We start from the raw sequence: 144179 nt of genomic DNA on the forward strand, positions 1-144179 counted from the left end.
CCCAGCGTTCTTCCCCCCTCAGCATGGACCTCCACCAGCAGGACCAGTGGTAAGTACATGTATACACAATCTGCATTTCTTTAAGGTGCTTATTTATAGATCAAGTATTTTTACTAATTTTCAGTGTATCTGAGGTAATTGTACTATATAATAAATGGTGATTAAAATTATACTGACAATCAGGTTACAGTCACTGCTTTAGACTAGTATGCATCTAAAATCCATGTTGTTTATTGTCATACCAAAAGTAAACAGATTTTTACCCATGTTTGTGTTACAGCCAGTGCACTCAGCCCCAGATCCATATAACCGACCTCCTCCAGGAGCCCCAGTGTCCTCCTACCCAGGTGATCACTACAGCAGACCTCCCCCAGAAAGGTGCGTGTACATGTCATTTGACACTGGCTTGTTGAGAAAAGAGTTTTTGATTACTTCCTTTGATATGACAAAGTTTTTACAAAAAACGAAAGAAAGAAAAAAAAAAGAAAAAACGATGGCATTTTCACTACAATAAATTTGAAATTTATGATAAATTTGATTTCTCTTGTTGCTATGGAAACACATGAAACTTTCCCAATTGTGTTCAATAAAAATCATTATTTTCATCTGAATATCTGAGTGATGAACATCGAAAGGAATTCTTTGGATAAGAGGTAAGATGCATGGTTATTTTTGTTGAATTCTTGAAAAACTGGATTCTAATTCTCTTGTCGTTTCTCATTTACATTATTTTATAAACATCAGCATCAGAAATCAATACTTAAAATCATGTATAATGGTTTCATAGCAGTCATGAATGGTGTGCTGTAACAAACTTATTCCTGGTCTGTTATAGTATATATTCCAACAGCAGGGTTGAGCCTGTGTCACCAGCACTCAGTGAGCAGGAGTTTGAGGAGATATTCCAGAGGAACAAAACAGTCTCAAGCAGTGCCATATCCCGAGCTGTACAGGATGCCAGTGCAGGTATATTTTCCAGAACTTCTTAAAAATCATTTTACTTGAATAAATAAAATCTGCACATATGCATTTGTTATATTCTTCAATACATCATTATTGATCAAAGTTTTAAAAGGAAGGTAAAAAAGAAAAATAGATTTGCAATAGAGTCCTACACCTTTTCTTGTTTTGCTGCTCTTGATATGTCCATATTTGATATATTAGTGCACTTCATCAAGATGCCTATTGGTTTTAATTATATTTCAACTAATTTACTGCCATTGTCAAAGTTATATAGAAGTTTGATTTCGTTTACTATTGTTTAAGTGATTTTCTTGTCATTGTTGTTTAGGTGAATTTGCAAGTGCTATCGAAACCTTGGTAACAGCAATATCCCTGATCAAACAATCAAAGATAGCCAGTGATGACCGTTGCAAGATCCTTATCAGCTCCCTTCAGGACACGCTTCACGGAATTGAGGAGAAGTCATATGGATCCAAGTAAGTATTTCTAAAAATAAATAGAGTTGAAACAAATAGCAGATTTTGGTATTCAAATAATAGTTTAATGTATTCAAATCATGTGCTAATATTTAGATGGTAAGGTCAATAATTGTATCTATGTACATATACACAGGTACATACCAATTTATATGAGTAATTAATGTTGTTTTATATATCTGATTACATGTTTATTTTCAATCAAACATACCGGTACCTTTAGTCAGAATAAGGGAACAAATCAAAACATCTGAATTCTGAAAAGAGGGTAGTAAAACAAGACGACAGGGGTGGATCATACAGCGAAAGTCTACTTAACAGCATACCTGCTTGTTTTTGTTATGTCATCAAAGAGTAAAGAACAGTTGGTTTGCAAATCTGGGAAATAATCCAGTTTTTATGTACAAAGCATTGGATTTGTGAACTGTCATATACAACTGATTGACACTGTAAAATGCACCTACATGTAGAAATAAAACAACACTGCAAATGGCTCACGTGGTGACTTTTCATTGGTCAGTTTTCTTGTAATCAGCTAAGCTACTCTTGCATCTCTGTCACTCTGATGCTCATAACTTTCAAATTACAGGAGGTTTGTTCCAGAGATGACTACCTATGTTTTTATGATAATCACCAAATGTAGCCTCTCTGAATTCAACTGGAAACTTTCCACAACCCAGCCTAAACATTTTTCCATGTTCATAATGAGGGGAATTCAATTGTATCAGATATTTGATTACCATTTCCTTATTCAAATTTTCAGGAATTGAATATTCATTTGCGAATTGTTTGATCTCCAGTTATGAACAATTTATTTTATATTACACAACTTCGTTTCTTCTGTCATTTGTAAATTGTTCTTGTCCGAAAGGCATTAAAGATTACTTTCTTATTTCGATTTTGCTTATTTTTTTTATAAGCATAAATGATTATGCGAAGTATCTCTTGGATTATCATTTTTAAGATAATCTGGAGGAATATATACTCAACTGAACCTTATTTCAATCTCTTGATAGGTAGGGAAATGATATCACTACATTAGGTGTACATGAATTACAAGTTACATCAAGTAACATATTTTTCTCGATTATATCAAGTCTTTCAGCCTTATAGTTACTTCCTAAAAAAATCCTAAAGAATTAAAGAATATTCTCTTGAAATTTGAATTTAAAACGTTTTTTTAGGAGTACATCTAGAAGATCACGTTCAAGGGAGCGAGAAAGGGATACTCGTGACCGTGAAAAGAGAAGTCGCCATCGAACAAGAAGTAGGGAAAGGGAATATCGTGAGAGGAGTAGAGACCGTGAACGTCACTATGAGGAGTCAAGGTCCTCGCACAGGGGAGAGCGAGACCGTGATCGTGACAGGGAGCGTGAGCGCGAAAGAGAATACAGCAGCAGTCGTCGACACTGATTACAGGACTTGCCAGGTAACCACCTCATCCACATCATGCTCCTCCATTTCACCACGTAGTCTGCATTTCTTGAAAGAAAACACATTGGTGTACAAATCAAACCTGTGCTAGCTGTATTTTATTTGTCTTTTGGAAGAACAGACTGCACACAGTAATTTTTTCAATAACTCAACAGATAGGAAAATAAATTTTGGCAGGCTGCCCTTCATTGTTAGGGTAGAAGATAATGTCAAAAGTATTTGATGGGGTTGGCTACACAGTAAGGTTTGGACATCATGTGAGGTGAGCTATTATTTCTCAGTCTTAACAGTTTACTACTCCAGAGGATTAGCAGGTAAGTATGAGGTCCTACACATCTCAGGTAAGTGTTTGTAAAGTTTGTTGTCTCATACCTCCCTGTTTCATATTGAAAATTAACAAAAAGTTCAACAAGGAGTGTTTTCCCAAATAAAAAATATTTTCCTTGGGTTGTTTGGTGTTTAATTATTCAATATAAGTGAAGGCTATGTTAAACGGTGAAAGAGGCACATGTTCCTAAAATGCTTACATTTCTTTTGCAGATTTTATTCGGAAAATGATTCTACCTCGGGCAGTTTCCTATACTACTAGAAAATTGGCTCAAAACATCTGTTCAGTTTATGGACAAGAAGTTGTGTTTAATAAATTATGTGCCAAATTATTTGAATTTCAATGCAATACAAGAGAGGCAGCTAGACATATTATATAAAATGTTATGTTTTACAAGGTTGATATTTTTACATGTGATCATTACCAAAACTTTTTCTTGCATCATTCCAATGTAGACATCTTTGTCCATGTTATATAAATTGTTTAGAATGTCTACAAACATTTGTAATCCACAAGTGTGATGTGAAATGAAAGAGAGTGGCATGTTGATGTTTGTAGATGGATCCATTTCTCAGTCTGGCATCGTTATTGCCATCTTTCTTGTTATAGAAAATTGATTGAAAATTTACCTTGTTAATAATAAGATTTTGGCTGTATCTTATTCAGCGGCACAATATAATTTTGATGTTCAAATTCTAGGTTGAAGCGACAAGACAATTCTATAGTTTAAAAAAAAGTTATACATGCATACATATTGTTTAGATAAATTCCACACATTTTATACCACACAATTTTATGTACCTAATTTGATATGTTCTAGACAATACAAAGAGTATTTCAGAATAACTTACATAATATTGTCACATACCAAGTTTTTGATGTATACAAAAACTCATTTGATTGAAACATTTAATCTGTTGGTGCAATTCTTCGTTAAGTTGAAGTTCATGTGAATTTTTCAATTACAGTTTTCCAAAAGTAATTCCTTATACATTAAGTCTTTTCAATTTTTTTTTTTTTTTTTTTTGAAAAATTTTTTTTTTTTGTATCCCGATAATGTCATGTCTGCAAAAGGGAATATTAGAAAGTCTGTGTTATCAGAACTATTTTATTAATTTCCTTATTATGTTGTATTGCTAGTAGATGATCTGAAATAGATTTTCAGTTATTTTCCTGTATGCCATATGATAATATATTTTTGTCACAGATATTTTTGTATATCAATTTGTGGTTTTTGACTGACCTTAGAAGTGGGGTATAATGAAATGAGATCTTTTCACTCTCTAGGAGGATGAATTGCGTAACATTCCTGTTTGAAGATTGATATATATATATATATATATATATAGAATATATGTACCATTTTACGAACATATGGATTTATAGACTTACACTGGTATGAGTGAACTTATGTGAACTAATAGTTGCATGAATTTGTTTGAATCTACCACTGTGTGATTGTTTGTTAATGGTCTGCTGTATGAGAGAAACACTACAGGTGTGTGAATGTTGTTAATGTGGACAATTGCAAATGTTTGTAGATATTTGGTTATGGGAATGTCTGGCTCTGCTGAACAGTTAACCCATTTAAAGTTTTTTATTTTGTTATTACTTTAAATAGTTGTATACTACATTATACCCCTGATAACCTATTACACTTGATGGTGATACTGCTAGGTTATGTTAAATATGGTATGTCATCTCATAATGCTCTTATTCAAGTTTATCCTGTGCAATATTGACGCATGTACTTATTTTTATTGGAAACTTTTGTTTTCGTGTTACATGGTGTATCGTTCATATATTATAAACATATATATTTTCACACAAGAAATATCCTTGTCATGATGCTTTGTGTGTGGTGTTAGTCTCAATAATAATATTCTGATGTTATAATGCATTTATTTGTCGGAAAAAGGTGACAAGAGGAAGTACATAAAGAAATTTAATTGATGTTTCAGAAGGAGGATGTATTGGGTTGTTGTTGGTAGATGTATCAGTACATAAGATTTAACAGTCTATATCTTATACTACATATTCATTTTCATGCATTGGTGTCAATTGTGTCATGTTCAGACTATCTGTCTGTGGTCATTCACTTACAAATTTGAACTCTTCAACAGTCTAATCAATGATGATAACCTTGTTCCCTATGGGCAAGATCAAATTTTTTCCTATACCAGAGACTTAAGTTGGAAAGTTCAAGTTTGTATGGAATTTGAATTATATTTCAAGGTGTTTCAACACATTTAACAGTGAAGTGTATTAAAAGATAAGACCGCAAATATTTATCCGTAATGCAACAAAAAAATTCTGATAAAGTAGAAAACTAGATTTCCACATAAAATGTTCATTGATAATAAGCGGATGACATTTATACCCTTGGTTTTGATATAGGAAGAAATACCTGTCGAGGTGATGAATGTACTATGTAATTTAGTTTTTTATTTTTTTGGGTTTTTTTTTTCCTGTTTGCTTGTAAAAAAGGGCAATAATTTGAAGGGGAAAATTGATAAGGCTTAATAAATTAAAACTATCAATTCTCCATTATTTGAAGTGCTAGTGTGTTATTGATGTATAGAATGATAAAATAGAATATACACAAATGATTTTATTGGTAGGTGTGTGTCAGAATGGTGTGAGGCTTTTTCGATGTTATGTTTATCCTTTTGGAGAAAACAGATATTTGGTTGAGGTATTAAGAGAGAAAGGATAAAACTTCAAAAATAGAAATGTTTTAAACAGCTTTTGTAAAGAAAAACACATTTTAGATCATAGTCATTTGTGAAAAAAGAACAAATTTTAAAGCCACAAATTCTGAGAGGGAAGAAAAGGGTTTGAAGACAAAAGTTGTTGAAATCAAAGAGAGGATGAATGTGTTTAATGATGAAGTTGCTGAAATTAGAGAAATGATGACTATGTTAACGAAAGAGGAAAGGCTGTCAAATTGCCTTTTGAGAGAGAAGTGAAACCATTTTGTGTCGGAAGCAAAACTTGTTCTATATGCTCTAGAGATAAACATGTCATTATGTTGCGTTGAGAGTGTGAAAGTAGCAGAATGCATGTTCTGTTCTAGGGAGGGAGAAAGAGTAGTTGAGATTATGAGCTATATTGTTCTGTAAAAAAGTAAAACAGTTCTTTTTGCTCCAATTCAAATTCAAATTAGTGTTCTGTTTATTCTGTTTGAGAGGAGAAAGAATTTAAAGTTCAATTTTGTGTAAGTGAGGTAAAACTAAAGAACATCCATCTAGTGTAAATTTCTCACAAAAACTGAGATTTCAGTTTAAAAAAAAGAAGAAAAGGAAGAAAAAAAAATTGTCCATATAAAAAAAATAACTTTAAGATTGGCATGGTTAAAAGACAAAATGCCGTAACAAGTTAAGGTGTTGTATTAGATTATGGCAGATGTAAAATTAAAGGTTACACCAGTTATGTGTTGAGATATACAATATTTAGACAAAGAAACTAGGAGTACATGGTATCATGGTAATGTCAAGATCACAAACAGTAAGTACAGAAATAATCAACAAAATGGTTAAATTCCCTACTTGTTTAATGGTAAAAGTGGTTTCGTATTTTGCTTTAAAAAAAGCTGTGAGAGAGGGATTACAATATCTCGTAACATATCGATCTATTTCAATTCAAACAGATTAAAATTTTGCTTGATTCACAAAAATGAATGGTTCAAGAAATGTTTCCTCTTCCAGCAGAAACTGAAAGCAGAATTGGTCAGTATTATCAGCTTATTTTAAGGTAAATATGATTTAATTATGTTATTGACATTTTGACCTTTTTTCTATTGTAGGTTATGTAACCATAGAGATGACCTTGAGTTGGTGTAAACGTCCTTATGATGTATTCAGCCTCTTCAATCCATGTTATTTTTTGTAAAAAAGAGAAGTACTTTTTTTCTGTGAAATCAGTGTGTAAATAGTTAGTCAATAGATCCATGTTTTTGGATTCTTTCATCACTGTGAAAAAGACATCAACGAAACAACGGTGAACTACACGAACTTGAGACAGGAGGAAGGACTGATGGATTATCATCAGACACAGATAAGGAGGAGGATCGATGGATTATCATCAGACACAGATAAGGAGGAGGATCGATGGATTATTGTCAGACACAGATAGGGAGAAGGACCAATATAATATTGTCAAGAAAAATGTGCATTTTTTCAAATCTATCATTCACAGGAATTCTCATCTAAGCGGACAGCTAAGGAACATGAATCATGATTTTATCCGAGATTTTAAACCACTTTTTATGTTGTTAACAGTTCTCCAAAATAAAAGAATATGTGTTGTAATTACAATGACTTAATTTTTCATTTTATGTACATTGTGTGAGTTAAGTTATGAGAGATTGAGTGTGCATTTTGTATTCAAACTAATAAGCTATTTAGTTACAGGGTTGTTGGCACAATCTTCAGAAATAGAGCACTGCAGTTTCAAATTATCTTAAGACAGAGGAGGGTTAGAAGCTGCTATGAAATGGTTTAGCGAGTTCATGCAGATCTGAAGGCAAAGTAAAAATTCTAATTAAGAAAATATGTACCAAAGTTTAATAATTTGAAATAGTTCATATATTAGACAGATTAACTAGAATGAAATTCTTTGCCCATTTCATTTTGGAGAAAACTCCTCTGACCAATTTTAGTAAAAACTGTTTATGATCTTTGTAGCAAATATCAACCAATTAATAATTTTCCAATTTATATAGGAAATTGAACTTAACCACTTTATTAAAATTAATTGTGCTCTGTTGCTGTAGGGGAGATTGACTTTGTTTGCCAATTTTATCTATGTTGTTAGAGTGTACTGAGGGCTATTCTTGTAAAACATCTATTGACCCCAAGACTGCATAATAAATCACTTCTATCCGTGGTTCAGTTAACTGCTGTTTGCTTCTAAGCAAAATTTCAACAAAGTGCTGTTGGTGGCACCCTGAAATAAAACCTGAAGTCCTGGGGTGAGATAGGTGTTTTGTTAAAATAACTCTTGACATGTTACTTGCTTCTGATGAGAATATTTGAAATATTTCATTTTCTGTATTTAAGTTTGGACTTTTTGGCAGTTTAAGAGAAACAATATTTTTTATCAAGTAGCCGTAAATGTGTGCCTTTTGCAGATTAGGTCTCAACTTCAGTGTGATGTGATATATACCCTGCACTGATTTCCCAAGTCTTTTAAAGGCTTTAATTTGGAACTGGTCATATATTTTATTATCACTGGCATTTACCTGGAAGAGAAATTAAAGGTAAAGCATTTGTTAGAGAGGAAAATTAATTTTTTTTTTCTTTAATGATTATTGCAGAACTGCATGTTTTACCCTTTGATATGTATCTTGGATGAAAATTATGCTTTAAAAGAACGAAATTATTGTACTGTTTTTATACTCGTATCTGTTCACAGTGTCATTTAAAAAATGAAACGGAACTAAAAGATTGTTAAATACTGGACAATTTATACTGTAGAATTGGTCCATTAAAAGGTGATTTGTCCAAACATCCATATGATTAATGTTTTTACCAATTTCACTACATATATTATGTTTTGAGGGAATTTTATTTTTCTTTCGATGGCAAAAAAAACAAACCATATATATAAGTGAGATGATCATTTAAAGTACAATTTTGCAAGTGTCTTCTGAGCTTATTACTTTTTATCATTGATTTCACATTAACCCAAATGATTATCTAAATTAGCAGATTTTAAATATTTGATATTATAGCATTAAAAGAAAAGAACGTTTAGTGTGCTTGAACACCGATTCCAGTCAGCATGCAAGCTTGATTAGCCTAGAATATGGTTAGCATAGAATATAATACTCATAACTCAAAATGTTGTAGAATGTGTTTGAATGAAGACCGCCATCATAGTGATCATAGTTTTGGAATGTAAGTTTAAAACCTGCAATAATGTACAGAATATATTTAGAGTGTTGGTGTGCTCAGTGTTTGAAGTTGTCTATGTAAATGTTGTTGAGTATATAGAAATTATGAAGTATTAATTTAGAGCACACTGGAAAATTGGTAAGCCTGCAGCTCAGAAGATCGTTGAAATAATAGCATCAAATTTAGTAAGCATAACAAAATGTGTGTGCTATAAGCTGCAATGTTAGGGTGTGTGTGTGTGTTTCAACAAATCGCCAGTGATGTTAACTGGAAAAAGAATTTTTAAGGCATTGATATTAAATGTTGGAGATTGCCTGTTTGAATATTTTTAAAATTTAGATATGAAAGTGTAATAAAAATATTTATTTTAAATGTTTTGAAACTATTGAATCATATGGTTAATGCTGTTATAGGGTAAAATGATACATGGCTATATTGGGTCAAATAAAACTATTACTGTCTTCAGAAAATAATATACAAACACCGTTATTAGTCCTTTGAACCTTCATTAAAGTCAACCAGAGGCACTTCCCTTAGATTCACTAGATTGGTATAAGATGATTGTACCACTAGATTGGTATAAGATGATTGTACCGTTTTGAAACTTGTTTTTAATGTTATATTTCACAATTTCATTTACACAAAGAAATGGAACTAAATGATTGATATACATTGAAAATGCTTATTTATACTGTAGTTCTCGATCATGAAGAAGAGAAGTATTTCAAGATAACCAAAATTATGGAAGGCTAAATTTCATAACATCATTTATATTGTCACACGTTGAAATCTGTGTGAACTCTGAGAGTGTGAAATTTAATGTTTAGGATTTGTAAACACTGAATATTGTATGTGTTTAAAGCTTGGAGAATGGTGGATTGATAGCAGAATGCATGTGACCAAAAGTCTTAAAAAGTTGAAATGATAACGTTGATATTTGTCGACATTTGGGAATGTTCGTGAATTTCATGCTGGTGGAAAGACCATCCAATGTTGGTAATATGGTGTGTTAGAATATTGAGATGATAAAGCATTAATAATTGATAATTGAACCTGCAGCTGTCAGGATGCTGAAATGATGGTGTACAAAGGTGTTGGAGATTGTACGTCTATTTTTTTCCAAATTGATATGAATGTGGAATGAATATTAGTGTGAGGGTTGTGCTTGCCTGATAGGTTTGAGAATTTTGAGTCGATATCATCAAGTTTTAGTCTTAAGTTGTAGAGTTTTCTACATCAGAGAATGTAAAATGACGAATAATAAGTCATTTATAAAGTTCGGTGCTCTTTTACTGTGAAATGTGAAAGAAAACAAAAAATATTACTGCATCTGATAAGAAATTTATTAAAATAGTTTTGAGACTATAGTAGGGAAATATGTTAAATAGATTTTAACTTGGGTTTAATTTTAAATGAAAATGATGGAGACAGATGACCAGATACATGATTTCTCAAACCTGAGCAGTATGCTTAACAGGGAACCCTGTAATGCGTAAAACAGGTACGTAGAGAATTGCATTAAGAATGATGATGATGATGATGATGAAAGGAAAAAACGATAGGAAAGTATTATGAATCCTATGATTTCAGGCAAAGTTAATTTAACGAAAAAATGTACTCTGTGCCAAGGACATTTTAACGGTATGGTTACAACATTTATCAAGTAAGTAATGTATTTTCAACACGAACAAGGAATTAAATATTGATGTCAATGATCTATTTTGGGAAACAAAATATTCTAGAGGTGAAAAAAAGGAGATAAATGCCACACTCGCACGTCAGTAAAGGCCAAGTATTTACGTGTCCAAACTTGTAGCGATTATTTTGAGACATTAAGTATCTCATCTAGCCATATTCATAATTATTTGTTAATTTATTTTAGACAAGAAACGAGTACAGTAAATTCAATAGAGGCAACTTTTCTGTGGATTAAAAAGTCGTCCATCCTGTGAGTTTTCCGTATGAATACGAATACAAGATCAATTGCACAATGTCATTATTAAGATATTGTTCAGATAGATGACCAGGCCCCACTTGTATAAAACATCTCAACTTGAGATTTCCTCAAGTCGAGATTTTCCTCAGCTGATATCTCCTCAAAAACGGCTTGTATAAAATTTTCTCAAGGAACAGGAGGAAGTCATCAGCTAGGATGTCCTGAAATTCCTTGAGGAATTTTTATACAAGATATTTTCAAGGAGATATTAGCTGAGGAAAATATGGGCTTGAGGAAATCTTAAATTGAGATATTTTATACAAGTGGGGCCAGATTTCACACAGTTGTCTCTGAAATTATTATTCTGTCAGCAAGCTACATAATGGAGGAAAACGGCATGACAAATACATCCAGAATTATGATGTACCGAGGGATGCTGGGAAGGTAGGGTTTACAAGCGTTATATACCGTTGATACAATCACAATCTGTTTAGGTTTTATAAGATACGGATCGTGTGTTTGGAAATTTTTGAAACCCATTTCTGTGATTTGATTACGTGATAATGATGTTGAACTCTTTGTAGTTCCCAGATTTATTGACAAGTCGCAAGTCTTTAACAGATGTGTGGGTATTTATTAAACACAGTTATGTGTACATAGTTTTGTCAGTATCAAAATAGAAAAGACACTGAATTGAAATTTGCTTCAGACGAAAACATTTTGTACAAATGTATGTTGTCGTATACATAATTGTAATTTTGATCTATTTGAATTATTGTAACTGCTTTCATCAAAGAATGAAGTGTTATCTGATCGAAATGACAGATTTATACACTGTGACTGGTTGTATAATATTTACTGGTGACATTTTCAATCCTGCAAAAGCTATCGGAAACAATTATGCGTTCTTTCGATAGCAGTTCGATAGATGCATTACTAAATTTAGTTTATAACAAATATCCAAGTGACCAAGGGAAATAAGACGTACTTGTGGTTAACAGTATTTTGTGTAATTTAAGTAAAGAGTATGCCAGTGTGTAGCTCTGAGTGTTAGAGAAGTTTAAGTTCGTGGTAATGTTGGATATTTTGTGTTTTTTTATCAAAATATTATTCATCACATGATTCAGTAGAAAACCTATACAAGTTTGGTATTCGTGAGGCATTCTAATTTTTTTTATTTTATTTTTTTTTTTTGTAGAGGAGAGGGGCGTTAATCACGAAATATTTTAAACATACGTGTTAACCTTATAACTTTTCGATGACTAAACACTCCGTCTATATATATCCGTCTTAATATATCAAGGAAACAGTGAAAGTTTACGTCTCGCAAACTTACAAATGAACGGCATAAATGCCGCTTTAAGGTTTGCTTTGCTGATACAGTGAAAATGTATAACGCCATCTTTGACACTTGATTTTATTATGTTATTTTATCACAGTTTCTTTGTCGAATTTGTGGGCGCATTAAAACGGGAGAACTCGTGGTTTCGTCTGCGTCCGTCGATTTCATTTAAATGTTGTTAATTGCCCACGTTCATGGGTTCTTTATGGTCGTAACATTAATGGTACAGAGTGGAACTGCTCGTTTTCTTCATTTAGAAATGTTTGTGACTTAACATTTTGATCAAGATGTTGGTGAAATTATCGACATTTTTTAATCATTTACCATTTCTGAATGATTGAGGATGTTTATATTTCAAAGATGCTCTTTAGGAGTCTAACATTGGTGCTGCAAGGTGAAAATTATTTTTGTTACTCATTAAATTTTTTGCATGTTTGAGAGAGCTTTTTGGGGATAAAAAATGTTAGGTAAAATACTAGTATAAGGATGCAGGCACTTTGCATGGAGATAATTTGGGGATTGAAAGTGGATGCGATGTTGTCTTCGAAACTTTGGACACCGTCCTTGCAAGCGATTACAGTGTAAAGAGTTAGCGGGATTGTGTGGGGTTATGGTTGCTTCATCGGTACTTGGTATTTTTGTTGAAATTAGTTTCTATCGCACACTAAGTGGTACTTGTACAGTGTGAAAGCGTTCATTGGGGATGTTATCTATTTCACCACAGCAACACAGGTAAGTATGAAAAAGAACATATTATAGGAAATAAAGATATATTGCAGAGTAAGTGTTTTTGTTTTAGTTTTCATCATGTGGATCTATGTTCTAGCTACGTGTTTTAACTAAAGTTACATTTCCATAAAAATCGAATTGAAAGAACAAATAGCAGCATGACACACGATTTCAGTATTGCAGTTGTCCCTTGATGGACTCGATGGACTTTGTTTCTCATCTGAAACTACGGGTAAATGTTGGATATTAAATAATTCGTTAAGCCACACTGATGTTGATGAAAAAAGTGTATGCAATCTGCTGGCTAATCCCTGTTCGGAAGGGCAAGGATTGGGTGTAGAAGGACCCATGGGATAGTTGGTATTTTGTCAAATATAAGTGATATCAATAGTTAATCAATATCAGACAGATGGTTCCTGAAAAAAGAAGGTGATAAAAATTGAAAATGCAACACGTAGTTTGCGATACAAGGACAGGCATACGTGGTCTGGTCTTTGCCAAGTGTAGATTATGGTCCCTTTGTGCTAGTCATCATTGTTGCAAGGTGAAATTAAGGTTGGTTAAAGGAAGTTTATAGGTATTGTCAAAGCTGTCTAATGTGAAATGGACCAGTCATAAAATTGTGATTGTGACGTGCTTTAACCAGGTTTTGACAGGTATTTTTTTTTTTTTGATAAAAATTAAAACAATTTTATTCACTCAAGCGGAATTTGAAAGAATTTTGCAAATAAAATTTCCAATGTGCGACCCCTCAACTAAACTCTCCCGTTCCAAACCGATCCCAAAATTTACAAAGAGCCTAAACGAAAATTGAGGTTTTGAATAGCATACTTTTGCTGATGTACAAGTCTTCCCGTCGTAAAAAAGGCTCGTTAACGAATGGCCCAAATAAGCTCCTCGCCTTTAATGAACACCTTTTTTTTTATATAGAATGAGAGTATTGATATTTAAATTGATGGATTTCCTGGGCTAAAGCTCGACTAAGTTTGTGATAGGAAACGACCTTGACCCGTACTATGGTGATAGGACAGTATTAAAATAATGGTTTCTGATTAATCAAAAGCGTAAAATAATGTCTGATAGATTTCTCGGACGAAGCTAAAATTTGCATAAAGATACGCTCAAACAACTTCACCATGCTAATCGAATGTTAATCGTGATATTTGGCGTTGTGTTCGGAGGAGGCATGACGAAGGGTTAAATTGGTATTTTTTTCTTTCAGAAAAAAAAAAAAATCCGTCGTAGATGAGTTACATCTAACCTCGCGTATAATGAGTTTGCTAGTTTTTGAAGATTAAATTAGATTTACTCTCAATTTGAAGGTGAAAGGTGCGAGGTGACAAGCGTTGATTTTTGAGGACATATCCTGTCCTGTAGAGTAACGATCGAGGTACGCCTAAGTAAATTAGATCATATGATTTCTCGTCACTCGGAATCGTGCTCGTGTGTTAACGGCGGGCGTTCAATGTAAATAAAACAAAACAGTAAGCATATTCTCCATCATCAGTTACACCTCCAGTCCAGAACAGATATAGTCGCCGGAAATCTGTATCCCAAGGCAAGTAAACAATTCTATCAAAACGGATGGACCTAGGGGTAACGTTGGACCTGTGTTATTTCGGAAAGTTTCCTTCCTTTTGCGGAGTACAAAAATTAACATCGAAAGAAAACATTCATTTAAATTATAAGTACTGGGAGAACAAAAAGAAGCTAATGTACATACACATGTTCCCGCGAACACGATAGTCATTCAGTGTCGTTAAAGACAAATATTTCCCGAGATAGACCAGGAATATATATTTATCACGAGAGGGACTCCGAGTAATAATATTCTCCTTATCACGTGAGGGTATTGGATTATATATTTTTTTCACGAGAGTGATTAGGAGTGCAATATCCTCATCACGAGAGGGACTCCGAGTAATAATATTCTCCTTATCACGTGAGGGTATTGGATTATATATTTTTTTCACGAGAGTGATTAGGAGTGTAATATCCTTATCACGAGAGGGACTCCGAGTAATAATATTCTCCTTATCACGTGAGGGTATTGGATTATATATTTTTTTCACGAGAGTGATTAGGAGTGTAAAATCCTTATCACGAGAGGGACTCCGAGTAATAATATTCTCCTTATCACGTGAGGGTATTGGATTATATATTTTTTTCACGAGAGTGATTAGGAGTGTAATATCCTTCTTATCACGAGAGTTAAATAATATCCTTCTTATCACGAGAGTGATTAGGAGTGTAATATCCTTCTTATCACGAGAGTGATTAGGCGTATATCCTTATTATCACGAGATGATTAGGAGTGTAATATCCTTCTTATCACGAGAGTGATTCAGTGTAATATCCTTATTATCACGAGAGTGATTAGGCGTGTAATATCCTTATTATCACGAGAGTGATTAGGAGTGTAATATCCTTCTTATCACGAGAGTGATTAGGAGTGTAATATCCTTATCACGAGAGGGACTCCGAGTAATAATATTCTCCTTATCACGTGAGGGTATTGGATTATATATTCACGAGAGATTAGGAGTGTAAAATCCTTATTGGAGTAATAATATTCTCCTTATCACGTGAGGGTATTGGATTATATATTTTTTTCACGAGAGTGATTAGGAGTGTAATATCCTTCTTATCACGAGAGTGGTTAGGAGTGTAATATCCTTCTTATCACGAGAGTGATTAGGAGTGTAATATCCTTCTTATCACGAGAGTGATTAGGCGTGTAATATCCTTATTATCACGAGAGTGATTAGGAGTGTAATATCCTTCTTATCACGAGAGTGATTAGGAGTGTAATATCCTTATTATCACGAGAGTGATTAGGCGTGTAATATCCTTATTATCACGAGAGTGATTAGGAGTGTAATATCCTTCTTATCACGAGAGTGATTAGGAGTGTAATATCCTTCTTATCACGAGAGTGATTAGGAGTGTAATATCCTTCTTATCACGAGAGTGATTAGGAGTGTAATATCCTTATCACGAGAGAAACCCTGGGTATAATACTTTTCTTTCTACTACATCACAAGTTTAACAAAACACAGATCTACATCTGCCGTACTAGCCCATGTGCCCTTAGAGCAGTCGGTGTTTAATAAATGGCAGAAAGATGTACAAGAAATGGCGCCTACTTGTTAAATTATAATCTTACACAGAATAGCGATGTACAAATGTGTTTCTGTTCGGTAACTGTAGTCTGATATGACAAAAAAAAAACCCAATACTCTCGCAATACACAACTCAACCTGCGCCCAGCAAAAAAGGGCGATAATTATTGTGACCGCCTGGCGAGAAAATTTGTAGATCCCATTACAGGATGGTCTAGGTGTTACGCGGAACCTGCGTTATAGAACTCTCCATATAAATAACGTGAACTGGAGATAGAACAATTAAAGAAAATAAACCCTAAAACCCCAAGAAAATGTACGCCTGCACTTCACGGTGCACGGTTAGAGAATGCCTACCTGTTAGATTTACTCATATGCCACGTCTTACCAACTACGCCACACAGCACGTGCTCCTTGCTCCCACGTGCCGAAAACACAAATAAATCCCGCCTTTTCTGATAGAACCGCGAGAGAAACTCCGAGTATAATATTCTTGTTGTAAAGAGAGACACTTTGAGTATGATATTATTTCATCACGAGAGAGACTCGGATTATGATATTCTGTTTTTCACGAGAGAGTATATATTTTTTTTACCACGCGAGAGACTCGAGAGTATAATATTCTCTTATCACAAGAGTGTTCTCCTTTGATTTACGTTGAAAATGTGTATCCAGGAGCTACTGTTATATAGTTAACACGTTAATGAAATGAAATATATACATAGGAAATCCTTAAATCACTTAGAGAGTGAAAATTATTCGTGTTGGAGGCTGTAGTATCTTGTGTCTTGGTTACGTCTTGAATTATTACACCGAAAACGTCCAAGTAGACTTTCCCTAATCCTCTCGGAATATTTTGTGTTGAAATACTCTTACTGCATTTGACTGATATTTAAGGCAAAAATCGACAAATCGTCCTCATAGGAAAATAATCCTATCATAAATAATGACAGATTGATACAAATATTGAGAAGTATTCATACAGGTACAGAAAGAGGAGGTAGTAAAAGTATTGTGATTTAATAGTTGGATTTTTGAGTAATTCTTTGTTCTAGGTGAGCAGTGTGGTGAGTCAGCTATATCATACCTTGTTATTTGGTACTCGGGACTCTAACGCTTAGGTGTAATAAGTCAACGGCTTAAAACAGGATAGTTTGTAAACAGACAGACAAGTGAAGCTATTTTACCTTTACTCGAATAAAGTCGAAAATGAAAAAAAGAAGAATGCTTGTACTTGATTTAGTTGCAAGTCACACATTATATTTTAATAGTTCCGTCCTACATAATGATTACCATTTAAAAGTCGCTCTAGACGCATGGTAGAACAATAGGGGTGCAATGGACTGCGACCTGCCTTTCATACCGGGTCACCATAAGGTAGGTATTACAACAACTACTTCTGAACTGATGACATATCTACGATTGGTAATGTTTTTGATTAACCTAATGCCACAAGTTAACCAATCTAGTGTTATGATCAGAGAAATGGGTCTGTTGGCCTTCTTTAGAATCTACATTGGGCAAGTACGCTATAGTATAACATACCAAACAGTCATCAGGCAGCTACATATACTTAAGGTAAGTACATTTAAGAGAACAGTAATATTAAACAAATGTAATAAAGCATGCTTGTAGGTAGACTACACACCTTTATCATCTAGACAATTCATTTATATACAAACCAATCAGGTATACACGTAACACGTCCCAGACGAAACAATACTCATTATATCAAATGACAAATCAAACGGTTAAATCTAAGGTCCGCCTTACGTTGTACTTGTATAGATGTATCGAATTGTTACGCTGTGTTCTATTTTAAAATATGGTTAAATCTTTTCAAGTGGAGAGATCCGTGCTTGGTCCAGTCAAACTCCGAATTTGAAATCTAAATTGTGTTCTTATAGCCGAATCAATGACTGACGTTGGAAGTACCGAGCGAAAATATGAAGTGGTATTTCAAAAAGAAGACATTGGTCTGGATAGCTCTGGCAGTTGGGTTGGTAGTCTCGGGAAAATTGATTTTCTGGGCATGTGCTAGAGAGGACGTGGACCCGGGCTCTTACAGGTCAAATTCGATGTTATGGAGATCTAAATATGTAGCCAACGCCACAAGTCGTGCCGCCAGGATCTCGGATTGGGTTCTATACATCATAGATCCGGTTACAAAGAGATTATCACTCTTGAAAGGTGGGTTTACTTCATTACAGAATGAAAACATTAATTCCGAATTCAAAAATACTACATCTCAAAGCCATGCTTACAAGTCAGGTATATCTTAGATGAAATAATTTCTTAGAATGTGATTTTTATTTAGCATTAAAATATGTCGGATAACAGCTTTCTATACTTATGAGTGAATTAAGAAATGGTCCAGTGCTTCTCGTAATTACTTGTAACCCATTACTGTGTATAATATAATAATCTCCAACAAAATCACCAACAGAGCCAGTTACACAACACCTCACAATTCCTCCAAAAGAATCTGAGACACAACGCTTTCTACCATCACCAGAAGAGCACAACTCACACCTTCCAGTACTTCAGCACCTGCCACAGCTGCCAGCAACGGTGGCATCACATCACCTGTTGCCGTCATCAAGAGCGCCAGATTCAGTTGAGGTAAGTCTTTTTAACTGTTCCATTGTCAGATCTTCCAGTAATGAACCACAGCAACGACCTATGTCACCATCACTGACAGAGCCAGATAAGCTAATTCATTAAAAACGTCCAAATCGAGATCAGTTAAAAGAAGTGCAGATCATATTAGCTAGCTTAATACCGCATAGCTAAATACACCAGCATCTGCAAGCAATTTGTATTTCAGAATTCCTCCCAAAACATGCACATTAAACAATTTTGTTGAAGTTTTGAAGAAAATTTCCATGGACAAAATTGAACCGACATTGCAAACGTAATTGTCCAAATCTTTTGAAAGGTTGTGACAATATGAAAGTGATTCAGAAGGGGACGGACACACGACTATGGGTTAGACTATATGACTCCCCTAACCCATCAAAAAGCGGAAGAATAAACTAGTTAAGACGTAAAAGAAGCAAAATTAATCTTGTAAGGAAATTTACATTGAATATTCTCGTAAATAGGTAACGTTTCATTTATTTTGTAGGTGGCAGTCACTGGGAGGTTGACAGTAGATCGGAGAAAAGCACTCTTGTACGGAAAGGCCAGAACAACTAAAAGTCAGTATATGTAATTGCAATAAACCAAAAATAAACACACTCTCTCTTTGAAAACCGTCACTTTATGAACCACAGTAATGACACTTCAGAAAGAAACACGCAATGTGGTAGTAATTTATTGTGTTATGTGATTAAATTACCTCTACCTTGTGATTCCAATAATCTTTAATATCTCCCTTCTGGTTACATAGCGGCTCTTCATAACAGAATGTTGACATGACATCTGTGTGATCATAAACTCTTTGTTTCGTTTTAATCTGTCTGGTTCATAATGTCATAACATACAAATGTAGTCATTCCCAGTGAAATTTACAAAAAAGTTCACTTCAGCTTCAATACTTTACTTAACTTTTTTTGTGAATTTTTCATTGGTAAAAATTACATGTGACCTTGACATGATACCATTTGTCCTTGACTTTCGATCTGGCACCTCTTCCCATGTTTTTTTTAGTAATGTTATTCACAAAATATCAGTAAAATATTTAAAATTTGACCTTCACATTTGACCTGGTAATATTGATCTGTATAGTTCGGCAATTTTGATTCTGGTTAACTTTTCTTTACTTCACAAGCTAATATTACTAATAGCAGAATATATATGGACATATAGTTTACAACAAATTTTCATTCCAGTTTTATTTAAAGTAACCAATGAACTTAATTTATGAATCTGAAAAGCTGTACAAAGAAGTGAACAAGGTATAAAGTAGGAGTGTAATGAACAAGAACCTTGACCTTTGACCTGGAAAGCGATTCCAAACAAGCAAAGAAAGCAATGGATGAAGTTTCAGTGCAAATTGCAAATCATAACTGGAGACATTGTGCGGAAACAAACACCAACAGGCAAACAAACTGACAGACAAACGGACAACTATATAATGTACCTGCATCTTCGATATGTATATGTGAAACGTACATGAAGTATTAATACTTTATTTGTATCCGTGGTCTATTCTTAATCTTTTGTATCTGCTTTTAGTATAAGGAATGGTATCGATATTTTGGCAAAATACATGCGTTTTGGTGAGATGCAAACAATATTTTGTTGGGTCACAAACATTTTGGTGAGGTACAAAACATTTTGGTTTGGTAAATAACATGTTGGTGAAGTACAACACATTTTGGTGAAGTACGAAACATTTTGATTTGGTACAAAACATGTTGGTGAGGTACAACACATTTTGTTGAGGTACAAACCATTTTGGTGAGGTACAACACATGTTGGTGAGGTACAACACATTTTGGTTGGGTACAAACCATTTTGGTGAGGTACAACACATTTTGGTTTGGTACAAAACATTTTGGTGAGGTACAACACAGTTTGGTTAGGTACAAACAATGGTAAGGTACAAACATATAAGATGTTTTGTCGTCAAGGACTATAGTAGTGGAAATGAATGTTAGTCGAGGTACAGAATTGCCAAGGTATAGAACTGAAGACAAGGTACCAACATTTTTGTGAATAACAATGCTGTAAAATAAAACACAGTTTACGGATTAACTCACTTAATCCATATTTTCAATGACTATTAAGTATGGATAAAGAGGGAATATATCACACGTTTTATCATGCATCACTGCATTTTTCAAATTAGGAACTGAAACGCAAATGGGAAGATAATTTCGCTAAATGATCTGAATGGCGAGCACATGTTGTTCACGGGCGATAAAACCATTAAACAAACCCACGCATAACAAGATTAAGATATTGCAAATCAATAGTCATTTAATAATATCGCACACACACACCCTCACGCACACACACATATATATAACTGAAATTAAAGCGGTAATATAACTGAAAAAGACGGTGCAATATACGCTGAATGATATAAATCTATTGTACTACGAGTATCTTAATAAAGTCGACTTGTGAACGAAAATATAAAATATAAGATAACCGCTTACATTTACTCAAAATTTGTTTTGGTGTGTCTGCTTTACAACAGGTTTCCTGACTATCGGGATCCCCACTATCCGTCGACCGCATGTGGATTACCTTGAGACGACACTCTACTCTTTAATCACTCACTCACTGGAAACCCAGAAAATGTCGATAGTAGTCGTCATCTTCATGGCAGACAGAAATGAGACTTGGACAAGGATTAGGGGCAAACAACTGGCCGACAAATACCCTAAACTCATACAGAACGGGTTCTTGCAGATAGTTCACCCACACGATCAAAGTATATACCCTGATTTCAAGAAACTGAAAAGAACATATAATGATTCTGCAGAGAGAGTAGCCTGGCGGTCAAAACAGAATATCGACTATGCATACCTCTTCTCGTACAGTGAAAACATATCAAGATATTATCTCCAACTTGAAGATGATGTAGTTGCGGCTAGCAATTACTACAACGACATTGTGAATTTTATAGAGTTAAATTCAGACAAATTCTGGTATTATCTCGAGTTTTCCAACATAGGTTTTATTGGGAAGTTGTTAAGATCATCTGACCTTCATGATTTGTCAGATTACATGATGATATTCTTTGCAGATCAGCCTTGCGATCTTCTACTTCTTGCCTTATGCAAACTTAAAACGCAGACAAAGAGGATAAAGATTTCAAAATCAGTATTCCAACACATAGGTGTCATCTCATCTTTGCCGGGAAAGGTGCAAAAAATAACCGACAAAAACTTTAAAGACTCGTTTGTCTTCAATTTGAAGCGAAATCATCGTAAGAGATACTATCATGTGAATCCCTCCGCCAATATAGAAACGGATATCGAAGTGTCTTCCAATCATAAACCAGAGTATGCATATGATTTATCAGATGATTATTTTTGGGGAGTCAGTCCTAGACAGGGAAACTATTTCCGGATCATATTCGATGCTCCTCAAAATATAAGTTATATATTCATAGATTCTGGTATTGAAGGAAAAACATTTGACATACTGCATCATGCTAAACTTTCAGTGTCAACTGTAACACCCGAGAAGGAACCATGTCAGAATAGATCAAGTATCACAAACTTCACGAATGGCGATGTCGATACCAGGGAATCGAATATTTCACTTCCGGTCAATATACATTGCGTTGTTATTGAGATAACGGCAAGATATACAAGTTGGGTAGTCATCAGAGAGATTGCCATATTTCTTCCCGGGGAAGTGGAAACTACGGAAGCGAAGAGTAGTTCACTGTCGGAAAAATTAATCGTGAAAAGTATGGAGATTGGAAAGCAGACAGTACAGAAAAGGTATCCATTTAAACAATCTATCGTTCGCGGACGACCCATTATATCTATGAATTACAAACACAAGCCAGAGAGTACTAACACAAACGATACTGTAAATCCTACGGAGAAAAGTGTCAGAGGGTTTGAAAAAGAGAGCGATATAAAGCAGGTATCTTATCTCAAGCACACAGCGGTATCTTATATGGAGAATCCTATTAAACAACAAAATGATACGCTCACACAGCAAGATGATAAGTTGATAAAATACAACTCTACTAGAATGAATCAGTTTTATCGAAAGCGGTTTTATCATTCGAATCCCTCAGCAACGATATACACACAAATAGAGACATTTTCTGGCTACAAACCTGCCTATGCATACGATTCATTGTCGGACGCATATTTCTGGGGGGCTTATCCGAAAAGAGGGGACTATTTCACTATATTACTGAACTCTCCACAAAACATTAGTCGAATCTTCATCGACTCTGGCTACGAGGGAAAGGAATCTGACATGCTGTATAACGCTAAACTGTTGGTATCAACCGGATCACTTCTCTCAGAGCAAAAAAAGTGTCACAATCTAACAGTTGTAGGAGTATTCCAAAATGGTGATATCGATACTGGAATTTCAAATGTTTCCCTTCCGGTAAATATAGAATGTTTGGTTATTGAAATAACGGCTGATCAAGTTAACTGGGTCATCATCCGAGAAATCGCTGTATTCCGACATGGAGAGTCATCAGAACTGGCAAAAAACACAAGCGTTTCGTACATGCGAAGTGAAAGTGAAATATTTGCGAAACAGACACTCAAAAGAAATGAAACTGTGGTAGAGGTATTGGACTTGACACTGCCAAAAGTGATTGCTCAAAACAATAATCATGTTGTGAACACAGACCTTCGGAATTATCCATCAGAGGAAACTAACATCAGTCCTTTAAAACTACATCTCCTGAAAGATGGTATAGGCCGGCGCCAGAAACTGCCTCCAAATAGCCAGCCAATCCATAAACAAGATGAGAGCACGAGAACAAAATACAGAAACACCATTAATGTACATGAGAGGACCAATCCAAATGACGAACAGAATCTTAATTTGTATAACGGAGACAAAAAAGTAAAACAAAAGACCCCTTCTCTACTGCAAAATCATGAAGCCAGACCTGATAACCGTATAATGAATAAAGAAAAGCTTACTGTGGATCCGTGGCAAAGCATAAATATCAAAAGTGTTGAACATTCAGGAAAGACAGGCGGAATTAAGGCCAGTGCTACGCAGGTACCGGAAATACGTCAGAGAGTCGTCAGCTACAATGCCGATCAAAAGAATCTTGTCGTTAACAAAACGGAATTAGATGGAGTGAATCAATTTTCAAAAAAACGATTTCATCATGTTAATCCGTCTGCCAAGTTATACACGGGAATTAAAGCATATTCTGGACATGTGCCAGCATACGCCTATGATGTATCAGACAGATACTTCTGGGGAGCTTACCCAAAACAAGGAGATTTATTCTTTATAGTTTTTTACATCCCACAAAACATCAGTCGTATATTTATAGATTCGGGTCATTTGGGCAGAGAATCCGACATGTTGCACAACGCCCGACTTTTGGTTTCAATCAGAACATCTGGCGAAGAAGCAAAACCATGTGAAAAGCTCAAAACATTAGCAAACTTTGTGAATGGAGACATCGACACGAAGATTTCACACATCCCACTCCCAGCAAAAATAGACTGCATTGTGATTGAAATAACAGCCAGTCAAAATGATTGGCTGATAATCCGAGAGATTGCAGTATTTTTATCTGAAGAGTCACCAACTGAAGGAGCGGACAAATATGCAGATTCTGCATCACTGCAAGACCACAAGATTGCTAAAAAGCCAATCCAAGTCAGAGGGAGGAGCCCATTAAAACAATCATTTACAAAAAGTACGGTAGATAGGCCGGACAGAAATTCTGGTCACCGTTTCGATAAAAGCGAAAGACATCAGCAATTAACAAAAGGATATAAAAGACGACATCATCAAAGTAACATGATTAAACAAAGTGGGAAGAGTCCGAGAGGCTTAAATAGTCCACAAAGACAGGACTCGAAATCTCGTAAAAACCAGGATACCTCCCTAACTGTCACGAAATAACCAGCAAAGATAAAATAGGCTTATCTCGTACAACACATGGACAATGTTAACCAGAATGTATAAACAAAGCAATAACGGCTGGATTTGTGAAATATTTAGAACAACGGTGAAGCATACCCCATACAGGGCAATAATTACTAAAGACTCATTTATACGCGTGTATGTAGAGTAGCACTTAACGCTTGCGAAAAAGGGTTGTCGGTTCTCCATTTTATTCATCTTTTATTTCTTTTTTATCCCTGTTTTTTTTTTTTTTTTAGAAACACACACACATGCACACGCACACAAACAAAGAGCAAACAGATCATACCCATATTTATTAAACTGCAGTGGGATTCTTAGGGTTTTCCAGGTTTATTGCTGATTATTTTAAGAAGTATATCAATTCATCTTTTCACTGTTTGATGACTTTTTCAATATACTGTGACGCGAACGTGACGTCACGACATGGCGATTGGGAGCTACATAAAAGACCTTATGTGACGTATGTCTTTAACTTATGAATATTATTTCATTTATTCTGAGTTGACAGTTGATCTTTTGAGAACCAGCAAACAGGGATTCAATGCGAGTCTCGAACCTTTTCTGTGATACAGGATTGTAGGTGTTAGAACCGGGCTTTCTTATTGTGATGACGAAGGTGAAAAACAAGTGGCATGGGGTATACGCAGGTTGTGGAACAAGACGAGGTAATGAGAGTAAAGGTAGTGTTCGGGTTGATGGAACCCAATCAGTGTCGTGCTTGTCTCATACTGGACATGGGTAAGGCCACATTTCACACTGAAATGAGATAAGACTTATCTCATAGATTAGACTCATCTCATACTGGACATGAGTAAGGCTTATTTCATACTGGGCATGGGTAAGGCTTATTTCATACTGGGCATAGATCAAGCTTATCTCTTACTGGACATAGATAAGGCTTATCTCATACTTGACATAGGTAAGGCTTACCTCATACTGCAAATAGATAAGATTTATCTCATACTGGACATAGATCAGGCTTATCTCATACTGGACATAGATCAGGCTTATCTCATACTGAACATAGATCAGGCTTATCTCTTACTGGACACAGATCAGGCTTATCTCATACTGAACATAGATCAGGCTTATCTCTTACTGGACACAGATCAGGCTTATCTCATATTGGACATAGATCAGGCTTATCTCATATTGGACATAGATCAGGCTTATCTCATATTGGACATAGATCAGGCTTATCTCTTACTGGACACAGATCAGGCTTATCTCATACTGGACATAGATCAGGCTGATCTCATACTGGACATAGGTCAGGCTTATCTCATACTGGACACAGATCAGGCTGATCTCATACTGAACATAGATCAGGCTTATCTCATACTGGACATAGATCAGGCTTATCTCATACTGGACATAGATCAGGCTTATCTCTTACTGGACATAGATCAGGCTTATCTCATACTGGACATAGATCAGGCTTATCTCTTACTGGACACAGATCAGGCTTATCTCATACTGGACATAGATCAGGCTTATCTCATACTGGACACAGATCAGACTGATCTCATACTTGACATGGGTAAGGCTTCTAAGACCTTTTTCATACTGGACATGGGTAAGGCCTACCTCATACTCGATGTGGATAAAGCCTTTTTCATACTGGACACGGGTTACGTCTATAAGGCCTATTTTAAATTGGATATGGGTAAGGCACATCTCCTATTGCATGTAGAGAAGGGTTACCTTATAACAGAGGTTTTATTTCACAGCCATTTTCTGATCACATCCCCCCCCCAACCATTGTCATGGAGAAATAGTTTTATATTTTCTGTTTCTGTTCTGTAATTGGGAAACATTACACAACTGAAGTTCTACCTCCGATAGTGTAATTTGTGCCTTCTGAAATAAACCTGTTATATGATAATAATAAAATACTACTGTATATAGCTTCAATGATTGGAAGGTACCTTATACAAGGTGTATTCCAGACATTCCATGTAAGTTAATAAAACACAACAATTATCAAAAATCTATAGACTTTATTGATATAGAATGTTGTTAGATATCAATTACAAAAACACACATGTAAGACCTAATCCTCAACACTTTACTGATCAGTAAGTAATGGTGACAAAACAATCATAATTAAAGATTACTTCAAAGCTTTGTAAATATCTGCGTAGTCAACATTGTAAGCTTGATATTATTATAAATTAGTCTTGTAAACAAATGTTATGTGGTATAAATTTAGACTGATTTGAGACAAGAAATACGGAGACAGAAAAGTGGAAATCACAAATACATTTCATTATTGACATACCATCTAAATCGTTGGAAACAAGATTTCTGTGTTCTAAAGATTTATAGACTTTTCTGTGTTCTATCAAATATTTCACACACAGAGGTTTATTTTACTGTTACTGCAGATAGTTCAATGATCCAGTCTCTTACAGTAACGCACAAAAGTCTATGAACTAACCTACTTGACATTTCATTTCCTGTACAAAAATGTTTCAGTCAACAGGATTATATTTATATTATATATTATATTTCTATAGCCCCTGAAGAAAGTCTCAGTACACACCTTGTGAGCAAAGTACATGTTCACAATTTCTGATCAACTTGTACACACCATTCAATGATCACAACACTTCCAAATTACAACCTAGCAAGTTCATCCATGTAGGCACCCATCACTTTGATCTGAGAAAACAAATTAAAATGCCATATATAAATCAGACTAAAGTATGATTACAATACACATTTTAAAGGTATCTGGTTCACACCTCATCATAATTTAAGCTAAGAGACATCAGCTATCAACAATGATCAATACAAAAATAAAAATCGCAAAAAAAAAGTCCGAACACTTCAGACTTAAAATGTTTCCTTTGTTTTTATAGATTTTGATTGTTAGAATATGAATATAGATAAATTCCTTATAGCAATTATAACTCAAATGTTATGTAATCATGTCTTACAAAACTTGTATAAGTTATAATGCGATTGACATATTTTGTGCCCTGGCAAGCCCCTGGGTCCAATATAAAAATTCGGAGTTAAAATCAGCGGTGGGCTTATTACAGGCCAATGAAATAAGCACAGTGTTTTGAATTCTACTAAACAGTAAATGATATGAACAGATTTACTACCATGTAAAACTATATATGGTCAACAACGTAACCTTGTATGAAACCTATACAAGTGGTTGGTCAATGTAAGAACGATTACAAGTGTCAATTCAATGAAAACGATCTGGTTTCCTTGTCACTAGGTCTAATAAAAACTATCAAGGTATACATGATTGAAAAGGAAGAAAAGAAGATGAGGGCAGATAACGAAGGTTATTTACTTGTTAACAGTGCTAAACCTACGTGTTGTAACTGGTATTGGTAGGTGAGAGATAGTGTAGGAATATATCACTGTGTGAATGTGACCCTTGTATCCAGGTTAATCTTCTGACCCACTGTTTGCTCTTACACAAAAGTTATTAGAAAACATGTAATTCATTTCTAATCTAAAAATTTCAATCTCTGAGAAATGTTGAAATGGAGCTTAGTCTTACCGAGATGTCTTTTGGAAGGATGTGTGGGCATATTACACATGGCACATAAGGCATACAAAACCTCCATGCCCTCTACAGTATTTTCCTGTATCTGTCAACTGAATGTCTTACCCCATTGATGTAGTTTATGACATCCATTTTCTCATTCTGTGAGTGTGCACCATCATCGGAACAACCAAGTGGGAGCAACATGACATTTTTCTGGGTAGCATCCTGGAATGTCAAGGTCACTGGTATGCTGCCACCTTCACGGGTCAAGTCTGGTTCAACGCCATAAACTAAGTAGAGACAACACAGAAAGGTCAAATAGGCTAAAAACCAAAACAGAAAATATAAAAGGAATAATTACCAAGTTACAAACTCAGTCTAAGGCACATAGTCTGGGAATGACTCTCAATGAAGAAAAACTCAAATTATTAACCTTTTTCCTTTTTCTTGTCTCAAAGTAATTGTATTGATAGACCACTATCAGTATTGAGGCTCTGAGTTCAAGTGTCAATGTTTAACAAAAAAAAAACCAAACAAACAAAAACATGATCACGCATTCATTCCTTAATGTTTAGAAAGATGATCGTTTTAATTCAAAACCATTAGCACACTTTCTACATTCCTAAATATCGATTATAAAATTATTACAGGCTATTCTGCTGTAAGATTAAATCAAATACCTCTTTTCATGGCATTTATTCCTGCCACAAAGTTCGGATCATTGTAGTCACTGACCCATGGTTTCCCACCATGACCCATAGTAAGCCTACAGATGAAGAGAACATACATTTCTTTGCATGAATTGACATTCTTTTACTGCTTAGATAATAATAGAATTGAACACAAAACATAAGAAAAATATAATTAAACAGAGCCTTCATCAACCTTCATCACAAACTATCACTGAATATATATATTAACTACAGGCAATGTTAAAGTCCTGCTCTCCTTTAGTTGTATGGTTATACAAGCAGTGGTATCATTATATCATAACAAAACATAACTCCTCGAAAACAACATGACTTACAGAATTTCACAGTGCTTGTACATTGTAGTCAAATACCAATTGAAACTTCATTGAAACAATATTTTCAAAACTTACTTCATTTGATTGGGACTGTTTCTTTCCTTAAACTTTTGTTCCACATGTTCCCTGACAAGACGCTCTATTTCATCAGGGGTTTGGTTCGGTACCAGTCGGAGAGAAAATTTTCCAATGACTTTCCTTGGAATAACAGTCTTGGCTCCAGTATCACTAAATGCTCCCTCAATTCCTAGAATAAACATCATAAAGAAAATGTAGGAAATCCATTGTTTATAACAAACTAAGAATTTTAACATTTGTGATTTTATTCTGTGCAAAAACCCATCCGTAACATGGAATCAAAATGATGTGACCCCCTCCCACCCGATCAGGTGTAAAGCTGTGTTAAACTTAGAGTATTTTCTCAACAAGAAAGAATGCCTTGATAGTTGATGGGAATTCTGATATTTATTTTGGCCAAAATTAGCTAAACATGGGCTATTAGAGAAAGGGTTTCTTCAGCTCTTACTGAATTATGTGTACATGATGAAAAAATAATAATAATAAAATGTATGTCTATTGTTTCATAATTCAATTAATATAAATCACACATATGTTTCAGTCTTTCTTTTATATTGCAATTACAATAATGCAGTTTCATTCCATGAAACAAAAATCATCCAACGACAGAATATCAATTGACATCCTCGAAAAAAAGTCAACATTAGATTTTGTCATTGTTTTCCTCAGTTTGATTTTTCTTCTGCAAATTAGACGCTAATTTACTTCATCAAAAGGCTATAACTATTTTTTAAATGTTGCTCAGAAAACAGGTGACACACCGAAACAATTCAACGCTTGCACAAAAAGTTAAATGAGCTTTGATAGTCCAAAACATGTCTAAATTGCAATCATCCCCAATTATCAAGTACATCACATCAAAGCCATATCCCAATCCTTCCAATTTTAAAAAAAAAACATCTTGTACACTACAAACAACACTATAACAAATATATGCACCCAATTACAAATACAAGTTATCATGTACAGAAGTAGCTCTATACTAACACGTGAATATCCATCATCATTATAGTACAAAACAACATCATTGGACACAAACAGGTACTGACCAAAGACAAACGGGAGAGGAGTATGGATCATGGACAAAGACGGGCACTGACCAAGGACAAACGGAAGAGGAGTATGAACCTTGGACAGAGAGGGGCACTGACCAAGGACAAACGGGAGAGGAGTATGAACCTTGGACAGAGACAGGCACTGACCAAGGACAAACGGGAGAGGAGTATGAACCTTGGACAGAGAGGGGCACTGACCAAGGAGAGAAAAAATTGGCCAAAATGGAGAGGAGTAATCAGTAAGGACAGAAAAATGTACTGATCAAAGACAGAGAGGGACCCTGACTAAGGACATAGAGAGGTGCTGATAGAGGAAAGATAGTGTTGACTAATGACAGATAGGGGTACTGACAAAGAACTAAGAGAGGAATCATATCAAGGATAAAGAGAGGTACTGACCAATTAAGGACAGAGAGAGGTTCCATACTGACTCTGTACAGAGAGGGGCACTGACTCAGGACAGAGAGAGGTTCCATACTGACTCTGTACAGAAAGGGGTACTGACTAAGGACAGAGAGAGGTTCCATACTGACTCTACAGAGAGAGGTAATGACAATGGACAGAGAGGTTCCATACTGACTCTGTAGGGGCACTGACTCAGGACAGAGAGAGGTTCCACTACTGACTCTACAGAGAGGGGCACTGTAAGGACAGAGAGAGGTTACTCTGTACAGAAAGGGGCACTAAGGACAGAGAGAGGTTCCATACTGACTCTTTACAGAGAGGGGCACTGACTCAGGACAGAGAGGTTCCATACTGACTCTTTACAGAGAGGGGCACTGACTCAGGACAGAGAGAGGTTCCATACTGACTCTTTACAGAGAGGGGCACTGACTCAGGACAGAGAGAGGTTCCATACTGACTCTGTACAGAGAGGGGCACTGACTCAGGACAGAGAGAGGTTCCATACTGACTCTGTACAGAGAGGGGCACTGACTCAGGACAGAGAGAGGTTCCATACTGACTCTGTACAGAAAGGGGTACTGACTAAGGACAGAGAGAGGTTCCATACTGACTCTACAGAGAGAGGTACTGACAATGGACAGAGAGGTTCCATACTGACTCTGTACAGAGAGGGGCACTGACTCAGGACAGAGAGAGGTTCCATACTGACTCTGTACAGAAAGGGGCACTGACTAAGGACAGAGAGAGGTTCCATACTGACTCTACAGAGAGAGGTACTGACAATGGACAGAGAGGTTCCATACTGACTCTGTACAGAGAGGGGCACTGACTCAGGACAGAGAGAGGTTCCATACTGACTCTGTACAGAGAGGGGCACTGACTCAGGACAGAGAGAGGTTCCATACTGACTCTGTACAGAGAGAGATACTGACAATGGACAGAGAGGTTCCATACTGACTCTGTACAGAGAGGGGCACTGACTCAGGACAGAGAGAGGTTCCATACTGACTCTGTACAGAGAGAGGTACTGACAATGGACAGAGAGGTTCCATACTGACTCTGTACAGAGAGGTACTGACAATGGACAGAGAGTTACTAGTCAAGGATAGAAAGTTCATACCCTTGACAGACAGGGTTACTAACCAAGGATAGAGAAGGTTACCTTACTGAACATTGGCAGAGGGGTACTGGTCAAAGACAGAGAGGGGCTATGACTAAGGACAGAGAAGGGTACTGACAAAGGGTGTGGAGAGGAACCCTACTTGACAGAGTAGGGTCCTGAGTGTGAACAGAGAGGGATATTGACCATGGACAGAGATGTGTACTGACCATGGGTAGAGATTATACTGACCATGAATAGAGAGTGATGGGTATCTCCAGCGGTGCATCAGTATATCTGGTTTGTTGTCATATATCAGAGCATTACAGCCAGTGTCAGTCTTGTAATCTTCCTGAAATTATTAAAAGAAAATAAATTCATTAGGATTGTGATACTTGCCTCCTTGATCATAAAGGAGTGATAATCTGGCCTTGTAGTGCTGTTGTATACGACTTTTTAACCATAACCTAATAAATTTGAGAAACATTCATTGTGCACTTTTAAGCTAACAATCTTTAACAATAAAAACTGAGGACTGAATTTAGAATGGTAAGACAGCATGAAAACATATATGAAAATCTGCAGAATAGAGACGGGATCAAACGGTGAAAATGAAGATAGAATTTATCTAAGTAGTTGGTACCTACCACAGAGAAGTCAATAGGATCATACTTCATGCGTTCCTCCTCTGTGAGCTCCGCTACAGTATCACTGATTCCTGGGATGAGAATTTTGCCATTACTGTCCACCAATGTGCCCAGGACACCCACCAGATCGACCATAGCCTCGTGTCTAAACCATTCAAAATGACTCCATTACAACATGTCTTTTCCCTAGAGATTCTTAACTGTCAGTGTTATTTCACATTGTCTTTTTCCTGGAGATTCTTAACTGTCAGTGTTATTTTACAATGTCTTTTTCCTGGAGATTCTTAACTGTCAGTGTTATTTTATATTGTCTTTTTCCTGGAGATTCTTAACTGTCCGTGATATTTTACATTGTCTTGTTCCTGGAGATTCTTAACTGTCAGTGTTATTTTATATTGTCTTTTTCCTGGAGATTCTTAACTGTCCGTGATATTTTACATTGTCTTGTTCCTGGAGATTCTTAACTGTCAGTGTTTTTTTTACATTGTCTTGTTCCTGGAGATTCTTAACTGTCAGTGTTTTTTTTACATTGTCTTGTTCCTGGAGATTCTTAACTGTCAGTGTTATTTTATATTGTCTTTTTCCTGGAGATTCTTAACTGTCAGTGTTATTTTACATTGTCTTTTTCCTGGAGATTCTTAACTGTCAGTGTTTTTTTACATTGTCTTGTTCCTGGAGATTCTTAACTGTCAGTGTTTTTTTACATTGTCTTTTTCCTGGAGATTCTTAACTGTCAGTGTTTTTTTACATTGTCTTTTTCCTGGAGATTCTTAACTGTCAGTGTTTTTTTACATTGTCTTGTTCCTGGAGATTCTTAACTGTCAGTGTTTTTTTATATTGTCTTTTTCCTGGAGATTCTTAACTGTCAGTGTTATTTCACATTGTCTTGTTCCTGGAGATTCTTAACTGTCAGTGTTTTTTTACATTGTCTTTTTCCTGGAGATTCTTAACTGTCAGTGTTTTTTTACATTGTCTTGTTCCTGGAGATTCTTAACTGTCAGTGTTTTTTTACATTGTCTTGTTCCTGGAGATTCTTAACTGTCAGTGTTTTTTTACATTGTCTTTTTCCTGGAGATTCTTAACTGTCCGTGTTTTTTTTACATTGTCTTTTTCCTGGAGATTTTTAACTGTCAGTGTTTTTTTTACATTGTCTTGTTCCTGGAGATTCTTAACTGTCAGTGTTTTTTTACATTGTCTTTTTCCTGGAGATTCTTAACTGTCAGTGTTTTTTTACATTGTCTTTTTCCTGGAGATTCTTAACTGTCAGTGTTTTTTTACATTGTCTTGTTCCTGGAGATTCTTAACTGTCAGTGTTTTTTTACATTGTCTTGTTCCTGGAGATTCTTAACTGTCAGTGTTTTTTTACATTGTCTTGTTCCTGGAGATTCTTAACTGTCAGTGTTTTTTTACATTGTCTTTTTCCTGGAGATTCTTAACTGTCAGTGTTTTTTTACATTGTCTTGTTCCTGGAGATTCTTAACTGTCAGTGTTTTTTTATATTGTCTTGTTCCTGAGAATTCAGTGTTTTTTTAACTTGTCAGTGTTTTTTTACATTGTCTTTTTCCTGGAGATTCTTAACTGTCAGTGTTTTTTTACATTGTCTTTTTCCTGGAGATTCTTAACTGTCAGTGTTTTTTTACATTGTCTTTTTCCTGGAGATTCTTAACTGTCAGTGTTTTTTTTACATTGTCTTGTTCCTGGAGATTCTTAACTGTCAGTGTTTTTTTTTTTTTTATATTGTCTTTTTCCTGGAGATTCTTAACTGTCAGTGTTATTTAACATTGTGTTGTTCCTGGAGATTCTTAACTGTCAGTGTTTTTTTACATTGTCTTTTTCCTGTCAGTGTTTTTTTACATTCTGGAGATTTACTGTCAGTGTTTTTTTACATTGTCTTTTTCCTGGAGATTCTTAACTGTCAGTGTTTTTTTATATTGTCTTGTTCCTGGAGATTCTTAACTGTCAGTGTTTTTTTATATTGTCTTTTTCCTGGAGATTCTTAACTGTCAGTGTTATTTCACATTGTCTTGTTCCTGGAGATTCTTAACTGTCAGTGTTTTTTTTACATTGTCTTGTTCCTGGAGATTCTTAACTGTCAGTGTTTTTTTACATTGCCTTGTACCTGGAGATTCTTAACTGTCAGTGTTTTTTTACATTGTCTTGTACCTGGAGATTCTTAACTGTCAGTGTTTTTTTACATTGTCTTTTTCCTGGAGATTCTTAACTGTCAGTGTTTTTTTACATTTTTTTTTACATTGTCTTGTCTTTTTCCTGGAGATTCTTAACTGTCAGTGTTTTTTTACTTAATTGTCTTGTTCCTGGAGATTCTTAACTGTCAGTGTTTTTTTACATTGTCTTTTTCCTGGAGATTCTTAACTGTCAGTGTTTTTTTTACATTGTCTTGTTCCTGGAGATTCTTAACTGTCAGTGTTTTTTTACATTGTCTTGTTCCTGGAGATTCTTAACTGTCAGTGTTTTTTTACATTGTCTTGTACCTGGAGATTCTTAACTGTCAGTGTTTTTTTTACATTGTCTTGTTCCTGGAGATTCTTAACTGTCAGTGTTTTTTTTACATTGCCTTGTACCTGGAGATTCTTAACTGTCAGTGATTCTTAACTGTCAGTGTTTTTTTTACATTGCCTTGTACCTGGAGATTCTTAACTGTCAGTGTTTTTTTTACATTGTCTTGTACCTGGAGATTCTTAACTGTCAGTGTTTTTTTTACATTGTCTTGTTCCTGGAGATTCTTAACTGTCAGTGTTTTTTTTACATTGTCTTGTTCCTGGAGATTCTTAACTGTCAGTGTTTTTTTACATTGTCTTTTTCCTGGAGATTCTTAACTGTCAGTGTTTTTTTACATTGTCTTTTTCCTGGAGATTCTTAACTGTCAGTGTTTTTTTACATTGCCTTGTACCTGGAGATTCTTAACTGTCAGTGTTTTTTTTACATTGTCTTGTTCCTGGAGATTCTTAACTGTCAGTGTTTTTTTACATTGTCTTTTTCCTGGAGATTCTTAACTGTCAGTGTTTTTTTTACATTGCCTTGTACCTGGAGATTCTTAACTGTCAGTGTTTTTTTACATTGTCTTGTACCTGGAGATTCTTAACTGTCAGTGTTTTTTTTACATTGCCTTGTACCTGGAGATTCTTAACTGTCAGTGTTTTTTTACATTGTCTTTTTCCTGGAGATTCTTAACTGTCAGTGTTTTTTTACATTGTCTTGTTCCTGGAGATTCTTAACTGTCAGTGCTATTTCACATGATCTGTGTTTTGTCTTAACATACATACATGTCAGCTGGTGTGGTAAGAGTGATGTTTAGCATCCTTTTGTACACGATATATGTTACATTCTCTATTACACACTCTCTCTACAATGCTTGATATTGGTAAATAATTAAGTAATGATAAGTAATGATAAAAAAATACAAAAAATCTGTTCAATCTGTCATGTACTCATGCAGGTATTGGATTGGGACAAAATACACAAGACAGTTTCATATTTTAATGTGCTATGCTGTATAGTCTGTTTAAGGTTTTTAGGTATTCAAATCAACCAAACACTTTAATAAAAGTGATGTATTTTTCATGAAACCTCTTTTTCATGATTTATGCCATTATCAAAGAGAGCAAAAATACCATTCCTTAAAATGAAAACCTGACTGTATACACAACCCCTTCACTCAGAGTTTCACTTACACTGTGCCACCATACAATCCAGAGTGTAAGTCCTTGGTGGAGCCACATATCTCCAGGAAAAAGTAGCAAATTCCCCTGCAGAAAAGAAAGTTCAAATGACCACAGTGCTCATACATGTATTGTTTATTGAGATAAGAGACTAGAAGACAGTTCAGTCATACCTGTCCATGTGAACACAAGTTGATTTTATAATGACAGCCATTTTGTAATGGTCCAAATTGCCAAAATGGTCCAAAAAACAGTGATCATGCATGTTCCACCAAATCATGGACTATTGCGACAGATTTCAATTGAAATATTAAAGTTATTTTCACAGTCAAGTTAAAGCAACTAGTCTTTCAGATAAATCAAAATATAATTTGTCAAAAATCCTCTAATGGCTGGCACTGGATTCAATATTTTTACTACAGAGCATGAACCATTAAAAACAAAGTTTAAACAACCTCTACTTCTAGAATTTAAATATGTTATTACTATAGACTGTTTAACTTACGGTATTTTAGATTGAGTTAATATATAACTTTATCATTATTAGATAGTTAGCAAAATGTTTACCAGGGTTTTCCATAAGAGCCGGTCGCTGGCCAATTTGACCGGCTACTTTGATCATTTGGCCGCCTACACCAATCTAGTTCCGTAATAATGTTCCTTACACGACTACACGTACACGGCAGGCCAGCCTCCTACTTTCACTACACAGCCTATTACTAACAAAATTATGGAAAACCCTGGTTTACATAATAATTAAGGTATAACTTCAATATTGTCAACACTAACCTCAAGCCATATGTTACACATGGCTTTTTCTTGCCGAGCCAGTAGTTGTCTGATATACAGACAAAATCCACATCCTGTAGGAACGTATACACACAATATCAGTGTACATATACCATACATTAATACATAAGTTTATTAGAGTAACTGAGTGAAATTACTGTGTGTATTTGATATCCTCAAAATACCAAACAAAACATCGTGAATTGCTTAATATGCTTAGGAAAACAGTGAAGATGTCATGAACTTGATCACTAACACATATGAGGAAGGGTACTGTATCATGTCAGACTTTAACCTTGAGTGTAACATTAGTATCACATTTTGTTTATTGCTTTATAGACACAATAATTTTCCTGTGAAACATAAATCAATACAAACCTCTTTAAAATTTGACCTTCACCTTCAGTGACTTTAACCTAACTTCAACTAATTACGCTAATCATTATGTCATAAGAAAAAAATTACTTGGAAAATATTTCAAATTTGACCTTCACCATCAGTGACTTTAACCTAACTTCAACTAATTACACTAATCATTATGCAATAAGAAAACAATTACTTGGAAAATATTTCAAATTTGACCTTGACCTTAACAATGACATTCCTCTGAAAATCAAAAGTAAATGAGAGTAAGTTCTTCCTCTGAAGAAGTACTCAGAAAGTCTGAGTTTAATAATCGAAAGAAAACTGAAGATATTTGTCAGAAATCGATTTTCTTCTGATAATTTTGACCAGTGACTTCTATGAGTGCTATTGGCACAACAGACCTTGACATATGTTACCAAAAAAAAGAGAGAAAAAAATGTACAGACAGATGGACAGAAAACCATATTAGTATTGGGCTCCTGCAATCCTCAACTTCAAAGTGGGAACCCTTATCACTTGATATTCCCAAAATAACAATGAAAATAAGCCGTAAATGATTTATCAATAAGAGAATTGATATATCTAGAATGTTAACAATTGACAGATTTTGTAATGTCATATTTAACTAAGATGTCATAGATTTTAAACCAGAAGTGAGTCATGTCACAATATTTGAGTGATTTGAGGAAAAGTTTTCATATTTCCAGTTGTCTTAATACATCATGATTTTACTTATTAGGTACTGGTAAAATGTCTTGAAACTAAAACTTATTTTCAGTGTAAACTATACAATAAAATTGAGGGTAAATATGTATAATTCAGGCAACCATAGCTATGAATCCCACTTTCCAGATGAGATTCTTGAATGTCCAATCCTTTGCAGATCTTCTGGTTTGACATTTACGTATCCCCTCTGTTGAGATTTCTTGTAATACTCTCAAGGAGGGAAACTATTCTATTAGTCTTTACTGACCTTCACTTCAATGACATTCAGGAAACTGAAAATATATATTGATTGTGTGGGAACAGTCTCTACTGACCTTCAGGAAGCCTTCCTTGCTGTTGTTGACCAAATCATCTAGTCCGTCTGATCCACATTCCTCCATCCCCTCAAACATAAACTGTAAAAATCAGAATATTAATAAATGTCTGCACTTAAAGACATATACAAATGACAAAAACATTGAAGATCTATACACACATACCTTAAGGTTGACAGGGACAGGCATTTTATTTATCTTCATTGCCTCAAGACAGTTGATCCAAGCCAGTACTGGACCCTGTAAAAATTTGAAATGTGGAAATCATTTACAACGGCCTTTCTCATGTTATGAACTGATCATTAAAATTTCCTACAGGATCTAATGATATCCTTCCTCCTGCGAAGAGAATGTTAAAAATACTAATTTTTGATACAGATGAACCTTCATTTACACCATGAACTTGCTACTTCTAAATGTGTCAACAACATTTTTCAAATTATCTGATCCAATCTACTAAGAAGTACAGACAGGCTTAAAGAGAAGGAAGGAAAAGTAAATATATCTTGAGGAATGGCAATTTCAATTCTATGTGGAGGAGGTTGGTGGAGGGGTCCAGTCTATGTGGAGGGGGTTGGTGGAGGGGTCCAGTCTATGTGGAGGAGGTTGGGGGAGGGGTCCAGTCTATGTGGAGGGGGTTGGGGGAGGGGTCCAGTCTATGTGGAGGGGGTTGGGGGAGGGGTCCAGTCTATGTGGAGGGGGTTGGTGGAGGGGGTCTATTGGTGGAGGGGTCCAGTCTATGTGGAGGGGGTTGGTGGAGGGGTCCAGTCTATGTGGATGTGGAGGGGGTCTATTGGAGGGGGTTGGAGGGGTCCAGTCTATGTGGAGGGGGTTGGTGGAGGGGTCCAGTCTATGTGGAGGGGGTTGGTGGAGGGGTCCAGTCTATGTGGAGGAGGTTGGTGGAGGGGTCCAGTCTATGTGGAGGAGGTTGGTGGAGGGGTCCAGTCTATGTGGAGGAGGTTGGGGGAGGGGTCCAGTCTATGTGGAGGAGGTTGGTGGAAGGGTCCAGTCAATGTGGAGGGGGTTGGTGGAGGGGTCCAGTCTATGTGGAGGGGGTTGGGGGAGGGGGCCAGTCTATGTGGAGGGGGTTGGGGGAGGGGGCCAGTCTATGTGGAGGGGGTTGGTGGAGGGGTCCAGTCTATGTGGAGGGGGTTGGTGGAGGGGTCCAGTCTATGTGGAGGGGGTTGGTGGAGGGGTCCAGTCTATGTGGAGGGGGTTGGGGGAGGGGTCCAGTCTATGTGGAGGGGGTTGGGGGAGGTGTCCAGTCTATGTGGAGGAGGTTGGGGGAGGGGTCCAGTCTATGTGGAAGGGGTGTGCGCATGTGTCCCAGTGTAAGTGGGAGGAGGGAGATAAAGGGTATGTTGAGGAGGATCCAGTGTATGTGGCTGGGGTATCCAGTCTATGTAGAAGGAGGAGGGCGGTATCCAGTGTTTGTAGACAAAAGGGTCCAGTCTATGTGGAAGGAATGAGGGAAGTATCCAGTGCTTGTTTGGGCAGGTCAGTGTATATGTGGGGATGGGTCCAGTTTATGTGAAAGGAGTGGGGGAAGTATCCAGTGTTTGTTTGGGCACGTCAGTGTATATGAGGGGATGGGTCCAGTTTATGTGGAAGAGGGGGGAAGGGGTCCAATCTATGTGCAAAGATAGTTGAGGTTTAGACTAAATAGAGGGAGAAGGAAATTGTGTTAATGTGGAGAGAGGGGAACCAGTTTAATGTGTATGAAAGGGGAGCAGTCAGTATGAAGCGAAGGGATAGGAAAGCAGTCAATGTGATGGTGGACAGATGGGGCAAATGCTATATGCTAAAAGCATTTCATGAAATAGTCACAATGGTCTCATAAAACATTCAAAATTCCAACTTTTAAAGCATTGTTTAATTTGTATAAAGAAGATAATATTTGGAGAATTATCTACCTTGTCGTCTGTAGAACCCCTGCCGTAGATTTTTCCATCCTTTTCGACTGCCTTAAATGGATCCTCTTGGTCCCAACCATCTGTCTGAATAACACAAACTAGTTAATTTACATCTATTAACACTTATGTTGTTAACAACAAGTTATTTCTATAAACATTCCCATTTTAATCTCCATCAATATCAATAAGTCATTGTTAACTGTTAGTACTAATCCTACATCTGCTATTGTACCTTCAAAGCTGGCTGTACATCCAGATGTCCATAGACAAGCAGGGTCTTCTTTTTGGGGTCTTTGCCAAGTGTACCTTGTAAGACTGGGGGAAGTGGAATTTTCCTACCTCCTCCGAGGTCTTGTTCTCCTAGATCCTTCAACTCAGTCTCCGCACCGAGTTTATCCATCAGCTAGAATGACAGGAAATTTAGTCACGAAGGCTTTTGATTAATAACAAATCTATCCTTCAAGTTTTAATATAATCACTTCACCAGAAACGCAATTTCTAATTGTTTATTCCAACATTATAACTTAAACTTCAACACATTTCTATCACATAATTTTTCATACATATGAAGCATTATCTCAATCCATATGATTCATCAACAAAACTTTGGTGAGAAAAATGAAGTAAGTAACAAAAAAAAGAAAAATTTAACAAGAGTGCTGTGGACACAATATACGCCGCCACAAAATATAAAGATCAAGATTGGTCCTTTTAATTATCGCTTTTAACATTTCTGTATCATAAATCTTACAAAAATCAATGAACCGTAAAATCGCCCCTTCATGCACATCAAACCATTGTATTAGTGACAATGAGCAAGTTTTATGAAAATCTGATCATTAGTTTAGGAGGAGTTGCATTCACAAGACATGGATGTACGGACGGACAGACGGAGAAGATGACGCCAATATACGGCGTATAAAACACTGTGCTTTATAACTTGTGTTATGTCAGTTTAATTGATGTTACCTTAAAAATCTGATTTCATATTACAATGTTTTACAAAAAAGCTGTCTGTGTACCAAAACCCTTGGTCAACATTGGTGACTTAGTGATGAAAGTATGAAATCATGGTACTTGCTCGTAATCATTTTTTGGCTCAATAGATCTACTGACCTCCTTTGTCCAGCACACCATTCTTTTGACATCGTCACGATTTTCTGGCCATGCTGACACACTTTTGATGGCCACCGCCTCTTTCAGACGTTCGATGTAATCTCCCTGATGCTCATCTATGTACCTGCAACAGTAAACAAACTGATGTTTGCTTCTACTAAGTTAATACTGGTGATATTTTATATAACCTGTGCTAATAATATGACTATCACTTATCAAGTCTCTTTTTTGTTATACTTAAATTTACGCAATACGTTCTGAAATTATTTGTCATTATTCAGTTTCTTTTTTAAATAAGTCACCATTTGTGTTGTGTTTTTATATCTTTCTGTTTTTTTGTGTAATTCAGTCATCCTTTGTATCAATTGTAGTTTGATATAAATAGCTAATTTGATGTTTGCGACATCAGTCACTATATTATTTGTATCATTGCTGGTTTCTATTTCGGTCACCTTTGTATCCTGATCTGGTTACGTCCAGGTTTTGGTCACTTTTTGTGTCAAGTATGTTCACCATTCCCTTGTCACTATCATTGTTAAAATTAAGGCACTTTTTGTGTTCTCATTGGATACATTTAGCAACATGATTTTGGTCATTTTTAGGTCAACATTTCTGTGCCATGTACACATGGTTTCCTACATAATAGTGGAAGATGATATCACACATACCATCATGTGAATGTACATGAGTCCAAATTTCAGTTAGCTCATCTGAAAATCATGCAATTCATTTGAGAAAGTCCTTTTCCATAACCTTTTTGGTCCAAGAAAGCCATAAAGACAATCTAAATGTCACACTGGGTCAGAATTTCATTACGTACCAACTTCAAACGATGCCTTACTTACAAGTAAAGGTCCAGTCTGAGTGTTCTGGTTTATTCAGGAGGAGTGGCAATAACACAATTTTTATTTATGGTGGCCATCTTGAATGTAACATGGGTTCAAATAGCATTTGGGACTGTAAGTTTGGACCATTTCCCACTCATTCGTGAAATTAGAGATTTTGTCCCTGCATAATTTCAGGAGAAGTGCAAATACAATTGTGATATAGTATTAAAGATTGTACAATGACACAAAAGTGAATAGCATCTTTTCATAATTAAGAGTACAGTATAGCCAAGCAATGAATTAAACTGCATCATACAGCTATCGCTATCATGGGTTGGATCTTGAAAATCATGTGGCCAACTTATTGATATAGTGAGTCTGTTTAGGTATCACCATCTAATTAGGAAAAGTAGTGATAACCATGTAAGTAATTGTTTAGAATAGTCATAAGGTTTAACATGGCTGTTGTGGTAGGCATCATTAATGTTGTAAGGATTTAGATCTCAATTCAGATCAATTATAACCCTACCCACCAGTGATGAGCCTCCAAAACATCATTCATTAAGAAACTTTAATACGGATGATAATTCATTAAAACTCACACTGTCAATGCACAAGTTGGACACTACTATCATAATAAAAACATTCCATCTTTACAACCAATCATCATTTCTTTATAGTTTGTTTGGTAAAACAACACTGAATTTTTCATGACCCGATAATCCACTTAAAGTGTACCTGCCTCTGTTAGAGCACCCACACCTTTTTTTCTGGGAAAGGTAAGTATTTGATTAAGCCCATACATAAAAGGACTGCTTACTTATCTATCAAATAAAATTATTATAAATTTAACATCTCTTTATACCCTGTCAATAATGATGCTGAAGTTTTTTCATCAAATTGTACTTCCTTTCACCAGAATCTTGGGTCTCAACACATACTTTAAATGGAAACTTTACCATGTAAAAAGTTTTAAAAAGCTATGAGGTGTGCTTGCAGTGATATTTGATATTCCAACTGGAATTATCTTAAAAATGGGTCTGTCTAGACATACAGGATGACTCATTTTCACCTGATCTTTTTATTTTGTGGTATAAAAAAACTACAAATCCTGAATCACACATGTGGTACCCAATTTATTTTACAAACAGTCAGTAATGACACAAGATTCTGAGAAAACAAAAACAAAAAAGAAACAAAACAAATTTTTTTTTTCTTTTCTCCATTAATATTCAGAAAAATGAGTACACATACAAATGAAATTATTTAATACATAGACAGATGAGAAATCACTGAAATCCTGATATGTCATCTTTATAAACCTACAAATATACTTCACAAACATCAGAAAAATTTGGACATGGTTACACAGCTAAGTCAGACACATGATGTAGAGAAAATGCACATGCTCGTTACTCATCAGTCAGGTTACAAAAGACAAGTGCCATATTAACCATGACTGAAACAACTTCTGTTTAACCTAAGGAAGAAGTCAAGTGTTGATGAGCACCTACTAGTCAGAGCAAGGTCTGAACCAAGGGTAGGAAAGAGGTCACCTTCAAACTGCCTCAACACAGAGAGTGCCTATGAAGTAAAAAAAATATTTGACAAGTTATAAACATGTCTAACAAGTTCAAACCTTCTACTATTCTAACAAATTACTGTAGTCAACCATAGGCCATTTTGCAGATGACTTAATAAGACTCAATAGACATCATGGTGACCATGTTTCCTCTTTACATTGCATTTTCATATTCATATAAAATTGGTTTAAGCCTGTAATATTTAGGATGTAAATAAAACTACAAATGGCACCAAGAAAGAAATTGTCACTAAAGTACTACAAGGGATCTCAGTATCAATGTAAAAGGAGTGATATTCTTTCTATTCCATGTTATTCTCAACCTCGGGTGATGATCAAACTGCCCTTTCAACAACAGGTCCCAGAGAGATATCTTGGCATCCAACATCCATGATCTTCATTGTTTCTATTTAAAACTAATAATTGCTGTTTAAACGCGTTGTTTCGTGTCCAGTTATAATATTGGTGAATAATTCAGGATGGTAACATTATATGTTCAACAAGATAATAATACAGTGATGATGAAATGTGGTTTCTTGATAACACAATCATTAGTGAGAGGAAGTCACACAGACAAGAAACCTGACACCAACCAATCCTAATAATGGCTAAAATATTCAAATCAATGCCACTTAATCGGCACAATAATAACTTATTGCGTAATTTTATGGCTAACATGCACAATATAGAAATAATGAATCAAGGTTTACAAATAAAAATTTTTTTTTTTGCCAAAACTAAACCAAATTAACAGGGTCTGAAGTACGATTTTGTTGTGACTGCAATATTATCTCTAAAATGGTCATTTTCAGCTCTCTTCAATATGTGGTATGTAACATATGGACTCTTAATGAACAGGCTATTAAGTTGATTAGTAGTTCCTGGAAAACAGGTTCCATTAATGTTTAATTTAACACAAAAAAACGATCCAAGTAAGTTTCAATCAAAACACACACCAATTGTCACCAGTGAGTGGGTTATTTATTGTCAAAATGGCTTCTGGCAACCACCTTGAATATAGGATATATTCAAAATGTGGACTGCATAACAAAAACCCCAAGCCTACTGATTGTGTTAAATTTCAAGAACATCCCTACAATTGTTCAGCAGAATAATGATTAAAAATCAAATGTCAAAACTATAATGTTAAAAATTCCATATCACTAACTTAAGTATAAATAAGTATAAATATGTACCAGGTATGTCGAAGTCTGTGCCCAAATATAAGTGACACCTCATTTTGAAATTCAAATTAATGACTGAAATTTCAATAAATTTCATAGATCAATGCCTTATATCAAACGTTCATATAATATTTCAGAATTATTTGTAAGGTATACAATACCCAATTCAATACATATATATATAGTGACAGTTCATACTAAACTCCACTAAATGATAGAAAAGCAAATACACATATAATCATGTCCTTGATCCTACAAGTTGTTCCTATGATATTTTAGGATCGTCTTTGCACTAGACAATAAATCTATATATAGTGACAACTCATACTAAAAATTCCAGGAAAGGATAAAAAAAGCCAGCATACATTTAATTATGTCCTTGATACCATAAATTGTTTATACAATATTTCAGGATAGTTTTTGCACTCGACAATAAGTCTATATAGAGTGACAACTCATTAAAATGTTAGAAAAAGTCAACATACATTTAATTATATTCTTGATACCATAAATTGTTTATACGATATTTCAGGATAGTTTTTGCACTCGACAATAAGTCTATATATAGTGACAACTCATACTGAAAATTCCACGAAAGGATAAAAAAGCCAGCATACATTTAATTATGTCCTTGATACCATAAATTGTTTATACAATATTTCAGGATAGTTTTTGCACTCGACAATAAGTCTATATAGAGTGACAACTCATACTAAAATGTTAGAAAAAGTCAACATACATTTAATTATATTCTTGATACCATAAATTGTTTATACGATATTTCAGGATAGTTTTAGCACTCGACAATAAGTCTATATATAGTGACAACTCATACTGAAAATTCCACGAAAGGATAAAAAAACCAGCATACATTTAATTATGTCCTTGATACCATAAATTGTTCATACAATAGTTCAGGATGGTCTTTGCACTAGACAATAAGTCTATAAAGAGTGACAACTCATTCTAAAATGTTAGAAAAGTCAACATACATTTAATTATATTCTTGATACCATAAATTGTTTATATGATATTTCAGGATAGTTTTTGCACTCGACAATAAGTCTATATAGAGTGACAACTCATACTAAAATGTTAGAAAAAGTCAACATACATTTAATTATATTCTTGATACCATAAATTGTTTATACAATATTTCAGGATAGTTTTTGCACTCGACAATAAGTCTATATATAGTGACAACTCATACTGAAAATTCCACGAAAGGATAAAAAAGCCAGCATACATTTAATTATGTCCTTGATACCATAAATTGTTTATACAATATTTCAGGATAGTTTTTGCACTCGACAATAAGTCTATATAGAGTGACAACTCATACTAAAATGTTAGAAAAAGTCAACATACATTTAATTATATTCTTGATACCATAAATTGTTTATACGATATTTCAGGATAGTTTTAGCACTCGACAATAAGTCTATATATAGTGACAACTCATACTGAAAATTCCACGAAAGGATAAAAAAGCCAGCATACATTTAATTATGTCCTTGATACCATAAATTGTTCATACAATAGTTCAGGATGGTCTTTGCACTAGACAATAAGTCTATAAAGAGTGACAACTCATTCTAAAATGTTAGAAAAGTCAACATACATTTAATTATATCCTTGATATCATAAATTGTTTATACAATATTTCAGGATAGTTTTTGCACTCGACAATAAGTCTATATATAGTGACAACTTAGACTAAAATGTTAGAAAAGCCAACATACATTTAACTATGTCCTTGATCCTACAAATTGCCTATATAATATTTCAGTTCTGTCATTGCAATAGGCCTAGACATCTAAGAACGATTTTCAACGAAAATCGTGCTCTAGGCTTACATTTTAGCTGGGGGCAAAAAAAACAAAATGAAAGTAGAAAGACACTCCCCTCTGGCTTTTTACTTCATGCAGATTTAAGTTACTGTAAACGGGGAAAAAATTAATCCCTATAGTAGATATGAGTTTTTATCTTCATGCGGTATACCAAAGACTTCTACTTACGCGAATAACTTATCCATTGTGTCTTCTTTAGGAGCTGCTGTTCCAGATAGGTGTCGACAGTTTAGTTAATTCCAACCGGAAGGAAGAAGAAACATTTTCACGTGATTATTAATTTGCTATCGGGCTACAACATTTGCCATAAAACGTACGGATCTATCGTATTAATTATTTATATTAACAACATGTGGTACATCTTAAAAAACACACATTAGAGTCAATGCGATAACCTAAAGCATAAAACAGATTTAGAAATAAGTATCTTTGCGTTCCTAGTTTATTTCGTACATGGCGCTAAAAACGTCACTTCCTATTCTCATACGGGCACTTCTACCAATATGGTGGACATCTTGTGTCATGGCGAAATGTGTTGAGGTGGGTATTTTCATAAAAATAAATTCGATTACCGAATAAATGAACATTTACGGTGTGTTTAGTTGGCTATCGAAGTCAAACGGTACACGTGCTCTAAACAGATGCACATCACAATGTTCAAGAGTTTTGAAGAACGCAGATCGTAGACATCGGCATCGGACCAAGATTTCGCGATTCGGCATGATTTGGGACTTGTCTGGGCTAACAGACGAAAGAACATTAGCGGATCAAAGCGTTTTAGTTCTGTTTTTGATTTTCGCGTTGTACAGTAGTGTATCACAATTTCCCTTAAACCAAACTTCTATCCTAATTGAAGAAATCTGTTAAAATGAAAAGAAAAACAAAAAATTACCATTACCTGCTCCATTTTGTTTTCAGACAAGCAGCAGTCTGAGACCTTTGAGTCTGTACTTTGATTTAGGCATAGTTAAATTCTAACGTATCAGCGAATGTCATCATTATGATAACATTCAGTGTGAAATCCTGTTTGATATTCTATATTAATGGAATGAATGTGCCTTAGCCCATTTCCAAGCAGTGGATCCTTTTTTGTTGTGTTCAAATTACTATGGCTCGTGCTTATCATTTAAGATATACTTAGCCACATTCCTACAGCAAAAAGAAGCATTCAGGCAGATATACCTTTCAGAAATTATCTTAAGTCCAAAAGTCTCGGAGTACCTCTTTTTCAATTGTCTTGCTTGGGTTAGCATTGAGCACAGAACCGCATTTGGGTAATAGTCCTGCATTTGATGGATAGTTACTGCTTTGAGTAAGCAATTAATTACCGAAATGGGTCTTTTTCGTTCTATTCAATAATAGCAATAAAAAGATGTCATATTTTTGCCATGGCCCAATTACCAATGCAATATTGTAATATTTACTAAAAATTGAATGATTCAGTTGTCTTACTTGTTGTAAAAATGCCCAGTAGTTTAAAGGTGTTAACTCAAGTTCTACAACATGCAGGTATGCACCATATGCATTTTTTCTTTCTTTTTTTTTTTTTTTGATATTCCCATCACACTTAAGAGGATGAAGAGTCGTCATCTCTAAACCTACAGTCATTATAACATAGGTATTTTGTTATAAACTACAAAGGATAATATAAACATGATGATATTAATGTTGTCTTGTGTGACATGAATGTTGCTGGCTATTTGGAACTGTGATGTGTACCATTTAAACTGCTTCTGGCATGTACAAATGTTATTTTACAATTCTTGTATAAGGATAGAAATTGTTGCTTTTGATTGTCTAGCATATATAAAGTATATGAAAAATGTTATATTGAATGTATTATTATAGATTTTTTAATTGAAAATTGATGCTGATGTCTTTTAAATAAAATGCAGACCTTTTGCATGAGAAATTAATATTGTCAAAGGGGCATAACTCCAGGTAACCAACCATCTTTGTATAATGTGACAAACCTTTTGGTCTGACCATTCCATCATATATTTGAATTGTGTCCTCTGTATGATTGGTATTTGAACTTTAGTGTCGCACAGATAAAAAGATTGCATACTTCATTGATATTTCAATAAAATATTATGTCTTTTATAGGGTTGTCATGGATACACAATTTATGCCCTGGGTACTCGATCATTGAAACCTGAAATGTACCCAGTTCCTCACAAATTTTAGTAACTGATCGCCACAAGATCAAGGTGACTGATCTTGTGTAAGTTAATCTTTTAACCTAAATTCAGGCCTGCAAAGCTTCAATGTCTGATATCCAGCTTATAAATTTGCTAAAATGTTGTGTTATTTTGGTATGCAAAAACTGCTTAAAAATCACATAACAAACAAGTTGCAAATACAATTTTGTTGCTATGAAATTTTGTATGTTTTTGTTCTTGTAACTCTTATTTTTCTTGCTACTGGCAAATTTGGGATTTCCCAACAGTGTCGGATAAAAACAAAAATCAACCAAAGATATTGTTCCATGAAAAGACCTGAGGACTACCTCTAATTTCTACATATGGAAACTACATTAGGGTTGAGTGACTTGAGATAAATTTTCAGCTTTTCAGAAAGCATATGTTATATATTGGTAAAACTATAAACTGAACCTGTGTTCTGGGATCACTTTCTAAAGGTAAACGAAAGTCCTAAATGCAGAATCAACTTGACAGGGACTCACCAATGGGTTACCTGGTACCTTTAATATGAAGTGTTCAAGAATTATTTATATATTATTATTTTAAAGCAATGTTCCTGTGAGTATGGTAGATATTTTGTTACATAAACTTCTGTCATTTTACAGCCCTGTTAATGACATGGACCAGGAGGATTCCTGCTCCGATTCTGTGCAAGAAGAGCCACAACAGAGCAGCACTATGGACAACCAGCAGAAAAATGACATGGAAGAGGTAGAAACTGCTGAATCTGATGTAGAACAGACAGAGGATGGGATCTCAAGGAAGAGAAAAGCAACAGCCATTGTAGATAGTGATGAAGATGATGAGGAAGAAGGAAGTGAGGATGAGAGTGATGAAGATGAGGATGGTAGTGACGATGAAGATGAAGAAGATGATGGGGAGGAGGAGGATGAAGAAGAAGTTGGAGAAGGTATGGTAGCATTGGATGTGGGGGTAGAATGAAAGGAAATATTTTACGAAGATTATGGACTGGACAGTGAAAATGTAAAATTATGGGGACAAACATTCATAGAGACCATCACTATTGCAGTCAAAATCATGAAATATTCAGAGTATATTTTTTTGTATATTTTGATACAGATTTTTAGATTAGACATATTTTTTTGTATTGAAATACCTATAGTGGTCTGATGAACACAATCTAAAACCTTTATTTCAGAATGGGAAACTGATGAGGAAGAAGATGAAGAGGATGGAGAAGATGAAAGCCAAGAAGCCTCAACGTTATTGGAGAGTGACTCTGATGGTGAAGGAGAAAACTGTCCAGTTTTGTCAGTGCTCCAGATAACTGTGGGGTTTTCACTCCTACCTTTATAAATTGAGGGGACCCCTGCCTTCATCAAGTGTACATTGGGACACTGAATTTGTAAACATTTTAGAGACATGTGACCACAACTTCTGTCTTGAGTGTATCCAGGAGTGGTCAAATGTAGGTATTCTGGGATGTGTTGTTGCCAGATATAATATCTTTTTTATGAAATCAGATAGTTTTAATTTTATGTTGGTGTGAGTGGCTGTTAAATCTTCAGCTCATACCATTGAACAAAAGCAAAATCTAACACTACAAAGCCGTTATAGATTTTGATTGGAAGAAGCGTGATCCCACATTTGTAGTTGACCTAACTGAATAAGGCAGATGCTTTGTAATATGAACAGAAAATTCCTAAAGAAGTTCATTCATATGGTATATAATTATAATAGACTGAAGTTGATTGATTTGTAACGTTAGATTACAGCCAGTGATGTTTCCGCTGCATCAGTCGGAAAGTGAAAATTAGACCTTTCTAGATAAGATTTCAAAGCTTGAATTTATTATGCACTACCTGGTATATCCTTTCAGAGTGAAAATCTGAGTTCTTTGAAAAGTTCATTGATTTACAAAGCCTGACTTTATAATAAAGGAAATGGTGTAACCTTTGCAACAGTAAAAAGAAGCAACTCTAAAGTTTTATTAATGATACAAAAAAACAAAATCTCTTTACTCATTGCCAGTATACACATTTAAGAACTCATTTTTTTTGTTTCAGAATGTGAACACATGTCCAGTTGATCGTCAAGTCTTTCATCTGATCTTTGCTAAGCATGCTGGAGAGGACAAGGTTTTCCGAAGGGTAAGATTTCGCTTGGCAAAATGAATAAAAAGAAAATTTCTCTTCATAGGTACTTAAAAAATCTGGAAACATAATTATGACAAAAACTGAAATATTTACATTTTAACAAAACTGAAAACCAGTGAAAAAACAGGAACTGTCAGCAGATAGAGCTTTTGCACCATTTTTATCCAGAAGTAATTCTAAAGATTGTGCTAGTAATATTTAAAGAATATTTGGTGACTAGATTCAAGGAGAGAAAACAATTTTATATTTGATTATCCATAAGAGTGTAGCAACAGAATATTGAAATAATGTGTATCTGATGTTTGTATATTATGTAACACAAGATTGATTTATCGAAGGCCTGAATTTTTGGATGTACATATTATGTAAGTAGAAGCATATTTTCAGCATTAAAGTACGTATACAAATTATTTAGGGTTCAAACATTACGCAGGTATTTATGGTGGTTAGTTTCAGGAGAAAGTTATTTATCTTAACCTCCTGATTTTTAGCAAATAGTTGAACCTAATTCGAGTCATGAATGTTATTTGTAATGGTGTTTCTTTGCTTAGTTGTCAGTATTTATTATTTAAAGATTGTGGTGGAGGACAAGAACATGTGTGACATTCCAGAGGAGGAAGACGAAGATCCTACTTACTGTGAAGTGTGTGGACGATGTGACAGGGAGGACAGGCTCCTCCTGTGTGATGGATGTGATCAAGGGTAAGAATGATTTAAACAATGTGAAGGTAGATATTCTAGGATTGTGTGGTGCTATGGCTATAGTTACTTTGAATTGCTAGATTTTATGTCACATAGAATTAAGCAGTGTCCAACTCATATTCTTGCGTACATACGTTTTTTTCTAATTGCTGTGTCAGAGGAGTTCACTTAACAAATATTCAAGGTACATTTTAAATGCAAGTATTCTTAATAGCCTTAGTTTTTATTCTGTCAGTTAATTGAAGTGGTAATTTGTAATTCAGAGCTATTTGTGATAATGCATGTCACAGGGTGCAATAAGACTTTAACAATTCTTTGCTCCTATTTAACATTTATTTTTCTGTTGGACCACGTATACAAAATAACCCTACAAAATACAGATTGTCAATTAATAACATTTTCTATCTCACTTGACATTTATGATTTAATGGACAATAAATTAACTTAAATTACATGAAATGGAATTAACTGTTAATATTACAGATATATAATTACCTTTCAAGACTTCTAAAGTATTGTAGTAATATGTAGTATTGTAGGTCCATCATATCTAACCAGTAATAATGAGGTCTAATTGGTAGGAATCAGGAGGATATTTTCTTCCCAGGGATAAACAGCCAACTGCAATATTAGTTCAGGTTCTTTAGTTTTATTAATCTCTCACACACCTAGCATGCTTTCCTTACAACACACCTATTTAACAAATCAGATGATAACAACGCCAAACAAAGACATCATAAGGCATGTACTGGATGTCATTGATGTAACACCTGTACGACATATGACTACACTATAAATAGGATAGGAACTTTTTCAAAATATTAAGCACATGTAACAGACTATTAATAAACAAACAAAACATAATTAAATTTCAATCAATGAGCTTGTGATTTGTATTTGACACAGTTTGACTAACACCAGAGAAATTTATTTGACACATAGCAGGGCTCTCACACCCCATTTTGGGACTGGGGCCCGGGGCCCGGGGCCCTTAGAATTGGGAAAAATAGCGGCATTTTCTTTAGAATTGGGAAAACTTGGGTCTAAATTGGGAGAAAAAGATACTATTTTCCATTGGGAATGGGGCCGAATATCAGCCCAAAAAATGTGGCAGATCGAGAGCCCTGCATAGTGTGACTAAGCTACAGGATGATATATTTTACACAAAGTGTGACTTACAAAGGTCACATTATTACCTGGTGATTAATATTATGGTAACATGTGATGTTGACAGGTTTCATTGTGAATGCCTGACCCCCCCTTTAAGGGACATTCCTGTAGAGGAGTGGTTCTGTCCTGAATGTGCTGACCTCAACAAACAAGGCACAGGTAGATTGCTTAAGAAAATTTATCATTGTGTTGGAAATGTTTACTAATACAGTTAAATATTCTTATCCAGAAATGAGCAAAGACAGTATTCTTATCCAGTGATTATCAAAACATGTATTTCAACAACATTCATGCTTCTTACTGATTTATGATATTGTGATGAACTGTGGAATTTTAAGAAACAGTTTTTTATTTAGCACTTTTCTGCAGTGCAAGTAGTTTTCACTTAAAGTTAATATATTTAAAGCCTAGTTATTCTATATGACCTTTCAATGATCCATTAAGCTGAGATAACTTCAAGCTTTGACTAATTGTACTACTGTAATGCAGAAACAATTTTCAGTATTTCAAATTACAGGTTTTTACACAATAATCATTTTAACAATCATGCTTGTTACAGAAACAGCAGAGACAGTTGATGACTATGAAGAGGTCAGTGAGATCATCCAGGAAAATGCAGGTAGCTCGGCCACCTCCTTCCTCCGACCACGTCGGCGACAGGTAGCTAGAACCCGTGTCATGGAGCGTGTGCGCAGTCAAATTGCAGAACTGCGACGAGAGCGAGCTCGCAGATTTGCTCGTCGAGAATATATTGTCGATTCTACAGATGAGGAAGACCTGGTTATGGTATGGATTGTTTATCTTATTTTGTTACCATGGTAATTAAAATCAGGTGATACTGGAAAAACAAAAAGAAAGTGTCAAACAAAAGAGTAAGCCTTTAATTCCTGAGATATACTATATGTAGATATTTTGACATCTGACAGTTCAAAGGATTTTGTCTAATTCGTCTAGAACACAATTTTCAGAATTTTGATGAATCCAATTATAAAGAGATATAGAGGATTCGAAAAAATTAAGTGAGACCCACAGGAAAAGCAGGACTTCAGGGCTTAAATACTTGAGTCCCAAAAATCACTTGCACCATTTGTAGTCACTTAATTATGGTGACATTGTTATTTGAGATTCAATTTTTGTCACTTGACTCTAGCCTGGAGTGTATTTTATTTCTTATTGAATTTTTGGCCACTTTTAATTTGAAGGTGATGTGATAATACTTTGGAATTAATTGTTTCAGTTTTCAAAGATAGAAGTTATAGAAAATCAGCAAAGTTGCATAAGTGTAAGGGTCAGAAAATAACTTTTAAAAAATCTAAGGAAAAGAAGAAAAAAAGTTTGAGGTAGTCTGGAGAGGTCCTTAGTAATTTATGTGGGTAGCTGATGAAATCATGTTTCAACTCATATTTTCATAGGCGGCTGAGGAAATGGAAACAGAGGCAGCCTCAGGTGCAGGACCAAGCAAACCAGCCACAGTCAAGAAACGAAAGACGCCAACAAAGCGTAGGAAGACGACAACAAAGAAAAAAAGGAAGTCAACCACCAAAAAGAAACGAACTACAAAGAAGACTGGTACGAAGCGAAAAAGAACTACAAAGAAGGGGAAGAAAGGGAGAAAGAAGAGAAAGACAAAAAAGAAAGCTCGTACAGTATGTTTTTGTTATAAAAGCTATAGACCCAAACTAAACACAGCTCTTTATTATGCAAGTGATAGACAAAATTCTTGCTAGTATTGAGTTCATAAACACCATGCTTAGAGTTTGTGCTGTTGCTGATTTATCTAAATTAACTGTAATTAAGAAATGGAGGAACAATAAAATTCCTTGTAACACAATGTGTGGGAAATTTGGCCAGTGATTACTGCACTGAAATGGGAATTTGGAATTTTTTTTAGAGATCAGACTACCCCACTATACAGATAAGATTCTGTAATAAATGTCATATTGAGATGCAAGGTAAAATTGAGATTTTTTAAAATCATAATCTCGCTCACATGGGGTATATCTGAAATGGCAGAAATGCTTAGTCATCAGTGCAAACTTTATCCAGCTGTTGTTCAGTTTTGTTAAATCTAGTGGACAAAAGTCACATAGCTATTCTGTTATCATTGTCAGAAATCTCATCAAATTGGTTATGACCACATGTTGTATTGTAGCAGGACAATGTTTGGTTGAAGGTGCGCATTCTTTCTATGGTGACATCATAACTGAATGGCATCATATGCATTTTTATGTTGCATAAAAAAGAGATATGATGCCAGAATAATGCAGTTTAAGACTTTGTTTTACAAAATGCTGTTCTCATGAAAGCTTGCAAAAGTATTTAACTTGTATGATAAACAAAATTTGACATGAGTTTCTATTTCATGTGAGACTAATAATTTTTCATACCTCCAAAGACCTTGTCAGAGGCTTTTTCAAATGAGAAATTCCAAGACTTATTTACTGAGATTTATCAATATCATATGAATCTTATATAAGATTCTCTATTTTAATGAATGTCTTTTGCTTATGGCTTGACTCTTTTTGAACATTTTGAATTCACTTCAAAGTTTACCCTTGAAAAAAAAAGTCATTTAAGATTGGTTAACATTCAGTTGCTCTAAACATGTAGGAAGACGATAATCTCTGGATTCAAAATTTCATGTTCAAGTGAATAAGGAAAATTGATGATTTTAGCTTGTATAACTTTTTTGTTAAGTGTGCATTGATATACATCTTACTACAATGAATTATTGATAATTCTTTGCTTATTATAATCAAGCTAAAATATGAGGTAGATTCTTCAAATATATCAATGTTTCAATCTCTATGACAATAATACATTGTTTTATGCACAGAAGAGAACTAGCCAGAAAATGCACTAAAAGTAAAATCTTACAATAACTGTATAGCTTTGAAATCATTTTCCTCTTGTAGGCCCAAACTATTAAGATGGAGATCCCTTCAAGTACAGTGAAAGCCAGAATAGCGAGGAATCTAGGACTGTCTAACCCACCTGTGGGCAGAACAATCCCATTGCAGAAAATGTCTGGTGAAAAGACTACAGAGAACAAGAAGGTTGACTCTGGAATAGCCCCATTATCAATCCTGGGTCACAAAGATGATCTGTATTCATTTCAGGAGTAAGTAGTAGGGACATCTGAATGTTTGTGCTCTCAAGTTGCTGTGTCTTTGCAATAACATTTTTTCCAGTTGCTGGAATTGTTTCCGTAAACCTCTTTTATGTATGCATTTTCCTGTTAAATTCTCCTTCTTTATATGAATTTGCAACTTTTCTGAATGTGAACAAATTGAATTATATGGTGTTTAAATACTGTGAAGGTTTTTTTATTATTATTGTTAAATAATGTTTCATTGTTGTTTTTCGCAGTATCAATTTTTTGGAATTTTTTTTATACCTTTCAACCATTGCGGTGATGGTTTCATCCAAGCTTTGTTATTCTACAAAATCTTATTGTCACACCTTCCAGACAACATCTTAGAAGACAGCTTTCACTTTTATTATTGCTGAGGTGTTATTGAACTCAATCCTTCAAATTGGGAAATCCACTGGAGTAAAGAGCTTGGATTGTATAGGGGAAGTAACATGTGATAAGTTTAATTTGCTCTCAATTACAGTGAGGATGCTCCACAACCAGGTACATCTGTGGTTACTCAAAATAAACCTTCTCGCTATTCCCGATCCTCCCTCCAGTCCCACAAACCCGTTGGTAAACCAAGGTATGTTTGTCCTCTCATTCATTGCTTGTGAATTAATGAAGTTTCTGCAATAAAGAATCTATTTTATTTCATGTGTAATGAATTATTATCAGATTTGACTTCTTTTTATGAAGGATTCAAATCTTTATTACAGAATCTGTGAATATACCTTGTAGCAAAAAGCTTCATGGTCATTTGTAAGAATTGTTCAAAAATTAAAATTTTTGCATGAATGTATACACAGTTTGAAAATTGGTGATGTCATTTCAATATTGTTTTCCGACAATATACAACCATAGCTCTTAAATGAATCATTCGCAAAAATGATGTTGTTTACATTGGTAAGGAAAGAAGACATCAAACATTGATTAAAATACTAGAAACAAATAGCCTTGTCATTTCACTTCAGATGACATCACTCATTGAGAATAGCTAAAATGATTCCATGGTGAGGAGACCAAAAGATCATTGAATTGGTATGATAATTGAATCAATATTCATTTAATTGTTGTATCTATTCTCAGAGCCAGCTCATCCTCCTCTTCTTCTGCTGCTGCTCGCCCAGCCCCAACTCCTACACCTGCCAGTGGAGGATTTGATCTCCTTGGTTCTATAATGCAGAATCAGACACTTCTGGGGATGGACAGCAAGAATGTCACAATACAGAGGGATGGTAGGTTATCAGCATTAATCATAGTGACATATACAGCATTTCATGTACTGTAACACACGACTGATATTTATACATTTTTGTTAAACAGATGAAATCAGGCTGTTTCCTAAATAAGAAAAGCGACAATATTATTTCTACCTGAAAAAAAAACCTCAGTGTGTTTGTGTTGGTCAGATTTCGTACATTGTTGAATGGAGAAAAAGTACTGTAGAGTATCCCTATTTTGTTTATGTAAGTTCACAGTATGCTTAATAGGTTGAATATGTTAGACATGTACACAAATAAATATTTTCTGTTGTAAGAGTTTTGTATTCTGAACTTTAGTCCCAAAACCTAAGAAGGTTGCTGCTACTATAAAAAGAAGTTTGGCCTCACCACACTAAAGACATCATTCCTAATCTATCTTCATATGTAGTTTTCATGGCCCCGTAAAGGGATTTGCTTTTCATCTTTCTGAAGTAAAAAATACAGCCATTGTAACTATTAATAAATATTTAATATGAATATTGACCTTACCATGTTAAAGACATCAATTCTCCTCGAATCATTATGAAACTTCATATCTAAGTTCACAAACATCAGCTTAATTTCATTGGAACTTTGGCATTGTTAATTATACTTCATTTGTAAATTGTTTTCATGAAATTCCCTAGCATGTCCAATTAGCACTAGTTGTACAAGTGTGACTTTTACACCAATTATTTGATATAAGGGATTTTTACTATAAAGAGAATATTTTTATTTATGCAATATTTGTATCATATATTATACACTGTTTTAAATCATTACAGGTTCACTACTAGCAAAGCCAGATAAAAATAAGACCCCCAAGACTGAGCAAACCAAGAAGCCTGAAGCAGTCAAAACAAAGGAGGAAAAAGAAGATGAAATTGAAGGATTGTATGGTGATGAAGCATGCTTCTCTCCTGAGTATGATGATGAAGAGAAAGTTTGCCAGTCTATAGAGACCAGCACTGCTGTGAAGGAGGAAGATGATGCAGTGAAAGAGGAAATTGTGTTGGTTCTTTTAAAGGAGGATATGGAGGAGAAAGATGACATGGAGAAAGAAGATGAAGTGCAGTGTAGTGCTGATGATGATCAGAACGAGTCAAAAGAAAATGAAACTGACAGCATTAAGAACGGTAGCAGTGATAATGAGAATGAAGGTGATGACATTGATGATGCAACAAGTGACCATGAAAATGAAGATATTGACAATGAGAACAAGGCTAGTGACATTGAAGAGGAAAATGGAGAGGATGATAATGGTGAAGATGATGATAAGGATGATAGTACATTACAAACAGATGACTCCGTACAGGAGAAAAAGGACACTAATCAGATTGAAGGTTTGTATATCTGTAACATAATTGATTTATCCAAACAAATTCAAATTCAAACCATTGAAATTACAAGTAAGTCAGACTTCAGCAAAATCATAAATGGAATGATCAAAGAGTATCACATATGTCATTCATATCAACATCATATGAATGTCTACTTTGATTACGTTGTGATACTTATTGGTCAAGATTTAAGGGTCAAAGGTCACACCTGGATCTGTTGTGAAATAAAAGTCATCTCTCTTCAACACATCAGTTTAACATAGAAAGATCAGATAGCAGAGAGTAAGTCTATGTGAGCTCTGGCTCACTTTGTTTTTTCATGTCTCCACCATTTTTGTTTTTTTTTTTTTGTTCTGTTTTTAGACTCCCAGAATTTTTTTTGTGGGAGTATATAGTCGCCGCCTTTGTGGGTCATGGATCTTTGGTGTATACATTGGTCATATTACTGTTCTTTGAGAAAATTTTGCACCTGGAGCATAATTTTGCTTGTCTGCACACCTGGATAATGAGACTTGGCATATACATTGACCATATAAAAACGATGTGCAGAGTACCAATCAAATTCAGGGCCTACAACCCACTTAATTACAGACTTATTGCCCTCTGCTAAATTTTTTTTTCTGACGCATTACTTTGACAGCATTTAAACTAGGATATTTAAAAGAATATAATCATCAGTCATACAAAAGAATGGTGCATTGTAGCAAAGTTGGGGCCCATGACCCCTCAGTACAGAGTTATGGCCCTTTGCGTAAAGTTTTTGTCCTGAGCATATCTTTGCTTGCATTAAAATTAGGAGCATGAGACTTGGTTTATACATTGTTTATACTAAGTGAATGTGCTATATACTAAAGTTTGGGCCTGCAACCCCTTAGTTACAGAATTATTGCCCTTTGGTAAAAATGTCGTTTTTGGGGATCATTCATCAGTTAACCATGTCTGTCTGTCTCTTTCTTTATCACACTTTGTTATATGAAGGTGATCATGATCATTGGTCAAGGCTAAAGGTTCAAATGTCACATTACGCTTGGAAGTGGAGGCCTTCATGTCATCTAGTTTCTTGATAGATAGTTATCAATCCTTCTAAAAAGGTCAAACATAAAATACCTGAGGAGAATTGTGTTTCAGGGTGTTTAAGTCAAGGTCACTCTTACCCTTCTCGTCTTCTATGATTATTTTCAGATTATAGCTGTTCATAATTTTTTAAGTTTAAGCAAGAATTGCCAAGATGCTGATAAGTGTGTTCATATGAAACGTAATTGGATATATTCATTTGTGTGCAAACGTGTTTCAGTACTTCAAATTAAGAATTACAGAACGATAAAGTATCTTTTTATTTATTTTTCAGGACCATACATATCACTCCAGGAAAAACATGAGGATGCTGTTATGAATACAGAAGAAACTGTTCATTGTGATGCGTCAGGATCTTCAAGTCCTCTGGACTCTGTCAGATATCTTGATAGAGAAGTAACTACATGTTCAGCTTCATTTAATCCAGACTCAGAAAAAAAGAATTTATCCATGAAGGACGAGCCTTCAAGTCAAATGTTGGAGGATAGTGGTACGACTGAGATCACTGCAGATGGACAAAGTGAAGGAGGCAGTAAAGAGGAAGAAAATGCTTCAGAACAAGAACATGAAGGAGAAGAAAACCAAGAGGTTGTTGAAGATGAGGAAGCTACTGAGGAAATAAGTGATGAGGAACAAGAAGGTGAGGATGTGGAGGGGGAAGTTGAGGAAATTGAAGATAATAAAAATGAAAAAAGACAGGATGAAGAAGATATCGCTGAAGAAGATGTAGAGGAAGTTGAAGATGAGAATGAGGAGGTGAATATAGAGGAAGAAGTTGAAGACACAGAGGATAAACCAGAGATACAGAATGAAAAGGCTAATATTAATCCATATGAAGAAGACCAAGGCAGATTAACTGAAATAATAGCTCAGGATGAATTAGGGGATGCATGGGATACTGATGGAGATGATCGCGGGGCTACATGGTCAGAGGATAATATGGAAAATGAAGAGAATGAAAAAAAGAAAAAGTCCAAGCATTCTGGAAAAACTAGGAGGAGTAGGAAGAGTGATAGTAGAGTAGTAGTGGAGGAAAATTCTCAAGATTCAAGTTTAATGGAGGAGGCTCTTCTTCCTATCTCTGAATTTCCCCGTATACCAAAGAAAAAACGGAGAAGGAGGTCTTCTAGGAGTGATCCTGATCCTGAGAAAAATTCAAATAAGAATAAACAAGGCAAAGGTGAAGAAGATGAGGAAGAGTCTTTCAAAAGAACAGTAATGAAAGAGGAGGATGTGATAATAGTCAAAGTGGAAACTGCAAAAAAAATACACGAATTTAAGACAGAGAAAAAGGAAGTGAGAGAAATCTCAGAGAGTAGTTCTAGACGCGATCGTGATGATAGAAAAGATCGAGATAGAGACTCTAAACGAAATTATGATCGTGATAGAGATAGGGATAGGGACAGGGACGGTTCAAGTAGGCATAAACATAGGCGTGATAGGCACAGGTCGCGAAGCAGGTCACGGGACAGACGTGACAGAGACAGGTCAAGGTCAAGAGATAGATCTAGAAGGTCAAGATCAAGAGAAAGAAAACGCTATGAGAGGAGTAGATCTCGGTCGTGGGAACGACACCACAAAAGAAGAAGACGAGATAGGAGCAGAGACAGAGAAAAGGTATCGCGTCGAAGTAAAAGTCCCGGCAGGAGAGTGCAGGAGAAAGAAAATAGGTATAGTGGTGACGATAAACGTCAAAAGCGACGTGATGAAAAGTTTGAGAGAAAAGAGGATGTCTCTCTCTGGACTAAAAAATCTCGGCCAGTAACAGAAGGAAATGATAACATTGACAGGAAGAAAGTGACCTCTCCAGAACATAGTGCAAAGCATTCTGATGATAATAAGCCAAGTAGAAGTGATGATAATGTAAATAGAGACAGTGCTATTCCTGAGGATATGTTAAAACGACTCAAAATACCACCTCTTATGTCTAAAAAAATCACAGTAGTGACAAATAAGAAACCAGATATTGAACAGTCCCAGCCAATATCTGTTATTACAACTGAAAAAGCACAAAACATTGAGGTGATAGGCAGTCAGCAAATGGAAACCAAGGAACCTCCTGCTGAGGTGATGGACTATAAGGACAAGGACATTTCTGATGACGAAGTGTCTGATGATAAGGAAACGGTACTAAATATATCAGCCATTCAGATTCCACCACTCATGTCCAGCAACATCACTCTCAACCAGCCAGTGGAAAGTGCTGGTGAATATGATCCAGCCTTTCCGACAGATGACCCTGAAGAATCTAGTCCTCCTCTTCCTCCATTGGACACTGAGCCAGTGGTGTACAATGTACCACCTCCACAGATATCATTCCCTCCACACATGATGGAGGAGGGATTTAGCTCTCACCAGCGTCTCTCTCCACTTCCTCCCCACCAACCCCCACCCCCAAGCCAGGGCATTCTTGGGGAAGGGGGAACAATACTTTTACCCACAGGCGATCCTCCACAATCCCTTATGCAGCAGCCACAGAATGTGCCACCAATGCCCCTAGGTCTTAGAATGGTTCCACAAGGTTACCAGCCAGGGGTGCCTCCACAAAGGCCAATGATGCTGAACCCTATGTTAATCAACAGAGGACCATTTAGCAGATTTCCCAGGTTTCAAGCAGGCCACCTGCCACAATTCAGTCTGCAAGTGCCAACGAGTGGTAATATAATGCAAATACAGAATCGCTTTGGTCCACGTATTGCACCTAGCAGCCTTCCTGGACAGCCTAATCTTGTCAATGGAGGATTTGAGCCTGTTCCATCAGAGTCTGGACCTCCACCCCAATTCCAGCATATGCTAAGAGGGCCAAGTGATCCAAATATCGGCCATGACCCACGGATGCAGGGCCCTATGAGTGGCCCTAGGGGTCCACCACCTGGATCCCATCCACGACACCTGTCAATGCAGGAATCCAATATCCCTCCCCTGCTGCCTGAACTTGGCCTCAGGGACAGGATACCCCAAGTGTCTATGCCAGGGGACCATCACCGTGGAGAAGGTCCACCTCAGAGTCTCCAAGGACTCAGCCAGTTGGAACAAATAACACATATAACAAAACTCCTCAATGCACAGGCCCAGCTAGCCATGATAACCAAAGAAAACCAGCCTGGGGATGCTCCTGGACAGGAAGCTAATGGGGATGATGTATTCAAGGTGCCGTTGCCACCAATGGGAGGTGGCAAACAGAAACTAGTCGTAGGTGGTGCTATGAACTCAAATGGTAAAGAAGAGGCGGAAACCATGGAAGTTGTTGATATGGACATGTCCTCACCCTTGGATGATGGAAATATTGAACTTCATCTAACACAAGATAAAAATAGCGATAAAAATGTGTTTGGCAGCTTAAGTAGTGATTCCAATTCTAAATCCTCTGACAGAAGGAGTAAAAGAGACAAAAAAGGATCAGACAGTCATTCGGGTAAAGTGAGGTTTAAGGGTACACGTGATAGTGATGAACGGACTAGTAAGTCTTCGCGAGTGAAAGTGAAAGAAAAAAAGCATAAACCTGTGGAGGAGGAGATGGACGATGTCATCTTTGATGATATAATGAATGATATGTCAAATGATGAAATGCCCTCTTCTGCGGTGGAATTAACAAATAAAGAGAAGGTATGTTGTAGAAAGAAGTTTGAAATTCTTTAAATCATATTAACACATACACATACCTTAACTCTGGAAAGATTTAATTTGAAGGTTCACAAATCATAAGTATGATCTGGAGATCATCTTTGTTTCATGCATTAATTATTAAATGTACCTGCTTAGTGCAGGTCTAGACATACAACTACGGAATTTATCCTGCTATAAGCCCAGGGGCCTATCTCATCTTACGTTACACAAAGTTAGGATATGTGTTTTTAAGTATTTTGACTATTATGTTAATGATAAATTGATGCAAAGTAAGCGGGTCCATATACATTTCTATTGCTAAAATTTTGGAATATTTGTTGGAATTCAGATTTAATATTAAATTGTTTTGAAACACATTGCCAGTATATGTGATTACTTGATCCAGTTGGTTGCTCAGTTCTTAGGAAAGGGAAATCCTCATTTGAAAAATGGCAGATAGGTAGTTTAGATAATGAGGCACATTTATATATAGGATGAAAATCTTAACAGAAAATGTCTGGCAATATTTGTATTAGTATGGTACATGTACAAGTAGGACGTATTGTTAAGTGATATTAAAATCTTAATAACATGCCTTACTTATGAAGAAGAGTGTTTTGTTTTAGTACCTGAAAAAGCTGCACCTGCAGGAGAGGGTGGTGGATGAAGTGAAGGTTGCACTCAAACCCTTCTACAACAAAAAGCAGGTTTCTAAGGAACAGTATAAAGAAATCCTCAGAAAAGCTGTGCCTAAGGTTTGTAGTAATAGAATTATATTTCAAGTCATCTGAATCATGTGACCTTAATTTGAGATATTGCTATCAATCTTCATGACATGTTGAATTAGTCTCATAAAGTAAAAGACTTATATCAATTTAAGGTAATGGAATGTATATTTCTCTGGTGGAGGGCTACAGAATTTACTCTGTTAGCAACAGTAAACTTATAATTCTATGCTAGCAAAGTTCAGAATATGGGATGTAGAAGCCAATTTTTAAGGTAACTGAATTCTGAAGATACCGGGAATCTGATTTAATGTTTACAAGTGACAATGTGACTATCTTTTGTTTCAGGTGTGTCACAGTAAGAGTGGAGATATAAATCCTGTGAAAATTAAAGTGTTAGTGGAAGCCTATGTGTCTAAGTACAAACGTGATGCTCCTTCCAAGTCAAGTGTTAAGCATGCCAAGGACAGTGCTGTGAAAGCCAATGGAGAAGTGAAAACGAAGACAAAATCAAGTCGATAGCACAACTTAGATTTGTAGTCTCCATTTTCAAATTGTTAAGAAATTCGTATTTAGAGTTTTGCAATGGAATGAAGTTTTTTTTACACAATATAGATTTTTCCTGGGAATGTGTGAGTTAAATGTGGTTTTATGTGTTTTCTGCATGTTAGAGAGGGAGAGTATGTATTATAAGTATGATAGTGGAGTGGTAGAAGCATTTTCAGGGAAGCATGCAATTAATGTTTTATAGTTCACACTGTCAATCTGTCCAAGTTGTTCTCCCTCGACTTTACTACATATTTCAAGTATGTAGTGTGTATGTTTACTCACACCAATCAAAACATTAACTAAATCATCTTTGTATCAAAGAAACGGTGTTTAAATGGCTGTGTTCATTGGAAGAAGGGATGAAAATTTAATCCATTCACACATGATTGTTCAAAACGCACACTCGTAGCAGCTAATTACATACTGCATGTATAATGCTATGGAAGCTGTGTCAAAACTTCACATTTTTATATATAAAAAAGTATATCGTTTGGCTGCTTTATTCTTTGTGCTTTAAATCAATAGTTAATGTACAAAAAGCTGTTCATCAAATTATGATTATGGAGAAAAAGAAGTAAACATCTGGAAAATTCCAGCCAAAGAAAAAAAATTATGCTACTTATATTCATGTTGATGGAACAGGTATCAACTTTGAATTTGATTTACTTTGTGAAAAGTGTTCTACTTCGTAATTCTGTGTTTGCATCAAATTCTTGCTTAATGAATTATAATCGTTATGAGTAAGTTCAATTCTATCTGTTCAGTTTCAAAGAAAAGGCTTCATGGCATTATCGTGTGGATATGATGAAAGATAGTTTTTCTATATATAGAAATATCCAACTTGGTGAACATTTTTTTGATAAGTACAGGAATGAAAAATAAGTTATTCAGCTTGAATATTTTTGAAGCTTTCAAGATTGTCAATATTGTTTCGTGGTGATTTATATCCAAAAATATTTTAATAGTTGGGTTATTCAATAAAAGTTGATAACAGCAAGCTGTTAAAACCAAAATCATGGCAGATTTGTATAGAGTACCTGTTTGTAAAACATCACAATTGAAAAGTATGAAAATACACACTTCAGTCAAACTTATGTGTTTGTAAATGATATATCTGAAAATTCAACAGGAGTGAAGACCAATTTTCTTTCCTTTTTTTTTTAAACATTATGCAAAAAGAAATTATTGTTAATAACAAATGAATCAGTAATTCAATAGCAATTTGCAGAATCAATCAAATTCTGTTCTGTTTTTTTTTTTTTTTTTTGCAGCATTTCTTTAGAAATACATGGTACTGTTTATACCAGATTAGAAATCTCTGGCTTGTTGTTGCAAGGATTTAACCAAACTTACCGCTGATATTCTTAAAATCAACCAATACCGATAGATTCTGATACATTTCAAATATAGTGATATCTTCTGAATCTTTGAGAATAAAAAAGGAGAGAAAAAACAACGAATTCTGTGGTATAAACTTTGTATTGGAGTTGTTAGTTACATTGAGTAGTTTTAAAGGTCTTTTTTTTATTCAAAAGCTCCTTATCAAATAGATTCCATTTGTATAGTTTTCCAGATTAATGAATACATAACCTAGATTACCATAAAGCAGTTCTGTTTAGAAAGTGATAAGATGGTTTCACAATATACAGTTGCACAGTTAGTGAGTGTCGAGTGTATACAATACACATAGTTAAAGAGGTGCTATTGCGAACAATTGTTAAGATTAAGGAGGTTCCATTGTATACGATTGTCCACATTAAAGAGATTTGACTGTCCACAGTTTTGGTTGGTGTGGTTCCATTGTGTGTATTAATGGTAATCAATACGATTTTGTCCTTTATCATTAGGAATATTGAGATTTTAGTAGTTCTAGTTATGATGCTAAATGGGTCGAGGATGCATTGACTGGATATGGTGAGAGATGAAATATAAACATGTTTGATGTATCGATAGGTCAGTATTGTGTTTTTTGTCCACTTTATTTATACAAAAGGGATTGAAGATTAACTGTGAAGTCATACAAACTCTTAGAAATTGTTGTAGATCTTAAAATTTTAAAATCTGACAGTAAGTGTGACAAGCCTGTCAAAAAATGTGGTAACAGTCTTGTTTCTAAGGTATATTATTTGTGGTTGTAAACCAAATGGTTGACTGGGCATCAATATTTAAAAGTATTTATATAACATATGAAAGATGAATGATTATGGTCATGATGGGGGTTACGTTGATAATGTTAACACACTTTTGATAGTTGATCTACATTTACTTGTATTCTGGGGTTCCGTAAAAGTGTACTAAGTTAAAAAAACTAGCTGACAGGTTCAGACTTTATTTCTTCGAATACATGCAGGAGATTTGTTTTGTGAAAAGGTGTTCTTCCTTAAGACCCTACTTTGAATAATGCACTGTATATTTGTGGGTAGTTACTTAACTGAACTGGCTTCTGTAGAACCATTTTGACTGAAATGATAAAATGCATTTCTGTCCTACACTTTTAGATATTTTTGGATATGGTGCAATACATGGAATAGTTTCAGGCTTAAATGAATTAATCATTATTTTATACAAGCTGGTATGGGGGTTTTGAACATAAAATACATTCAAATATCATCCTGAATTGAATGAAATAAACTGGCTCAAGAAAAAAAAGTATTTTCTAGTGTAATTTTATCAGTTTATTCAGCACATGGAGATATTTGAATGTTTTGTATGGTAAATGCATACTTACATTACAGCTTATATAATGTCTACAAGATGGCGATATCCAAATCACATTGTTTTAATGTTTCTAAAAATATTCCATTTTACAATATTAGATTTTGACAAAGAATACCTGTTCATGGCTAAATTTGCTGTGCAGTGTTATGTTTTCACCTAAAATGGTTTTTGCTACTTCTATCTGTAGCAGAAATTCTTCAAGGATTAATTTCTTTCTGAACTAAATCTTGAAACATGAATTCTGAACTTTGCCTGAATACATGCTACATTGTAGTTTATATTTTAATATTAAGAATCTGTCACAATAATGATTTAAGTTTGGCACAGTCAATGCTGTAGCCATTTTCAAATTTATACTGTTTCTGAATTTGTGACTTAACACTGCCATTCCGGACAAGGGCAGGGAGTTATGCGTCAGGTGGAGAATTGGCTACTTTCTCATTAACATTCAATGTTTGGAATGCTTAACATTTCTCTTTTAAACTTGTTTCTTGTAAGTGCTACATTGAGTAATTGCTGAGCTTTATGAATTGCAGTACTTTTTGATGTATTGTCCGTCCAACCGAATTCATATTTTTTTTGTTTTTTGTTTTTTAATTCATATCGCTAAACCAAGTTTTATCCAAACCGAAAAAAATTCAGTATTTGTTATTTCATACACATTGTCTGTTTATTCCTCTACTTCTATTTTGTGATGATATATAATTGTAGATTCTCTTTACCTTCACACAAAATGGCAGCTAACTATTAGAGTAGCAGCTATGTTTACATCATCTTTTGATATCTTACATTTTTGTTGAAACCAGATTTCCTCATTTGCAGTTTTCAGATCTTCAGTTGCAATTCAACAAAGTTTCTACTAACTCATAAAGCATAATATATGATCATGATCCTATAAAACCATTTTCATGCTCAGTAATTCTGTTAACAGGTTCTACAGGTCAAGACTGATAATACCATAAACCTTTTATTAACATATTTTTGGAGTTAAATTAGGGTTATAGGCTAGGTCCAGCTGTAATTGTGCTCTGATGCCAGGTCCCCATGGCTTAGCATGTAAATTATGTTATTTTGGTAGCATGATCACAGATATGTTGTTCATGTGTAAGCACAGATAATTTATTGAAAACAAAAAGTATTTTGGATGTAGGATTGTTGGAATATGAGTGGACAATATGTGTTCAGTTAGTTCCAGTTTTACGGTATGTTCTTTTTTCAAAGTGACTACCCTACTAGGAACTGTTTGGTGTCAAAGCACTGAAAGGAATTCTGCACTGGTGCATTATTTTATCCAAACTTAACAACAATGCTAGCTTTGCCTACAGAATCAAAGTGAAGTGAAAGCGAGTTCGTAAAAGGAAAGCTGACACTTTCATGTTCTCAAATATTGTCAAAATGGCAGATTGATGTATGATGAAAAACATGCTGCTTAGAGACTTATCACAAGGCTTTTTCATTTCACTTTTAACTGATGCAAAATGACATTGGTATGAACCTGATGCCATATGTGTGAATGTTTGATATCCCTATTTGTGCAAGGATAGTCAAGTCACCTTTTGTATGGAGATATTACCAAGGTTTTGTGTGCCTAAATGTACAGGGGAAGCTCTCCGGGCCGATAGATAATATATGTGTTTGGAGAAGTGAAAGTTGTTTAAAAGGTAATAAACAATTATTACATGATGAAATATGTCTTGTGTTTAGTAATTTTAGTGGCGAGTGTTAAATTTTAGACCAGTATCTGATTATCTTTGATGATTGAGATGTTGATGTTGGATGTAGGCAAGGACTAGAAAACCATTGAAGACCGAGGTCTAGATCACAAGATCAAAATGAAAAATTCTCAAGAAGTTTCCAAGAAGTACACAATATTGTGATGTAAATATTTTATTTTACACAATGTCTTATTTTAAAAGAACTAACAATAAACATGTATTGTGTTACACAACAGTATCTAAAACAAATGTTTACATATTTAGCAGGTAAAAACAGTCAAATCTATTAAGAATGAAGAGGAAAAATGGGTTATATACACATGCTGGATTTGGTACCTAGATAAAATGACATTAATTTTGTTTAAATTTATCTTAAGATTATTGATTTAGGAATGTCATTTTACAGTAGGAAATCTTCATAATCAGTAAATGCAAGCAACTACATGTATATTTGACACAATATCACAGACAGCAAACATGTAGTTTTACATGACATAACAGAATTTGATCAATTTAGACATCCAGATTGGTATTGAAAACTTTAAATCTGTTGAGAACGCTTAGAAAACTGGGATTTAGAAAGTTCCTTGCTTGGCATCCTCACAATGATTTTTGATAGATATGTCCCATGTTTAGCTAAACTGATCACATTCAGAGCTGTACATCCAGAATACGACTACTGCAGTCTCAGACTACATGGTAAACGGCCAATACACTACTGAAGAATGAAAGTGTTAATGTGGCAACATACTTGCAGTCTCTTCCCGGCAAATTTTTCTTCATTGCTCTGATGACACATAGTAGTACAGTGACTGATTAATTCATAACATGATTTGAATTCTTTAAATCTTTATCTATGCATCACTGTCCTTTATCCCAGTATAATTTCAGGTAAGCCAATTTCCTGTGGTATTTCTTCTCTTCCTTAGTACTGTATAGCTGAAAATAAAACAACAGGTTTTAGGATATCTCAGCAAATAATAACAAAGTGATCAGGGGCTCACAGTACACCAGCTTTTTTATATGCAAAAGGTCAAGGGAGACATTTGACCTTGACCACTAATCACTAATCAGGTGTTGTTATGTAATGGTGTGAACCTTAACTGGTTCATGAGATATTGTCACAAAGCTCATTTCATATTATGATTGTAAAAGTTAAAATTCAAATCTAAGCATTTTATTTCCCCAACAAGTGTATATCTGCCACCATCTTCCACCAACTTTCAATGGCATCCTATGTTACCACTGAGTATACTGCAAAAGTGTAATATGTTTATTCACAGTCATAGGATTCATAACAACACAATACTACAACTGATGTGTATGCAAGGACCACTGCAATTCTTAGTCCAGTGTAGCTCAGGTAGCAACCTCGGATGAAGATTCAAGGAGTTTGGTTTCATGCTCCCTACCCGAGGCAACTGTGTTTCTTGGGAAGCAGAGAAACTGACAATCCTGAGCTGTAGTGGTTTTGCCATTTGACAAGATGTTTTTGGAATATGCATGTAATGTGCCTTCTGTATGTTGTCCAGTAGTTTAGCCACTAGTTACCTCAAGAAGACACGGTCACAAATTGATCGTGGCTGTTGAAGGAGTAATAAACCCAGCAAACCAAAGAATCACTGCTACACCAGCTGACCTACTCACCTTTTCTGTGTTGTGGTCTATGGTACTCCTGATAGTGATACTAGGGAGCATGATGGGCGTCCCACCAAATGACTGGTGCCACTGTACCTTGCGATTCCGTGGGATCTGATGTTCGTATGTACCAGCACTGGAAACAAGAAGATAGATAAAGACATTGGGTAAGATTTTAAGGCTTATTCACATGACAAACATTTTCAGGATATGTTGATTATGATGTACACGGTATTATGATCTCTTCTTTCAGTTGTGAACAAGAAAACTTCTGTTCAGTATCTTGCATAAATTTTATGATATTTCAGACCTGAATAATTTTTACTATTTGATAGTTTATCAGGTTCAACGTAACATACTGCTTGGTAATGCTTATGGGCACATTTTGTAGCTAAGCTGTTAATCCAGAAGGTTAAGCTGACAGGACACCAGTGATATGTTACCTAAAGTATATATCAATGCTTGACATATAATTCTTACCCAGGAAGTACATCTACTATATCACGTTTGTAAACAGGGAATCTCTCTGCTCCAACCAAAAATGGCTTCTTATCATCAACAAACTGTAGAGGTTCTGTGCATTGTGTCTGATATTCAGTTGGACAAGGGGTTTCAAACTGTAAACAAATAGAAGAAAACACTGAGATCTGGAGACATCTAACCCAAGATGACTGTTTTAAGATTGATTTTAAGTGGTAATGGTCATCTAACCATGCTCCTCAAAGAACGTTGGTACTCTTCACAAAATATCAGATGGATAAACATGAACAATAAAGCAATTTTGGGATCTAAGTGGTCTCCCAAATTTTATCGCGGGTGAAATTTGTTGAAATCTGTCCATGCATATCTGAGAAGAATTTCAAAGCCTACTTCACCAGTTTCCCTTGTGTGGCCTCAACCCCTGGTCACTAGGGGTCAATAAACCTTCAGTTATGTAGATTATGACTGCCATCCCCACATGATGTTTCAGGCCAAATTTGGTTGAAATCTGTTCAGGCATATTCCCCTAATGGACCTCACCTCTTGCTGCCTTGGAGTCACAACACCTTCATATATATCAGTCATGATTACCTTCCCTCAATTATATTTCAGCCCAAATTTGGATCTTACCCTTTGGCTCCTAGGTGTTACAATACATTCAGTTATATAGATTATGACTGCCATCCCCTTATGGCATTTCAGGCAAAATCTAGTTCAAATCTGTCAAAGAAGAATTTTAAAAACAAATTCCCAAATTTCTTTTAATGGTTCTAACCCCTTAGCCCCTAGGGGTTGCTACGCCAGTGATGTTTCAGAACAATTTTGCTTAAATCCACTCATTGTTAAGATTGAATTTTTTACAGTCTTTTAAATCGAAATTTAAGAATTTCCCATTTTGGCCCAGCCCTGAAGTCCCCAGGGGTCAAATTATCATCATTTATACAAATCATGATTGCTCTTCACCCATGATATTCTTAGCCAAATTATGTTGGAGTTTGTTCAGATATATGGGAGGAATAGCATTTTGAAGGAAAAGCTAGAGTTATCATGGCAGACAATGCATGACAGATGAAGCATGATGGCAATAGGTATCTTGACTCTGAGGGTCAGATGACCTGATAAAACTAAGCACTCAAAACTTTATTACATAGTAATTTAAGGTTGCCTGAAATTGTACACATGTACATAGAGGTTAATGAAATTCAATGTAAACTTCTTCAATAAGATTTTATTCATATATTTTTTTTATCAATGTGTTTATTCAAAGATCCTTACCTTGTAACCAGAGGGAATTCTTGGGGCTGTTCTTGCTCCAAGAGTATAACCCTTTGTACTATTGATCTTGTGTTCAATGTTGTACATGAAGCTGGTTTTCTGTAAATGGAACACTATGGATATAATACCAAAAGTAATTCATACTTTTAACAGCTAATGACATGAACAGAAAAAATATCTCTATCTACAATGTACCATTATGGTATTAATTAGTTCCAGTTGTTAACAGATTTCAGTAAGCCTAAGGTGAACTAAGGTACCGATTCTGATGGAGAATTTGAGAGTACTGGTCATCTTACTGGTCTTGGCTTAGAATTTCCCATAAGTCAAGCAATAGATTGTCCAGCAATAAGAGACTGAAAGGTCCCTAGTTTGAGTCCCATTAGGAGCCGAGCATGTATTTCATTACTCCTTCCTATCAGGTTTAGTCATATTTGGTGCTGTTAACTACTTCAAGGGTAGAAGCAATAGGGAAACCAGGATTATTGTTGTCTTCAAGGTCAAATATTTTGATATTTTGGTGTAAAGTTGAGATTACAGATCACCTTACCATAGTCTCAGCTTGACTCTAGTGGTAGAATATTTGGTTTAGTAGAGAAATTTGTTAGTTTTAGTCCCACTGATGGTACAATATCTTTTTCATTACTTTGTCCCATACTCCGATATAAACTTAAAGAAAAAATTCATAAATAGAAAATAATCAGTGATTGCATTTGTGTTTATGATTAATCTGTTTAGCTTTGACTTTCAAGCATCTTTTTATTTTATCAGTAATGTCTTTTACTGCCTGGATTGATATCATGGACATTTACAGCTTATTTGAATAACAACTATGTGATTACCGAGGGTAAGAATAATGAGATAACAAATTATTTACATATTTTTACAGAAGATACTTAATTTCTTTTGTTTTATAAACAAAATCAAATTAAAAACAGACTTCAGAATCACTCCAAACTTAGACAAAAATGATAATGAAATAGTTTTTCATCTTAATTTGCCTGGAAAATTTGGCATGACATTTGTAAACAACATGACTGCTTGTAGTTTTTCATGTAAATTGAATACCAGTACTTACGTCTTCATTTTCATAGCAGCCTGGCCCTCGGTGAGGGGCCCCTCGTAAAGGAGCAATTTCATTGCCAAACCTATTCTTTGGCATCTTTGTTGGAAACAGTTCCCTGTCCATGGTGGTCATGAAACCCACCTTGGGTTTTTTGGTCTCCACTGAATTATGAACAAAATTTGATGATTAAAAACACAGCAATAATCTGCTTTATAAGCAGAGGGAATAGATTTTTAAATATATATATATTTATGCTTTGATAGAATGTTTTGTACCAGTGGGACATAATCATTGAAAAGGGATACATGGGTTATTGATTTGAACAAGTCCTTTGATAAAATCTGAAAGCAAATTTCAAACTTTCAAATACACTCAATTGAATAGTCTGAAGGGTACTGACTTTATCTACAGTTTTATTTAGTCCCGGTCGCAAACCAAGACAAAACAAAATCAGATATATAGTAAAAACCTTTCTAACTATCAATTGAAGTAAAAAGACTAAAGTTTTAACCACATAGAAGAGTATAAAAATGTGGTTTGAAATTTTAAACATGATGTATTCTGAATTGTTTAACTCTTCTCTTAGTTTTGATATCTGTTTCCTTGCATTGAGAAAAGGCCAGTTTCTTTGATAAAGATTAAAAATGAGCCAAATTCATTATCACGTAAATTCAAGCAACAAAGCAACAAGTAAAGACATCCCTGGAGTCAAAATGACACTGTGATGATGATAATCTCTGATTTAAGTTTGTTATAAACTAAATGTTCTATTTAACCAGTTTCTGGACCATTTCAACATAGCTAAGGAAAAGCATGTCACCAAGATATATATGAGAATTGCAGGAACCACAAGGAAACACAACTACATAACATTGGATAGTGAGACAGTCAAAGCGATAAAAGAAAAGCACCGTAGCTGTCAAAGATACAGAAACCAAAACCGATAATAAGGACGAGAAATATACTATAAGAAAAATCGTGTGAAAAAATTATTGAAAAAGCATGAAAGTATCCATGGCAAAAATATAGCCAAGCATGCAAAAAACAATCCAAAACAATTTTGGAAAAATGCAAATTCAAAACATAAAACCCAATCAGGTATATCAGAATTTAAATATGCAACAGCTATGGGAGAGGAAAAAACCAAATCAGCAGAAATTGACAAAGCTCAAGTTTTTGCAAACTATTTTACAAGTGTGTTTACAGAGGAGCCAGAGGGAGAAATTCCAGATATGACAAGTACAATATATTGCACCAGATTGTTGATGACCACTGCAGTGAGGAAGAAGTCATGAAACCCATAAGTCTGGATGTGAATAAATTCCCACAGCCAGAAGGAATGCGCCCAAATGCACTTAGTTAGCTAAAAGAAATCATAGTCAAGTCTAACTATCATCTACAATGCATGAATGGAAACAGGTATATTACCAGATTTATGGAAGTTTGGAAAGATTACGGCATTATTCAAAAAGGGAGATAAATCTGACCCAGGGAACTACCTGCCAGTAAGTTTGATCAGTGTGGTATGCAAAATGATGGAGAAACTTGTGAGAACAGATATAGTTAACCATATGACTAGAAACAAACTCTTCAGTACCAAACAAATCGGGTTCATATCAGACAGGTCCACAACATTACAACTCCTTAGAGTCAAAGAAGACTGGACAGAGATACTAGACAAAGCTGGCACTATCGATGCTGTGTTTATGGACTTAATAAATGCCTTCAATAAGGTTCCACAAAGAAGACTTATAAAGAAGTTGTCAGCATATGGTATTGGTCAAAGGACAATTGTATGGATGGAAAATTTTCTCCGAAACAGAACTCAAAAAGTCAATGTACATGCGGAATTCCTCAGGGGATCTTACTTTTTTGTCCAATCCTGTTTGTCTTATACATTAATGACATTTCAGATTGTGTAAATGCATCAACATATTTATTTGCTGATGATACAAAGATATATTCAATTGAATTCCAAATTTTGAAAATGCCAGGAAGTTATAGGAGGACTTGGATATGCTGCAGAAATGGTTAGATACCTGTTGAAGTTCCACCCAAAAAAGTGCAAAGTGATGATAATTAACACATGGAAATGTTCCAAAGAGTATAAGTACCATTTATACAGTCAAAATGGTGAAGAAGTAGATTTGGAACACATGGAGGGTGAAAAAGATGTTGCTGTGTTAGTTGACAACTATCTCAACTTTGGAATCAATATTCAACAGAAGGTGAACAAAGCAAACAGTATCATGAGCCTAATAAGGGGAACATACAGCTACTTAAATGAGGTTAGTTTTAGATATTTATTCCTGGCACTAGTAAGACCTTATTTAGTGTAGGCCCAGGCAGTGTGATCACCATACCAAAAGCAGTACAATCTTATAGAGAATGTTCAACGGAGGGCTACAAAGCCAATTCCATCATTAAAAGACGGGGGTTATGGCGACAGTTTGAAGAAACTTAAGATGCCTACACCGAAATATAGACGTTTAAGAAGTGATGTGATAGAAATGTTTAAGATCATGAATGGTATATACATCAAAATTAACTGATGGATTCTTCGCCAAAACAAAAAGTACATCCACAAGGGGACATAGTCTAAAAGTATTGTGCTGCAACACAAACGTGAGGAAATCCTGCTTCACTTACAGAACCGTGGATAATTGGAAACATCTACCAGAATCAGTAGTGCAAGCAAAATGTATTAAAAGGCTGAAGCAAGATTGGATAAATTTTGTAAAGACCATTAAGTAAAGATGTCACGTAATCAGTACAAATGACGAAACGGATCAATTTGATTCGGACACAGTGGTCGAATAGACAGGCGTCCATAAAAGATCACAGGTATCCTAATGTAAGAACTTTGAGTGTTTCTATTCCAGATAACCCCGCATTTGCGCAACAAAAGCAGCTACTGTCAAATTCATGGCAATAATCCATATAATCCTAATAAAAGCATAAAGAGGGTACAGTCGAGTCCACAGTCTGAACTAAACTCTGGCATTTCAAAATACCGAACGCAAAAAAAAAGGAAAATAATGAAATAAACAATGATAATAATCAGTCAATAAAAATAATGATAATTATTATTATAAACGCCTAATTTCTATGCATACTGGGCGACGTGTGACGTGCAGGATGTCGAGATCGTCAGATCATCGACTGCCACCTTTTCTAATTACGTATGAATATAAGACGTATGAAATAGGAATAGAAAAAATAAGAATTCCTTAAGACAAATATACCTTCCATGGCTGCTTTTGCTGGTACCGCTACTTGATAATCATCAATTTGACGAACAAATAGCTATATATGAAATACGCTGTTCAGGGTGCAAAGGAAAATCCCCCTTTGCTTACAATGTTGCTAAGTTCAATGCGCATGCTCGCGATTACTTTACGGCAGATCGATGTCGTTAAATTGGGGTTTCCGGTTGTAAACTCCGCGAAACGAATCACACATGTATGAGGTGTTTACCGAAGAAGAGGACAAAAACAACGGAAATTCTTTTTCTTTCCGCAATATGTGAATGTACCTGTTTAGTGAAGGTTGGCGAATGCCTCAGTAAGATCATTTTGGTATTTGTATAAGGTTTAAGAGACTATTCCAGTGGGTTATTTAATTAACATCTTTCATTTGTTTTCGCAATGTCAACATTATTTTTTATAACACGTTTGTTTTTTAAGAACTGTTCCTTTCAAAGTTCAACTTGTATGAGTCACAACTTAATTTGCGTTGAAATGATTGAATTGGTCATATATCTCATTTCATAAAATACATTGTAGCTGCATTTAACAGGTTGGGCACAACCTAACGTATTGTTAATACTAATAGTCCTGCACCTGAGGGATTAGGTACCGCTTTGAATTATCATATGGTTACTCAAATGCATGATCATTTGAAATAGAAACACATAAAGTTAATTTAACATTTGCAATATGAGAGGGTATCACCGACTTTTGATTTGATGTTATAGTAGCTTTCAATTATATTTCATTTTTTTTACTGAAACAGCAATAGATTTTGATGGGCTTATTATCGGGCACATTTAACTTATTCCTTGGTAAATTTGGGATAGATAAGGCTGACGAATGCTTATTATCAGTAAATAAGTTTATTTCTTCTAAGCACTGATTCAGTAATTAGGCTCCTTTGGGTTCCTCTATATTAGAAGACCTTGGTCAACATTGCTTCTACTGATGGCTGGTTGGGGCTTTAAGTCTTCATACATGATACATCAATGAACTTGTCAAAATCAAGTTTTGAATTGACTTAAGGACTCTAAGCTCAATCTTCTTAGGGAGGCTGTTTCATATAGTACAATGTATATTGTAAAGGAATTTCTAGTCACATTTGTATTTGCTCTCTGAGGATACAGGGTATTAGTGTTACCCCTAGCTATGTTCCTGTCTGATATGTCTCTCTAAAACTGAAGTTCTGGGTAAGATCAATTCTGCCAGGCAGTTGTTTATTTGTTATTTGAACTCCTTCAAGTTTCTTCACTTGTTTTATTTTATATGGAATTCACATCAAGCTATTATACTCTAGATGTGTCCCCACAAGTGATTAATATAAAGGTATAAAAGTGTCAGGAACAAGGCGTTGGAAAACCCTTCTGATAATTGCAAACATGGAATTTGCTGTCCACTGTTTCAATGATGTATTTGTTAAAGCATAAATCTTGATCTACTATTACAACTAAATTGTTATAATTTTTTACCATCTCCAAATAGCATGAAACAGTTAATTTGCAATTAACAATGCATTAACAGTAGAAACATAAAAGTTGTATAAACAAAATATTTCCCTGATTTCTGACTTCCATGATTGCAAACTCAGAAAATGCTAAAAATGCAAAAATATCATTTATTTCAACAAAAATTGCAACTTTAAAGGAGAAATTTATTTTTGAATAACTGTCTAAAAATGAACAACCATGCCATAGTAACAAATTATTTAAGTGTCAGCAAATTCAAACTTGGAATGGCTTTACAACATGACTTTTCAATAACCAAAATGCCAAAGATACTGATATTAGGCCTATAACATGATGGGAAGAAGATAAAAAAAAACTCTTCTTAATAACCAAAAGTCCCAGGGTTCTTATATTGTGCTGGTATCCTGTTGGGATGAAGGGCTACCAAGTTTGTTCATATGATTAACCTTAACCTACTTGCAAGGTCTCAGGGGACAAATATGTAAAAATCTTTAAATGACTTCTTAATAACCAAAAGGCTCATAGTGCTGATAATTAGCTTGTAGCATGCTGGAATGAAGGGTTACCAGTTTTGTTCATGTGATTGACTTTTTTTTTTTTAAACATTATAGAGGTCAAATGTGTAAAATTCTGCAAACAACTTCTCCCCAACAAAAAGGTTCAGACTGTTGATATTGGTTCTTTAATATAAGTGGATTAAGGGCTACCTATTTGTTCAACTAATTCACCTTGACCTATGTTCAAGATCTTTTGGTTAAGTGAGTTGAGATCTTAAAATTTCTTCTCCAACAAGCAATAGGTTTGGAGTAATGGCATTTGTGTAGTTGCATGTATAAAGAATATGATTTCAAGTTCACAGATTTTTTTATTAACCAACAATGCCATGTCTGTAAGCTGTAGTGTAGTGGAGCAATTTTATTTTAATCCTTTTTGGGCTCTTTCATATATAGGTCTTGATAGTCAGATGACCGTTAAGGCCTGTGGGCCTCCTGCTGAAGAGACAATATCAGGCAGATCATGGATGAATATCACAAACAACAGAGGCCCAACTACTGACTCCTGAGGGATAGCTAATGCTACCTTAGCCCTATCAGATGTTTTGTGTCTGTTGCAACATCTCAGCACCTATGCCATATAACTCCAGTTTGTCTAGAAGTCTTTAGTAGGGGACTGTGTCAAAGACTGTTTGATAGTCCATGTCCACTCAATCCAATTTACTTTCTTTATCCAGAGCTGCACAATCATCTAATACCCTAACCAGTTATAATGCTGTTAAATGTTTAGCCATGAATCTGTACTGCTTGTTGATGAATAGATAATTTTTCCTCATGTGCCTAGTGATGTGATCTCCCACAATCCTCCCCTTGATTTTACATACTATTATGGTTAGTCTTAATGGCCTGTGATTTCTGGCTTTGTTACCCTTTGTTACCCTTCTGAAAGATGGTGCTTATTCCTTTTTTTCCAAATATCAGGCACTTCGCTTTCCTTTATTGATTGATTAAGAATGACTGAGAGTGGTTTAGTCAGTGTCCAAGCTAGACCTTGTAAAAATCTCGGATGAAATTTATCCAGATTCTGGTAACATGTCTACCTTCAGTTTTCCCAGAACTTTTTTTCTATCTCTGGGGTTGAAATATATTCCCATTGTTTATTTATCTGCCTTGTTGTTTTGGAGCTTCTCCACCCAAAGGTTTCGTGGTTAGCACGGATCCTTAAAATGAGCATATGATGTCTGCTTTCTCCTTATCCAAAGACGTTTTGATTGATTTCTTGTCATCTAGATCTATTCCTTGTCTTGTCTTGCCTTGCTTTTTGATTTTAGACATTGCCCTATTTTCTTTGGGTTTTACTTCACTTTCAGGGAGAATTTCTTTTAATTTTTTTTTCGGTGCATTTTTGATAAGATTGCTTACTTCATTTATATGTCATCTCAGTTCAGTAAGTGAAAAATAGAATTTGGATTCCAGAATAAGAATTTTGTCTTCAGATTCATGGTTATATCTAGATTTAACTGAAACTATTTTATTTTAAAGATTTTACAACAAAACCTTATTTTACTGTTTAAGGTAATTGAGTGGGTATGTCTAGCAGTAGATCCTCAGAAGATGTGTTGCTAATTGTGAACCATGTGCGACACAAGAAGACAGATGGAGTTCTGTACCTCATGGGCGAACGGATGGGCTGGATGGTGGAGAGTAAGAGCAGCTTCTCCCTCAGTCACATGTACTCGGACATCAAGAGTAAGTTTTATCCATAAAATATACACCTTCAAGTTAAATGTGATGAAGATGTCAAAAGTATTTCTTGTGACAAACTTGATACTCAAGAGGTTATGCTCACTTTCACTCTTGGCACCTTTGGAACATTTCATTGCAAAACTGAAGGCACAAGTAAAGTAATTTGATTGGTCTGGAGGGGGTTTCAGGATAAAAAAAAAGGACACAGAATGATTCGCTCCTCTGAAGGCTATGAAGGAGAGACAACCAACTTTATAGCCAGTGCAACATACCATTGTGCGACTTTGAAATTCATTTGATGTACATCAAAGTATCAAACTAGTCTTCTTGCCGTCTCCTCAAGGTGTTGCGCATGGAGCATTAAATTTTGCCTTGAAACCTTTCAGCTATGTAGAGAGTGTAACTCCTGGAGTATTGAGGATGTCACTGTATGTTATTAATGACTTATTTTTCAAGGTCAAAAAATTTCTCCTGACTCCAAAGACAAGGTGCAGCTTCAAATTGTGATGCATGATGGCAGTGCTAAAACATTCCACTTTACAAACCCCAAAGGTCGAGATGCTGGGGTTAGGGATAGAGATAGCATCAAAGAACTTCTACAGCAGCTTCTACCAAAGTTCAGAAGCAAGATCAGCAGTGAATTGGAAGAAAAAAACAGGTCATTAAATGGTTTATTTCAAAGTAATAGCAGTAATAAAGTACTATAGCAGCATAATCTAAAAATATTATAAGCTTATTTATTCATTAAATGGGTCTTACATCCACTAATACAGCCTTTTATCAGATGATATAAACAGGTCTGTGTTATCTTAAATTTCAGTCAAAGATAATTTTCCTATTCCAATAAAAGTATACTGTAAAGTATGTTGTTGTTTAAGTAATGAAAAGTGCCACTTTCCAAGTATGGAGGATCAGCAGTTTGAAGTAAACCTAATCATTTTTTGACAGGTTATTACAGGAAAGTCCGGAATTATTTCAGCTGTATAAAGACTTGGTGGTCAGTGGTGTGATAACAGCAGAGGAGTTCTGGGAGTCCAGGGCTGATGTAAGTACAGCGTGACAGCAAAGGGTTCTGGGTATCGAAGGCTGGTGAATGTACATGGTAACAGCAGAGATGTTTAGGAAATAATCAATTCAGGGTGATATACGTACATGATAGAAGCAGAGGAGTTCAGTGAATTTACGGCTGATGTAGGTACATTGTACCAGGGAAGTTTTGATAATCCATTGGTGATGTACCAGGTAAATACACAGTTATATTAAACTTTCTTTCACATGCAATTGATTTTTTCTTATTTATTTATCTTTTTTATTTTTAATTTTGTAATCAAAGTAAAATCTCCTAAAAGAAAATTTCACCAAATTAGAAAATGATTAATTTGGCACAATCAAATTTTAGCTCGGCCTTTTTTGTCAATTTAGTGCTCTAATAAATTTGCACATCCACTATAATTACCAGATAACCATCACAAAGAAACTGCAGGTAGTACAATACAGTGTACTTCCATTATGAAAATTGTGAAATATATATATATACAGTATATGTATAGTAGCAAGGCTGATTTTCGTTGTCATCATTTTCTTTTTGTTTTGTTTTTTTAAATACATAACGTTATGTGCAGTTTATCCTGAATCTATGTATACAATACATACTGCAATAGCTTGTTTCAAAATCTATTGTTAAATGTTAAATTCTGTTGTGGACATTTTATTCCCTTGAGTGTACCATCCTGAGGAGTCAGTACTTAGAACATGAAACTCTAAGTTGGAAATTGCTGGTGTGTTTAATTCAATGGATTGGCCACATGTATATGAAGCTATTGAAGTTTTTAAATGACTGCAATCGACTTTCACATTGAAATCGAAACAGACATGAGACACCTTATAAATTTTGAAGTTATTTAAACTAGCTTAATTGTTAAAGAAAAATCAAAAGCTGTTACTGTCTATGATTCTCTTATTACTGACCTGTGTCTCCCAACCTTCTTACAGCAAGCTAACCTGTCTTGTTGTACATGTAAGCAACTGGATAACGAATTGTACTTATAATGTTAATGCCAGTGGTGTTCAGGATTTGAAAAAAGTATAATGCTGCTAGCTTGTTGTATTTCTGAAATTCAAATAAAAGTCAGTAGCTGCAAAAGAAAGTTGGTTTTCAGTATGGGAATCATGGGCAGACATATTTACATAGCTGTAATAGAGGAGCTCGAGGGTAAAAGAAAGCAGTTATGTGGCTGGAAATTGCCAAATATCGTTACTTATATGTATGGGAGCAAGGGAATTTTCTAGTTTAATACAATGAATCAGCTTTTGGAATGTTGGAATATTCTTCTTTTCAGCAACTTTCAAACATAGGCAAACAGGAAGGCAGCAAGCAGGCAGTTGGTGTTTCAGCAGCCTTTCTGGTAGGTGGTTACAATGAGGACTGTTAATTATAACAAAAATTTATAAAATGTACTTTTAACAATGAATGACAAGTTTCTGCATATAGTCATGATCAGTATGAATTGACTAGGTCTGATATTGAATGTCAATTCTGGTGTGCCTTTTATGACTAAATATCCAAGTGAATTTTAGTTCATTATACATGTCATTGATTGTAATAAAAAGAAAATGTATTTTGCTTAAAAGATTGTAAATTAAATAAGGAAAAACAATTTTGGACACTATTTTCATTCAAATCACTAATGTTTGATAACATGTAGCATTAATAACAGTAGTATAGATTTAGTCAATTGCCTTCACAATTGATTTGATATTGGGTGTGAAATAGTCTATGACTATAGCTTTGATAAACAGTTGGACTCTAATCATTGATACAAAATTCTATTAAACTTATTTTCTATAGAAACATGTAAAATTTTACAATAACGTTTTCATTGTCAGGCTGACATCAAACCACAGACTGATGGTTGCAATGGGCTCAAGTACAATCTTACTGCAGATGTTATAGAATCTATATTTAGGACATATCCAATGGGTAAGTTTATAAGTATTGCTAATTTCACTCATGTTGTCATAGAATCTATATTTAGGGTTATCCGACTGGTTTATTTTTAGCTGTTGCCGATTATAGATATGTTATGGTATAACCTTAGTTTGAAAAATGACTACTTATCTCCCTTAGGTATATGTGTAACACATTTAGGCATGTGTTTCAAAATGCAGAAAACTAAGAGGAACAAGCGACACAAACACTTGTTACAAAATTCATGAAAACAGAACTTTATAAGTATACCATGAAATGTTTTCTCACATTACACATTCAAATATCATTGGTAGTGACATGAAAGTCTTTTCAACTTGAAGGATTCATAATTACATATACATCAAAATGAATCAGAGACAAAATCTTGTCAAATGTGCGAAAACTAGAAAAAATTAAACAAGAAACACTCAAGTTTTGATATGGAAATGAAGAAACATGCAAGAAACAACTTACCCAAGGTAACTGAAAGGCACCTTCATGGACACTAGTATTATTATAAGGGCAAAGTTGAAGTTTTCCTTCCGGATAACAGAACATAATAAGAATTACCAAAAATGATATTCATTTTAAAATTTGACATGGAATACAAAAACATAATATGACTTGCTTAAAATTAATCCCACTCGGACTTTCAGAAATCAACTTATACCTAAAGTAAGAAATATCGTTAAAATAATCACAATAAATGATAGTCAAAGATGATGGTATCCAATACTTTGTTGTGTTACAGTGAGGAAAAAGCATGCCGAGAATGTACCCCATGAGATGACAGAGAGTGAATTCTGGACACGGTTTTTCCAGTCTCATTACTTTCACAGGGACCGAACTGTCATTAGCAGTAAGGATTTATTCTCAGACTGTGCCAAGAATGATGACAGAGGTATCTTTATTAATCTCCACTATGAATAATTAACTCTCACACTCCACAATGTCATATTGTTCATCTACTCTTTCACCCTCAATGGCTCCAAATTAGCTTTGTTTTTTACTTATGATGGTGTTAAGCTCATTGTCACTTAAGTTTCATCATGTGCCCCAATATATAGAGTTATGACCCTTGTTCTTATATATTACTTTAATTTTCATGGAGGGGCCTTGCAGTTGTTTTAATAATATGACTTGTTCTGGTTGTTTTACTTGCTATAAGTATTTTTATGAGGGGAAAGAAATTAGGAAAAAGGTTCAAAATTTATATCAGAGTAGTAATCTGATCTCTGAATCTCATAACAGACAATGGAATTTAAATCATGATTTTGTCCTGAATGTTTCATTTAAATGTTGTTTCTTGTAGAGATAAAAGATGAAGTGACTAAAAGAGTGAATGACCCTCTCCTGGACATGTCAAAAATGGATGATTCAAATTCTGGTGATGTAAGTAGTCGAGACATTCAATATGTCTTGAATCTTACATTTAGTCAAAATTGCCAAATGTGAAGGGGCCATTTAAATTATTGTGATTGTATCTAATGGACATGTAAAAAAAATCAATGATACAAGTTATTCAGTAAAATAATTCTTCCTAATCACATACAATTTTGATTGGTGACATTCATAATAGGACCATTTATTTCAAAGAACAAATGTACTGATGTGTTGTTTTGATGTTTGGTCATTTCAGACTATCTTAATCGCTGAGGTGATCTGTTGTAATAATAGTAAATGATCATTAATTTTAAACTACTAATTGTAAAATGTTCAATTGAATATATAGTTTCATTAGAGATAATTGTTATGACTGACTGACCATTGATGGTGTATCTGCATGTTTTTATGAATTTTTATTTAAAAAATACCTAGGGCTTTGGCGGGATGTCAGATGAACGACGACTTACCACGAATCAGACCAATCTGACCATGATTCGCAGATTCAATCACCACTCCACTATGGTTCTTAAGGCCTGTGAAAGAAACAAAACTACCAAATCTCAGGAGACCACTAATGGGGCTAGTGGTACAAGTGACAATAGCTCCAAGAAAGCCAATGGGGCAGTGTCTCATACAGTTGCTAACGGTGATATGGACTCTAATAGTGCTAGCTCAGATGTGTTCAAAGAACCTTCCACCAAACGAGCAAGGATTCAAGAGAAACTGGAATATGAGGATTTAGAAGGTAGAATTCAATCTAAGAATGTGAATTTAAGACTACACAAAACAGATGGATACCTTCATGGTCCAAGACCTGTGGTGATGTCAAAATACATGACAAGTGAGGATGCATTCAGTGCATCACACTTTGTATCAGAGGAACTGTCTGACTGGGCGCCGGAACTCTCTAATGTAAGTGTTAAAGTTATCTTAGCATGTTGATTTGATTTACAATACAGTATTATCAAATACTTTGTTGGAAAAGTGGCAGATTTACATGTTGAATGTTTTCAATAAAACAGAATGTGACTATTCTTCCAGAACATATGGTCTAATTCTCCTTGTACTTCTTTGGGCTAGCTCTTGTGAATCTTTCCTTTGTTCAAATTTTGCCCTCATTTCATTTAAAGTATAAAAATCTGTTAACATGCTAGTATATTTTGTTTTTGCTAAGAATGTCTTAGAAATTGGAAAGCAACTAATTTAAGAAGTTTTTAAAGGGTTTAGTTCTTGAGATTTATTTTTATTTGAGTCCCAGGAACATCAAGGTTTGATTTATAGTGTCAGTAACTTGAAATAGAAGCATGAATTCTTTGTCAGAGATATCAGTGAGATTATAGGTGAGAGAATTGTTATAGATTTCCTGACAATGATTAATAGCTGGAGCAATGTTTCAGGTGCTACGCGGTCCTGTTGCTCTAGGTGTTTTAGGGGAATTGTCTCCAGGTGGTACTCTGATGTATGGCACAAGTCATCAACAGCTCCACAGTATGTATAAAAAAACTTTATATTACAGACTGAAATCATTACATAGTATAAGTAAGTCATATCAAACATTTAGTGTTTAAAACATTTAAATTAATTCTTTTTAAATAATCACAGTATAAATTTAAATGAATGGCTCAAAAAAAAAATGTGCACAAATATGCCCCAGAATAGAATTGTTCCTTTGGAAAATGCAACTAGAATATTAATCACAAAGCTTGAGCAACTAAAAGCATTGTCCAAATAAATGACCTTGACCTCACTTTGAAAGGAGGAGTTTAAATGTGTTGGCATCTTCCAAAGATCTATAAATGTAAGTTATGTAGGTATTACTAGTATTTTGTTTAGATGAATGACTATCATTTACTTTGACCTGTATTAAATATATGAAGTACTTGCAAGCTTGCTCAGATGTATGGCTGCTTTTTGAATAAATAATATTGTGTCGTGTGGTTTATTGTATATGAATTTGCAAAGAAATCCAAAAGAGCCTCAATTTCTTTAGAGCACTTTGCTAGGTGTGATGAATAGGGGTCAGTCTTAATAGCAGTGCTACATTATTCAGCAAGTATTGTTTTTTTACAGTATATTGATAAAATGTTACTATGCTATCTGAAATTTAAACCTAACATGTTTGTAGACTGAAAAATATTATTCCTATTTGGGGTATCTTTACTCTGACTTCAGTTTATTTTTCTTCCCTTTTATTTTCTGTTCACAATTTGTCCTAATATGCCAGTTCTGATAGGCATTGATACAAATTAACGTAGCATGCTTTTCTCTAATTTTAAACAAATAAGATTTTGTACTGTAATATGATTCCATGTTGTCTCCTTTGCTTTAACTGGAACTTAATTGTTGTGTAGATATGGTCGCAGCAGATATACAAGAAGAACTTAAGAAACAATATACAGCTTTACAGGAACTTCTCAGGCATTTCTGGACCTGCTTCCCAGCCTCCTCTAAATTCTTAGAAGAAAAGGTTTGATGTTAAAACAATTTTGTTTTAAGCAGTTTTTCTTCATACTACAAAGTATCAAGTCATATAGAGGGATAGTCAGGTTGCACTGTGGTAACACACTTGCCTTTTTCCTAGATTACCAGCATTTGATTCCCTTTATGGGGTCACCTGTCTACCATGTGGGTTTTACTGAGGCACTCTATCAAACCCTCACACTCTGGCCCACCATACCCTGTGGGTTTTACTGAGGCACCCTATCAAACCCTCACACTCTGGCCCACCATACCCTGTGGGTTTTACTAAGGCACTCTATCAAACCCTCACACTCTGGCCCACCATACCCTGTGGGTTTTACTAAGGCACTCTATCAAACCCTCACACTCTGGCCCACCATACCCTGTGGGTTTTACTGAGGCACCCTATCAAACCCTCACACTCTGGCCCACCATACCCTGTGGGTTTTACTAAGGCACTCTATCAAACCCTCACACTCTGGCCCACCATACCCTGTGGGTTTTACTAAGGCACTCTATCAAACCCTCACACTTTGCCCCACCATACCCTGTGGGTTTTACTAAGGCACTTTATCAAACCCTCACACTCTGGCCCACCATACCCTGTGGGTTTTACTAAGGCACTCTATCAAACCCTCACACTCTGGCCCACCATACCCTGTGGGTTTTACTAAGGCACTCTATCAAACCCTCACACTCTGGCCCACCATACCCTGTGGGTTTTACTGAGGCACCCTATCAAACCCTCACACTCTGGCCCACCATACCCTGTGGGTTTTACTAAGGCACTTTATCAAACCCTCACACTCTGGCCCACCATACCCTGTGGGTTTTACTAAGGCACTCTATCAAACCCTCACACTCTGGCCCACCATACCCTGTGGGTTTTACTAAGGCACTCTATCAAACCCTCACACTCTGGCCCACCATACCCTGTGGGTTTTACTGAGGCACCCTATCAAACCCTCACACTCTGGCCCACCATACCCTGTGGGTTTTACTAAGGCACTCTATCAAACCCTCACACTCTGGACCACCATACCATTTTGGTTTTACTAAGGCACTCTATCAAACCCTCACACTCTGGCCCACCATACCCTGTGGGTTTTACTAAGGCACTTTATCAAACCCTCACACTCTGGCCCACCATACCCTGTGGGTTTTACTAAGGCACTTTATCAAACCCTCACACTTTAGACCACCATACCATGTGGGTTTTACTAAGGCACTCTATCAAACCCTCACACTTTGCCCCACCATACCCTGTGGGTTTTACTAAGGCACTCTATCAAACCCTCACACTCTGGCCCAACAAGAGTTATCAATACATGTATAGGGTATGAGCATGTGTTTGCAGTTATCGTTAAAACAGAAATAAATAAGGTTGATTTAAAAACGATGTCATGTTTCTCTTTCTTACATATTCCTAAGCAACAATAAATGTATTGGCCTTTTTCTGTAAGTATTAATCAATGGTAACTTAAGGGTTCAATCATGATTATTTTATCTGATTATTCATGTTTTTGACTGATTACATTTGGTGTCGGTATGTACAAGATTTGGCTCTATTTCCACAAAATTGGAGCTAGGTAATAAATAGTGCTGAAGCACTTTGTGAGATTGTAACAACATTAAAGGTCAGTGTTTGTCTTATTCTTTCAGGTTTGCAGAATGAAGGCGACTTTAGAAAGATTTCAAGTAACCAAACTCCTTCCATTAAAGGAATCTCTAAAACAGCATCACTACACAATAGATGTGAGTCTTCAGTCTTGTATTTAGGAATACCATGAACTAAAACTCTTGAGCTGTGAGAGACTGCAGTGTAAACCAGATAAATCACAAACTTTTCACTGACCATGATCTCCCTCTAGCAGTAGATGCACTCACATTGGCCTACGTAGGGTACAACTTTATTCTGACTATAGAAAGATTAAATTCACTTTGGTAGCTTGTAATGTGCATGCGTGCAGAAACAAATAGGTTTGATAGGAATGCCTTCTGCCTTCGTAATTTTAGCTCGACCGATAAATTTGTTGGTCTAAACAGCAATCAAACACTGTCTGCACATATGTCATCATTTTGTACAATGGCAGTGATTGGTAGTTGTTTATTAGCTTAAGATATAACCACTTGACATTAACAATGGAAGAGTTCAACCACATTAAAAGGTCGGCATTCAAGGTAGGACACACATACTTGACAAACTAAGATGTTAGAATGTTATTTGATATGGTGAATTTAAAAAAATGAAGACATTTTGCCAAAATTAATACATAGTCTTTAATATCACTTTTTATGACCTTGCCATGGTAGAACCTCAATTTTAATTTGAGTCCTTTACAATTGATCTGCAGGCCAAACCTCAATTTTATTTCATTAGTCTTTAGTTCAAAGATATCAACACTCTGAAGTTGTAAAATGGTGTGGTTTCTAACGGAGGCATTCATATTGCTCTGATGCATCTAATTTCAAATTTTGATATGAAATGATTTAATCCATTGCACTGTATACAACCAGGTAAACAACTTTTTTTATTGATGGATGTTTGCCTAGATAGGTCTTTTATGATTATAAGCAAACTGTACTTAAATTTTGCTAATAGGGAAAACAATTGATTGCAAGAATTTGTTTTCAACAGTAGACTAACACCTTCACGTGTAAATACCAAGTGTTTTAATATCAAAACTTTTATGTCTTCTTTCAGCTGGTTGGACACTTGGAAGAACTCTTGTCTACAGCTTATGCTAAATTTGATGCTTGGCAAGCCAAGAAAATGGCCAAAAGATCATGACCCAGAAGACTGTTAGTTCTGACATTAAAGATGGAGGCATTATATTGTGGTGAAAAGTTTTTCGATTCATGTTATTCATATTGTAGGTTTCACTTGGATTTAAACAGTATATACTGTTACAAGTACATGATTTACATGTAACATACTTTGCATTTCACCACAAAATGATTTCAGGAATATAATTACACATCTTTCAATGAACCTGAATTGAAGTTGAGGCTTACAAGTGTTAAAGATTTGTCATATTTAAGCCACAGCTCCTAACTGAAGGAAAACAAAAGGTTCTACTTAGATGAAGCTGGTGTATTGTCATGATGTGCAAGAGAATGAGTGCCAAGATATTACATGGTTAACTTATGAAGTTCCTCTAAATCTTACAGCCCAAGTATCATCTATGCACCAGATCATTTTACTCACATTCCAGGGGAGAGAACTCTCCTGAAATTCACAACTTTGGCCCTTTATCTGCTGGAGTAGAGGATAAATGAGTTTTGTTTTTACACATTTTTTTTTCATACAGAATTTCAGTCATATGCGTAATTTTATTAAGATCTCAAATAAGCCTCTGAGTATGTCTGCTAGCCTTCTAGGATTAAGGAAATGAAGACGTAGGCATATTGCTTGATTCCCCACATCGGTATGAATGTGTCTATGATGAGAATTAGGATAAAAGCTGTCATACAGTTGCTGAAGTTCAGGGATGCGAGTGATGGAGATGAAGTAGATTTATATATGTGTGATTTATTACAGCTTTATGGTCTAATATCTCCATTTCATATCAAAAAGATTTCAGAAAGAGTTTCGGAAAACCATTTTGCAGTCAATACATGTACATGTATTCCGATATCAAAGGGTGTAACTCAGGTACAAATTTCAGAGCTACCTGATATTATTGTTATTTTGTATTGGTTAGATTTTCCTGGTAAGAACCAATTGTTATTCTGTGTAAATGACAGACCTTTACATTCACTTTAGTTTTAGGATGGCAGTCTTCGTTAGCGAATTTATTCCCATTTTATCACTGCATAATGTGATTTCCCTTCGAAATGAAAATTTTGTCATTGCTATAGGGTTTTATTGTTCTGTTTTTTCAGCAATGAAATGAAATCACAAAAATTGAATACCTTGAAAGTTAAATTAAGTGACTAAGATATAGCCCATTTAATTGATTTCTGTGAAAAATCTCTGACCACAGAAAGGTTATTATCAGTATGAGGGAGACCTACTTATTAAAAACCCTGGAATATCATCAGTGATGAATACCTGGCAATCATTCTACCATTTAGCTAAAGGGAATATAGTAATATATCGTAAACTTAACTGTCTGCTTACACACAATAACATCTTCCAGTTGTTTGATGAAAATTTCACTATAAACAATAGACAAACAGGATTTTCACCTTTGACCTTAACTGGTTTCTATTGACTTACATCCACCCTAGCCACCATCTGTCCTCTCGTTAAAATGTAAAGGTTTCTTTTCTTCTGAGAACTTTTTTGATTAATCAACCTTTTAAAACCAAGAATGTTGTCAACAGTATTGATTTTTTTTAAAAATTCAATAGATATGATGTAAGCTTTTTCTTAATATTCAGTGTATAATAGTGTCAAGGCCTAATGTACTATTTGAAGAATGCAAGGGTATATTTATTATTAATTTAAATATATATACACCAATTAAAATACAATTGTATGTGTGTTGTGTTTGGGGTGTTCACCAAGGTAAATCAGGCTTGACAGCTAATTTACATCTTTAACTCCCCATTGATTGGAGAGCTATTATTTTTATTACATTATCTTACATCTTTGTAATACATGGTCAATGCAGCATCATGAAATTATACAGTACTTTGAGCCATTTGCCTGATGAATTCTAAAGAAAATTATTTCTTTGCAAATTTAGTTGGAAATGATGTGCATTGAAAAAAAGATTTAGGGAGAGTAAGGTTGATGCTCCTCACTGATTGAATTATATATGGTTTCTGTTTACCTGTATAATATACTGTTAATTTGTACATTACATTGAAGATTTGAAAGAGTTGAAAGTGTTTGATGTGTCAAGAATTCATAAAAGCAGCACAACATGTTTATATATGTCATTATTACAAGATGTTTGGAAAAAATTACATGTATTGATTTTTGTTGGGTCTGTAATGTACAAATGTTATTTTCCATACTTGTTCAGGTTATTCTTATGAGAAATAAAAAATGAAATAATATATTTGTGTTTATCTTACTAATCAGAAGTTAGTCTTTCTTTTTTTTAACATTATCTGGTACATCTTTCCCACAGTTTAGTTCAGTTTACAACCTGTAGCTTCTCTATTGCTATAATCTCATCTTTACCTAAAAAAATGAGCACAGGAAGAACAGCAAAGTCGGGGTAGGGGAGTATAGTGGAATTATACTAGACATTTTCCTAGAAAGTTGTTTTTGTGGGAATCAGGTTTCATTCAAGGTAAATTCCTTCAGTCTTGTTTTGGCGCTTCTTCAATGAACCAAACATTCCCTACATCACTTCTCTTTAGCTTGATTGGTTGAGCGTCAGACTAGTAAGCCAGGGGTCCCGGGTTCGATTCCTAGTGGAGGCATTGAAATAGATAATGACCTCTGTTACATTGGCTCCCATGTAGGGACCCAGTAATAGTACTTAGCCAAGTCCCATCGACATCGCTGTAACCCCTGGAAACTCGAGGAGGAGTTATTTCCTGGAAGGGGGAGTATGTAACCCTGGTAAAATACTAGCTGCAATATACCACTCGGCTAGAGAACCTCTCTTTAGCTTGATTGGTTGAGCGTCAGACTAGTAAGCCAGGGGTCCCGGGTTCGATTCCTAGCGGAGGCATTGAAATAGATAATGACCTCTGTTACATTGGCTCCCATGTAGGGACCCAGTAATAGTACTTAGCCAAGTCCCATCGACATCGCTGTAACCCCTGGAAACTCGAGGAGTTATTTCCTGGAGGGGGGAGTATGTAACCCTGGTAAAATACTAGCTGCAATATACCACTCGGCTAGAGAACTTCTCTTTAGCTGGATTGGTTGAGCCTAAGACTAGTAAGCCAGGGGTCACGGGTTCGATTCCTAACCGAGGCATTAAGATGAAAAATTACCTCTATTACATATAAAAAGTTAAAAAAAACAGTGTTTATTATCACATGCTTTAACAAAAAATGAAATCTTGGTTGTATTTTATTGTTTTGTAGGAAGAAATTTTGAAACCTATGATTTGACACCCAGCTGTTTTGTGTGGTACAAATTAAAGTAGAAATGTCAAAATTCTGATAAGTTAAAATGTTAATGCACTGTGTATACAGATCTTTGTTATCAAGCTTCTGGATTTGCAATGAGAAATCAATGGTCAGAATGACTGTAAAATCTCATCTTAAAATTGTTACAGTACCTTCACAGGGTAAGGGGTTTACTTAAGTAGTGCTGTTTCCCTGTCTTTATGGATCTTTTCTGTTTAGTAAATTAATCAAAGTTTTCCAGTTAAGTACTATTAATTTCCACAGCTGCAGTCACTTCACAATGAAGGTGTATCCCCTTTAGCTCAGTTGGTCCAAAGTTATATGATTAGCTAATTTGTAGTGACATCTTTCATCCTTCTGTAAACTTTTGCATTGGAGCAACAAGACTGTTCTTTTCTGTAGCACTATTTGCAATGTCAGTTGAAAGGGCCTTGATACCAAAGTGTATATGAATGAGTGAACATACCATGGACTGTGTGCACAATGTTAGGCATCACTCCTTCGTCTGAAATCATATTCAAAGCAATTTTTTCCTTTTATATACATGTAGGTCTAAGGTCAAAATGTAAGTCAGAGTGACCTACTTTGATGCACACATACTGCCTCACCAAAGTCACCTATACCCAAGGTATAAAGTTCCAGTAAAAGGAAGTGTGGGTGACAAAGCTTTGACAAGATAGTGGGAGGAAGAATGGACAGAAATTGCAAAAGTATAGCCCCCACCCCCTCCTGTCTACAACATCAGTTCCTGTTGGGGGACTACAGCCAGGTTTGGGGCTGAATTAAGAATCATCATGAGTTGTTTGCTTGTAATGCATTTCAGTGCTTGATTATAGCAGAATCACTTATTCTGTTATAAAACTAACTTCAACAATCACACATTCTGTTATAAAATTAACTCCAACAATCACACATTCTGTTATAAAACTAACTCCAGCACCGATGAAATTCATGGAATAAAACCAACAAAGTGTCACATTTTAAACAATATTTTAATACCATTAGATAGTCTTTTTTAAACTTTCAATACAATGCATCTATTGTAACTACACATATCTTGGCAGAAGAAAAGGGTGGACTTTTGGGTTCATTACCCTCAAGTTTCAGAATCAAAATTAATCTGTAAAGAAAATCAAGTGTACATGGTACATTAAGTACACCTTAATAGTGATGAGGGGTTTATATTAGATTTTTTTTATGAAAAATGCATACTACCAGCAGTAGTATTTTAAAATGAACACTACCCCTTGGGATATAAATTATTATAGCAATACTCAATGCAAACTTACATGTTCTTAGAACAGAAACATGAAGGTTTATCGTGTAAATATATCCTTGTATGTTTATAAATAATGGTAGGTTCTTTTATGTCCTATCTTTAATGTAATTTGCTGGTGTTTGATACATTCATATTTTTTCCACATCAAATCAGTTCTATAACCAAAGACAATGTACAAAAACTTACCACATAACTATTCCAAAGTGATGCTGCCAAGTCTTGTACAGTATTCATCCAAATAATTCAAATTGAGAGTTACATTATACATGTATGTTTCATGAGGAAAAGACTTGCACATTTTATACATGGAGTACTATTCTGTAATTTGTAGTAAATGTTGAGCAGCTTTATTTGTCCTGATTTACACTAAGAGTCCTGTGCAGTGTGCTTGCAGTGTTGTACACCTCTGTGATAGGATAATTTACTATGTATCCATTCCATCATCAATAGGTCATTAAGTTACTAGTGAAATCAGCCAATCAAAATCCAGCAGATAGTTGATGATCTTAAAATAACACATTTCTGGAGATATTTACATAATCAATTGTGTAGGAAATATCCATATCTTTTCTAGATACATCTTATAATTATTCGTTATACATAACTACAGTGATGAACTATTTCTGAGGCACCAAACAGGCATACTGATACATACAATTTACATACTAATCATGTGTGCATACAGATCAGAATGTTGGAACAAAGAAATGGGGCCCAGGCCATTTATCACACTACATTAATTTAAATATCTTGGAAACAAGCATGGAATACACTAGGGCTGCATTCGAGTAACCTGGTTGAAATGGTTCAGGTGGTCTAGAATTATTCCACTATGGACCAATGCACTTGTGCCGGATGTTGGACCTCATATATGTAAAGCTCAAAATGCACATTTTCAGAATTTCCTGTCATGCATGAATCTATTAACTAAAAATTAAGATACAATCCATTTCACACATACTTTATAGCACAATGCTTCCACAAATGTGTGAGTCCACTGACCCTTCTTTTTATGTTGCAATTCTAAAAGGTAATGATATTCAGCAAGTTAGTTTCAGACAGGTATAGCTGGACCCCAAATATTCAGCAGTCCAGCCTCAGTTCTGATCTGTACCTGGCGTTTTTCTTGCAGGTTCGATCAACCAGTCCTATTGTTTCAAATGCTTACGCGAAAGCGCCCTAATATTCAACAAGCTGTTTTTAAACAAGGATTTGACATACACATGTTAATTCATATATAGGCATCTGTTGCTGGATCCCTATATATGAAAGTGAACAAGTGTTAGCAATACCATTTATAAATCAACAATTCTAAAATGAAGCACTTGTCAGCTTCAGCTTAATATAGATGAGACCTGACTAACCACTACAGTGTATATTCCACGACTTGTGAAACAACAGTGATCACTCACTCACCTCCCGACACTGGTCGAGAGCCACACACAGCCTGTAAACAACCTGTTGATACAAACATCACACATGTACCATGTCTTAATCTCAGACTGTCACAGCACTTATATTTTAAAAACATGTCTGTCAAATTAATCCAAATGTCCATGCGTCTGTGTGTCCATATGCCTTCATATATATATTTTTGTTTTGAGATAACCTGATCTTATTTTAAACATCTATCAAAGTACACAGATCCTATATAACCTCCACGCATAGACTTGGACACATTCTGCTCAAACAGTCTGCGGTTGTTCTGGAGTACCTCAGCTGCTTCCTTGTTTAGAGGATCTTCAGGATTGGGTTCCTGTCATGACACATCACATTTAAGTCAGTATCATATATAAAGAAAAAATGAAGAAAAAATATTCAAAGAAGTACAACAGGAAATTGCATGTACCAGTGTCGATAAAAGATTAATTTCAAGATGCCCCATGAGCCTTATTGTAGATCTGATTATAAAAAATAGCTGTACTGATAGTGGGAACAATTATAGAATGATTCAAATCATCCTAAATTTTAACGGTCAATGTAACAAACACAAAATTTCTTCATTTCAGTTTTACGACATACCCACATTTAAATTTGGATTTTGGTTTGAACTGAAAAATAATAAAACTTTGCCTGGACCATCTCAGGCAAGTTTGAGCAATATTGCATATATGGAATTTGAGAAAAAGTTTGAAAAAGGTGTTGTTCATAAAAACCATGATTGTAAAGTCATTTTATGAAATGGTCACCATGACTGCCATGTTGAAGATTTGACAAGGCTGAAAAATAAAAATTTGCTTATTTCCTTTCCTTAACATCTCCATCAATGGTGACAATGGCAGCCATATTAGATTTCTGACTAACACTAACATCTTAAAATTATTCAAGGAAAGTTTGCACTAAATCCCACAAGTGACTTTAGGAAAACCATGATTGTGCATTCATGTCATAAAATGGCTGCCATGATAACCATCTCGAAATTGAGATTTGACCAAATAATAACACTCTGTTACCTTCCTATCCTCAACATCCTCACCAATTTTCAGCTCCATGATACCAGTTTTCCTATCATGAATGTGTACTGCACATTGCAGATTACTGAATGATCATGTACACATGTAGTTACTACTAATCCTACAACATATAATTTGTATCTGTAGTCCTGAAATCCTGTAACAGCAACATACATATCCATAACATCTCTATACATTTTTTGAACGAATGAAAATACTTACTAGAAACAAATACTGTAGTCCGTATACTATTGAGTTGACTGTTAACACCGGCTTCCAATCCTCTCTGTATTAAACAGACATTCAAATTTATAAGATTACATATCAAAAACAACAAAACAAAGAAACATGAAATATTACACCATTTCTAACCCTCATTAATAGGTTTTCCAGTAACTCTGCCACATGTTTACTATAACCTAATGTTGTTATGTGTAACTATTTAAAAACTGAACAAACTGTTTTGGTTTTTTTTATATCATTTTGTCAAAGTTTTGCTGGAAAATATCATACTATGTATGTTAGGTCTTTCTACAATACTCTTGTCATTTATATTGGCCATAAATGCCATAACAATGTATATATAAATGTATATTCCTTACATATTTTTGCCATCTATGCAGATAATAACTTGATTTAAACTATCAAAGTATATATATGTTATTCATTGCTGACGGTGAAATCCTTCAAATGGAACAGATATTTTGATGTTGTAGTCACTTTCTTCTGCTGGCTAGCCAGTATGGAGACAATGAATGGTGAAAGTAAGTTATACATGATAATGAAGTGAACTGATGCATATACGTTTATCCCCCTTCTACAGCACACATCCCACTATAATAGTCTGTGATAGATAAGTCATTAGATCACAGCCTGATGTGACCTCAAGTAAAAATCCTACATTTGTGGTCCAATGCTCCATACCAATGGGTTTTTTTTTGTTCCTCAGGAAACATCCATTTGTAAAATTTGATCAATTTGTCAACTCGTTAAGAAGTAACTGTCCATAAGGAATAATCTTTGGTAGCAAAATCAATTTTCAGAATTTGAATGCCTTACCTTAAAATGTTGAGACACACATTTCCCTCTAGGTCTATATTTGGATGGTAGACCATGGTTTCACACTTTACTTTGGGTGGATCATGAGGGTAGCCCTGGCCAACTTTAAAACTGAACACAAATCGTCCAGCTCTGTAAAATCCCTAAAACAAAGACAAAATTCACATGAGCTATAATCTGTCATTGTTGTTAGGGAATTCTTATAATTTTGATAACTGCACAGGAGGACTTTATTCAGTTTTTTTCTTTTTACGTGAACAAGATACCTGGGATATCTAATAACTACAGGTGTGTTACTTGTAAAACTTGTAGACTGGATGAAGTAAACTCTCCTCAACCTTTAACACCAAAAATTTGATGACCAATCAGAGCAAGACCGTTTATAATCATGAATGGGTTAAGTTGCAGTTTTATAATTTTGTAATTGAAAGAAATTTCTTCCTATACCATGAAACTTCCATCCTTCCATTGGTCTTGCTCACTCGCAAGCATTTAGCAAAGTGTTTATCACTGCATCTCCTAACTCTAATTCTGACATCACTATTATGCAGATAAAATTGTGATTCTTCTATGAGTAGCATACATTTTCATTGGTGAATCAGCAATCTCTGATGTTGCCTTGTCCACATGATTCAGTTTAAAAGGTAATGCTGCATCAATATATTACCACAAACTGGTCTGTGAGCTTTTAATCCACTTACATATAAGTGTCAGTAGATGGTTCTTACAGAAACTTGTCTCCTGTGAATTTCAATGGTTTTCCTTGGAATTTTTGTTGCCAATTGAAACCAATTACAGAGATGTTGGAGACAGACATACTAGTCCTGCCATGCCGTTGTTACCCACTGTCTGCCAGGACATGATCTATCACTTAATAAGAGGCCTAGGGGCCTTAACAGTCATCTGACTACAAATACTTCCAGTAGGGAGAGGGGTTATTTTTTCTACTTCGAATGAAATCTTAATAATAAGCTGTCTTCCAATGCAAATGGTAGTTTTGGTGAGGAGTCGGTAACTGTAACAAGTGTTACCTATTTTTTGACGGTAAAGTTGGAGCTCAATACAACTGGTGAAACTTGAGAAGAAGTTTGAAATACATGTTGCACAGGAAAACCATGATTGCGCAATCACATTTTAAAATGACCTCCCTGGCTGCTGAGTCAAAGTTTTCAAAAAATAACAACACTTTGTTGGCTACCTTTTCGTAAACATTCATACCAATTTTAGCTCAATGGCACCAGTGGAAGTGGAGAAGTTCAAAATATGTTTTTCCAGATGGCAGTCATCTTCGATTTCAGACATACCCGAAGAATAACCACACTTGGTCAAGACCATCTCAGAATCATTTCATGCAAGTTTGGGCTCAATCCCACTAGTGAAACTTGGGAAGAAGTTTGAAATAGGTGTTGCACCGTAAAACCATGATTGTGCAATCATATTACAAAATGGCCTCTCTGGCTGCCCTATTGAAGTTTTGACAATGCTCATAATGCATTTTCATTGGTGCTTAGTATAACCAATAATTTTATCCATTTCTCTACAGTGAACTTAATATATGATTTATAATGGTATGCTTCTATGCTGTAATAAAAATTATACAAATATTCAAGAGGAACATCATTTATAGTGAAATCTTACCTCATCTGGGCAAATATTTAATTTGAAGTTTAAAAGATCATCTGAGTCGGGAAAATCTACTTGACATGTCTTTGGTAAATTCAATTCATTGATGTCTGAAAAGAAACATAAACACAGTTCACCTGACTTGTTTGCAATGAACATGTCAATAATAAATTTGTTTATTCAGTACTATTAAAATAACCTTATCTATTTTTAGAATGACATCATAAACAAAATGAATGCATTTTTTCACATAAATAATGACAATAAGATTTATATATATATATTCAACTGTACTTGGCAATTGAATTATTGGTACACAAATTATTCAACATCATTGAATAGTAGCATACATTTTGATGTTGTTCCAATGCCAAATATATGCAGAGAAGTGAAGGGTGTTGATGACTGAGAGCAAGCATGTAGCTGGGTTAGATCAGTTGGTTATAACATCAACTTTGATTCCAATTTTACCCAAATATGAATTTTAAGGAAGCCTGTGCTCATGTTAGTTGAAAACAAAAAACAAATCTTCTGATTTTTTTTCTTCTCTCAAACAAGGCAAGAATACAAACAAACTTGGAAATCCTGGAAAATGTACTGCCCTACTGGGACTCAAATTTCTTCTTCTCATGGTAAACACTAAACCGATCGACAAAAATAAAAATTCTCACTTGTACTTGGACTCTCAATGTATACATTTGATATATGCCCTTTTTCACATCTTCACTCAACGACAACCAGAGCCCATTTTATATTGCTATAACAACACCTCAGGGTCTCCTGTAGCTTACAATTTTAGTGATTAATGTCACCAAAACTAGAAAAGAAAAATGTTGGGGCTTGAACTTACTGTCTCTCACTCTTAAGGCCCTCCTGCTCGAAAATCTGAATCCCCACTAGCTATAGTAGACTCGTCCACTGATATGTACTTTCTACTTTAAAGAGAGTATGTGTATTGTTCATCACTTATGACCTTAGTGCTGATGTCAAAATGTCCATAGCAGTTACCATGGATTTCATATTGACTTGTGTTCTTTGTGTATCAGCTATTAAAACGAACATAGCAAGACAATCATCTATGTTCATATTTAAATGACATGAACTGACACATCATAACAAGTACTTTGAAAAAGATCCAGTCAATGTGTCTGCAGAGTGATGTGAGAAACAAAGACTGTATCGGTAAAAAAGCAAAACTCAAACACAAAAAGAAATGCTCCAACTTAAAAGACAGAAATCTGTTTTTGAAAACATGTACATTGAACCATTAGTAGGGAATACATTTCAAGCACATATATCTTTAGACTCACAAGTATATGGAGACACTATCTAAGTGGCTCAGAATTTGTAGATAGTACCTGACAAGTTAGTTCTTGGTATCCATATGAAATCTTCATATTGATTACCAATGTCACCTGTTAGCAGCTATAAACACATGTAGATATAGAGTGCCACACTTAATGTTATCTTGAATCGAACCCCGGACGGCTTGGTGAAAGGCGAGTGAGTTACCACTGCGCTACCCGACCACCTGCTAAATGCTTCAACTGCATATATTGCAATAATTAGTTTTAAGTAAATTAAATAATGTTCTTAAGTATAACCAGTAATTATCCAGTAGAACTAAGCTACACAGATACTGATAGCTTCATACTTCAGTCTAGACATATAAGGCCTATTCAATGGCAGACTACAAAATTTTGTCCATATGTTTATCAAGACAATAACTAAGTCTGAAATTGAAGCGTCTTTCCTGAAAGTGTCACAACACACCAAGGTTCATTTCTTAAACATTCATGAAGGTGACCAGAACTTTGCATATAGCCGGATATGTGAGTCTATTACACATTCTACATTGTTTACATTTTTAGAGATAATACTATCTCTCATGGTGATAATGTTGAATTATTGACTGGGTTTTGTTGTTGTATTCTATCATATTTATATGTTGGAGATTATATCAATAGATCATTTACATAACAACATGTCTATGTTTAGACAAAAGCATCTGCCATCACGAACCGGATAAGAAATAGATCTACTGCGTTTCGGATCCATTAATGAAATCTAGTTTTCGTTACCTTTTTGTATTCTTAACTGGGCTGCAGACGCTTTCTTTTGGCTTCCGGATTTCTCACTGACGTCTACGCCGTCTTTTTTCTGTTGTTTTAGAGAAAATAACTTAATCATTGTCACTTTTTTATATCCACTCAAAGTCAATTCACACACACTGCAGCGATGCAATCCTCAAAATTATGTCCACTCTGTCTGTTAGCCTTAAGTGAGACCGGAAATAATGATAAAGTAACATCTAAAACGTAAAAAAGAAAACCGGCTAAAATCTTCCGGAGATGATATGTAAATATATTTCTTCTGTGTAATTGTATCAGCTGGTATGTTGACATTTCCCCTCTTCATAATGAGATTTTTTTTCTGTCGACACCGTCTCTTTTTACCTCTTCAACACGCATTCCATATTGCATCACCTACGACTGTAATCGTAAGAAAAAATTGCGGATTACATAAAGTTACAGATCTTGAAATGATAATAGATTTATTAAAAATTCAAGTTAGATAAACAGCTACTTCATTTGCGCATTAACGTTAGATCTATGTTAAAATATCATTTGTTTAACAATGTACTTATTTGATTACAAGCAACTTTTTATATTTAAAAAAAAATCACTAATTCTTATAGACAAATGTCAAAATTTCGCATACCTAGCCCCCTGATCAGCCTGACCAGCATGTCATTTTCTAATGCAAAAAAACACTCCTTTTTTTCTTCTTCCTTTTTTTTTCCAGAAAATGTCTACATTATAATTTTAGAAAAGAACCTCTTAGTTATTATTTTTTTACGGATACTTTCTTGTTTTATGCGTTATTAATATCATGACATCGGACGTATATATTCCCTTACTACAAATACATACACTTACATGTGTATTGCAAACCTAGCATACCTTATCTCTACCACCATGAATAGAATACTCTTTTTCCAAGCCTTACGATAAACGTCGTTACGGTGTTATTTTCATGACTGGTGTTTTAGGGTTTTTAAAGAAAAATATACAACACAAAGGTTCAAGAAATGAGAACTGATGAAGACTATGAACAGGTTTTAGGTTTTCTAGTCGCAAACGTGATCCGATTTTGATTAACGCATTTCAAGTTTGTGAGATATGAACATTGACTTTTTCATGCCCTGAATTTTGGAGGGTTTCGAGGAATTATACTAATAATATGATAATTGTAATAATAATAAATAATGACAAAAATAATAATAATTGACTTTATGTATTCTTGATAACTTCATTTTGAGCAATATGTTTGCTTACATATAGTCAATAAGATAATACACAATATTACAATAAAATTACAACATACATATCACAGGCAAGTAAAATATAGGACAGTGAGATATCATTCCATATAGAATTTATTTGCAGATTTCTTAAAAGCTACAAAAGAAACAGAATTTCTCACAACGGGTAGAGGTGGACGGCATATGGTGTTACCCATATTCCTTCGTCCCGTCGCGACCTACGTATCCCATCGCGTCTCCTCCGAATCCAATATAAACACTCTTGCAACTTCATACTTGAACATGTTTGTAAAAAAAAATAATAAAGATAAAAATAAAACAAAACAAACTGATTTTACTGTTTAAACCAATGCATTTTGTTTCAATTGTAAACTTAGCCTGGAGATAATTCAGTAAGGATTTTTTTATATATATACTGTACATTCTGCTGTTAACAATTTATTTGGACTGTTTTACTGCATGTAGCATTACTTATTAGAATTTTTTTTATTAGAAGCAATTGTGTTAGGCAAGTTTCATTATCGTATCATCAGTTACCTTATTGTGTCAGTGTTTCCCGTTGTTAATGAAACATAAAATCCAACTTAGAATAGCCAACTTTTGTCATTTCATCAGACTAGACAAAGAACAAAAAATCCCTGCGGTTATTTCGTACCTATTAACAATTTTTCGTTAAATGTTACATTTTTCTTTATTTAGTTCTATCATAGTGAAATGACGATCAAAATAATGATATAAAGAAAGGGCACAGACATTTTGAATGGTTTTGTTTTTATTAATTTCTCCTCCTTCTTTGTCTCCTACACCTCCTCCTCCTCCTCTTCCTCCTCCTTCTCCTCCTCCTCCTCATCATCATCATCATCATCATCATCATCATCATCATCATCATCATCATCATCATCATCATCATCATCATTTCAATTTCAATATCCTTTTGCTCTGAAAAAATGACAATTAACCTAACTCCAAGAATCCGTTTGAAAAAAAAAACCAAACAAACAAATAAAAAAACCTCAACCATATTCACGGATAATTGTACGTCTATAGATGTACGAATGGTTTGTACGGTGTATTTCCGGTCCTACCTAAGGCTGGGTGTCTAACAAACAATCACAGTCTAGTTTCCTTTTGTTGAAGTTCTTCCTGTAGTGCTACTAAATGACACAAAGGAAAATGCATTGAACAACCCAAAATATCAAAACAAAACAAAACAAACAAAAAATCGTATGGTATATAAGTATTTCGAGTACAGCAGCTACTACACAGTTTACGAAGGATTTACGTCATATTTTTTCGAGCAAATAAGCAATGTTTCTACGTGTATGTTGCAATAAAACATTTGAATCCCCTGTCTTTTAATCAAATAACAGAATATAAACTAAAGCAGGATTGTATAAAAGAAAGTATGATATTTGAAATAAATATGTAAAAATACGTCTTTCTTTCACCTATCTATCATTTTAATCAGTTTCTTAACATGAAGTTGGTGACGTTAAAACAGCTAATTATGTTTCTCGCGTTTTATTTAGTATACCTTACGCAACATTTCTGATTTCTTTTTTCAGAAGATTTCCACTTTTTGTCAACAGTTTCAACAATCACGTTTATCCTCTCAGATGACCATGTTGAAAATCCTGGGACCGACTGACGTGTCCTTCATATGGTTTTGTTAGTGTAATCGTATTATAATACTTAAATATGCCGTCTTGTATTAAGGAGATGCACAGCAAAAAATAATCACTGAAATTCCCAGTTCAGGAATTAGCTAGTTAACCGATGCTGGATTATTATCAGTTGACCTCATATGGTAGTGCCTTTTATCCCGGCCTCAATTTGTAACAAATCGAAAGATATTTTATAGCTTTTCATGTGCTAATGCTTAGTTTAAGCTGAAGTCAGTTATAAGTCTCGGACAACAGACAATGTCCAACTGATTGAGGTAGCAGAGAATGGATGATCTGTGAAATGTTGTTTCGGCCCCATCCGTTAACTCGTTCAGGGATAGACTGAACAAATTCTTGAAAAAAATCACCGTCGAAAATTTCTACAATATGTTCTTTAGCATTAAGTTCTTCAAGCTCTCTTTAGAGACATACCGGGAGAGTTAATGCCCATCCCTCTTATACTGTAAATAGAGTGAACTGATGTGTACAATTTGCTTGAAGTTATTTAATGGGAATTGCTTTTACATCTACACTGTGTACACTTACAGCTTGAAGGTTTTAGATGTAAAAAGGATAAGGATTGAAAAATCTAAATCAAGGAAATGGATCCAAACTAGTAAAGGAAATTACTGTGTACACTTACAGCTTGAAGGTTTTAGATGTAAAAAGGATAAGGATTGAAAAATCTAAATCAAGGAAATGGATCCAAACTAGTAAAGGAAATTACTTAAGTGTGTCCTTACATGTCTGGATTTGGATTTCATCAACTCAAAACAGTGATCCAGTGGGATTCAGTGACTGATCACATTTTAGGATAATTTTCACCTTTGAATATACAGGTCCCCTAATTAATTCTGACTAGTAGGCATCTTAAATAGTAGGCACCCACCTTGGGGGCGAGCGCTTGTTAGCATCAGGTCCATTGGCACATTTTCTATTGCTGTCACCTTGACCAGGTTTTTTCCTGATTCCTTCCTGTGATAGATTTGATGATGTTAAGCATTTCAGATATAAGTTACATAAGATTTAGAAAGTTTATTAAAGGTAAAGACCCTGGGTTGTCTTCAGGCATGAATATTTGGAACTTTGCTAATTTCAACGAGTGAGGATTTTTCATGTTCAGGCAGTGTATGGTATATGTGTTGAGAGCAAGGGGTCAATAGTATAGTCTTACAATATTTTGATTATTTGCAAGGTCTTAAAATGTATTTGTATATTAATTTATTTGATCAGAATCTGATTGTGTACATACAATATTTTGTTGATTTTTAAGGTTTCAAATTTTATTTGTATTTTATTGGTAATTTATTAGATCAGAATCTGATTGTGTATTTACAATTTTAGAGTAAGGACAGTCAGGATGACAGATCCTATTCTCACGTGTTCCTTGATTAATGTTTGACTTCTACTGACCAGGAGTGAAAAAACAGGTACACGTATATTGTCTATATTACAGATCACTTTGAAACAAAACAATTGAAGATTCATTATTTGATCAGACTTAACCGATATTTCATTTCAAGTTGAAAAAATAACACCCACAAAAAAAATCCCATAAATTTATTAAGATAAATAAATCATTTCTTCTATGATACTTGCTTTTCGTATCACAATGACATCAATACAACCTTTTGTAGGATGATTCGTGTCAAAAGAAGGAACCTGATACTGTTGGTTGTGATTGGGGCTTTCCCTACAGGTCTCCTGGTCTATTTAGCCTTCTCATCAGATGGTAAGCTCTGTTACTACTTGCAATCTTTGTGTGTGTGACTGCATCTGAAAAATTGAGATCTTTCAAACACATGAAAAAATTTAAGATAAAATGCATGATGAGCAGTATATGAAATAACTTACTGTTATAAGTGTATAAATTCTTATATGACACTGACGTGTAGAAAGATTAACTATTGGAGTATCAAATAGGTTTTATATGATCTTTAAAGAGAACAGCAGTGAAAAAGATAATAAGTAATCTTACAGTAAACAATATTGATTTCTAGCTTGAAAACTACAATCTTTAACTATTCAATGTGTATTGTAACAGCTTAAGAGAATGGGCTGAAATGCTGTTAAATGGCTTGCTTCTCTTTGCAGCAGTTTAATTTAAACAATGGCTCATACTCCAGTAGTGATCTAGGTCTTTTATAGTGTTTATGACTGAAGTTCATTGGTATGGCTGGAAAATAATTCACGATGAAAGATACAGTTTGTCTTCATGGAAATGGTATTTTGTAGTGGAAAATGCAACGTTTATCCTGAATCTTTTTCAGATATGTTACCATCACAGATGAATACATTGGACATACATCAGGTGGAGTCCCGATTTTCACAAATGTTACGGGAACTTGACAAGGAGAATAAGGCTGTCAACAAAGAACTCAGGTAAAGCAGAGTCATTGAGATGTCAAAGTATTGCCTCAAAATTAAAGATGGAAGTAAAACTTTCACTGGTCAATGATACTCCAGAATACAAGTTCACATACTAAAAAATTGTTGTGTGTATAAAAAAAGATTCAAAGGTGCTATTCGCTTGTGTGTCCTTTCTACAATCTTTCAGATAGCAGGTGGTAGACCCTGCTAGTGGACTTTATTTCCTCAACCTGCATGCCACATTTTAATTCATTCAAATAATGGCACAGATCAGAATATACCAATGTACTTGATGATGTTCTAAAATTATTTGATGTATGAAAATTAGGAAATTGATTTCATTATGGGGCTGCTACACCTCCCCGTCTAGATTTTGACTTTTCTTTCGATCACTTTAAATTTTCCTTAGTCGCCCCCTTAGCTTCAAAATTTAAGCCCTTAGCATCACTGATGAGTCCTACAAGGAAGAAACAGCTGTATGATGCTGTATCTAACTCTAAATCATTAAGAGGTGCTGTTCACTTGTGTGTCTTTTGTACAATCTCTTAGTTAAGATTGCCAGGAAATTTTTATTTAAGTGAACAAACATAAAGATTTTGACTTTTGTTTTACTGTTACATACAAATTGTTTGGTTCTGTAATTTAAGCTTAACCAGGAGCCAGCTGTTGAGTCTACAGATGAGTATGGCTGCCCAAAATGACAGCAGGATGAGTAACAACACTAGAGTACGATGTAAAAACCCTCAACCTGAAGTTCCCAAATGTGAGGTAAGATATCTGTCCTCAGACTACATGTTGTAGGGTAAGCTAAGTGTAAAACTGGATGTAGTGTAAATGTGAAATATCACAGGCCTGGTTCATTTACAATTATAGAGAAAATAAAGGATTCTCAACATTCAGGAACACTAGTTGTAGTTTATTTTTGGACTAATTCATTGCTTAGCGGTTGAAACATGTCAATGAATTAGTCCATAAATGAACTACAACAAGTGTTCCTGGATGTTGAGAATCCTTTCTTTTTGGCTTATGTTGAGCACATTGTAAGGAGCTCTACAGAATACCTCTGGTATCCTGTCAGGAACCTAGCCACAATCTTAGACATAGTGTGTTGGTTCTTCAGTATTGTTTTCTCTTGATTTACATCTATTGTGATGAGTAGGGTCAGTAACACAATTCACCTCTCTCTAATCATTTTAATGACATTTTGCTGATAGAACCAGGTTAATGAACGGATGTATATGAACATGTGTGTGATTATTATTCACTTTTTAGATTTTGTGGCATGAATAGAATCTGATTACATAAACAATTAATGAAAACTTCTGTAAGTAAATTGGTATATCTATCACAAGGCTTTCCTATACAAATACGTATGTTCAGAAACAACAGGTAATTCATATCAAAACTCATATACAACTATAATGATGTACATATATATGGTATGTGTTCCATATGGGAGATATGTCGGGTAAAATCATTATACCTTCACTACGCAGATTACCCCACACACATACCAGGTACATCCGACATTAGTATCGCATAATTTTCACTCAGCATAAGTTACTTCAGTGTGGACAACAGATACGGTATATCTCGTATTTACAGTGAACCAAGCTCAGTTTATGAATACAAATTATTACCCAGCAGATACCTGAAAGAACATACAGGTGACTATTATTTTCCATTTTGCAGGTGATTCATGTCGCTATTGTCTGTGCAAAAAATAATGCCACACGACAGGTTGTGACATTAATCAAAAGTATCCTGTTCTATCGCAAGAATCCTCTGCACTTCCATTTCATCTCTGACAACATCGCCCAACTCATCCTCCTGTATCTGTTTGAGACATGGAATGTAGCTGAAGGTAGGAAGGAGATATTTCTTTGTAGACTATTTATAACTACACTTATTTATAAATTTGTTCATTAAGCAGAACTGAAAATCATATGTCCGAATATATCTAATTAACTTTAATTATAAATTAAGGTTTCAGTTGTGTTTAATTTGATAATCCCTGTAATTTCTGTAGGTAGCCTAAAAATAATGAGAGTTTTGAAAGCAAAATTGAAATTCACATTCGCGTAATTTTTGTACACATGGCCGACATCTGAAGAGTTCTTTCTATAAATTTTTACAATTGTATAGTTAATGTGAAGTGCAGTTGTCTGATAAGAAAATCTGATGTTGCATATTATAGGAAAGAACATTACATTTTTGATATTTGTAGTGGAAGTGAGTTTTTACCCTGCCAGCAGTATAGAGGTATGTGTATGTAAAGGTTCCATTTGATAATTTCTGCTCTGCATTGAATTTGAAAAGAATGACCTGGTTGTAATTAAGACCAGCGTTATAATTCTGAAGTAATGAGTAAAATTTCGATTTGCTGCATTCCCATTTTTGAGCTGAATTTCATAACATAAGCATTAGTCCTGACAGTTCATAGCTATGTATATGGTGAACTTAAAACAAATTGATAGAAAAGATAAGACTGTTGTCATCAGTCAGTTTGATTAGATAAACTAGGATTGTTATTTATGAGGAGCAACAGATCTACTGATCCTACTTTGTTTTCTGATGAACCTTGATATAGGTCTTCTGAGGACTCAACATGTGCTTGTCTGTCATGATTTATACATGAAATATCACCTTCAAACTATGTCTACATAAATCAGTAGTGTTTGCTTCCAATACTTTGTTGTCAGAATGATGTGTCCTGGATCCAAAACAAGCATTACTCTGGCGTGTTTGGGTTGATGAAGCTGACACTGCCTAAAACACTACCTCAAAGTCTACAAAAGGTAAGATGCTGGCTTACACAAACTTATATCTTATGGTTATTGTGTTGTTGTGGTAAATTTGAGTCCTGTGCAGATTTTAATATTGTATACAAATCTTTCCTTTAGCTTATCTTCTTGGTTTTATGTCTTTGCGGAAAACAAATAAGTTATTTTTTTGTTATCTATACTTACATTTAGAAAATGCATGAAACTTGACATTGATATAAATTGTTTCACCAGAAGATTTAAGCATTAAAATTGATTTATATATATGGTTAACTTTCATTAATGGACACATTTAAAGATATAAATGTAGAGATTTTGATTTTCCAGGTCATTGTTCTAGACACGGATGTCACCTTTGCTACAGATATAGCAGAACTTTGGAAAATATTTCAAGTGTTAAAAGGCAAAAAGGTATACAAAACATTTAATACTTATATGTCTAATGTTTAACAAACATTTAATACTTGAATGTCTATTGTATAACAAACATTTAATACTTATATGTCTAATATATAACAAACATTTAATACTTATATGTCTATTGTATAACAAACATTTCCTTGATCCAAGGGAAATATTTTAAACTACAAACACATATTTCCTAGTTCACAGAGTTCAATATGATATATTCTTGCTTCAAATATTTTATAAGAACACTATAAATGTGAGATAAGAAATACTTACTTCATTTGGTGATATAAAGTGTTGGACAGTTTTAAGTGACACTGAATACTGAGAGCATTGGTTTTACACATGTTTGATTCCATTATTTGATGTTAAGATTGTGTTTTGTATGAAACAATAGTTATTTCTCTATTACAGGCTATAGGTTTAGTAGAGAACCAGAGTGACTGGTACTTAGGAAAACTATGGAAGAATCATCGACCTTGGCCAGCTCTGGTAAACTGTAGCACTAGGATAATATTTTATGATGTCCCCCCACCTTCCTTTTTATTTATTTTTGAACATACTGTATTAATTTTGAAGACAATGATTGAGTCACTCATAACTTGAAACCAGTAGCATTTCACCTTAACCAGAAACGTTCTGATAAATGTGACCAATTATTTAGGCTGAATTATTTTATTCAAATCTGAATATCAAGTTAGACCACACAAAATAATGATTTCACAATCTTTGATTTGCCTCTCTACATGGACAGAATCCATAAGCTTACTCACTTAGGAAGAAGCTCAAATCTAAGACAAAAAGCAAGGTATTTCATTGAAATGAAAGAGGAAGGAAGGCAAGAGTATTTAGGAAATAGGGAGAAAGTGCTGATCACATATGATGAATAGAAGTGGCAGATCATTTTTTATTTGAAACAGCATCTCCAAGAAGGGGAGGCAAATAGATTGTCAAGTTTCACAGAGTGTTCCATCATTAGTTACATTCAAATTGACAGGATAGTACTACAATGTGTTACATCCAGATTGACAGGGTGTTCCCCTATTAGTCACTTTCAAATTGACAGGGTGTTCCCACATTAGTCACTTTCAAATTGACAGGGTGGTACTACATTATTCATTTTTAATTCTGCAGCATATCTCTATGTTTATCACTTTCAATTCTACTGGAAGTTCCCATATCTGTTGCATGCACTTTTGCAAGATACTCCTAGGTTAGTCATCTCCAATTTCTGTACGATACTTCTACATTACTCAGTATAACTATCACAAAACAGCATCATTGGTAGGGACTGTAAGTAAAGGCCTTGAACTTTCTTGTTATACCATATTACATATTATGTTGTTTGCCTGCAAAAATCTGTCGTTCACTGTGAGTGTTATAACAAGACAGTTGAATACTTAGCAATCTATTACTGATATAAACAAGGACTTAGTTTTATACTGCAGAACTTACACAACCCAGTCTTTATCAAGTTATACCTCTTTGATTTCATTTTGTATGTATAGCCAAAGAGTTTGAAGGTTTCATGTGAACATTTATTGTGTGTTGTTGTTCTAGGGACGTGGGTTCAACACTGGAGTAATTCTACTTGACCTACATATCTTGCGACAGCTGGACTGGACTAATCTGTGGCGGTCAGTAGCTGAGAAAGAACTGTTGACCATGCATTACACATCTCTGGCTGACCAGGTATATCTAGTGTTCTTAAGTAATCCTCAATTCCAAACATTTGTGTTTATGTGTGTATAGATACGCACTATAGTCGTATATATAGCAAAACTTCAATACGTGATACATATAAAAGTAAACACTTAATTGTATGTGAAAAGTTTTGTATTGTTTTGTTGTTAGGACATTTTCAATGCTGTCCTGAAGCAGAATGAGTACCTTCTGTATCATCTCCCTTGTCAATGGAACGTCCAGCTGAGTGATAACACACGCAGTGAACAATGCTACAGTGACATTTCTGACCTCAAGGTAAGTTTCCTTGTCAACTGTTAGCGGAATATCTATTTTAAAATCTTGTGTAATATCAATTTAAAGAAGTCAGAGTGGACAGTCTATTAAAAAAGCTTATATCTTTGAAAATGTGTATATTAAAAAGCTTATATCTATGAAAATGTGTAGCTTATTTTTCAAATAAACGTTATTTGTGATAATGATTCTATGTTATGTAGTAAATTTGTAGATATATAGTTATGTTCAATCTTCTAGATCATTCACTGGAATTCACCGAAGAAATTAAAAGTGAAGAACAAACATGTGGAATTCTTCCGTAATCTATACCTGACCTTTCAAGAATATGATGCCAATTTGCTGCGAAATCGATTGTTTGGCTGCGGAACAACTAGTGCTGTAAATCCAATGCAGGAACAGGTGACTATAACTGTAATGGTTGATTTTCTGTAAGATTGAATACCTCATGAACATTAACAAAACATTTTGAAGTGAAGTCACAATGATAAGCAAAAGATTGGAAAATATGTGAAGGTCATACACGAGAAACAAATTGTCAGTGTTTTCTTTCAACGTTGATGTTTTCACAGCTGAATCAAATCAGTGAAGATGACGAGTGTTATGACTTCAGTCGAGAGCGTGTTATGGTGCATCGTACCCATTTGTACTATATTGACTATGAGTATGAACCAGTGGAAAATGATGTCACACTGGTCACACAGCTAAGTATGGATCGACTACAGATGCTGGAGACAATCTGTAAACACTGGGAGGGTCCCATCAGTCTGGCACTGTACATCTCTGACGCTGAGGCCCAGCAATTCCTTAGATATGCCCAGGGCTCAGAGATCCTTATGAAGAGGAAAAACATTGGCTACCATGTTGTGTTCAGGGATGGGGTAGGTTACTTTGTAGCACACAAGAAAGATAATAGCAGAAATATGATATAAGCAAAAATCTCAGTAAAATAGCTTTAGTGAATCCTGACGTGAAGGATAACCTGTCGTATCAGATACTGTTCATGAATTCTAGAGATCAGATGTATTATATTAAGTAAGGAAGTTTGTTAAAAAGAATATATCTACTTATCAAATCTAATGATTAGGTCTATCATCATTCTGGTAAAATTATTTTTTATCATTTATCTCATTTAAATTCTTTGAATTTCCAAGTAATGACTTCTGAATCTACTCAGGACTTCGCAAGGATGATGCCAAACACAACTATGTGTTGTTTGGTTCTTTTGATAATGACTGGTAAACTATGTTACTATATCTTTTAAACATAACTAATTTTTCACAGAAATTCTGCAATGTCTTAATGGTTTTTCTTGTTTTTCAGCTTAATTACTAAAATATATATTTGTATTTGTAAGTTGTATTGTCTGTATTGGTTTAATCAATGATGTGGGTGGTTTGATGGTGTAGTGGTAACACTCTCGCCTTTCAACAAAGTGTCTTAGGTTCAATTTCGAAGAGGGATGTGAAAACGTTTGGGGTCACTTACCTGACAATGTCAGTTTTTCTGGTACTCCGGTTTCCTCCTACAGTAAGATGCCTCATGCATTTACATACAGGCCAACAAGAGTGATTACTAGAGGCTTAATTAAAGCTTGTTTCGCAATATAAAGTTTGTATTTATATTTAACCTATGATAATTCTTAATTTTTTAGCAATACTATCCGGTCAACTACCTGCGGAATGTAGCCTTGAAGCAAGTGCGCACACCTTTTGTATTTTTGTCTGACATTGACTTCCTCCCTGTGCATGACATGTATGAAAACCTCAAGAGGACAGTAGTAACAATGGATTTAGCAAACTCCAAAAAGGTACATCTTCTGACACAACTGTAGTAATTTTCATTGGTATAGAGTAGCAAGAGATAATTATAAGTGCAAACTATGGTGTTTTCATTTTCACTTCAATTTCGTAAGATTTAATTTATTTTAAATGTCATTATAGACCCTAGTCTTACAGGATACATTAAAATCGTTTTCAGGCTCTGATAGTACCTGCTTTTGAGACACCACGATACAGAATAGACTTTCCAAAGTCTAAAGCTGAGCTTTTGTCCAGTCTTGACATGGGTGACCTCTACACATTTAGGTAAACATGTTCTGTGTGTTAATGTCTGTTTAATGTACACTTTGGACCTGTTTATATCTATGTTTTTGTGATGGAAGATATTTGTCTTTCTTGGTGAGTTTGACTGTGTTAATTGAAACTTTATTCTGTTGTTTACTATTGTGTAAGCAGTAGGTTGTCAACTTATGTATGGGTATGTGCTGATATGTTGCATTCTAATAATGTATTACAGTACTAAGATATTCATTGTATTCAAGAATTTTGGCTGCAATCCAGTCATCGCTTTCCTTCTTTCACATTTAAACTTGTCATTTCGGAACATTATTATAGATAACATTAAATAGCAGAACATCAATCTGTGAAATATATATCCTAATACACATGTAATGAGCTGTTCGTTAGTCAATCTAGGTGTTATCTGTTAGAGTAAAACACCTACTTCTATTGTTTTCTGATGATTTTTGTGATCACTTTCAAAATATAACTTGTTATAGATTTGGCTTAGTCTGTATGCAGAACACCATTCCACTTGTTAAATTGCTGGTAATTAATTTTTTGTTTGTCTGTTACAGATATCATGTATGGCCTAAAGGGCACTATCCCACTAACTACGCCAAGTGGAGAACCGCAACCACACCATATACTGTAAGTACATAATATAGGATGTCATTCTGTGTTTTAGTCTGGGTATCAGATTGTGTGTTTGAGTCTGGTTATCAGATTGTGTGTTTTAGTCTGGGTATCAGTCTGTGTGTTGTAGTCTGGATATCAGATTGTGTGTTTGAGTCTGGTTATCAGTCTGTGTGTTTTAGTCTGGATATCAGTATGTGTATATTACAGAGATCTGAAGTGTGTTGGTTTGCTCACTCTGCAGGTGTCGACAGTTTTACTGTTTATTTTTGCTTTGTATATAGGTCAGCTGGGAGGCAGATTTTGAGCCATACATTGTGGTTGGAAGGGATGTACCATTGTTTGATCAGAGGTTTGTAGGATTTGGATGGAATAAAGTTTCCCACACCATGGAGCTGGACCTAGTGGGGTAAGATGCTCTGGCTGCTGTTTTACAGTGATATCTAAATTGTCAAATGCTTATGTCACATATCGTTTTTGTCTACAAATTTTGTTTGTGACTACTTCTTAGGATAATGAGTATCACATCCTTTACCTAGTCAATGTATACTTATTACCCTTCCTACACAGTATCATTTTGTCCAGCGGATATCATGTGCACTTAAATATGTCACATAAACAAACCAAACCATACCTTCAAGTACCTCTGGTGATAGTGAAGTGTTGCATATTTATATTATGTTGCATGTTCATATAAAGATATATACATAAAAAGATAAAGAGTTATGGCCCTTTGTTTATGTTTTATTTGTGTGTGTGTGGGAGGGAGTAATCTTTAGCAGGTTTTCAAACTGTATGAAAAGGTTTAAAATGAAATAGCTTTAATGAGTTAAACGAGATGAAATGTTGTTTTAAGGTTCCAATGTCAAGGTTAAGAACTTTGTTACTATTTAAAGAAGTCATTAGAATATTGATACTTTTATACTTAGGAACACGGGTATTCATGTCTTACTGACAGTTTCTGAGTTTGACTAAAGTTTGGTTTGAGGTGAGGTGCTGTGTAGACTTCTTTCAATTTCACAGCTGACATCATTCTGCAACAGAGACAGTTTATCATTAAGGAATTACACATCTATAGATAGCTATTATACTTTATATTTGACTGGCTTTAACACCATTCTGATGCATTAAATGAACAGCTCACACAAATATTTGTTTTTTTCTTTCAAACATTTGTGATTCCATCATGACATCTTGTGCTGCTAGATATCAATACCTCGTGTGAACTAACAGAACCTTTTTTTACCAAGAAGACAATAAATAATCAATGTTTTATGTTTATTGTTTTCTAATAAAATTTCAACAATACAGAAAAAAAGCGAAATAAATAATAAAAAATATTGTGAATAGTCTGTGTGACCTACACATTGTATATATAAGCATTATGATAGTACACATGGATGTGTCCATTGTAGGTACGAGTTTGTTGTGCTTCCCAGTGCCTTTATCATCCACATGCCTCATGCTCCAAGTTTTGATATTGCAAAATTTAGATCCAGCTCTTTATACAGACAGTAAGTAGACATGTAATCATTTTGATGGAGTCATAACAGATATTTCTGTACTTTTTTTCAAAGATCACTAATACATGGAAACTATATTTCTACATAATCTACATGAGTTAATTTCATAGAATTGTCATTTAAAAATAAATATGGTATGAAAATGTATTACAGGCAGTGATAAGTCATTTCTTCTCTATCATATTGTATTTGTTGGTTATATACTAAGTTTATGATATCAAAAATGAATGTCATAGGTTCAGAATTAACTTTTGAAATCAGTGATGTTAATCTTGGTCTGTTTCAATATTTTACAGCTGTTTGAAGGTTTTAAAGAGAGAGTTTCATAGAGACTTATCACGTAAGCATGGACTGAAGGCCCTGAAATATCTGACAGCAGACTGAACTGAAGGATTTGTCAATCTTCCTCCTAGCCACAACCTTCATTACCTGTTTATATCTGTAGTATCCTTCCAACTGTCAACATCATCCCCATTATTGACGAGAATGTTAATCCAAGATTTGATTTCCATTCTGGAGATGATATAATTTTCGTTCTCATTAGGGATGTAAAAGTCACACCTGAAGGAAAATTTTTGGTGTCTTCATTGGATATGTTCAAATATATGTATTTTTGAAAAGAAAAACAATCAAAAAGCATTAGAAACACATTGGTGCTACATATACCAATTAGTTAACAGGGCACCACACTATTGTTATCTGGGTATCTCATGATTATATGCATTTGTCACATGATAATATCTGGATGTCACATGATTATGTATCTGGATGTCACATGATGATGTATGTCACATACGGTTGTGTCCGAGTGTCCCATGGTTGTTATCAGAATCAAATATTAATGTTACACATGGTTACTGGTAATGCGTTTTGTCAAAATAATCTAGATAAAACATGTTTATTATCTAGATGTTACTCAGTTAATGTAAGCCAAAGATATTATTATCATTTAAGATTTAAATATGCCTACTTTCTACATTTTTTTGCCATAATTTTTGGAATTAAAACATTGCAGTATTGGAATGGAGAAAATTTGACACTTTTTAATTGTCTTTTTAATAATGATATGGTTATTTTCAAAAGCCCAGATCAGAGATTAAGTTTGTGAAAAGATTTATATTTTTTTATGTTGGTGATGATTTTACACCACATCTCATCTTTCATTGTCTTCTTTCTGATTTTTGATGATGATATAAAATGTAATATATGTACATTAAGTGTTCAGCAGAGTCCAACAAAAGAAATGCACTGAGATTTTTACATACAATTTTTGTTATTTCATACTTTTAAATGATACCATTAATTTCACGAGTTTCTTTCTCTTGAATTGAAAATTGTAAAGCAATGTTATTTACAAAGAAATCTGCCAAATTGTTTGTGAATTTGTGAGTTTAGAATTGATAGTAACTTCGGATCTCTATGAAGAATCTCCCAAAAGGAAAGCTTGAAATGGTCTGATGGACCAAAGTGATGATACTTTCATTTAAAGAAGGATCAATACTAAATGAGGGAATGATAAATGATATTCTTTTCAAAGACAGGAAGGCAAGATTAACTGAATATCAGTACCAGAGTGCTGTAGTTCATATTCTTCAGTTTTCACATCATGCTGACATAATATATTTGTATATTGGAGATTCATAGTATGTCTGCGACGCCAAATTTGAAAATTTTTTTCATATATTTATTAAGATTTTGTTGTCACAGATTTGACATTTGTTTTTGCTTGGCATGCCTAAATCATGTAAAGAGGGAAATTTTAGGGTTCCAGCATTGGTTCATTTGATACTGAGCTTTCATTACATTTTAAATGCTGTGTTTGAAAACTGGTTTTATATGTACGTACATTTATAAGTATTTCAATATAATCTTAGATATGAATTCTGAAATGTACCATTTCCTGTTGATGTCATTTGATTAGAACACTGAATTAGTGACTACTGCATAAAGTTTGCTTCCAAATTTGTCTGTATAGGAACTGATTTTTGAATGGTTGCTGAGTCACCAAGGGGAAAAAAAGGATGGGGTTACAATTGTCAAATTTATTAGATATGACTGGTCCAAACTTTTCTACAGCTTTCGAAGTTTATGCTTATAATTCTACTTTTTTGTGGGGTGGGGGTGGGGATTGAGGAGTAAAAATGATTTTTTAAAAATTGGCTTCATAGCAAAAGAAATTGTCTTTAAGATCACTCTGTTGTTGTATTGAGGAGTTTAACAGTTGTCCTTCAAAGACTACATGAAATATATTGACTAAATCATTGCATTTGTGAATGTGGTTTCAGGATAAGTGAAAAAAAACTTTCATTAGCTCCAAGGGCAGAACTGAATTTATGATGGTGTTCATATGAGAAAATGTATTTGAGTGTTTTTGTGATAAATATTTAATGCCCAGTTACTCAAATTGAGTAAGAGTATAAAGGTGGATTGAGAGTGTGTAATGGTAAATGAAATGTTAGATATCATCTACATCAGTTTATCTGCTCTATATGTGTAAAAGTGTTTCGTCGGATGTGTATGCATGTAACGGTATATCATTTAGGTTTGACCATCGGGAGGGATCCTTTTCGTGAACTGTTGAACATAATAAAGGGACTAAAACACTAACAAAACTCTACATTTGGTGTCCCAGTGATGAAATCCATTGGTGTAGATATTGTAGTTATCCCTGTGGCAGACTATTTCGACTGAAATGATATGAAACTTCCTTTTGGTTCATTCCACCTCAAGAGCTTTTTGCCACTTTTCTGAAAAACATTAATGAAATTGTACCGGAATGTATTATTGCAAGGCAGAGTGCTAATGACTTTTCAGTTAGTAGATGGTATGTAAGTGTATTATGACATTACAGTCCATATGTAATATTTTAGTAATATAACTTTCTACCTTACAGGTGAGGTGGTTGTCTCAAATGCTATTCTAAACCTTTAGCTTTTTTGTTCTGTGAACAAAATGGTTTTGTCAGGGACCTGAGAAGTAGTCACAGGTGTGTTTTGGACATATCCTGACACTTTGATCACATTTTCTCAGGATAAGGGGTGCAATGCCAACATTCATTAAAATGGACAACCCTCTATTGTGTTCATTTAGTAAACATACGTAAACACGTCAGGATAGGTCTAAATACATCTGTAACAAGTTGTAAGGTCACTGTGGAATCATAAGTGGTTATTTGTTGGGTTCTAATTGAGGAGTAAGAAATCTATGTGTTTGATGTAGCATTTCGTGCCATCATGATGCAAATTAGATTCTGTAAAGTTACATATATGTATAAAGTTATTTATATAATGAATAAAATCAGAGATAAATAAATGCTTTTTTTTTTAACTTCATTGCAGTAGAACTATGAAATGACCTGGTACATTTATTTCCAACTTTTAAGGTGAAGGACTGGTTGTATGGAAATTATTTTGAGTGACACACAGTGAGAAGGATTTTTTACATTGACTGTAAACTGCTGTTTACTAATTTAAGGCTGTCAGTGTCAGTCTTCTATATGTCGATATATGGTCACTGGTATATCAATTTAGGGACACTTCAAATCTATACATTATCTATCTATTGACTGTAAGTGCTTATTTGTTTGTTTTTGCAAGGGACAAATTATCTAGCACTGATAATTTTCACAGTCACACTGTAAATATTCAGGGAATATCGTCTTTATATTTGAAATAATTACTTGTAGTAGAAGATAATCACCATAAAAATAATATAAAGATTTCCCCCAGAAAAAGTACAATTAGAGTAAGATAAGGATTTTCTGAAGGGTAAGTACGATGACTGATTAATAGGTTGTTAGCCTTGCACTGAAGACATTAAGCAGGGATGTCCTTTTTCAGCTCTATTATTTCCTGACTGTTTAAGGCTTTGTACCAAAAGACTTGTGTCATTTGGTCAGTTTATGACGAAGAGATAAACATTGCTGAAAGAGCAGTGATTCAATATATATATATAAGAAAGGTATAGCACCTAAGGGTATCTCTACTGATATAGTAACAACACTAGGGAATTATGTCATTTCGTATGCTAAAGTGAAAAGGTGGGTCGCGGGATTTAAGCGTAGCAGGCAAAGCCTAGGGGATAGCCTCCATCATGGAAGGCCTATCTCCTTAACAACCCCAGAAACGGTCAATAAAGGCCATGATATTGTTATGGCTGACAGGAAAGAGTACATTCCATTCTTACGAAAGATCTTGCAATGACAAAGCTCTCCACCCGTTGGGAGCACACCAGGCGGACTTTGTCGCGTGCTAATCTGAACCTTTCATAGACAGATCCTACTAGCTTTCTGCACAGATTTGTGACTAAGGATGAAACATGAGTCCATCATTTCATCAAAAGAGACCAAACAACAGACTAAACCATAGAAGTACTTTGTTCACTCCCGCCAAAGAAACCAAAGATTGTTCCGTCAGCTGGAAAGGTTATGGCCTCGGTTTTCTTAGATGCTGACGGTACTCTGATGGAAGATTACCTGAAAAAGGACAAACAATCAATGACACATATATGCATCACTTCTTAGGTAGTTAAGAGAAAATATTCTTGCTCCATCAGACATTCACCTATTTTCAAAATCCGGGACCCACTTTCGGTCAGATGATCACGTAGTGGATGACTTTCTGAACGGTTAAGAAAGATATTTCTTTAAAAGTGGCATTGAGACCCTTAAAAAGAAAAAAAAACATTTTTGTTATCTCCCACAACACACGAAATGATGTACACAACCTTATGCGTTGTAGATGACACTTTGAGGCGCCGGTGTTTGGAATTGATTTCCAGCAGTATCAAGACTTCAATAAGAAGTCCGACCACAAAATAAAGATGTCCTTTTCTGTGTAATTACTCTCTTTCTAGTACACCAATGATAACGACATTACCGCAGCACAATCTAATGGTCCAAAGTGTCATATGTGTCCGACATCAAGGTCATATCTTACTGTCTTTCAACCTTTTATGTTAGTCCCGAATATATCAACTTATATACGCTTACTGTATCATGAATCACATTTCATCCGCCAGCCTAATAGTTATAACGGGTTTTCGATAGAGTACTAAATAGTTTAGAAATATTTCTAGTCTCTTTAGTCATGTCTTATTTTTATGAGAAATATTTCTAGTCTCTGTAGTCACGTCTTATTTTTATTTGTTAAAGTATCTCTTTCTTACACGGTATTATCTAATGTCACCGTGTTACCGTGGTCATGGTACTGCAACAACTATGGAACCTCACAAGACACCCCGAAATATCCTAGTTCATCCTAAGGATAAAACACCTAAAGAAAACGACGCGGAATGCGTTTACAAAACCGACGAAAGAACTGCGACGCATCGTATATCAGAGAAACAGACAGGAGATTCGGGGTCCTACTTAATACACATCAGAAAGACACAGAAATCCCAAGAAGGTAAAACAATCACTAGATCAGTGCGAAAACAATCTGTGTCCTAGACCAATAAATCGGCACTTACAGGCCATTCCTCACGTTAAAATGATATCATTGACAGGGCAAATTCCAAAACTGTCCACAAGGAAAACAACCTTTCAGATAGCTGGTTAAGGAAGCCATCTGGATAGCCACAATACTTAACAGGGACAAAGGGGGCTACATATTATAGCACAAGTGTTAAACAAAGAGTAGCCTAACGGACTACATAACATTATTGCAGGTTTGTGTATTTTACGGTCTATAATCTGTTTACTATCTCGTCATACTATTTTCGACCTTAGTATACATAGGATTATAGTAAAAGTTGGTCGATTCCTGCACATCTCGTACATCACGTACATCTGTGCTAGAACACTCCAGGCTGGTCATTTGTCTGATGAAGGTGACCGTGTAGTCATCACAATGTCACAATCTAATATCCTACTGGTTGTGTTTTAAGAAGTTCTATTCTATTGACATAACCAGCCCCAATAAAATGTTCCGAAAAGAACTTTTATTTGTGACTATAAAAATAAACTAACTTTCATAGGTTCAATGACGAAGAAGACCCAGAAATTCCACACAATCGATCTTGGTGGCAGTAAGGCATCAAAAGGATATGATGATATCAAGTATTATTGACAATCTTGCTTCCTCAATCTGTACTTTGAGTATTGACTCGGGGTCAGACAACACATTCTCTATATAATTATGTCGATTTTATCCCTTTCAATTCATTATATATTTACATTAAAAATAAATAAATAAAATTGACCAAATCACCCTATCCAATTATCTCTATACCAAAGCTTCATGCTTCTATGAACGATAAAGATATTACTTAACGACCAGTTCTACTAAGCAGTCATTAGAACTGATGAGATCCAGTTTGCTAAAAGTACAGTATAAGTATATTCTTATTACTGCGCACATTAATTGTTTCTTACTTTAACATGCCTGTTTTTGCTTTCATTTCAATCTGTTCCAAAAACGAAAACCATAATGTAAATATCCGTTTTCATTTGTCAGATTATTTTTGTCTGAAATGGTATGATACTTTATCTTTATTCTACCAGAGGGGATTTTACCACTTACTGAGATAAAATTAATGAGCCTGTACAAGAGTGTGTATTATTGCAAGATCGAGTGAAAATTACTTTTTTGATCAGTTGCTATGGAATCTACTAGTGAGTAGCATTTAAGTGTAATGTGACAGCTCCTGTTATAGTAAGTACGTGTTCTATTTTGCTACCAAAATTTTTCACTTCAGCCATTATACATATGCTGCCACTAACCATAAGTTTTATTCGCTCTGTGAGAAACTGATTTTGTCACAGGGACCTAACGATTTGTTATAGGTGTATATAGCTATATTCAGTTTGCTCAAGTCACAGAAGAAATTTACAGTGTACAACTTATCTCTGGCGAAAAGAACATTTTTGATTCGCCTCCAATATCAATGATAGATGATATCAACCGATTTCAACTGTTAACTTGTACTTGTGTTATATAACCCATCTCACACAACCCATCCTCTAGAGAATGTACACAACCTTAATCATGTTAAGCATCACTTCTAGGTGTTTGGAACTGACTTTCATCAGATCTCCATCGATTAAGACTTCGTTAGGAAGTTATAAAACACCATGAAATTGTCTTTCTTTGTGCTGTTACTCTTTCTAGTCAACGACTGATAAATATGTATCTACGGCACAATCTACTTGCCAAAAGTTTCGTGTCTGACATTTTAGATATACGTAGGTTGATGAAAATTATGGGACAATTTAAGGTCCTCATGACGATCTTATAAGGAAATATTCTATTTCATAATTCTATTGTACGGAATGAAGTTGGAATAGTTTGATGCTCGGGAGTTTGCCTTGTTGTTCTGTTGTTGATTACATTATTGTTATTTGGGAACGTGACTTGATTTACTAGTCTTGATCCAGGTCGTCGATGAAACAGAAGATGCTTACCCTCCGGAACACATGGTCGTATTATCTTTGAACTTTTGCACAGGTCCGTTTGTTGATATTTTATTGTTAATATTTTCATCACATTAAAGTTTGAATTGTGATTCCATTGACATGTCTGTTTTTTTTCTTTCTTTTTTTCTTTTTGCACACTTATAAGCTAACTTTATCATGGTTTATATCACGTTTCATTCACCATCCTGATATATTACGTGACAGTTATGTCTTCTTCTGACTGGCATACTGAAGTTACTTAATAGATAATATGTAAAACGAAATAACTAATTCAAAACAAATATCTCTATCAATTCCTTTTGAAGTTAACAGTATTTGTGATAAGAAGTTCCGGCAATAGTAGCATGTTTTTACTGATGAATGATAAAAATATTATGTCGATAATATTGCTAAACGGTAAATATTGTTTATATTTTACATCAACCATAGCGAAATTGCACGTTTGTTTATAGAAATGTAAATGTAAAGTCTTTTGTGGAGAGAACGTTGAATGAAGGTAGATACTTCAATGGGCAGACTACTGATTGTAGTTGAAAGAACAATAAACTCACAAACCACAGAAATAAATCCTCAAGGGCGATAACTCTGTAGTGAGATAGAGTTGAAAGCACAAACAGGTTGATATCGTTATCTAGGGAGCGACGGAATGTCAACAAGACGGCTCCCGATATCACGTTGCCATTGGAATACGAGGCAACAAGCGACACACATACCGACCTGGACTGGTGAGTTGTCCTCTTACTTTCTTTATGTGAGTCAAAGTCAAATATATCAATCGGTTGATTCTAAAATAAGAAATCATTTTACAGTTGGATGTTATATACTGTTTGTTGTATTATTAACAGTGTTTGATAGACCGGCGTATCTTTTGCAGGTAATAAATGCATAATCATATTACTTGTGTACAACACACGCAATAGGATTGGACTTAATATATCGTGATAACAGTATTTGTTTTACTAAACACCACAGATTTAGACCTGTGCATATCTTAACTTGAAATGGTTGCTTTAGAAAGATATAAACGTTGATATATATAAAGGTTGTACATTATATCAATTCTATATATTTTTTTTCTGAACGTATATTGTAAGATAAAAACTAATGACTTATGATAATGATGTGTAATATTACCGTCTTTCTTAATATACACGTATATTTTTCTTAACAAGACGCTCAGTTACTTGTATTCGCACAGAATAATTGTGGCAAAAGTACCAAATAAAACACGAGACAATTTATGATGTTCGACTTAGGTAGACAGGTATTACATAACATTAAACGAATAAAACATTTTCAACAAGTTAACACTAAATCTACGCAAAATAAACCATGTGATATAAATCTGTCACATATAAGTACATATCATAAATACTTTAAGTCATAAACTTAGGAGTTATGGTCTCTTGGTGAATACTGTTTTAACGCAAATCAATTAAAAATCAGTAAAACAATTGTATGATGTGAGATCATTCAAGTCTCATTAAATCCCTGTATCATGCTGTTTACTTTAATATGCCTATATAAAATAACAATGGAAATTGAACACAATCACGTCCGAAATGATGTATAAAATAAATACCGCTTGTCGATATTTCTTTTAAGTCAATATACGTTTGGTAATTTTCTCATAATTGTGTTGACAGACCGTTTACGATATAGGCTATTTATTTAGTGAGTATTCACACTAGGACACTGCTTGGGTACCCGATTCCCTGCCGTTAATAAAATGCTCACAGGTTTCGCAAGAATCGCAATATACAAAGAAGTAATCCCTATTTCTGTAAATACACGAAGATTTGTAAAATCCTTGTTACAGTGAAATTATTCGGTTTCCTGGAGTTCCTCTGTATAACTTCCCTAAGAATTTATAGGTCTACGAATCTATTTTCCGTTAAGATTTGACATGTTTAATATGTATAATAGATATCGTTAGTACTATTTAATCAAATGCCCATGAAGTAGCGATTATTTTAATACCATGAAATTGGGAGTCCCAAAAGTTATAATACTTCACGTAATTCACGAGTACAGTATATCTATACTTTATTTTCTCATATTCTTTATGTGAAAATTTCAAAATCATTGAAACTATAGAAAAAAATTTCAAATATCTTAGCTAGTATTTTTGTTCACTTATTTCCTTGGTTTTAAGATTTAAATCTTTAGCATTACTGTCGAATCCTAATAGGGCGAAACAGCTGTATAATGTAGCATTAGTGACGAGTCCAAGGAAGGGAAGGGCGAAACAGCTGTATGATGTAGCATTAGTGATGAGTCTCAGGAAGGGCGAAACAGCTGTATGATATAGCATTAGTGACGAGTCATAGGAAGGGCGAAACAGCTGTATGATGTAGCATTAGTGATGAGTCTCAGGAAGGGCGAAACAGCTGTATGATATAGCATTAGTGACGAGTCATAGGAAGGGAAGGGCGAAACAGCTGTATGATGTAGCATTAGTGACGAATTCCAGAAGGGTGAAACAGCTGTATAATATAGCATTAGTGACGAGTCATAGGAAGGGCGAAACAGCTGTATAATGTTGCATTAGTGATGAGTCTCAGGAAGGACGAAACAGCTGTATAATGTAGTATTATTGAAGAACCTTAGGAAGGCGAAACAGCTATATAATAAAGCATTAGTGACGAATCCTAGAAGGGTGAAACAGCTGTATGATGTAGTATTAGTGACGGGTCTTACGGAAGGCGAAATAGCTGATGCAATTTACTTCATCCTAGCGCCTGATGTCCTAAATTTGTTATTTTTCCTTACCCTTTATGACTATACATGGACTGAAAAAAACTTTTAAAAATTTTATCCGATTCGTTAATGCGTGTATAAGACAAGTCTGCGACAATATATTGTTAGGAGAATAAATCATGATTGAAATATTGCTCATCCTCTGTTCTGATTCCTTTGTGTGCGAAGCCCAGAGAAGAAAAAATCATGCTTTCCGTCCTTTTTGTTTGTGCTAGCAGCAATGTTTAGGTGATGGCATTAATTGTTTTCTATGTGTCCCATCTTTTAATGTACTGATGGTGTCAGGCATTTAGCAAGCTTTTTGTTTTGTTTGTTGTTGCACCAGAGGTACGTAGCAAGCCTGTTAAATAGAACATGGAAGACAAACTAAACACTAATGGAAAACAGATGTTTATTGTCTATATCAATAAAACTTTGTCTTTTTCTTTGGTAACTCATACATTGCTTCCCAGATGCCATTACACTTTTCTTTAACTTAATTAGACTGACCAAGATTTACATGGCATGTGTCGTCAATGAAGCAGAAGAGGCCCAGCCTTCCAGTTTCCAAGTCGTATTCTCCTTATATGTACATGGTTCAGGAGTCTCCGTGTCAATCGTTCTTTTGTTCCTGTTTCGCCCAAGTTTCAGCGCCTTTGAATTTGATCTAAGATTATATTGACCTTTCGGTATTGTTTCACACCGATCGTCATGTTAGTACATAATTTGTTCTATATCATTCTATATCTATGACACAGAAAATAAGTGGCAGGACAAATGAAGTGATAAAAAGTTAAAGGCGATACTGTAGGCCAGACAATTCCATCATTGATATAAGCTCATTACGTAATGTTGATTAGAAACGACTTTTTTTATATCACAAAACTACATTCGAACATTGTTGGTTATTTTCAAATCTTTAAATAAAAATGCGTCGTGCATAATGAACACTTATAATGCACCGAAGGCGTGATTTACGAGGCTGTTATTTAGATCCATGGCGACTGACATGTAAACACCTACCTGTATAACAGCTGTGATATAATTCACCAGAATCATACGTACATCATTAGTACCATCGATTAGCTTAGGGTAGTGGTTGGTTAGTTTTACTAGTCACGTCAGCTGACTAGATATTATGAAATCCTACTCGATTATTAACTAAATACATGAAGCACGTGTTTGTTACATACATTTCTTTATTCCATTTGTGACACAAGGACATCAGTAATCACACCACTTTATTTCAAAACACCTAAATACTAGCTGGAAATGCTCTTTAACAGCATTGCTAAAATCAATCATTTGTTCTTAATTATTACATATCTTAAATATACACAAACAAATACTGGACACCCGACCCGGAGGAGACGGATGAAAAGATTTTTATATTTTTTCTAAATATTTTCCCCTTGGACCAGTAATCCACCGAGTGAATCATTCTGGTTTCGGTATTAATGTGTCAGACAGTATGATAATTATATAACAGTATTTGTGACATTTTGAGTAGCAATAGACGACAGCAAAAATAAATATTAAAACGAATAAAATGTAAAAGTAATAAAATACTGGTATTTAAAAAAGTTGTCGGAAATAGGTAATAAATTTAACCATTAAATACCTTGTTTGTTTTTACTCAAGAGCACGGTATATATTCAATGAAGACAAACATATTACATCACAACCTAACATAAAATCTTAGCCAAGTAATACAGTGTTGACAGGATCCAGCCATCCCTATATCTAGTAACACATTGTTAGTAACACATACAGTGTTGGCAGGATCACGCCACCCCTATACCTAGTAATACAGTGTTGACAGGATCCAGCCATCCCTATATCTAGTAACACATTGTTGACAGGATCCAGCCACCCCTATACTTAGTAATACAGTGTTGACAGGATCCAGCCACCCCTATACTTAGTAATACAGTGTTGAAAGGATCCAGCCACCCCTATACTTAGTGATATAGTGTTGACAGGATCCAGCCATCCCTATATCTAGTAACACATTGTTGACAGGATCCAGCCACCCCTATACTTAGTGATACAGTGTTGACAGGATCCAGCCATCCCTATATCTAGTAACACATTGTTGACAGGATCCAGCCACCCCTATACTTAGTAATACAGTGTTGACAAGATCACGCCACCCCTATACTTAGTAATACAGTGTTGACAGGATCCAGCCACCCTATACTTAGTAATACAGTGTTGACAGGATCCAGCCACCCCTATACTTAGTAATACAGTGTTGACAGGATCCAGCCACCCCTATACTTAGTGATACAGTGTTGACAGGATCCAGCCATCCCTATATCTAGTAACACATTGTTGACAGGATCCAGCCACCCCTATACTTAGTAATACAGTGTTGACAGGATACAGCCACCCCTATACTTAGTGATACAATGTTGACAGGATCCAGCCACCCCTATACCTAGTGATACAGTGTTGACAAGTTCCAGCCTCCCCTATACATAGTAATACAGTGTTGACAGGATCCAGCCACCCCTACATATAGTAACACAGTGTTGATAGGATCCAGCCTTCCCTATACATAGTAATACAGTGTTGACAGGATCCTGCCATCCCTATATCTAGTAACACATTGTTGACAGGATCCAGCCACCCCTATACTTAGTAATACAGTGTTGACAGGATCACGCCACCCCTATACCTAGTAATACAGTGTTGACAGGATCCAGCCACCCGTTACTTAGTGATATAGTGTTGACAAGCTCCAGCCACCCGTATACCTAGTAATAGTGTTGTCAGGATCCAGCCAACCCTATACTTAGTAATACAGTGTTGACAGGATCCAGCCACCCCTATACCTAGTAATACAGTGTTGACAGGATCACGCCACCCCTATACCTAGTAATACAGTGTTGACAGGATCCAGCCATCCCTATACTTAGTGATATAGTGTTGACAGGATCCAGCCACCCCTATACCTAGTAATAGTGTTGACAGGATCACGCCACCCCTATACCTAGTAATACAGTGTTGACAGGATCCAGCCATCCCTATACTTAGTAATACAGTGTTGACAAGCCCCAGCCACCCGCATACCTACAAAGCAAATACAGATATTGCACAATAATATTAAAAAGTGATATATTAGTTAAATATTTGACATGATTCATCATTTAATCCACACCCTCCTGAAAGAAATATATGTAGATAGTACAAATATAAGGAAGGTTCCCAGATTATATGTAAAATATCTAGAAATAATGACGAAATGAGATCCTCATTTTATTTCCTCTGTAAAACAAGACTTTAATGGACCTTTTTGTATGGCATTACCTCTTTGATTTTTGATCGTAAATCAACGTTTATGTAGAACACATTCCATTTTTGCTTTTGTGATATAGTTCAATAAGATAAAACAAAATGAAAGTAATTCTTTGACTAAACACGATTTTTTCTAACGAAAGGAGACGAACTACAGCCAGAAGGAGACGAACGACAGCCAGGAGACGACGGGATACTAATATTGTTGACGGACAGAGACGAAACGGAGGGAGAGGAAGGCTCACCATTGCTCCGTAAGGGGAAGTACCTGAACAGATATAAGAGATTTGAAGTTGACACAATGATATTGGGTGACAGATTACATGTTGTGACCATTATAACTGCGATCTATGTTCCGGTGTCCTTTATCATAACGTAAGTATACTTAATACATAGATACTGATATCATACCGACCCCGATCTGAACCCCACGTAATACAGAGGTACATATATCATAACGACCCCGAGCTTTCCCCACGTAATACACAGTTACTGAAATATCGTCCCCGATCTTAACCCAAGTAATACACAGGTACTGATATCATATCGTCCCCAATCTTACTTACGTAATACACAGGTACAAATATCATAACGACCCCGAGCTTACCCCACGTAATACACAGGTACTGATACCATATCGTCCCCGATCTAACCCCAAATAATACACAAGTATAGATACCATATCGTCCCCGATCTAACCCCACGTAATACACAGGTACTGATATCATATCGTCCCCGATCTAACCCCACGTAATACACAGGTACTAATATCATATCATCCCCGATCTTACTTAAGTAATACACAGGTACTGATACCATATCGTCCCCGATCTTACCTTACGTAATACAAAGGTACTGATACCATATCGTCCCCGATCTAACCCCACGTAATACACAGGTACTGATATCATATCGTCCCCGATCTTACTTACGTAATACACAGGTACTGATACCATATCGTCCCCGATCTTACCTTACGTAATACACAGGTACTGATACCATATAGTCCCCGATCTTAACCCACGTAATACACAGGTACTGATACCATATCGTCCCCGATCTAACCCCAAATAATACACAGGTACTGATATCATATCGTGTCCGATCTAACCCCAAATAATACACAAGTATAGATACCATATCGTCCCCGATCTTAACCCACGTAATACACAGGTACTGATATCATATCGTCCCCTATCTAACCCCACGTAATACACAGGTACTGATATCATATCGTCCCCGATCTAACCCCACGTAATACACAGGTACTGATATCATATCGTCCCCGATCTAACCCCACGTAATACACAGGTACTGATATCATATCGTCCCCGATCTTACTTACGTAATACACAGGTACTGATACCATATCGTCCCCGATCTTACCTTACGTAATACAAAGGTACTGATACCATATCGTCCCCGATCTAACCCCACTTAATACACAGGTACTGATATCATATCGTCCCCGATCTTACTTACGTAATACACAGGTACTGATACCATATCGTCCCCGATCTTACCTTACGTAATACACAGGTACTGATACCATATAGTCCCCGATCTTAACCCACGTAATACACAGGTACTGATATCATATCGTCCCCAATCTTACTTACGTAATACACAGGTACAAATATCATAACTACCCCGAGCTTACCCCACGTAATACACAGGTACTGATACCATATCGTCCCCGATCTAACTCCAAGTAATACACAGGTACTGATATCATAACGACCCCGAGCTTACCCCACGTAATACACCGGTACTGATACCATATCGACCCCGATCTAACCCCAAGTAATACACAGGTACTGATATCATATCGTATCCGATCTAACCCCAAATAATACACAAGTATAGATACTATATCGTGCCCGATCTAACCCCAAATAATACACAGGTACTGATATCATATCGTCCCCGATCTTACTTACGTAATACACAGGTACTGATATCATATCGACCCCGATCTAACCCCACGTAATACACAGGTACTGATACCATATCGTCCCCGATCTAACCCCACGTAATACACAGGTACTGATACCATATCGTCCCCGATCTAACCCCACGTAATACACAGGTACTGATATCATAACGACCCCGATCTTACCCCACGTGATACACAGGTACTGATACTTTCATGATTGTCCTCTCGCTAGATCAAGTTTCTGTGGTTCTCCCAGTTTTTATGCTTTTTTCACCATCGACAATAACCGGACTATAATTTTCTCTATAATTGAGATATGTCAAGATGTCATTTTTTGCTAGAAAATCAAGAAAATGTGCCTTTCAAAAATAACAGCATTTAAAGTAGAAGGTCACATGACCTGTTATTAACCACGAAAATAAGAACGTGTTACTTAGTCGTGTTCTAAGTATATATATAAGTATATATTAGGGAGATTATATATTGTGTAGCAAAATTATTTATCTTTAAAAAAGATAACTGCCTTGATGAAATTCATTTCAAATATAAAAATTGAACATTTCTTTCCTTCAGATATACAATCGCAGTATCCAATGGTCATGTGGAGGCCGGCTTCCCCTATATAAGGTAAATAATGTTGTAATACAAGGAGGATGTCAGATCGGTGATGGGGAGGGACTAACTTCCCCTATATAAGGTAAGTGTTGTTTGAATACAAGGAGGATGTCAGATTGGTGATGGGGAGGGACTAACTTCCCCTATATAAGGTAAGTGTTGTTTGAATACAAGGAGGATGTCAAATCGATGATGGGGAGGGACTAACTTCCCCTATATAAGGTAAGTGTTGTTTGAATACAAGGAGGATGTGAGATCGGTGACGGGGAGGAGCAGGGTTCCCCTATGTAAGGTAAATGTTTTAATACTTGGAGAATGTCAGATCGGTGATGTGGAGGCGTCTTCCCCTATATAAGATAAGTACAAGTTGAAACATAGGAGGATGTCAGACAGGTAATGTAAAGGCTGTCTTCCCCTATATTAGGTAAGTGTTGGTTAAAAACTAGGAGGATTTCAGACGGGTGATGTAGAAACGACAACATATAAATTACTTACCTGTCATTAGAATCATAATGCAAATTCAATGGAATTAGGGCAAAATATGAATAAAAGAAAGATTTACACAGAGACTCCTAAATAAGTACAGGTGTTTCGGAAGTGTAAGCGTTGTCTGAGTACGGCATACAGGCTATGCTAATATAACACATTGTTGCCGATCACAATATATCATAAAATGTTTGACTATAGACAATTCCGTCAATGGCATTATGAATATTAAGGCACACAAATACATGTTGGTCTGATTAACTTTTCATTTTCAGTGATACCGGCACACTTCCTCCTGAGAGCTGCATTTTCGGTCAACTGCTCAATTTCGGCGCACTTATAGGTACGACGTCTCAATTTTAGATACTAAACTGTTTTTTCTAGGAAAGCAAAATTATCGAGAGTGCAAAAAGTTACTTGTCGTTCCTTTACATGTATCTTAATTATTAAAAGTAAACAATACAAATATTTTCCCATTGAAAACAATCAACAATGTCAATCTAACATAGAAAAATTAAAAAACAATTATGTATAAGTGAAGAATTTTCTACCTGTACTATATGTTTTACATGAATAAATGTGCAAACTATAATACGCAGATATATATATACGTATTCGACAATCAAAAAAATTGATAACATCATTTAATAATTGTCTTCCTTGTATCATGCTATGTCAATTTGTGTTTTTGTTTCCTTTTCTTTTGATTACTGTTCTATCACTTTCCTCTGGCGTCATGGTATCATTATTTTCACCGTCCGTTACTTTTATTACAGCCATCATCTGTTTACAGTTGCCTTCTTCAGTTACACCAAGTTCATTCCTCAATTCCCGTTCAGAATATCATTGCTTAATTCACTATACGATGTTTTATGTCGATATACCGATTGGCAGCATTGTGGAAAAATCATCAATTTCTTTCTTTTGCTCCGAGGTTCATTTGATAGATTTTCTCTTTTAGACCAATGACGCGGTTCTTTTGTAGGGTTTGGTTATTTTCTCATCCTCAATACTACAAAGTTTAACACCCCCTTCGCTTTCTGCGCCCCGAGAAAACATTTCGTGACAAAATTCTAGAGCGTGTTTTAGGAGAGAAAAAAGACCAATCACAGACTGATACGCTCCTTAAAATATTAATAAAGGAGCCACGCCAATCTCAAAGACCAGTACAACATACCGTTATGCAACCCCAACAATCGTGTACAAAAAAGGATCGAACCTTTGTTCTCTTCTTATATACAAGGTCTCATACATGGAGCCTTCAATTTTGCCATGAAATATTCTAGAATTGCAGAGGGCGATAGTAAGCCTAATCCCTGAAATATCGAGGATGTCATCCAGTTGTTTCGTTTGAATTCTTCCTTCCTGTTAGACCCCTTGTATTTACATACTTTACATGGTATGTTCAACAATATAACAAAATAGAAAAAGGGCAACCAACATATCAAAGTTGATTCACACTTATATATTGTTGACTGTGTCTAGGATATCGTCCTATTTCCCCATTTGTGCTGCATCAGAGATTTAACATTACCATTGTTTTTAAACATATCGCTTGTAATTTTTAATTAATGTCATGGCTTACTGTTCTCACTCTGGTTGATCAGTATACAGCAGCTAGTTTAGTCATTAGTTTGTATCATATATCGTTGTTTTATTTCAGTGCCTCCGATACGATTCCAACTAGTGTCCTCTGACCGAGCGGTGTATTGCAGCTAATATTACCTGCTTTTTTGATATGGAGATAATTGGAGTCATTGTTCTCTCATTTGTTTTATCAACAGCTGCCTGGAATGTGTACATTCGGTACAAACAGATAAAGGCCACTTACGAATCCTTTGACAGGCCGGGTATATTACGGGCTAACACAATCTCATTTGTTCTCGGTCTTTTAACAGCCACCGGAGTTAGCATTGTCGGCAATTTCCAGGTAATTATGGAGCACAAACCAGAACACAAGCACAAAATCATAGTCCACTGTAATGGAGTTTAATATGTCCAGACCACTGTTGCGTTTGATTCTGTAACTATAACTTAAACATGATTAACACTGCTTCAAATTGATTTAAGTATTGATATTTATTCAATTTATTATGAATATGTTATTATAAACACGGATGAAAATAATAAATAACTAATTAATGTTTTTTGATAATTTCAGGAAACAAATGTTATAGTTGTACACATCATTGGTGCATTCATGGCTTTTGGTATCGGCGGACTCTACTGTTTCGTTCAAACCGGCATGTCATTCAAAATGCCGGAACTTCCGGGAGCGACCCCGTTTATCAAAAAAATTCGGGTTCTTCTTTGTGTGCTGGATATAATATTTTTCATTCTCAGTATCCTTTTGAATATTTTCGTATTTCCCTGCATTTTTCGAAGCTCGTTTTTCGGCGTGAGAAGACTTGCAACCTAGCAAATTCCACATGCTTCTCCATCGCAACATTGGGGCAAGTTTGTCTTCGTTGTTTTTTTACGTTGGCGTGTATTACGAAAGTTGTACCTATGAGAATATAAAATGTACGCCTTACGTTTTACAAAAGGAAATTCTGAGAGTTTCAACGTAAACAGTCCTAAAGTTTTAACATACATCCTAAACGGTATACATCCCAAGCGATATAATGAATCCGTATAACTAACATAACTTATTCTGTTAAATAATTGTGGTATTCTGGTGTTTTGAGTATTGTACAATTGTTGTTTCGGTAATGTTCTTTGACTGTTTCACCAGTGCTCATAGCTACATTCTATGCAAGTAAACAACAAGGACACGATATGAAATGGACATCAGATGATCCCGTGAGTATTTCTAGTCTATTTACTTACACACCTTACACAGGAAACATTCTTATCTGCTTTAAATGCGTTAGTCCCCTCTGCTCTATTAATGACCAGTAGGATCACGTCTTTTGCAACGATATGCTGTACTCCTTTCCTATTTTATTATCAGTATGCTTACATTTACTGCAATGCTAGTGCTTTTAAAACTATCTCTGGCTTTAAACACCACGGTATAGTCTAGGGAATGATTCGCTACCGGATTATTTGGTGATTCGTTAGTATGGTAAACAAACCGTTTGTTTTTAAAGTACTCTAAATTAGAGAGATGATGTCTCTCAGTTTCTAAGATTACACATTGACTGAGAATACTAATTTATGGTTGAATATTTCAACGTTTCGTCACTACATTTGTCTTAAGTAAATATAGACATGAATAAGCAAAAATGTTAAATTAGATCGAATTTCTATACTTCGAGTATGAAACATTTTTATTGAACTTCAAATCTTTCAAAATAAGGAATATGCTTAACAAAAGAATATTTACAAGGGACACAATACACTCGCGAATGTGTGAGGAAAAAAGACGAATGTTTACAATGTAAGATAAAAAGAATGATTCATTTTTCTACATTTTTCTACATTTTTCAGTCAGTAAGTTACATACGTGCAACTATTTGTTGTAAATCAGAGTCATTGCAACATTGTAGACTGAACTGACATGCATGGTAGCAATGTACCAATTTTTTTAACGAAAAGCTTATCAACATGTTTTTACTACATTTTGATATTTTGGGTTCATCTATTTCATATAGTTGTCAATTTGTCCACGGTTTTATGAAAATAGTTTAATTCTACAATTCGTGGTTATCACCCCTTTCCCCACTTATCGTTAAACAGATATGAAAAACCTGATAGTTCATGGATACAACATGAATCAATTTTATCACTGTTTGGTTGTGCCTTGACTATATAACTAGCCTTTTCAGGGTCAGAATCTACCGGTATTGGTAATCATATATATCACATGAAGTGGAAACCAACCGAAAAGGTAAATATGGTGTTCAGAAATATCCTCTTTACAATATCCTGTAAGTTTAGTTGGTTACAAATTATTTTGAATTAGGTCTATCCATAGCCTCCACCTTTACACCTATCTGTATTTTGTCGTGACATTTAACATTTATTTTATGAGATATTAACATATTCTTCATATGGTTGTTTCAACGTATGGACGACTGGGTTTGAAAACATAAAACATAAATTTACACATCGCATATTTGCTGTGTACATAACCCCCTGTTTAAAATGACTAACATATTCTATGTATATGATAGAAATACATTTTGTCATTTTACATGTTAATAATGGAAGGTCTGACAAGGCCATGACTTCAGCAAGGAAAACTCTATATCGATAACAGCATTCAAACGTATCTGCTTTTAAGTACACTGGTATTTCTGTCTAGTGCTTTGCATTTTCCCCAATTGCTTCTTTTCATTATAGTGCAATATATACCAATATTAACTTCATACTGAAGATAAAACATGAATTTTGCTGTTGTGTATGAAATGCCTTGAAGACATTCATGAGCATGTATCAGTGCGATGCCCTGCGAATTTTGAGCAGAAATAAAAATTCTATGTCCTATTATTGGAAAACACAGTACTTTATTCTTTTTCAGGGTAAGCTTTGGTACACATTTTAAATATAGATTTATAGAATCATGATCAGTACGTAATTGCATACTTTTCCTCCGTGTCTGAATATGTTTCTATAGTTTGAATTCAGATTAACATCGGCACCCGGTTTTATCAAGTAGCTTTTAAACTGACACTGTTATACCTAGGAGACAACGCATGACCAAATTTTAACCAATAACAGCATTGTTGATATTAATCTTTACTATCATTCCTTTCAAATCTTACTTAGTTGCAAAAGTAAGTATACATTGAAGATAAGGCTAACATATTTCCAACACAGAAAAAAATAATATGTACGCAGGACCAGTATAGATTTAGAGAAATATAATTAACTGTTTCCACTAATCCAATGTAATTCAACAATTAAATACACGATACAGAATTATACTGATGGTGGTTTGTTGTGATTGTTTGCAATATATGCACTTCAGTATATTTAGTGCCTTGGTTTCCTCCTGTATAAGTTCCTGAAGACACATGTCTTCATTTGACCATGCTTATTTAGAGGAAATAAACCTTAACTACAACTTTCCCTAGAGATACAGTCATATAGTTTTGTAATGAACGTCATAATCTTCATAGACCAACATTTCCCTTTTTTAATCATAAAACATTAAATAATGACTGTTCAGTTGCTTTATGTTATGGTTAGAACTGTAATATGATATCAAACGATATATGTATAGATATTTTGAATGTATGGATAGTTTTGATAAAAAATACCTTACAAGTATGAATACCAAAATGAGCAAATGGTAACTATAAGCTTTATTCCTAATTCGCTTAATTGTTTATAATTGACTTCGGAATTGTTTGATCTAGGGGTATGCTGAACACTTGGTGGCAACGATATCTGAATGGTTAATGGCCATTTTCATAGTGATGTACTTTGTGACATTCTACAAAGAGTTCAACAAGTTCAGATTGACATCTCCACAAGTCGTATTTGATATAAAACCTGACATTGGCGACAATCAATTTAACAATAACAGTAATGGAGAAAGAACAAATGGAACTGAATTCGTGCTCCCTAATAACAGCAACATAAAAGGTACAGGTGTGGGATCACTTCCGTGAAATACATCCATACACCAGGAACAGGTGAAGGTTCACTTCCGTGATAATTACATCCACACAACAGGAATACATCCACACACAAGGAATGGGTGAAGGTTCACTTCCGTGAAATACATCCATACACCACGAACAGGTGCGGGATCACTTCTGTGAAATACAGCCACACACCAGGAACAGGTGAAGGTTCACTTCCGTAAAATACATCCATACACCAGGAACAGGTGCGGCATCACTTCTGTGAAATACAGCCACACACCAGGAACAGGTGAAGGTTCACTTCCGTAAAATACAGCCACACACAAGGAACATTTGCGGGTTCACTTCCGTGAAAATTACATCCTCACAACATGAACAGGTGAAGGCTCCCTTCCGTGAAACATTATACTTGGCTTAACCATTACAGTCACAATATTTTACAATGATATAATAGTATTGGTTGTACTACAACATCAATTAGCATGGGGATGAATTGTTGACATCGATATTACATCAAACTGAATACATAGTGTCATGATTTATTCGGTAATAAGAGTATCATAATACTAACCATGTATGTGTATTGTTTAATGAATTTAAATGATTTTATCGGTTTCATCGAATCCATGTCACGTTCCGGACAGCGCCTCTTTATCGAAGCCGAGATAACATTTGATTTTTTTTCAAAGCTAGAATTAAGTGTAATGAATTTAAATACAGAATGATTACCAATGGTCTCCATCTTCAGTTTTTTCTGGTTTCACAGAAAAAAATGCAAAATGGATGTAATTTACATGGATGTCATGAAATGGACCGGTTTATTGATTCATTCTCAAGGTAAATGTAAAGTGTATTAGTGATTTCTGTGAGAAATATTCATTTTCTATTTAATTTGAGTTTAGATTATGATTATGTTGACATATTGGTATTTTCATATTTTATTATCTCATCCCCATCCTCGAAATGTATGTAAGGCAAGTAACGAAGTTATGTCTACACATATATATCATGAGAAGTTCAGACAAAGTATAAAAATGTAGTCATTTTTTTACACATTACCTGTGAGATGCATTGTTCATCACGCTCAATCCCTGCGAAGACGTATTCGACTACGCTTTCGTAAACAAGAATTATGTGTTAATATAAAACCCTTTTCGAGTTACAGTCAAAAGAGAGCAATAGGACATCACTAAATTTTGAATGAATTTTTATATTACACCACGAAACATTTTGTCAGAGTTTCTTCTGTTCTACAACAAAACTTTAAAATTCGATAGTTTCACACGTCGCATATTCATTTTAGAAATTCACGAATTTAATTGTGAATCAGCTTTGTACCGAGTGACGCAGAAATCACATCAGTCATTTTCAACTATTAACCAAGATGATGAGAGAAGCAATACATGTGAAATCTCGAGCTTAACGAGGGAAATTGATGAGATCGAAAAAAAGAAACAACTGGAAATGATAATGATGAAAACAAAAACAAAGTGCGCAATACTAATGCATTATACTGTTCAAGAAGCAAAACCAAAACAGTTGCTACCAGTTAAAGTCATAGTCAATGCACATGATTAACACTATTTATCAATAAATTATTTGCATCGGTTTGAAACCAGTCCTTAGTTTTTTTTAAATCCTGTCAACCAAAAAGAATTATGAGACATCATCAACGCTATCGGGAATCAATTTCAATTTTCCTGTATTCACATGGTACTTGAACTTTTCTTTGTGATGCAATGGGCAGTACATTTTTCAGGTACAGGAATCGGCCATCCAACACAATATTACTCCTCTGTCTTGTTTCCTGCTTTTGTTCGGTTGTTTTCGTCTTCTCCGGGCCTGTCGTTGAAAAATCCATACTGCTTGAGACGTATCTCTTTAATGAAAGCTGTTTCTCCAATATGCATGTAATGACAGTCCTTTTCAGTGATGACGAATGCCGGATTCCACCTTGAGGCAGCAAATTGATGTATCGTTGTCCCTTTTGCTCCCAACATGGGGTTACAGAAAAATTCCATATCATGTCGCATACGTTTAAAGTAAAGTAGTTCGTCATAAAAATCAGGACCCTGCATGCGTATCTGGTTTTGAAGTCGTTGATAGAAATGATCGTAAAGGGCATAGTCAAGCACTGCCCATCTCTTGTATAGGTTAACGTCACCGGCAGTGAACTTTATTTTTTCGAATAGTTTATGTTTGACATTTTTCTTAATGTATAAAATATCAGACAATTTCCAATTTAGAAGTCGACGCATTAAGACCATACACTCATCAAATTGTTCTACGATAATCATCAATTCGAATTCAGATTCTAACTTCTGCAAATAGAGCTGCACTTCCGTTTTATTGTGTGTTGTAAAAAGATCAGATGGAAAGCCAAATTCTCTTGCCATTCTGTTATTTGCGTAACTGTTAGAAGTCCGCTTTGTGTAACGTGACGGTTCCTGTAAATATTTCGAAACTGCCATGGTATCATTGATATTCAATATTTCTCCGGGCCGGAAGTAATTCAAAATGGATGTGAAATGTTCGAAAGGTTCTCGTATTATCCCAATATAGATAGTGTCTATTGGCATAATTTTCACAAACGCTTCTCTGTTATATAAAACATGACAACAAAGAATTTCGTAGGATCTATTTGCTGGAGGCGGAAGAATATTCTTTGATGTCACAGTGGACCCTGTGCTTATTATATTTGGATAGAAAAATTTTGGGACATGCGGCATAACCACAACCAGATCTCTCCGATTGGCATAACGGAGGAAGATATTTTGAGCGGTGGAACTTGCAGCCTTATGAACCTTCAAAAAGGCTATGTGACGCTTTGATTCACCGTAGTTATTGATATCAATCCCATGTCTTCTAACATGACCTTGTTTAGATGTATTACGCGTCCGCCAACTGAAATGTTCCCAATGGTTTTCTCCATGCGATACAGACGTTTTATAGTGATGTATCTGGAAGATGGTCATCATTGCCATCAGCAATAAGCAAGCCAGTACCCCAAACCTACAATTAAAATAGATTTAGCTTATTTTACAAATTTTCTCAAAATCACAATTCAGACTCAAAATCGAATTGAAGCAGCAAAATATAATAAAGGTATGTAAAAAACAAAAGACAACAATACAATAAAAGCTCATGATAATGTGTTCCAGAAGACAGAGCGAAATCAACGGCACCAACAATCTAAGTAATGCCACATTCTCAAAAGGAAAAAACCCGGGTATATGATAAAAAGTATCCATCTCGATCTCAAACACTTTCAATAAAAATATGTAAACATTTAATTAGTTTTCGTCAACATCAAACACATTTATAGCTAACAAGCATGAAAAAGGGATGATCATACAAACCGCAGTTTGTGAAAAGCTGGGACTATAAAGGTTGACACTGATTTTTTGTCATTGTTACAAATTAAGAGACAATAACTTTTTCAACGTCAATTTTGTATTTGGAATTTAGTCAGGTCACAAAGTTGTTGTTACCAAATTCATCAAATACATAGATTTATGTTATAGACCTCCTTAAAAATGCCTTTTACTCTGACGTTATCAAAAACAGTCGTGCCATATTGGGTGTTCCGTCATCATTATATTAATTTTCACAATGATGATATTGGTTTCATTTGTTCTGTTTCCTATAAGTAAGTTATTAATACAAATTTTATCGTTTATTAGACAGTATTTTCAGCATGTGAAATAAAATTTGAAGAAGAAACTGCCCATTTAGATTATTGTATTTTCCTATTTAAAAGGCAATATGCATACACATTTAAGTCATCAATTCATAAATGAAAAAAAGTAGAGTTGAAACGAAGCACTATGACCTTGCAAATATCGAAACTGCAAAAAAGTATTTTCTTTGCTTCAAAAATCAAAGAAAAAAGCGAGATGTACTTCCGAAATCTGGACACAATTTTAGATATTGCCTTAAATAAAACCTCAGTTTTAACCTTAGAGGGTTGACACGTATATATAACTGATTCTAACTAGGAATATTTAAGCATAAACAATGATATCAACTTAATGACGACACGTGTCATTTGAATCAATACCAAAGAAAGATTTACACGGAGACCCCTGTTTAGTGCAAGGAGAAGAAAACAGAAAAAAATCCCTATTCAATAGGATTAAACAAAAAGATTAAGTAACAGTGACTTATAGAATCAAAACTACTTAAAACCAGGTGAGATGTTCGAGTGTATCAAGTATGCTAAACTAAATTTATTACCATAATTTTACATACATATTCGTCCATCCGAAGTAATTCGTCTTTCATGCAACATATTGGTCATCAGACGAGCTGTCAACACACCCTTAGCTGAAATGCTAATTCAAACTTTAATCATTTTACTTTTTGATCGTTCAGGGTATGTTGAAAGCATATGGCAATTTACAATAGGATTTATTAGCATATTGCCTGTCACAGATCTACTTTCGATATGTCCCACAATCTCCTAATATCAGATTTGGCTTAGGGATCGCTATTAGAATGATATTTCTGTGTTTATGATACCTTAAAATCGTTAAAACCATGAATAGATTAATTAATTTCGGTAAAGTAAGAAAATAAATCATAATAACATAACACTAATATGATATCAGACATGAACTTATATATAGGAGAATTATAAAATAACAAGGAGTTTTAGAGAAAGTGGAAGATATCGAACACGGACCGCATATAAAGTCTTTTCAAACATTGTTCGTTTTGAACATTGGATGCGAAGTTGACATTCAACGAAAACTTCATGTTTTGAAAAACAATAATCTATGTCATGAAATGCCCAGTATATTATCGTTACCATGAATGTAATGCAGATACCATAGAAAGTCACGACAGAATCAACCCCGTCAGGTTTTTAAAGGACACAAGGTTAAACCAAAGTCAATGTCCGGTGCCTACTTTCTCGAATGTGTCTAGTATAAAAAAGTCGCTCAAGATAGAACTGCAACTGATTTGTATATAACACTTGGAGACAGATGGGAACTCTGCATCTACTTTATTTGTAGCTTTAGAAAGATATGTTCTTTATGGTGTAATGCTGATTGTGTATTGAAATTTCATGCTCGGCTACACGGAAGTAATAGGATTCATATGCTACAGGCGCCAAATAGTGCAAATTACTTTGGTCATCGTACTTAAGAGGCAGCTGTTCGAGGAATGGCATCGATAATGCTGCTTCTCCTGAGGTGAAATAAACATATTCATTTTCACATTTTAAACGTTTATTGATCTTATTAAATAACGTCTGATGTTGTTCTTTTCTGTAGAATAATCTCAAACTAAATAACTTCCATAGTAATACATATCAAATGACTGATTTTTCGTTAGAGCTGACCTTGTTACAAATAAAACGTTTTGAAGTTAGTCCTATAACGCTGTTTAAATTATCATTACATTGTGATTGATTTTCTGTTATAATCATTGTTATCGCAAATGGTGCATATTAGTAGTTTTTG

The 144179-nt window shown here is 35.0% G+C and overlaps 9 protein-coding genes across 13 annotated transcripts in view; 5 read left to right on the forward strand and 4 right to left on the reverse strand.

Annotated features, from left to right (window-relative positions):
• LOC132548884 (cleavage and polyadenylation specificity factor subunit 6-like) overlaps nucleotides 1-7517 on the forward strand; it is a 21161-nt gene extending 13644 nt beyond the window's left edge. For 2 of the 5 annotated variants that reach the window (XM_060212786.1, XM_060212815.1), the window contains exons 10-15: nucleotides 1-49; nucleotides 281-378; nucleotides 836-966; nucleotides 1292-1439; nucleotides 2624-2868; nucleotides 7007-7517. The exon at nucleotides 1-49 is cut by the window's left edge and continues 88 nt beyond it. In XM_060212786.1, coding sequence (XP_060068769.1) covers nucleotides 1-49; nucleotides 281-378; nucleotides 836-966; nucleotides 1292-1439; nucleotides 2624-2852 — 655 coding nt within the window. In that variant the 3' untranslated portion in view covers nucleotides 2853-2868; nucleotides 7007-7517. Of the gene's footprint in view, nucleotides 50-280; nucleotides 379-835; nucleotides 967-1291; nucleotides 1440-2623; nucleotides 2869-3413; nucleotides 4021-7006 lie in introns of those variants that run through there. The other 3 variants (XM_060212801.1, XM_060212808.1, XM_060212793.1) reach the window with 3 other exon arrangements.
• A 19252-nt stretch (nucleotides 7518-26769) lies between these two features.
• On the reverse strand, nucleotides 26770-47188 carry LOC132548949 (cytosolic non-specific dipeptidase-like). The gene is made up of 14 exons (XM_060212854.1): nucleotides 47124-47188; nucleotides 41513-41636; nucleotides 40629-40799; nucleotides 40397-40480; nucleotides 38649-38723; nucleotides 38484-38564; nucleotides 37078-37151; nucleotides 36301-36375; nucleotides 32609-32753; nucleotides 32214-32313; nucleotides 29400-29571; nucleotides 28978-29063; nucleotides 28421-28587; nucleotides 26770-27447 (listed from the first exon to the last, which is right to left on the reverse strand). Exons 1-14 carry the CDS (start codon nucleotides 47138-47140, stop codon nucleotides 27403-27405), a joined length of 1416 nt encoding a protein of 471 aa, XP_060068837.1. The 5' UTR covers nucleotides 47141-47188; the 3' UTR covers nucleotides 26770-27402.
• A 2649-nt stretch (nucleotides 47189-49837) lies between these two features.
• LOC132548874 (uncharacterized) lies at nucleotides 49838-69225 on the forward strand. Its single transcript, XM_060212774.1, has 15 exons — nucleotides 49838-50069; nucleotides 50319-50443; nucleotides 50517-50588; nucleotides 51187-51270; nucleotides 51851-51978; nucleotides 53213-53307; nucleotides 53708-53934; nucleotides 54561-54848; nucleotides 56064-56269; nucleotides 56766-56867; nucleotides 57371-57519; nucleotides 58311-58868; nucleotides 60214-63545; nucleotides 64172-64300; nucleotides 64619-69225. Exons 1-15 carry the CDS (start codon nucleotides 49838-49840, stop codon nucleotides 64790-64792), a joined length of 5901 nt encoding a protein of 1966 aa, XP_060068757.1. The 3' UTR covers nucleotides 64793-69225.
• A 784-nt stretch (nucleotides 69226-70009) lies between these two features.
• LOC132549425 (protein pitchfork-like) lies at nucleotides 70010-77004 on the reverse strand. The gene is made up of 6 exons (XM_060213363.1): nucleotides 76957-77004; nucleotides 73724-73872; nucleotides 72646-72744; nucleotides 71371-71507; nucleotides 70900-71026; nucleotides 70010-70191 (listed from the first exon to the last, which is right to left on the reverse strand). Exons 1-6 carry the CDS (start codon nucleotides 76961-76963, stop codon nucleotides 70114-70116), a joined length of 597 nt encoding a protein of 198 aa, XP_060069346.1. The 5' UTR covers nucleotides 76964-77004; the 3' UTR covers nucleotides 70010-70113.
• Nucleotides 77005-77190: 186 nt separating this feature from the next.
• On the forward strand, nucleotides 77191-90358 carry LOC132548970 (general transcription factor IIH subunit 1-like). The gene is made up of 13 exons (XM_060212875.1): nucleotides 77191-77275; nucleotides 80498-80671; nucleotides 81125-81326; nucleotides 81617-81713; nucleotides 83008-83073; nucleotides 83555-83648; nucleotides 84388-84537; nucleotides 84949-85028; nucleotides 85455-85934; nucleotides 86420-86510; nucleotides 87374-87489; nucleotides 89145-89237; nucleotides 90187-90358. The coding sequence occupies exons 2-13, from the start codon at nucleotides 80512-80514 to the stop codon at nucleotides 90271-90273; spliced, it is 1716 nt and encodes a 571-aa protein (XP_060068858.1). The 5' UTR covers nucleotides 77191-77275; nucleotides 80498-80511; the 3' UTR covers nucleotides 90274-90358.
• Nucleotides 90359-94497: 4139 nt separating this feature from the next.
• LOC132548795 (NEDD8-conjugating enzyme Ubc12) lies at nucleotides 94498-102194 on the reverse strand. The gene is made up of 5 exons (XM_060212692.1): nucleotides 102020-102194; nucleotides 99954-100048; nucleotides 98316-98458; nucleotides 97479-97542; nucleotides 94498-96559 (listed from the first exon to the last, which is right to left on the reverse strand). The coding sequence occupies exons 1-5, from the start codon at nucleotides 102126-102128 to the stop codon at nucleotides 96419-96421; spliced, it is 552 nt and encodes a 183-aa protein (XP_060068675.1). The 5' UTR covers nucleotides 102129-102194; the 3' UTR covers nucleotides 94498-96418.
• Nucleotides 102195-104858: 2664 nt separating this feature from the next.
• On the forward strand, nucleotides 104859-117780 carry LOC132548773 (xylosyl- and glucuronyltransferase LARGE1-like). Its single transcript, XM_060212671.1, has 20 exons — nucleotides 104859-104931; nucleotides 106272-106357; nucleotides 106565-106659; nucleotides 107198-107309; nucleotides 107945-108065; nucleotides 108990-109161; nucleotides 109525-109559; nucleotides 110000-110095; nucleotides 110408-110491; nucleotides 110903-110980; nucleotides 112049-112180; nucleotides 112343-112468; nucleotides 112706-112867; nucleotides 113038-113346; nucleotides 114120-114275; nucleotides 114446-114552; nucleotides 115104-115176; nucleotides 115446-115570; nucleotides 116577-116675; nucleotides 116981-117780. The coding sequence occupies exons 3-20, from the start codon at nucleotides 106566-106568 to the stop codon at nucleotides 117066-117068; spliced, it is 2169 nt and encodes a 722-aa protein (XP_060068654.1). The 5' UTR covers nucleotides 104859-104931; nucleotides 106272-106357; nucleotide 106565; the 3' UTR covers nucleotides 117069-117780.
• Nucleotides 117781-124744: 6964 nt separating this feature from the next.
• LOC132549146 (DNA damage-regulated autophagy modulator protein 2-like) lies at nucleotides 124745-138735 on the forward strand. The gene is made up of 8 exons (XM_060213070.1): nucleotides 124745-124823; nucleotides 130281-130512; nucleotides 132647-132700; nucleotides 133450-133517; nucleotides 134959-135104; nucleotides 135336-135516; nucleotides 136936-137006; nucleotides 138481-138735. Exons 1-8 carry the CDS (start codon nucleotides 124745-124747, stop codon nucleotides 138733-138735), a joined length of 1086 nt encoding a protein of 361 aa, XP_060069053.1.
• A 1763-nt stretch (nucleotides 138736-140498) lies between these two features.
• Nucleotides 140499-142287, reverse strand: LOC132549157 (galactose-3-O-sulfotransferase 3-like). Its single transcript, XM_060213081.1, has 2 exons — nucleotides 142259-142287; nucleotides 140499-141723 (listed from the first exon to the last, which is right to left on the reverse strand). Exons 1-2 carry the CDS (start codon nucleotides 142285-142287, stop codon nucleotides 140499-140501), a joined length of 1254 nt encoding a protein of 417 aa, XP_060069064.1.
• Nucleotides 142288-144179: the final 1892 nt, after the last annotated feature.

The sequence above is a fragment of the Ylistrum balloti genome, unplaced genomic scaffold (genome assembly GCF_031769215.1).
Source record: "Ylistrum balloti isolate Yb309-2 unplaced genomic scaffold, AGI_CSIRO_Ybal_v1 Utg369618, whole genome shotgun sequence".
NCBI classification, from domain to species: Eukaryota; Metazoa; Mollusca; class Bivalvia; order Pectinida; family Pectinidae; genus Ylistrum; species Ylistrum balloti.

Bases quoted from the DNA above. Each gene is read 5' to 3' on its own strand.
- LOC132548949 (XM_060212854.1), bottom strand. The intron at 29,064-29,399 runs GTAAGTTTTGAA...CTTCATCTGTAG, and splicing joins AACAGTCCCAATCAAATGAA to GCTTACTATGGGTCATGGTG. The intron at 27,448-28,420 runs GTAAGACATTCA...TTGTTTTCTCAG, and splicing joins TCATAAACTACATCAATGGG to ATCAAAGTGATGGGTGCCTA.
- LOC132548874 (XM_060212774.1), top strand. From the start codon at position 49,838: ATGGACAACCAGCAGAAAAATGACATGGAAGAGGTAGAAACTGCTGAA. The intron at 53,935-54,560 runs GTATGGATTGTT...ATATTTTCATAG, and splicing joins ATGAGGAAGACCTGGTTATG to GCGGCTGAGGAAATGGAAAC. The intron at 63,546-64,171 runs GTATGTTGTAGA...GTTTTGTTTTAG, and splicing joins AATTAACAAATAAAGAGAAG to TACCTGAAAAAGCTGCACCT.
- LOC132549425 (XM_060213363.1), bottom strand. The intron at 72,745-73,723 runs GTAAGTACTGGT...TTCCATTTACAG, and splicing joins GCTGCTATGAAAATGAAGAC to AAAACCAGCTTCATGTACAA. The intron at 70,192-70,899 runs GTGAGTAGGTCA...TTTTATTTTCAG, and splicing joins TAGACCACAACACAGAAAAG to CTATACAGTACTAAGGAAGA.
- LOC132548970 (XM_060212875.1), top strand. From the start codon at position 80,512: ATGTCTAGCAGTAGATCCTCAGAAGATGTGTTGCTAATTGTGAACCAT. The intron at 81,327-81,616 runs GTCATTAAATGG...ATTTTTTGACAG, and splicing joins GAATTGGAAGAAAAAAACAG to GTTATTACAGGAAAGTCCGG. The intron at 85,029-85,454 runs GTAAGTAGTCGA...AAAAATACCTAG, and splicing joins ATGATTCAAATTCTGGTGAT to GGCTTTGGCGGGATGTCAGA.
- LOC132548795 (XM_060212692.1), bottom strand. From the start codon at position 102,128: ATGATTAAGTTATTTTCTCTAAAACAACAGAAAAAAGACGGCGTAGAC. The intron at 98,459-99,953 runs GTAAGATTTCAC...TCTTTGTTTTAG, and splicing joins TAAATATTTGCCCAGATGAG to GGATTTTACAGAGCTGGACG. The intron at 96,560-97,478 runs GTAAGTATTTTC...GTGTCATGACAG, and splicing joins GACTACAGTATTTGTTTCTA to GAACCCAATCCTGAAGATCC.
- LOC132548773 (XM_060212671.1), top strand. From the start codon at position 106,566: ATGATTCGTGTCAAAAGAAGGAACCTGATACTGTTGGTTGTGATTGGG. The intron at 110,492-110,902 runs GTATACAAAACA...TCTCTATTACAG, and splicing joins AAGTGTTAAAAGGCAAAAAG to GCTATAGGTTTAGTAGAGAA. The intron at 116,676-116,980 runs GTAAGTAGACAT...AATATTTTACAG, and splicing joins TCCAGCTCTTTATACAGACA to CTGTTTGAAGGTTTTAAAGA.
- LOC132549146 (XM_060213070.1), top strand. From the start codon at position 124,745: ATGTCAACAAGACGGCTCCCGATATCACGTTGCCATTGGAATACGAGG. The intron at 124,824-130,280 runs GTGAGTTGTCCT...TTCTAACGAAAG, and splicing joins ACACATACCGACCTGGACTG to GAGACGAACTACAGCCAGAA. The intron at 132,701-133,449 runs GTAAATAATGTT...TTTCATTTTCAG, and splicing joins GCCGGCTTCCCCTATATAAG to TGATACCGGCACACTTCCTC.
- LOC132549157 (XM_060213081.1), bottom strand. From the start codon at position 142,287: ATGGCACGACTGTTTTTGATAACGTCAGA. The intron at 141,724-142,258 runs GTAAAAGGCATT...TTTTAATTGTAG, and splicing joins CTGTTTTTGATAACGTCAGA to GTTTGGGGTACTGGCTTGCT.